Source organism: Bubalus kerabau, chromosome 17 (genome assembly GCF_029407905.1).
Source record: "Bubalus kerabau isolate K-KA32 ecotype Philippines breed swamp buffalo chromosome 17, PCC_UOA_SB_1v2, whole genome shotgun sequence".
Classification (NCBI taxonomy): domain Eukaryota; kingdom Metazoa; phylum Chordata; class Mammalia; order Artiodactyla; family Bovidae; genus Bubalus; species Bubalus kerabau.
In genome coordinates, this window is record NC_073640.1 from 62,944,799 (window position 1) to 63,087,331 (window position 142,533).

General features: G+C 42.9%; 3 protein-coding genes, 1 non-coding gene and 1 pseudogene across 6 annotated transcripts; 1 reads left to right on the forward strand and 4 right to left on the reverse strand.

Moving 5' to 3' along the window:
* Nucleotides 1–3,023: 3,023 nt before the first annotated feature.
* Nucleotides 3,024–36,383, reverse strand: LOC129631081 (zinc finger protein 665-like). The gene is made up of 4 exons (XM_055551856.1): nt 36,248–36,383; nt 22,363–22,433; nt 19,005–19,131; nt 3,024–8,337 (listed from the first exon to the last, which is right to left on the reverse strand). Exons 2-4 carry the CDS (start codon nt 22,417–22,419, stop codon nt 5,981–5,983), a joined length of 2,541 nt encoding a protein of 846 aa, XP_055407831.1. The 5' UTR covers nt 22,420–22,433; nt 36,248–36,383; the 3' UTR covers nt 3,024–5,980.
* A 9,943-nt stretch (nt 36,384–46,326) lies between these two features.
* LOC129631366 (zinc finger protein 677-like) lies at nt 46,327–55,466 on the reverse strand. Its single transcript, XM_055552335.1, has 2 exons — nt 54,757–55,466; nt 46,327–48,686 (listed from the first exon to the last, which is right to left on the reverse strand). The coding sequence occupies exons 1-2, from the start codon at nt 54,791–54,793 to the stop codon at nt 47,710–47,712; spliced, it is 1,014 nt and encodes a 337-aa protein (XP_055408310.1). The 5' UTR covers nt 54,794–55,466; the 3' UTR covers nt 46,327–47,709.
* Nucleotides 55,467–83,416: 27,950 nt separating this feature from the next.
* Nucleotides 83,417–109,480, reverse strand: LOC129631910 (zinc finger protein 665-like). Of its 3 annotated transcripts, XM_055553208.1 has the most exons (5): nt 109,346–109,480; nt 100,862–100,944; nt 93,545–93,671; nt 91,687–91,806; nt 83,417–86,463 (listed from the first exon to the last, which is right to left on the reverse strand). In XM_055553208.1, exons 2-5 carry the CDS (start codon nt 100,874–100,876, stop codon nt 84,044–84,046), a joined length of 2,682 nt encoding a protein of 893 aa, XP_055409183.1. In that variant the 5' UTR covers nt 100,877–100,944; nt 109,346–109,480; the 3' UTR covers nt 83,417–84,043. The 3 variants fall into 3 exon arrangements, with proteins under 3 accessions (XP_055409183.1, XP_055409184.1, XP_055409185.1); XM_055553209.1 differs by lacking the exon at nt 91,687–91,806; XM_055553210.1 differs by lacking the exons at nt 100,862–100,944; nt 109,346–109,480 and having other exon boundaries at nt 91,701–91,806.
* TRNAC-ACA (transfer RNA cysteine (anticodon ACA)) lies at nt 89,931–90,003 on the reverse strand. Its single transcript has one exon. It is a non-coding gene; the product is annotated as a tRNA-Cys (tRNA).
* On the forward strand, nt 94,505–94,980 carry LOC129631915 (ATP synthase F(0) complex subunit C2, mitochondrial-like; annotated as a pseudogene).
* Nucleotides 109,481–142,533: the final 33,053 nt, after the last annotated feature.

The following is a 142,533-nucleotide window of genomic DNA, read 5'->3' on the forward strand; positions in this document are numbered from 1 at the left end:
ACTTTAATAAAACTTTATTACACAAAAGCTCTAAGTGATCAAACCTTATCATTGGCCCCGGATTGAATTCCTCTCCTCCAGATGCCAAGAATCCCAGACTCTTTCACGGTTCAGCAACAACCTTTCAATGCTAAGTGAATAAGTCAGAGAAAGACAAAGATTAGACATCACTTATATTTGGAATCTGAAAAAAGATAGCAGTGAACTCATTTACAATACACGAACATCTGATTGTATAGCACAGGGAGCTCTGTTCAATGTTATGTGGCAGCCTGGATGGGACAGGAGTTTGGGGGAGAATGGATACATGCATATGTGTGGCTGAGTCCCTCGACTGTCATTTATCCCGACCCCTTGAAAGATCTGATCCTCTTGGGACCCAGCAGTACCCTACACCCATACCCACCTCACCCCCCAGTATAAATCCACCTCACCCCGCTTCGTCTTTGCTCTTTTATTAAAATTTGAAAGGAGTTCACTTTCCTGCATTGGAGAAGGAAACGGCAACCCACTCCAGTGTTCTTGCCTGGAGAATCCCAGGGACGGGGGAGCCTGGTGGGCTGTCGTCTATGGGATCGCACAGAGTCAGACACGACTGAAGCGACTTAGCAGCAGCAGCAGCAGCAGAGTAGGTTCACAATGTTGTGTTAGTATCAGGCATAGAGCGAATTGAATCAGTTATATTTAAAAAACTATTAGAAGAAAATCTCCTTTAATGAGAACTGCATTCTTTATAAAAAGTGTTTCTGTTTCATGCTTGTGATGACATAGCTTCAAATACTTGAGAAAAACTTGTATAATAATATATATTATATATAATTATATATTATGTATAATAATTACATATAGTAATTATAGTTATATAACAACGATATAATAATATATAGTTGTCAATATTTCCTCAATGTACCAGTGCCAGTAAAGTTGCTCAGTCATGTCTGACTCTTTGTGATCCATGGACTGTAGCCTACCAGGCTCCTCCATCTATGGAATTTTTCGGGCAAGAGTACTGGAGTCGGTTGCCATTTTCTTCTCCAGGGGATCTTCCTGACCCAGGAATCGAACCCAGGTCTCCCACATTGCAGGCAGACAATTTACTGTCTGAGATACCAGGGAAGCCCAATGTAATGGAACATCAAATTACTGTATGACCGTTTGAGGGTAATTAGGCAATTTACGGAGAAGGCAATGACACCCCACTCCAGTACTCTTGCCTGGAAAATCCCATGGATGGAGGAGCCTGGTAAGCTGCAGTCCATGGAGTCACTAAGAGTCGGACACGACTGAGCGACTTCACTTTCACTTTTCACGTTCATGCATCGGAGAAGGAAATGGCAACCCACTCCGGTGTTCTTGCCTGGAGAATCTCAGGGATGGGAGAGCCTGGTGGGCTGACGTCAATGGGGTCACACAGAGTCCGACACGACTGAAGTGATTTAGCAGCAGCAGCAGGCAATTTACTTAAAAAAAAAATTGTAATCTATTTTTCTCTTTTCTTTGTTGTCTGTTTGGAAGCACTGCCACATGTGAACAACAAAGCAGAGTATAAAATATAACGTTTTCAGAAGACATTAGAATTTTCAGCAAAATTATCAACTATGCACTATTTGTAAATATTTCTGTGGATTAACTAAACATTAAATCTTGGCCACAACATGTGGACAGAAAAAATTACGCTAGGGAAAAACTATTGAAAAAACAAATAGTGTGGTGTGATTTGAAACAATAGCACTGAAACATATGTTGCCATATGTAAAACAGATAGCCAGTGGCACTTTGATATATGAAGAAGGGCACCCAGACAGAGCCAGTGCTTTGTGAAGACCTGGACAGATAAGATGTGGAGGGAGGTGGGTTAAGAAAGGAGGGGACATATGTATGTCTATGGCCAAATCGTGTTGATGCAGAGCAAAAACCATAACAATATTGTAAAAAAAAAAAAAGTTTTCAAATACATCTAAGAATAAACAATGGAGTATATTACTTAATTCTATAATGTGACGTCAAGACTTTAATATCCTCTGGACTTCTATTTCTTACCTAATAAATATTTCCAAACATTAATGTTCCTAATGTTCTTAGGCTAGTGTAAACATATCACAGGCAATGGACAGTAAATAGCAATTTATCTGCCTAGTAAAATAGACTAATAGTAATTTATACCATCTTCAACACCATATAGAACAATAGAAAATATGTGTACAGCAGGAAAAGGAATGTAATAAACTCAAAGCACGAGTAAACATTCAGTGTTTTGTTAAACAGTCTCACGATGCTTTTTTGATGTTTGACTACTGACATCTTTAGACTTTATTTGGCGCCATCCTGTTCCAGTGGGTGACTGCAAAGTAACAAGAACGAAAACGTTGGGGTCTGCATAAATGAAATTTCTAATTTAGCAAACAAAAAAGTTCCCATCATATAGTGTGCCTTCTAAATTATTTCCAGGGCTTCCCTGGTCGCTTAGGGGTAAGGAATTCGCCTGCCAATGCGGTAGACAAGGGACTGATAATTCCTGGTCTGGAAAATTCCCATATGCTGTAGAGCTCCTGACCCCATGAGCCACAATTATTCAGCCAACAATAAGCAAAAAATACAAAAAAAAATTTTTTTCCAGAATGCTCCAAGCTCCAAGACACATCACTTTTACCCTTATTTCCAAAGTTTATTTCCTAATTTTTGCATGCTTATTATTCCTATTTTCACTTCATGTAAATCAGGCACATACTTTTTAGTTTTATTTGGGCACAAAAGATAACCATGTAGTGCATATATAAACAGGGGGTAGGTTTTACAGGGCCAGAATCCATAATTGCTCCGCTATGGACAAAATGTGGAGAGAATAACTCAAGTGTGTATTGTTAGTATATAATCCCAAAATTGTCTATTTGATTTCACTATGCAAAGAAACTCTAAAGAGATTCTTTCAACCTTGACAGTCTTTGGTGCATTGCTAGTTTCTGTTATGAAGTACTGAGGTGTATTAAAATTGTGTTATTGAAAGAAACATGATCCATTCAGAGTTATGGAAAAAAATGATACAAATTTTATTAGAGCACAAGACTTATGATACATTCTGAATAAAACAGAGGCACATTGTAAATGGCAGCAGGTAATGATGAAGCAGATACATGGCCATCCTCTTTCTGGTTCTTTTGATTAACATTTTTCAAGACAACTGCTCTCTTCAATTTCCAAGAATAAGTTTCCATTAATCATTTACACACAATAGCAATTGCTAGTTAAGGGAGAAAAGGACCACCATTTCCCTGGTACTATTTCTCCCATACAATCAGTCCCCAGTAACCTGTCAACTCCTCTCCCATGAAAAGCCCAATTCCCTCAATGTCCAGCCTGCTCTTTGCATGGTCAGATGGTAGAGCATTCAGTTCTTTAACCACAGTGGCCTGTGTACAGAAGGGCACCCTGAACATGAGCATGCTGAGTCATGTCATGGTTTTACATGGTTCTCTGTCCCTCGCTGATCCTAATTCACACACCATTGAATTTGATATCTCAGTGTCCCTGTTTTACCAGGATAGATATAAATGAACCACACCTAATGAAGTCAGTCCCTTCATCTTACTCATTTCTTTGCAGAGATCATCATGAAAGTCTCTAAGAAAGCTATAAGAATTTAAAACTTTAAGGAAATAAAGAAAAATAATGTGACATTCTCAAGAAAATTCAAGTAATTAAACACACACTGAAGATAACGGGCCATTTCCACAAAAGTGGTTAAGTTTCAACAGACTTAATTATTCTGCAGTAACATCGTACGTTAGTGCTGGAGAACCGAAGATTTATTTATTCCTCAAATGAATTCTCTCTTCTGTGATCTGCTGTAAGAACTGTCCCAAAAGATGGCCAAATTCATTACAATTTTAAGGATTCTCTTCAATATGAAATTTTTTGGGGGGAATCTTGAGGAAATATTGTTTGCTTAAACATGTTTCCAAATTCGGTATAGTGTAGTTTCTGACATACATGAATCACTTCATTATGCCCATGGTGTGAATAGTTCATGGAACAGACTACACAATATACATTACCTGTCCAAGTTTGCTCTCCATATATGTCCTCTCACGTTCCACAGTTTTGATCTTTGAGTTAAAGCTTCAGTGTGCACATTACTTTTATGTGGTTTTTCGGAAAGACATATATTCTGAAGTCTAGTGTACTCTGAACCCCCCAGAAAGCCCTTGCCCATCCATTTCCAAGACTCCTCTTCACTGTGGAGTCTTGTCTAACACTTCAACTCAAGGTGAAAAATTTCCCACTCACATTGCATTTGAGCATTGCTCCAGAATGTTCCCGAACTTGGACGTTTGGTAAAATCCTTCCCACAAATATTACATTTGTGTGGTTTAACTCCAGGATATATATTCTTACACACCTAAAGAGTGAGCAGTAACTGTGAAAGCTTCCATAAAGCATAAAGTAAAGTATAAAACTGCCAAAATATAAAGTATTTGGTGAATCCTGAGTTTAAGGCAGTACCTAAAGGTCATGCCATATTCTGTACACTGGTAAGGTTCTCTCTAGTATGGATCATCTGATGGCTAGTGCGGTGTGAGCCCCAAGTAAAGGTTTTACACACTCATGTCACTTGTAAGCTTTCTCTCCAGAATGACTTCTTTACTGAATCCTGACTTAGGACTGTTGTCTAAAAGCCCTGACACACTCATTACATTGATATAGTTTCTATCCAGTGTGAATATTCTCAAGAAGCCTAAGGTATAAACACCTGACAAAAGCCTGGACACATTGATTGCATTCAGATGGTCTCTCCAGTCCATCACCTGATGTCTTTTGAGGGCTGAATACCACCTGAAGGATTTGCCACACTCACTCTTAAATTTGTGTCTCTGCGTTATGAATTCTCTGCTGATGGGAAAGATGAGACCTGTTATTGAAGCCCTGGTCACACACATTATATTTACATGATTTCCTCCTTAAGATTGGAGGAATGGACTGTGCTCTAAATGTATGGATTCTCACCAGTATGAATTTTCTCATGTTTTGTAAATAACTGAATGCCTTCCAAAAGACACCACATGCACTATGTGGGTAAGATTTCTATTCAGAATTAATTACATGATGGTTAGTTACGTCTGAACACAGAACCAAAGCTTTGCGCCACCTACCACATTCATGAGGTTTCCTCTAGTTTGACTTTTCTGAGGGTCAAAAAGTTGATATACTTTATGACTGAAGGGTTTGTCATATAAATTCCATTTATGTGGTTTCCCTCCTGCATGAACTGCCCAATGGTCAGCTGAGGCTAAATATGCACTAGAAGCTTTACCATATTTCTTTCATTTGTATGCTTTTTATACAGTATTAATTCTTTGATTAATTATAAGGCCTGAACTCTGACTAAAGGCTTTGCTACACTCATTACATCTGCACTAAAAAGTCTCATAATTGTTGTAACATTTTTCTCCACTATGAATTATCTGATTTCTTACATGGTCATTTCAAGCACTGCCCACATACATCACATTTCTATGCTGTCTCTCCTGAATGAACTGCATGATGTGAGGCTAGCTGTGCAGTAAAATGTTTGTCCGAATGGCTACGTTTGTAAGGTTTCTCTCCAGTATGAATTCTCCAACGAACTACAAGGTTTGCATTTAAAGGCCTTGCCACTGAGATCACATTTATATGGTTTCTCTTCAGTATGAATTCTCTGAAGAATTTCAAGCTGTGAATTTCCAGTAAAGCATCAGCCACACACAACACATTTACACGGCTTCTCTCCAGTATGAATTCTCTGATGAAATGCAAGGTTTGCCGTTTGACTAAAGGTCTTGCCACATACATCATTATTTATATGGTTTCTCTCCAATATGTTTCCAATGAACTGCAAAGACCTGCAACTGAAGACTTTGCCACATAAATTACCTTTCTACACTTTTCCTCCCGTATAAACTGTCTGATGGCAATTTAAGGATGACTGTGCACTAAAATGTTTGTCCTAATTGTTACATTTGTAGGGTTTCTCTCCAGTATGAATTCTCTTATGAATTGAAAGGATTGAATTTTGACCAAAGGCCTGTCCACATACATCACATTTACATGGTTTCTCTCCACTATGAACTCTCTGATGAACTACAAGGCCTGAATTTCGACTGAAGGCCTTTCCACACATATCGCATTTATATGGTTTCTCTCCAGTATGAACTCTCTGATGAACTACAAGCCTTGCATTTACACTGAAGGCCTTGCCACACACATCACATTTATATGGTTTCTCTCCAGTATGAACTCTCCGATGAATTACAAGCCTTGCATTTACACTAAAGGCCTTGCCACATACATCACATTTAAATGGCTTCTCTCCGGTATGAATTCTCTCATGAACTACAAGTTTTGACTTTTGAGTATAGCCACGGCCACATACTTCACATGTATATGGTTTCTCTCCAGTATGAAGGGTCTGATGAACTGTACACCTTACTTTTTGACTAAAGGCCTTTCCACAAACATCACATTTATATGGTTTCTCTCCAGTATGTACTCTCCGATGAACTACAAGCCTCGAATTTAGACTAAAGGCCTTGCCACATACATCACATTTATATGGTTTCTCTCCAGTATGTACTCTCCGATGAACTACAAGCCTTGAATTTAGACTAAAGGCCTTGCCACATAGATCACATTTATATGGTTTCTCTCCAGTATGAACTCTCCGATGAACTACAAGTCTTGCATTTAGACTAAAGGCCTTGCCACATAGATCACATTTATATGGTTTCTCTCCGGTATGTACTCTCCGATGAACTACAAGCCTTGAATTTAGACTAAAGGCCTTGCCACATACATCACATTTATATGGTTTCTCTCCGGTATGCATTCTCCAATGAATTACAAGTATTGACTTTCGAGTATAGCCACGGCCGCATACTTCACATGTATATGGTTTTGCTCCAGTATGAAGGGTCTGATGAACTGTACACCTTGCTTTTCGACTAAAGGCCTTTCCACACACATCACATTTATATGGTTTCTCTCCAGTATGTACTCTCTGATGAACTACAAGCCTTGAATTTACACTAAAGGCCTTGCCACATACATCACATTTATATGGTTTCTCTTCAGTATGAATTCTCTGATGAATTAAAAATATTGACTTTTGAGTATAGCCACAACCACATACTTCACATTTATACGGTTTCTCTCCAGTATGAACTCTCCGATGAACTACAAGCCTTACATTTACACTAAAGGCCTTGCCACACACATCACATTTATATGGCTTCTCTCCAGTATGTACTCTCCGATGAACTACAAGCCTTACATTTACACTAAAGGCCTTGCCACACACATCACATTTATATGGTTTCTCTCCAGTATGAACTCTCCGATGAACTACAAGCCTTTCATTTACACTAAAGGCCTTGCCACATACATCACATTTATATGGTTTCTCTCCAGTATGAACTCTCCAATGAATTCCAAGGTGTGACTTTCGAGTATAGCCACGGCCACATACTTCACATGTATATGGCTTCTCTCCACTATGAAGGGTCTGATGAACTGTACGCCTTGCTTTTCGACTAAAGGCCTTTCCACACACATCACATTTATATGGTTTCTCTCCAGTATGAACTCGCCGATGATGTTGAAGGTGTGTATGCTGTTTAAAGCAGTGGCCACATACATCACATTTATATGGTTTTTCTCCAGTATGATTTCTCTGATGAACTATAAGGGTCGATTTATCATTAAAAGCCTTACAACATATGTTACATTTATATGCTTTTCTTCCTGTATGGATTCTTTGATGTCTAGAGAGCTCTGAGTCCTGAAGAAAAGTTATGTTACACTCATTACAACTGTAAGTTTTTTTCTTGTGTGCTTCCTGGTCTGGTACCAGTTCTGAGGGATGTATAACAGCTCTCTCTTGTTTATGAGAATTGCCTTTACGGACACTACGAGTTCTCTGAAGTGGTAAACCTGAGGCACTACTGTTGATATTCGCCACAACCTGACTACATTCAGAAACTGTCCCTTCAGATTCAAGTATATGCAACTGATCCTGAAAGCTTGATCCATGCCTTTCAACAGGCTTATTTCCTGCATCACTTCTACTATCATGATCTCTTCTATCGGTGAGATTTTTGTTATGGGATGTAGACGCTCCTCTGTCATTTCTTTCATCATCTGTCCACAGACACTCAAAATCATACATATTTTCCTGTATCTTTCTGAGGAAAAAATCTTCAATTTCATGGCTTTCGGCTCTTCCAAACACCACTCTTTGAAAAATTTCTTCTTTACCACTGTTTCCTTTTGCTTGTAATTTCTTGATCATACGTATTTGAGACACATCTACAAAATATAAAAACCATATGCATTCTATCAATTATAATTCATAAATAAATTGTTTCATGATGAATACATGGTATTATACCAAAAGGCATATCCATGCTGAACAGAATTATGCATCTTCCCAATGATGATCTTAAAAATATTTGAAACACTAAACAAATAGAACTCTTTAAAAATCAAAGAGCAATCGCATGTAATCCAAATTAATTTTAGGGTAGCCTAGCTTCAAAGATACAGTCAGAACATATTAATTTTTTCCAAACTCATGTCAGTTCTCAAATAAAAGGGTATTTTCGCACCATGACTTCTAAACTCATTCTACTTGGTAGTAAACACACTGCTGTCTCATAATTGAGGAGAAAATATAGCATATTGTACACACTTTATGCATACTTATACATAAGTAAATGGTAAAGAACAGACAGTGCTACATAGGTGACTTGGTAGTAAAGAATTAGCCTGCCCATGCAGGAGACATAGGATAGGGAGCTTCAATCCCTAGGTGGGGGAGATCCGCTGGAGGAGGAAATGGCAGCCACTGAACTATCTTTGCCTGAAAAAAAATTCCATGGATAAGGAACTTAGCAGGCTACTGTCCATGAGATCACAAAGAGTCAGACAGAAAGATCGACTGAACAAGCAATCATTAACAGGCAATACACTGCAATGGTAAATAATCCCAAAGAAGCACTATAACAAGTAATGGAAAACATAAATAGCAGTTGACAACTCTTCAGGAAATTCCCTAAAATAATGGGGGGAAAAAAAAATACTTTTCTAAATACCTCTTATAAATCTATCAGTAGATAGACGTATAGGCATTTTATGACACTGACAAGTTGTTCATGTCAGTAACATTGTGTAATACATACAGACCATCTCATCTTTAAATAACAAAATATTAATAAATGAAACATTCTGTACTTGAAGAACAGTCATTCAGTACAGCGATTCCCTATCTATACAGTAACTTTAACTTACTCAGTTCATTGGTTCGAAGATACATGTCAAGGAACAAGCTTTGGGGCCTCCCTTCTGGCTCAGAGGTAAAGAATCCACCTGGTAATTAACGCACAAGAGTTCCATCCCTCATCTGGGAAGTTCCCTCATACCTTGGAAGCAACTAAGCCTGCAGGCCAAAACTCCGTGTTCTAGAGTTCAGAAGTCACAACTACTGTGCACAGGCATAGAGCCCATACACTGTGACAAGAGAAGGCATTAGAATGAGAAGTCCGTGCACTGCAAGTAGAGAGTAGCCCTTGCCTGCCACAAGTAACCAAAAGCCCCTAAAGCAACAAAAACCCAGTGTAACCAAAAATAAAAAACATTAAAAAAATGCAATGTATTGGTATGAAGAAAACCAATGTTATTTGAAAACTTATTAACCAGAGTCAGAGACAACTCATAAAAATGAAAAGTAAAATAAAAACATACAAGATGTAAAGTAGACAAAGAGATGTCACAATAAGCAAGTAAATATATAAAGGAAGTAAATATATTATTTAAGCAAAAGTAATCTTTGAGGCAAATTCCCTGGTGGTCCAGTCATTAGGACTACACAAACACACTGGAGGGGGCACAGATTCCATCCAGGAATAGGGAACTAAGATACCACCTGCCACATGGCACAACAACAACAACAAAAAAAACCCCAGTAACTTCTGACCTTTTCTGTAAAACAGGCAACATTCTATGCCACATAACAGCACTAATTACCTCAATTTTACAAATAAAAGTAGTGGATTCACAGGGTTCCTGTACACAACTCCATGGAACATGAAAGTAAATGAGCAAAAGCAGGGCTGAAACCGAGACTTACAGATTCATACATGCTCTGAACCACCAGGGCCCACTTGGGCAGAACAGAGGACAAAAAGTTACAATGAACTCCAGGAGTGTAAAACGGAAACTTCAGATCAGACACAAGAACTGACCTGTGTAATTGTGTTACTTAGCCATCCCTCTTGGAAATTGTTTCCAAGGCACCAACAAGATATCAATTCAGGTCCTGTCTAAGAGAGGACCTTAATCAATATCCACTGTCGTTACAGGTTTCCTGAGTTACAATCACAGAAGATCCAAACCACATTCCGGTTACACACACCCCTGAAGGATGTGGCAAAAGTAGTAACAGGAACAGCTGAGGGCTCTGAACAGGAAGACAGGCTGAAGGCAGCTCTGTGTAGGATCTGAGACACCAAATGCAATCAAAGAGCTGCCCGTCTTTCCCTTCTTCCAATGAGGTCTCCCAAGTGTAGCAAATAGGAAGAGAAACAGGCTGGGTCCGAAATAATCTCTGGAGGTGACAGCGCTGTTCTATACGGACCAAAAAGTAGGCATCCGATGGAATCCAGCATAGAAGGGGGACAAAGAGGAAATAGATCCCTTTGAAACACCTCATCACATGCCTCCCATAGTCAAGCAACAACATTGACAGGAGTCAAATGACAGATTGTTACAGATCATATAAAGACTTTGCCTTTTGGGACCTCTTTTCTTGGAGGTCCATTTTGCATAAAAACTTTTTTTTTTTCTAATTAAATCATTTTCTTCATTTAGCAACAGCCACCTGTAAGTCAGACCTACTTTTTTTCTCCCTAATAAAATGTAATTTTCTGGTAGGAGACTGATGGGCTCCATGTTAAATGCCTTAAATGTGTCATCTTCCCCTTTGCATGCCCTGAGGTGAGAAATACGTGGGCCCCAGTTGAGGAATTTACACCCAACAAAAACAGGGTAAATAGACAGTCATTCTCTAATCTCAGGGAATAATTATGGCAAGGACAAAGAAAGGAAAAAACCCTGTTTGTTAAGGGAGACACTACACATGCCCAGAAAGGCTGCTTGGAGTCAAAACTCACAGGCTAATTCCAGGCCATAATGAATCTTGCTCCTCCCAGAAGCCTTCACTTTGAGATCCAACTTGGCTAAGGTGTGCATGCACACTCCAGGGAGGGTCCTGAGACAAATTAACCAGGGCGAATAAACAAGGTGATTGGCCTGAGGGAAGATGAAAACCTGGAAAACTGCCCCTTTGTAAAGAATTTACACTACCCAAAGGTGTCTCTCTCTCTCTGAGGTTGCCCATGTGCCTTGCCACATGTACTTTTCCTTTCAATAAACTTTGTCCTTTACTCTTTATCATCTGCCTCATCATCTGAATTTGTTCTTGACTAGGCAGGCCACACTAGGGACCTTAGCCCTAAATGTTGGCTCCTGTGGTCCAGGGGTTAGGAGTCTCAATCTGGGAAATTAAGAACTTGCTTCCAGCTTTCACGCACTCCCACTCACCGCTATGAGCATCCCAAATCAATTTCATTGCTCATATCTTTTGTTACTAAAAACACAGATCTTACCTTCCTTAAGCAACCATGAACTGTCCTTTATATTAGCATTTTATAGAATGGTGACCATAAATACCAGTGATAATTTCTAAAAACATTTGCTTCTTATGGAGAACATCTCAGGGTAGCAACACACATATTAATAATCCAAAATCTCTTTAGTTTCTCTATAAGAGGAAATTACCATTAATCAGTGCCTATGTGTGTGCTAAGTCGCTTCAGGCATGTACAACTCTTTGCAAACCCATGGACTGTAGCCTGCCAGCTCCTCCATGGTATTCTCCAGGCAAGAATACTGAAGTGGGTTGCCATTTACTACTCCAGGGATCTTTCCGACGCAGGGATTGAACTCTCAGTAATCAGTGTAATACAATAAAAGCATTACACAGTTTGATGACTCAACTCATGTCTTTCTTAGATGAGCAAACAAACGTTTTTACTAGATATTTAATGGTGAATATTTCCCAGTTCATGTGCATCTGAAATTCATTTAGGTTAATTTCTCATAACTGTTTGATTTGTAAGTGCTTAGTTTTTCTTTTTTAAAGCCAACTGAATTAGATCTCACTTACAAAGTAACCTCAGCAATATTATCCAAAAACAAAGACACACAGTATGACATGCATAAATCCAGACACACAGATGGACAGACAGAGACCATAGTTTTCTTCTTGAGATTTAAAATGTCTCTTTGACCTTTTTCTTTCCCCTTGGTTTGAAATTCTAATTTGCCCAAGGCTGAGGCCTCAGGCAAAGTGGGTTATGTATTTCAAGGACTTGGTAAAGGTTGCCTGCTGTGCTAAGCTGCTTCAATCAGGTCCGATTATCTGTGATCCCATGGACTGTATCCTGCCAGGCTGCTCTTTACATGGGACTGTCCAGGCAAGAACACTCGGTGGGTTGCTATTCCCACCTCCAGGGCATCTTCCTAACCCAGGGATCAAATCTACCTTTCCCACACTTGCAGGCAGGTTCTATACAATTAGCGTCATCTGGGATGCCCTGGTAAAGGTTAACTTCAAGCTTTTTTCTAGGCTAGCTGTCTCAACGGGTTAGTTGCTTTTAACTCCATATGCAAAAAGAACCGGTTGTGCACTTTCAAAGAGAAAAAAAAAATTCATTTCAACCAGTTTTCCCCAGAGTCTAGAGAATAGCAGTTATCCTATGTCAAAAAACTTATCTTCCCTTTCCATAGTCATAGTTTTGTAGCTAAAACACAGATCAAATAGTGCTAAAATTGACAGTGGTAACAACAGCAGATGGGGTGATAAAAATCTTGGATTGTCCCTCTGGGAAGATGGGGGTCTTGGATTGTTCAGAAGAAACTGAAGGGGTAAAGAAACTTCCTAGAGTGGGGGGCAGGAGTGGAGGAAGCTGGGCTCATCCTCCCCCGAGAGACAGGGGAAGTTAGAAGGCGACCAGCTGATGGAGAGGAAGACAGAGGGGTTGGGATGGGTTTAAGGACACAACAGGACAAAGAATGGAGAGAGAAAGGGCAGTGGAGGACACTACTGGAGCTGTGGGCCAGCTCAATAGAGAGCTGACTTAAAAGGTGAGGATGTGATCAGCCAAAATATAATTTTGACACTGTAATATGGACAAACATCCTCACTAATCATATAATTATTTTTCCAGTAACTTCTCTAAGACAGTTTTAAGTGTTAAGAAGTACAGTTTATGTACTTCATGGTAGGAGAGAGGAGGATCCAGCCTCTCATCCAGCAGGGCAGATTATTATCCTTTCTCAAGGGGCAAGAATCACGAACATTCAGTAACTTCTAAGGGTTCAGCCCTGTTTAATTTATGGTTCCACTTCTCACACAATCCAGAGAAGATGTCCCATGTATTAGCTAATGAGTAATAAGGTGAATTTTCCCATCTGGAAAAAAAATGTCATAAACCTTAATCTCTTGCTTCTTAAAGAATGGCGTTTTGTCTCACAAATCCTGCTCACAGCGCCAATTAATGCCTTGCCAAAAGTTTTCACTTTTGTCTCAGGTTCCAAGGATTTGTTAATAGGCCACTCATTCTATACAAATAAATATTCCAATGTTTATTAGAGAATTATCTAGCTGACTTTCAAGATACTAAGTAATCCAACCAGTCCATCCTAAAGGAGATCAGCCCTGGGTGTTCACTGGAAGGACTGACGTTAGCTTTGTCTAACTCAATGAAACTAAGCCATGTCGTGTGGGGCCACCCAAGATGGGCAGGTCATGGTGGAGAGGTCTGACAGAATGTGGTCCACTGGAGAAGGGAATGGCAAACCACTTCAGTATTCTTGCCTTGAGCACCCCATGAACAGTATGAAAAGGCAAAATGATAGGATACTGAAAGAGGAACTCCTCAGGTTGGTAGGTGCCCAATAGGCTACTGGAGATCAGTGGAGAAATAACTACAGAAAGAATGAAGGGATGGAGCCAAAGAAAAAACAACACCCAGTTGTGGATGGGACTGGTGATAGAAGCAGGGTCCGATCCTGTAAAGATCAATATTGCACAGGAACCTGGAATGTTAGGTCCATGAATCAAGGCAAATTGGAAGTGGTCAAATAGGAGATGGCAAGGGTGAATGTTGACATTCTAGGAATCAGTGAACTAAAATGGACCGGAATGGGTGAATTTAACTCAGATAACCATTATATCTACTACTGTGGGCAGGAATCCCTTAGAAGAAATGGAGTAGCCATCATAGTCAACAAGAGTCCAAAATGCAGTACTTAGATGTAATCTCAAAAACGACAGAATGATCTCTGTTTGTTTCCAAGGCAAACCATTCAGTATCCCAGTAATCCACGTCTATGCCCCAACCAGTAACGCTGAAGAAGCTGAAGTTGAATGCTTCAATGAAGACCTACAAGACCTTTTAGAACACCCAAAAAAGATCTTTTAATTATAGGGGACTGGAATGCAAAAGTACGAAGTCAAGAAACACCTGAGGTAACAGGCAAATTTGGAATATGGAATGAAGCAGGACAAAGGCTAACAGAGTTTATTTATTTATTTATTTATTATTATTTTTTATTCTTTATTTTTTGCTAATAGAGTTTTGCCAAGAGAATGCATTGGTCATAGCAAACACCCTCTTCCAACAACACAAGAGAAGACTCTACACATGGACATCACCAGATGGTCAACACTGAAATCAGACTGATTATATTCTTTGCAGCCAAAGATGGAGAAGCTCTATACAGTCAGCAAAAACAAGATGGGGAGCTGACTGTGGCTCAGATCATGAACTCCTTATTGCCTAATTCAGACTATTTCTTAAATTGAATAAAGTAGGGAAAACCACTAGACCATTCAGATATGACCTAAATCAAATTCCTTATGATTATACAGTGGAAGTGAGAAATAGATTTAAGGGACTAGATCTGATAGATAGAGTGCCTGATGAACTACAGATGGAGGTTCATGACAGTGTACAGGAGACAGGGATCAAGACCATCCCCATGGTAAAGAAATGAAAAAAAGCAAAATTGCTGTCTGAGGAAGTCTTAGAAATAGCTGTGAAAAGAAGAGAAGCAAAAAGCAAAGGAGAAAAGGAAAGATATAAGCATCTGAATGGAGAGTTCCAAAGAATAGCAAGGAAAGATAGAAAGTCTTCCTCAGCGATCAATGCAAAGAAATAGAGGAAAACAACAGAATGGGAAAGACTAGAGATCTCTTCAAGAAAATTAGAGATACCAAGGGATCATTTTATGCAAAGATGGGCACAATAAAGGACAGAAATGGTATGGACCTAACAGAAGCAGAAGATATTAAGAAAAGGTGGCAAGAATACACAGAAGAACTTTACAAAAAAGATCTTCATGACCAAGATAATCACGATGGTGTGATCACTCACCTAGAGCCAGACATCCTGGAATGTGAAGTCAAGTGGGCCTTAGAAAGCATCACTACAAACAAAGCTAGTGGAGGTGATGGAATTCCAGTTGAGCTATTTCAAATCCTGGAAGATGATGATGTGAAGTTGCTGCACTCAATATGCCAGCAACTTTGGAAAACTCAGCAGTGGCCACAGGACTGGAAGAGGTCAGTTTTCATTCCAATCCCAAAGAAAAGCAATGCCAAAGAATGCCCAAACTACCGCACAACTGCACTCACCTCACATGCTAGTAAAGTAATGCTCAAAATTCTCCAAGCCAGGCTTCAGCAATATGTGAACCATGAACTTCCAGATGTTCACGATGGTTTTAGAAAAGGCAGAGGAACCAGAGATCAAATTGCCAACATCCGCTGGATCACTGAAAAAGAGAGTTCCAGAAAAACATCTATTTCTGCTTTATTGACTATACCAAAGCCTTTGACTGTGTGGATCACAATAAACTGTGGAAAATTCTGAAAGAGATGGGAATACCAGACTACCTGACTTGCCTTTTGAGAAACCTGTATGCAGGTCAGGAAGCAACAGTTAGAACTGGACATGGAACAACAGACTGGTTCCAAATAGCAAACGGAGTATGTCAAGGCTGTATATTGTCACCCTGCTTATTTAACTTACATGCAGAGTACATCATGAGAAACGCTGGGCTGGAAGAAACACATGCTGGAATCAAGATTGCCAGGAGAAATATCAATAACCTCAGATATGCAGATGACACCACCCTTATGGCAGAAAGTGAAGAGGAACAAAAAAGCCTCTTGGTATAAGTGAAAGAGAGTGAAAAAGTTGGCTTAAAGCTCAACATTCAGAAAATGAAGATCATGGCATCTGGTCCCATCACTTCGTGGGAAATAGATAGGGAAACAGTGTCAGAGTTTATTTTCTGGGGCTCCAAAATCACTGCAGATGGTGATTGCAGCCATGAAATTAAAAGATGCTTACTCTTTGGAAGGAAAGTTATGGCCAACCTAAATAGCATATTCAAAAGCAGAGACATTACTTTGCCAACAAAGGTCCGTCTAGTTAAGGCTATGGTTTCTCCAGTGGTCATGTATGGATGTGAGAGTTGGACTGTGAGTAAAGCTGAGCACTAAAAAATTGATGCTTTTGAACTGTGGTATTGGAGAAGACTCTTGCAAGTCCCTTGGACTGCAAGGAGATCCAACCAGTCCATTCTAAAGGATATAGGTCCTGGGTGTTCTTTGGAAGGACTGATGCTAAAGCTGAAACTCCAATACTTTGGCCACCTCATGCGAAGAGTTGACTCATTGGAAAAGACTCTGATGCTGGGAGGGATTGGGGACAGAAGGAGAAGGTGAGGATAGAGGATGAGATGGCTTGATGGAATCACCGACTCAATGGACATGAGTTTGGGTAAACTCTGGAAGTTGGTGATGGACAGGGAGGCCTGGCATGCTGCGGTTCATGGGGTCGCAAAGAGTTGGACATGACTGAGCGACTAAACTGAACTGAAAAGAAAAGGAAATAAAAACAGCAGAGGATACATCACCAAATTGGCTTCTGACCCAAGTGCAGACTGGAGCAGCCCTGGGAAGTACCAGGACACAGCACATCCGGAGTCTCAATTGGGTAAAGGTCCCCAGCAGCCTGTCCACTCCATGAGTGAGGCTTTAACAGTGCAGTTCGGGGTTCCTACTTATTATCCCAGGATGCAAACTGATACCATCAATCTGTGAGCAAACAGCAGCTCTGGTTTCATCTTAACGCTGTTTGTCTTATGAAACTTGGATGTTCCTAAGCCTGGGGCTGGGTTTGTCAGAGCCTCTTTGAACAATCTCAAGGGTGAACAATCTCAAGATTTGTGTCCTAACTTATCTATGATGCTGCAATCCTTGCACTCACAGCAGGCAGTCAGGGTACTCACAGTCAGGGTGTGTCCAGGCAGGTTGGAGGCAAGCATAGAGGAATGCACTGCTTTGTCCTGAAGCCTAAACAGGATTATTTATTTAATTTCCCTAACACCCTGGTGGCCACATGGTAAAAAGTTAGCTTGCCGATGCGGGAAACATGGGTTCGATCTTTGTTCTGGGAAGATCTCACATGCCAGGGAGCAACTAAGCTGAAGGACAGATACTGAGCCTGGGTAGCAAAACTACTGAAGCACGTGTGCCTAGAGCCGATGCTCCACAACAAAAGAAGCCACCGTGATGAGAAGCCATGCACCCTGCAAGCAGAGAGTAGCCCCCACTTGTCTCAAATAGAGAAATGGCCATACGGGAAATAGACCCAGTACAGCCAAAAAAAAAAAAACCAAAAAGCCTTGCCTTTGTCTATGTGGGCACTAAAGCACCACTGGAGGGTGATGTACATTTCACAGGTCAAAGAACAGAGCAGAAAGTTGAAGAAAAATCTCCTGTGAGAGTTCACAAACACTAAATATCTGTTTTCTCACAGAACTCTCTCACTTCAAGAGTTTCCCAAACACGATGAATGGTGTGGCTTCCTCTCTGCCTTGTGACAGCTGACCTGAAGTCACACTGTTGATCCTTTCCCATTCATCTGATTTTCTGCTAATTAGAACCTCTTTCTCCACAATCCAGGGATCTTTCTTGTGCTATGAAAATAGAGTTATGATTCAGGTCAGAATCAGAAATTCCTGCTCAGAAGAAATGTCATACTTGGCTTCTTCCAGAATCCAAACTTTCTTTTTTTAAAATAAATGCATTTGCTATCTTTAATAATTTTGTTTATTCATTTACTTTGGCTGGAGTGAGTGATCCTTGCTGCTTGGACTTTTCCCCAAGTTGGGCAAGTAGGGGTTACTCTCCAGTTGCAGTGTTTTGGCTTCTCATTTGCTTTGCCTTCTCCTGGGTCCACGGGCTTCAGTAGTTGTCCCATGTGGGCTCAGTAATTGCAGCTTCCAGGTCTAGAATGCTGCTTTAGTAGTTCAGGCCCACGGGCTCAGCTGCTCTGTGTTGTGGGATCTTCCAGACCAGGGACTGAACCTGTGTCTCCTGCATTGGCAGGTGGAAAATCCCAGATCTTTTGTCAGTCAAGAAGTGAGAACAATATGACAGACAGAAAAATATTTCACATATTACTTTACTATTTGCCTCCTTCTGAATGCACAGGGAACAGTATAATATACAGTATAGTATGTATCAGGTATCTAGTTCCTTTCCAAGAGTTACTGAACCAAGAACACAGGGGTATAAAACAGGCAACTGGATATTTCAAAGTTTGAAATCACCTTTATAAACACTCAAGCTCTGGAAAAACTCCTTGTGTATCACACAGTGGGCAGGTCATCAGAAGGAAAGACAAGTTGGAACTCCCGATGCCAAACACGAAGCCTTACATGTCCGAGTGACAAGGTTTTCAGCTCAGTCAAGAAAAACAGGGCTCCCAAGAGACAGCAAGGGAAAATGCAGAGATACCCCAAAGTAGATCCCTACTTCAGAGGGAAGTGATCCTTACCCACAGACAGCAGGTTCCTGAGGGTCTCCACCATCACGTCCTTGTACAAGGTCCTCTGGGCAGGGTCCAGACAGTCCCACTCCTTGGGAGTGAAATCTATGAACACATCCTTGAAGGTCAACTGTGCCTGAAATGAAAACACATTTAACCAATGGGCCCTGAGGAGGGTTTTTATTTTCACAGAAAAGGATAAGAAGTGAGACAGGTAAGGTCTATTCAACTGAAGTAATATTCTGATATGTTCATGCAAATCTATATGGAGCAAATTGTTGCTCTCTAATTTAATCTCCTGTTTTTTCATAAGATGATGATATCCTCCAATCAACATGAATTCATCATGGGTGTGGACAAGACATGAAAAATATACAGATTACAATCAACAGTGGGTCGTTGATGCAGAAGTGTTACGTTCAACACACTGAGTGACATTCACTATCTAGATGAGTTACAGCAAGACTGCTGTCTTCAGAGAGGACAAAGTCCACAGTGGCTTTAAAAGAACACAGACTGTGATGAGGATGTCATCATCACACTCACGAGAGGTGTCTCAACACTTCATACACACTAAGCATTAGTCTAAAGACTTTACCCATATGAACTGGTCATCAACATAACAGCAACAGTAGAGAAAGATCTGTGTCCATCTTAGTGGGGAGAAAACTCTGTCACTCTAATAAATAGCTCTGATCAAACAGTTAAGAAATGAGGCAACAGCACCTGAGCTCAGGTGGTTGGGAGAGACAACTGAACCTAAGGAATCAAAGAGTTAAGTAACAGTATCAAAGACCATCCCCAGAGAGTTCCCTGAGAATACCTGAAACAAGTTCAAGGGAGCTGAAGGGCAATGAAACAGCATGAATAGTCACTGTACAGGGTCACCTCCTCTTCCCCTCAACCCACACAATGTCAATAATCTGACTACTATTTACATTATTCATGTGATGAAGTAGAAAGTATTAAAGGCCATGGAATACACACTTAAGATACAACTGCAACTGCTCTAAGCATAAACCGTATTTATGAGATGATTTTGTAATAAAATCATGGAGTTACATATCCATGCACTCATGCATGCACATGGAAACACACAATTGACTGAAACAAGAAGCTTTGTCTTTATTTTTTTCTTTCGTTCAATCAAAACTTAGTATCAACTCTGTGTCCCTAACTGGGAGTACAGCAGTGAACATGACGGAGCTTACCATCCTGCAGCCAGCCAGCCAATTACACCCATAGTTTTAACATCACTATTTTTGTATGTGCTCTGAAACAGGCCTGGTGCTAAGAGAAGATTCAACAGAAAGTCTTGACCTATACCGAGAAGTCAGACAAGGTCTCTGTGAGGAAGAAACACTTAGGATTGGCAAGGTGGGAAATGGAAGAGTTTTGTAAGCAGAGAGAAGAGCCTGAGTGCTCTGACACGGGAAGATATTTACTGAACAGAAAACCAGCCAGTGTGACTGCAACGTGGGAATGAAGACGGGGTAATGCCAGGAAGAGGCTGATTTCTGCAAGGCGTATAAATTGAGGACATTATTTCAAAAGCAACTGGACATGACTTAAGAATCTGCAGGAGGAAAGTTAGAGATTTAGGTTTGTTTTTCAGCACTCACTCTGCTATGTGAGGAGGTTGTTGTTCAGTTGGCTCAGTCATGTCAGATTCTATGGGACTCCATGGATTGTAGCCTGCCAGGCTCCTCTGTCCATGGGATTCTCCAGGCAAGAAAACTGGTGTGGGCGGCCATTCCCTTCTCCTACATTTTGGCATCTTTAGCACATTAAAAGTGAGTCAAATTTAAGTTTGATTCAGTAAGTTTGTTAACATTCTATTTCATTTTTACAGCTTATCTGGTTTGTTTATGCTGGGCCTTCGTTGCTGTGACCCAGCTGTCTCTACCTGTGACTGCACTGCATGGAGTTGTGGCTGCAGGGCCCAGGCTCTCATTGCAGTGGCCTCCCTTGTTTCGGAAGACAAGCTCAAGCATGCGGGCTTCAGTAGTTAAGGATTCCGGGCTCCAGAGCACAGCCATGGCAGTTGTTGGGCATGGGCTTAGTTGCTCTGTGGCATCTTCCAGGAATTGGGATGGAACCTGTGTCCCCTACATTGGCAGACACATTGCTATCCACTGTATCACCAGGGAAGTCCTCAACATTATCTTATACTATTAAAAACATAAAAAGTAGTACAAGCAGAAAATAATACAGAAAATACTTTAACGCCAATCTGTATAAAATACCTGTATTTAAAAATAATATGACGGCATACCTGGTGGATCAGTGGTAGAGTCCACTGACCAATGTAAGAAACACAGGTTGTTGCCTGGCCCGTTAAGATCCCACATGCTGAGGGGCAACTAAGCCTGTGAGTCTCAATTCCTGAGCCAGAGCTGTAGAGCCCAGGAGGTGAAACTACTGAAGCCAGCGCACTCTAGAGCCTGGGCTGCAAGACAAGAGAAGCCACCACAATGGGAAGTGTGCCCACCGCAGCCAGAGTGGTCACCGCTCTCCAGAACTAGGGAAAAGACACTGAGGCAATGAAGTCAGAGTACAGGAAATAAATATATTTTAAAAGTAATAATGTGATTTTTATCATTAATTTTAGGTATGTACTTATTAACAAACTCCAAAATTTATGATTTTATTCCACTAAGAAAATACTGAATCAAGATTAGTAAAGTTGGAGAATTCCCTCATGGTCCAGTGGTTAAGATCCCTCACATCCACTGCAGGGTTTCAGGTTCGAGCCCTACTCAGCGAACTAAGACCCTAGAAGCTAAATCATGTGGTCAAAAAAGAAAGAAAAAAAAATTAGTAAGCCCAATTTCACAGTTTAAATTAGATGGTGTAATGAAACACTCCCTAGCCCTGACATCTCTTTCTGAACGTTCCATTCCATTCCCAAACACTTAAGTTTTCAGGGAGGTGCTCATTTAGTTTTAAATGTACTATAAAAAGTGAGAACTGATTTCCCCTCATTGGCCTCTTTGGCAGATTTTAACATGTACCGTACATGTTAATACCTAAGGTCCACCTACAGCTTCTTTACCCTGATTGACAGAGAGCAGACAGAGCATCCACATGGGCCATAAGCAACCCCTGCTGCCCAACAGCACTGAGGCCCTGTCTTCAAACCGTGGGTGATAAGCCCTGCCCAGGGGAGCCCCCTCCCAAGGTCCAGGTCACCGGGTCATGGGGAGACGGGATCTAAGTGGAGATGCCAGGCCTTGAGGGAAGGCCCCGGCTGAGTATGCATGTACAAGAGTCAGACAGGATACTTCAGAGTCAGACACGATTAGCGAGTCCAGAGAAGGGCATTTCAGGAAGGCAGTGTGAGAATCCATTGAGAATATGACCTTACAGGAGAAAGAGCCATGCCTGACTCCTGTTCTTTCCTCTTCTGGGCTTCTTCGTCCATGAGTCTTCTCAGTTCTATCATGAAAGTGGAAAACATGCTGTTTAGTGCTTAGGGTCAACACATTCCCTTCCTGAGCCACAACCACACACACAGGGAAGCCCTCACCATGTGGAACGGACAGTTTTCTGGGCCCACTGTTTCAAGAGGGACTCAAGATAGTCAACTCCCACAGAGAGACCAACACGGGACTTTCCCACACTTTACCTCGGATCACACTGCCCTCCTGGTGAGGCCTTATGTACACAGAAGCAGGGGGCACCTCTGCTGACCCCACGATCCCCTTCAGGTCACACAGCAGGCCCTGGTCCAGCCCCACTCAGAGCAGAGCACCCTCCCCTCCCCCAGGGCCTGATCTCAGTCTCAGAAGTGGAGGCTAAGAGCCCTGGTGCTCAATGCAGGATCCAGATCGGAATCATCCGCGGCCTGTGCCCATTCCTGGGGCGAGGCCCGACTTGAGATCTTGAGAGGCGTGTCTTTTGGGGGAGGGGTACAAAACATGCCCGGGCAAAATGCCTCATGATCTCATGTGAAGCCTGGGTTGATCACTAGTGAAGGATTCAGGCCAGGCCACCTCCCACTTTCTTCTTTTCCAGCTTTACTGAGACTAACGTGAAGAGTTATGTGTACATATACCATACACCATGTGATCATGTGACACGTGTCCACAGTGAAATATTTATCACAATCTACGAACCAACACATCCATCACCTCCAAATTCCCATGTTCTGTGTGTGGTGAAAACACTGACGACATACTCTGCTGACAAATTCCCAGCATGCAGTAACAGAATAGAATTAACTATGGTCAGCGTGCTGCACACACCTCCCCAGGACGCATTCATTTTACAACTCAAAGTCTGTACCACCCTTCGACCAACATCTCCCCAACCTCCCCACCTCCCAGCCCCAGATAGCCACCATCCCACTGTCTAGTACTAGTGAGTTTCACTTTTTTACATTCTACATATAAGGAAGCCCATACAATATCAGTGTTACCCTGTCTGTCCTAATTCACTTAGCATAATATTCTCTACATTCATCCAAGCTGTCCCAAGTGACAAAAATCTCCATCTACACAGGAAGGGATAAGAAAACCTTCCTTAGTGATCAACGCAAAGAAATAGAGGAAAACAATAGAATGGGAAAGACTAGAGATCTCCTGAAGAAAATAAAAGATACCAAGGGAACATTTCAAGCAAAGATGGGCACAAAAACGGACAGAAATGGTATGCACCTAGCAGAAGCAGAAGATATTAAGAAGACATGGCAAAAATACACAGGAGAACTGTACAAAAAAGATCTTCATGACCCAGATAACCACGATGGTGTGATCACTCACCCAGAATGAGACATCCTGGAATGCAAATTCAAGTGGGCCTTAGGAAGCACCACTACAAACAAAGCTAGTGGAGGTGATGGAATTCCAGCTGAGCTATTTCAAATCCTAAAAGATGATGCTGTGGAAGTGTTGCACTCAATAAAACAGCCAATCTGGAAAACTCAGCAGTGGCCACAGGACTGGAAAAGGTCAGTTTTCATTCCAATCCCAAAGAAAGGCAATGCCAAAGAATGTTCAAACTACCGCACAATTGCACTCAGCTCACATGCTAGCAAAGTAATGATAAAAGTTCTCCAAGCCAGGCTTCAACAGTATGTGAACTGTCAACTTCCAGATGTTCAAGTTGGATTCAGAAAAGGCAGAGGAACCAGAGATCAAATTGCCAACATCCACTGGATCATCAAAAAAGCAAGAGAATGCCACAAAAACATCTACTTCTGCTTTATTGAATATGCCAAACCCTTTGACTGTGTGGATCACAACAAACTGTGGAAAAATCTTAAAGAGATGAGAATACCAGACCACCTGACCTGCCTCTTGAGAAATCTGCATGCAGGTCAAGAGGCAACAGTTAGAACTGGACATGGAGTAACAGACTGGTTCCAATTTCGGAAAGGGGTTCATCAAGGCTGCATACTATTACCCTGCTTACTTAACTTACACGCAGAGCACATCATGCAAAATGCTGGGCTGGATGAAGCGCAAGCTGGAATCAAGATTGCCGGGAAAAATATCAGTAATCTCAGATATGCATATGACACCACTCTTACGGCAGAAAGTGAGGAAGAACTAAAGAGCCTCTTGATGAAAGTGAGAGAGTGAAAAAGTTGGCTTAAAACCCAACATTCAGAAAACTAAGATCATGGCATCTGGTCCCATCACTTCATGGCAAATAGCTGGGGAAACAGTGGAAACAGTGACAGACTTTATTCTGGGGGGCTCCAAGATCACTGCTTATGATGACTGCACAAATGAAATTAAAAGACGCTTGCTCCTTGGAAGAAAAGCTATGTCTATGACCAACCTAGATAGGATATTGAAAAGCAGAGACATTACTTTACCAACAAAGGTCTGTCTAGTCAAAGCTATGGTTTTTCCAGTAGTCATGTATGGATGTGAGAATTGGAGTATAAAGAAAGCTGAGTGGCTAAGAATTGATGCTTTTGAACCATGGTGTTGGAGAAGACTCTTGAGAGTCCCTTGGACAGCAAAGAAATCCAACTGGTCAATCCTAAACAAAATCATTCCTGACTATTCATTGGAAGTATTGATGCTGAAGCTGAAACTTCAATACTTTGGCCACCTAATGCAAAGAACTGAGTCACTGGCAAAAACCCTGAAGCTCGGAAAGATTGAAGGTGGGAGAAGGGGATGACAGAGGGTGAGATGGTTGGATGGAATCACCGATGCAATGGACATGAGTTTGAATAAGTTCCGGGAGTTGGTGATGGACAGGGAAGCATGGTGTGCTGCTGTCCATGAGCTGGCAGAGTCAGACATGGCTGAGCAACTGAACTGAACTGAATATGCCATTACAAGTATGTGTGTATATTTGCCTGGGTTACCAATGAGGACTTCCCTGGGAGCTCAGAAGGTAAAGAATCTGCCAGCAATGCAGAAGACCCAGATTTGACCCCTTGGATGGAAAGATCCCCTGAAGAAGAGAGTGGTAACCCACTCCAGTATTCTTGCCTAGAGAATTCCATGGACAGAGGAGCCTGGCAGGGTACAGTCCCTGGGGTCACAAAGAGTATGACATGACTGAGTGACTAACACTTACATTTACATGTTTTCAACCTGGATCCTGGGGCTCTTTAATCAATAGAAATAGTTATGAGACCAGAGGGGAATTTCAAGAAAGGCTTTATTGGGACTCTTGCTGCAGTAAGGAGGGACAGAAAAAGAAGTGTGTGCCCCTGCTCCTCCCAAAGAGCGGGGTGAGCTGATCCCTTTGGTTAAGGCTGGAAGGAAGCTGAGGTGATCTGCTCTGCCTCGGGCCCCCCAGTGGTGCTGTGAGCAGGGATCAGGGGAAGTGACCTGATTTTGCTTCTGGAGCCTCAGAAATCAAGCTTGGTTTGTGGTACTTTTACTTATTGTTCAGAATTGCTGTCTGCTCATGAATGTGGTTATAGTTTCTTTGTTCAATTACACTTTCTTTGTGGTCTGTTGCCCGAGAAGACATTCGTCCAGGTGCAAGAACTGCAGTAAAAGGTCCCAGGACCCAGCCTGTCTCATACACACATCACGGTTTCATCATCCACTTGGCTGAGCACAGACATGCAGATTGTTTCTACAACATATGGCTGTTGTGAATCATACAGTATGGGTTACGGGAGTGCTGGTTACTCCTGCAAAATACTGATTTTTGCACAGAACTTCCCTGGTGGTCCAGTGGTGAAGAATCTGCCTAGCTCTGTGGGGGATGTGGGTTCAATCGCTGGTGGGGGAACTAAGATCCCAAAGGCAGCGGAGGGACTAAGCCCGAGCACCACACTAGAATTTCAGTGCACTGAAACCAAAGATCCTGCAGGACGCAGGCAAAGCCAAATACATAAACAATGTTTAAAATTTTGCTTTTCTTAGCTATATAATTAGAAGTGTGATTGCGCGATCCTATGCATGTTCTATTTTTAATCTTTGGGTAACTCCGTACTGTTTTCCATGTACCATTTACATTGCCTTCAACCATTTACAACCATTAACTGTACTGTGCATGTACATGGCAGACGCCCGAGACCTGTAAAGACGTATGAGAGAACAGTAGAGGAATCCACTGCGCTGGCAGCAACAAGTAGCAGCTGCGTCATCTCCAGAATAAGCCTCTGTACTACAGGTTCCTGTGGAGCTGATAACCCTCGGATTCTAAGAACAAGCCTTCAGTGCATCATGGAAAAGTCTTCTGCCATCAAAGCTGAGGTCCAACCATTACCCTTTGAGGCTGAAAGAAACTTCCAAACCTGCATCTGGGCCAACACACTCCCCAGAGACCTAGTAATAATCCACCCATCCTGCTAGGCAATCCCCAGAAAGTTCCAAGCCTTAACAACTCCTGTGTTAATGATGGAATAATACACACGAAGACGCCCAAACACCAATCAGACTCAAGACATCTTATCAGTCACAGTGACCCCCAGCGGCCCCAAACTGTCATCACCAAAATCTAATAATACAAGACAGATGTGTAGGCTGATGCACACGCCCCAATGCAACTTCAACATCTTCCAAGGAACACGCCAACTTTTCTTTTTTTACCTTCCATCTGAAATCTTCATTAGCAACTCAAACTAACAGAAAAACTATAGGTAATCCGCAAAGTGATCTCTAGAATTTTAATGACAGTTATTCTAAGGGCCTGATTCTCACCTTCCCTAAAGACCCCACAGAATGCACTGTGTGGAGGGGGTGCTGTGGGGCACCTCCTGGATCCCATCCCCCTTCTCTGTGACCACTGTGCCCATCCTCCTGCACCCAGACCTCCCTGTGGGCTCAGCTCAGGCCTTGATTCTAACACACTGCAGGGTAACAGTCCTCAACCCAATTCCACTTCCTTCCTTCCTTCAGAGGTGTGATCATGTGTTTCCCAATGAAACCCAGTCATGTAAACCTCAGTCACAGCATCTGTGTCCCAGGGAAACTGAGCTAAGACACTATGGCATGCTCACCATTCCACGCAGCCCACAATTGGCCATGAGCCCACATTCAGGTCCTCCAGGTAGAACTGAGACCACCTTTGTCAACAGTTCCACACACCCCATGATCCCACAAGTACGAATGTCTCTATCTCTCTTTCTCTCTCACACACACATACACACACACACACACACCCATTCATTGGGTTCATCCAGAGGCCTACTCTTGCTGCCATAACCCTCCTGGAGACTCTGACAAGCTCCCCTTCACTTTCCCCCATTTTTCTACCTCTTCATGCATGGTTGAACAAGAGGGATAAACAGCAGAGACCAAGGGCATGAGCATCACAACAGAGCTGCGCACAAGCTGCAAATCCAAGGACACTCAGCACTCAGTACAGAGACCAAGGAAGTGGCCCTCCTGGGAAAACCTGCCAGCAACTTGGGACATCAGAGTTTTACAGGCCCTTGAGATTTGGTTGGATTGAGGGCAGTGAAGAATTAACAAACATAGAGAGACCCAGTCTCACTGACCCCTGTTCTCCCCAGTGAGAGCTAACTGGAAGATATCCCAGATCTTTAAGGGGGGGGGGGGGACTCCCTCATATCCCCTTGGATTCCAAACCTTCTGGCCACTCTAACCACAGTAAACTCAGCATCCCCTGATCTGAGCAGATAAACTGCTGGAAGGCAGAGCTGCTGTCTAAGATGGCAACTGGTCCCTGGGTGGACAGAGCTTAGAAGACCTGGGGGCTGCAGTGAGGAGTGACACAGCAGACTAAAACATGGGGACATCTCAAGACACTAGACCTATCAGGCTCATCAGGACTCCCCATATCTTTTGCTTTTCAGTGATTAAGTGTCCACATGGGGTAAGGATCAATTAGAGTTGAAATGTCCAGAACAGATACAGAAACCATCACCACCTACCCTGTCCCCTCTGTCTCCCCTGAGAATTCTTCAGCCCAACCCACATTCCCAGTCCTCACCCCCAGAGTGAGATGCTGTGAGCATCCAGGGAGGAAGAGGAACACGGTGCATCCTTCAATGCAGGGAAAAGAGGAAAGACTCCAAACAGTCAAAGGCCAAGGGCATTTCTGATGAAGGTGATTAATATAGAGGCAGTAAACCTGGTTAATGTGACAGAGAATATGAGAAAGAGACAGGGAGACCTCGCTGGCCTAGACCTGAAAGAACAGAAAGAGCAAGGGCCACAGTGATTAATGACCAAAGACAGGTGTAGAAACTAAGATCCAAGACAGTGAAGGTTTTGGTGTCTATGAGCAAGGACTAAGTGGATGTGACCAGGACAGCCTGACCATGAGAACGGGGTCAGCTCCCAGGATGAGGCTGGAGACACTGGCAGTGACCTGAGGCTGACAAAGGACTGTGGAGCCATCTGAGGAGTCAGGATGCTGCCCTGAGGACATGGGGAAGCCAGTGAAGGTGGGAGGCCTCCCTGCAGATTGACCCTTATTCATAGAAGACATCTGCTGATAATCTATCTCACTCTAAGCATATGTTCCCGCCTCCATCCTACTGTTGTCCTTTTTCACTTTGCAAAACTGGGACCCATTTCAAATTCTAGTAACAACTGGGCTCTCCCTCCAAGAAGAACTGCCACACACAGTCACACACCTGATTTGGCCAATCATTTCATCGGTCACTGTTGCTCAGATTCTGGACCCGAGGGAAACATCATCAGATCACCTCCTTGCTCACTAGTTACCAGATCACATAAAAGAGAGGAAAATGGAGTATCAGACAAACGGCTTAAATTAGGTCGTGACTCTTTAATATAAAAGATCACTGACATTCTTCCTAAGTACTCGTCAAAACAGTCTATATCTCTTTACTAGTTACCAGAAAAATGCTTCAAAAATATAACATCAAGAATAAACAGCAAATGGGCCTCAAATAAACATAAAACAGAGCTAAACTGAATCAGCTTGTTAAAAATTTTTCCACTGAATTATGGTGTCAAGTGAAAAAAAAAAAAAAAAAAACTTTTGAGAACACAGCATACTTAGAAAACAATGACATGAACTATTTACAGGAGGGTAACAAATCTTATTTCCGAAGCGAATAATTCTTTACAAGAAAGTTGGTACTGAATGATCTAATCTATCCCAAGCTACAAAAAGAATTAAATGTACAGAAAGGAGAAAGCAAAAAGGAAAATGATCACAAAGAACATATTTAATGTTCCTGGAAAAAGCACTATGTAGTAAGAGAGTCAGTCAGTTCTGCATATGGATGTTATCTTTTAATACAAATAATTACAAAAGGCACAAGCCTTACAGACAGAAGTTTTGCAATTCTCATCCGTATAATGTAAAGAAACAAGTTTTAAATTTATTAGATCCTAAAGCCAAAAATCAATGTGGTGGTTTTGTCACTAAGTCGTGTCAGACTCTTGCGATCCCATGGACTGTAGCCCGCGACGCTCTTCTGTCCATGGGATTCTCCAGGCAAGAATACTGGAGTGGGTTGCCATTTCCTTCTCCAGAGGATCTTCCCCACACAGAAATTGAACTTGGGTCTCCTGCATTGCAGGCAGATTCTTTACTGACTGACCTATGAGGTAAGGCAAAAATCAATGTATCACAACTTCATAATACTTATCCAACCAATTCAACACTTTCCTGGATCTAGTCCTCTCCCCCACCTGCACACTACTTGTTTCCACTTCATTTAGTTGATCTGTGTCCCTACTTCTTTCTCCGTCTCCCTTTCTCTTCCCCTCTGCTCTCCAGCTGTCCTCCTCTCTACTTCTTCCCTGACTCCCATCTGGCCTCTCGCTGCCATCTGTTCCCTGTAAAATGCTTCTAATCCAACCTCCCTGATGATCCTAAATCTCCATGAATTTCTGCCTTTCTTCCTCCATCTCTGCCCTCCCTTCCTCCCAACTCTCTGGCACTCCCAAGTGGATATGCTTCCTTTCACCTTGCTTGCTTTCTCAGCTCCTCCAATTACTGGATGTGAGTCAAAGTCGCTCAGTCCTGTGACTCTTGCGACCCCATGGCTGTAGTCCATGGAATTCTCCAGGTCAGAATACTGGAGTGGGTAGCTGTTCCCTTATCCAGGGGATCTTCCCAACCCAGGGATTGAACCCAGGTCTCCCGCATTGCCAGCGGGTTCTTTAGTAGCTGAGCCACGAGGGAAGCCCGATCACTACGGGTCCCCTTTCTCTCCCAGCAGGATATTGCTCTGTAAGCCAAGGTTCCAACTCTTGTATCCCCTTTGCGGGCTCTCTGTGTGAACTGCCTCTCCACTGTCGCCTTCTTTGGGACCCCTGATTCCCAGCCCCTCTACCTGAAGGCTATAGAAAGGGTGGGCAGAGGATCAGATGGTTAGATAGCATCCCTGGGCTCAATGATTATACAGTGGAAGTGAGAAATAGGTTTAAGGGACTAGATCTGACAGATAGAGTGCCTGATGAACTATGGACGCAGGTTTGTGATATTGTACAGGAGACAGGGATCAAGACCATCCCCATGGAAAAGAAATGCAAAAAAGCACAATGGCTGTCTGGGGAGGCCTTACAAATAGCTGTGAAAAGAAGAGAAGTGAAAAGCAAAGGAGAAAAGGAAAGATGTAAGCATCTGAATGCAGAGTTCCAAAGAATAGCAAGAAGAGATAAGAAAGCCTTCCTCAGCAATCAATGCAAAAAAATAGAGGAAAACAATAGAATGGGAAAGACTAGAGATCTCTTCAAGAAAATTAGAGATACCAAGGGAACATTTCATGCAAAGATGGGCTCGATAAAGGACAGAAATGGTATGGACCTAAAAGAAGCAGAAGATATTAAGAAGAGGTGGCAAGAATACACAGAAGAACTATACAAAAAAGATCTTCACGACCAAGATAATCACTCATCTAGAGCCAGACATCTTGGAATGTGAAGTCAAGTCGGCCTTAGAAAGCATCACTACGAACAAAGCTAGTGGAGGTGATGGAATTCCAGTTGAGCTATTTTAAATCCTGGAAGATGATGCTGTGAAAGTGCTGCACTCAATATGCCAGCACATTTGGAAAACTCAGCAGTGGACACAGGACTGGAAAAGGTCAGTTTTCATTCCAATCCCAAAGAAAGGCAATGCCAAAGAATGCTCAAACTACCACACAATTGCACTCATTTCACATGCTAGTAAAGTAATGCTCAAAATTCTCCAAGCCAGGCTTCAGCAATGCGTGAACCGTGAACTTCCTGATGTTCAAGCTGGTTTTAGAAAAGGCAGAGGAACCAGAGGTCAAATTGCCAACATCTGCTGGATCATTGAAAACGCAAGAGAGTTCCAGAAAAACATCTATTTCTGCTTTATTGACTATGCCAAAGCCTTTGACTCTGTGGATCACAATTAACTGTGGAAAATTCTGAGAGAGATGGGAATACCAGACCACCTGATCTGCCTCTTGAGAAATCTGTATGTAGGTCAGGAAGCAACAGTTAGAACTGGACATGGAACAACAGACTGGTTCCAAATAGGAAAAGGAGTACGTTAAGGCTGTATATCGTCACCCTGCTTATTTAACTTCTATGCAGAGTACATCATGAGAAACGCTGGGCTGGAAGAAGCACAAGCTGGAATCAAGATTGCTGGGAGAAATATCAATAACCTCAGATATGCAGATGACACCACCCTTATGGCAGAAAGTGAAGAGGAACTCAAAAGCCTCTTGATGAAAGTGAAAGTGGAGAGTGAAAAAGTTGGCTTAAAGCTCAACATTCAGAAAACGAAGATCATGGCATCCGGTCCCATCACTTCATGGGAAATAGATGGGGAAACAGTGGAAACAGTGTCAGAATTTATTTTGGGGGGGCTCCAAAATCACTGCAGATGGTGACTGCAGCCATGAAATTAAAAGATGCTTACTCCTTGGAAGAAAAGTTATGACCAACCTATGATCAACCTAGATAGCATATTCAAAAGCAGAGATATTACTTTGCCAACAAAGTTTTGTCCAGTCAAGGCTATGGTTTTTCCTGTGGTCATGTATGGATGTGAGAGTTGGACTGTGAAGAAGGCTGAGCGCCGAAGAATTGATGCTTTTGAACTGTGGTGTTGGAGAAGACTCTTGAGAGTTCCTTGGACTGCAAGGAGATCCAACCAGTCCATTCTGAAGGAGATCAGCCCTGGGATTTCTTTGGAAGGAATGATGCTGAAGCTGAAACTCCAGTACTTTGGCCACCTCTTGTGAAGAGTTGACTCATTGGAAAAGACTCTGATGCTGGGAGGGATTGGGGGCAGGAAGAGAAGGGGACGACAGAGGATGAGATGGCTGGATGGCATCACTGACTCGATGGACCTGGGTCCGAGTGAACACCGGGAGTTGGTGATGGACAGGGAGGCCTGGCGTGCTGCGATTCATGGGTTCGCAAAGAGTCGGACACGACTGAGCGACTGAACTGAACTGAACTGGACTCAATGAACATGAATTTGAGCAAACTCTGAGAGATATAGGGGTCGCAAAGACTCGGACTGAACAACACCTTCCTATTTTGCTCACCTTTAACTCTCTGGAGATCCTGCTTTTTTCTAAACTTCTGTCCTTGCCTACCCGCAACCTTCAAGAATTCCTCTTTCTTGTTTCCGTCTCTTTGCAAGTTCCTCACCAATTCTCTTGTCATCGATTCTTCCTCAGGCTTTTTTCAGTTTTCTATTTCTCTCGCAGTCGATGTCTTTGCTTCTCATGACACCCCACCCCACCCCACCCTACCCCACTATTTACTGGAATGGCGGCTGAATAAGAAGCCCTCCTCCTGCAAGAGCCAAATTTCAGCTGGTGGAATTTGGGATGGAAGAACCACGGGGGTCAAGTGGTTGGCCCAGGTCACCCACCCCAACACAGGATCAGGGGAAAGGTCATTATGAAGACAACGCCCGAGAAGATATGGACGCTGAGACGGAGTGGGTCTCAGGAGCGGGGCGCGCTCCCCAGAATCCCAGGACCTGGGAGGGGACGTGGCTTCCAGGGGCAGAGAAGGCGAGGCTGAGGACTGAGGAGCATAAATACCCACCTCATGGAAGAGAATTTTATGCGGTGCAGGAAGTGCAGAGGGGACAGTAAATGGTTTTAAGACTGGAAGGAGGTGCGAAACGCAGCGTTTCCAAGTTCTAAAAGCAGGAACGGGCTTTAGTGCAGACTACACCAAAAGGGAGGCACCCCTTCACCGCTCACGGAGACGTCTGAATTTGCTGGGGTTGGTGGGGCGGGCGCGGGGATTTAGAATCAGCAGAGAGCCTCAGACCCGGGGTACCAAGGGAAGCCGAATGAGAGCGGCACGTGCGACTAAGAGAGAAACTCACGCCGCGCTGCTGAGACAGCTGCACCGCCGATTCTCCGCTTCCGGATGTGGGAAGCTGCGCGGACCGGCAGTGAAATGGTGGGGGCGGCCTGAGGAAGAGGAGACAAGCTGTCGTGGAGGGAAGGAAGTCGGGTCTGCCCTGCACCTTGGGAAGGTGAGGCGGGCGGGGCCGAACAATTCAATAGTGTAATCTCTGAGGAAGCTCGACTGCAGGAAATTAAAAGACATCTGCTTCCTGGAAGTTAAAAAGCAAAGGCATCACACTGACAACAAAGGTCCCTATACTCAAAATAACATAATGTTAGTAGCTCAGTCGTGTCCGACTCTTTGCGACCCCATGGAGTCAGACTCCTCTGTCCGCCAGGCTCCTCTGTACCGGGAATTCTCCAGGCAAGAATACTGGAGTGGGTGGCTATTTCCTTCTCTAGGGGATCTTCCTGACCTACGTATCAAACCATGTCTCCTGCAATGCAGGCACATTCTTTACTATCTGAGCCACCAGGGAAGCTCAGATATAATATAAGTGCTATGGAAATAGTTGAGATAAGTGGCAAATTCAAGTTGTGTTTTTTGGAATATCATGGAATTTTTTCGCCAAATATTTTCCATGCTTTGATTGAATCCATGGATATGCATATACAAAGGGTCGACTGTATTTTCTTCTCTCCAAATATCAAATTCCTAGCAAATATGTAATATCATATACAGTTTCAAATTAAATTCATGGGTTTTTTAATTTTGCTTTAACCTGCCATGTAACATACTGCCGTTGAGTCTTGGATGTGGCATCTAACCAAAAACAGCTGCATATGGTAACCCTCTGTATGAGAGGTGTAAATAGGTAAGAAGATATTTTTGTGGACAATTTTTAAAACAAGATAAATGGCATTATCAACATTATTCACGACTTAAATACTATGTATACATTACAGATCATCTCCATTTCAACAATTATGTAAGGGGAACACTAGAAAATAAAAATTTTATAATGTTCTTATGCAGTGCTTAAGCAAATGAATGTTTTATCTGAAGAGCCTATGATATAAAAATTAGAATCAAAGTTTTGCTTTTTGAATGCTGGTCCATAAAGAAGGCTGAACATAGAAAAATTCATGTTTTTGGACTGTGGTGCTGAAGAAGACTCTCGAGAGTCCCTTGGACAGCAAGGCGAGTCATCTAGGACCATCAATCTCTTGGGGCTGCTTTTAGGAGAGCAGGAAGAACTCCATCTTGAGGCCTGTCAGCCATCTTAAGACATTAGGTAAACTGGGCCTGAACTTTGCCCAAGAATGAGGAAACCATCCTTAAAGTAAAACCAGGTCTCCTTCGAGACCTCTCTCCCCACAGATGGCAAAGATTGGAGTTAAGGTCAGGCTGCCCTGGTTAGATTAACAATGAAGATATCCCCTTTGAAACATAATTACTGTTCCCCTTTAACCTTAATTGTTAGTCTCCCTACACCTACAGGTTGTAAAACTAAATTATATACATCAAAAAAAAGTTGCGAACATGCAAATGCTCACTTAGTGAGGGGTATAAAACCGAATCTCTAGCAAATGTTGGGGTCCTTGTTTGGAACGGATTCCCCTGGGACGTGCTGGGGTAATAAAAGGTACTCCACTGTCTTGAGTGTCTTCCGAGGTGTGCTTTGCGACTCTGGATTCTCATTTTCCCATAACAAATCCTAAAGGAAATCAACCCTGAATATTCACTGGAAGGACTGATGCTGAATCTGAAGCTGCAATACTTTGGCTACCTGATGTGTAGAGCCGACTCATTGAAAAAGACCCTGATGCTGGGAAAGATGGAAGGCAGGCGGAAAAGAGGATGGGATTGTTGGATGTCATCACGGACTCGATGGACAGGAGTTTGAGCAAGTTCCGGAGATGGTGAAGGGCAGGGAACCCTGCCTGCTGCAGTCCATAGGCTTGCCAAGAGTCCGACAGGACTGAGCGACTTAACAACGACCCACTCCAGTATTCTTGCCTGGGAAATCCCATGGACACAGGAGCCTGGTGGGCTACAGTCCCTGGGGATCTCAAAGAGATCTGACTGAGCACTGCGACCATTTTATATTTCTCTTTGATTCTAATGTTCATACAAGTAACCAGCATCACTGAAAATAATCTCCTAAAATGAAGTCTTTGTAGTCAGTTTACTACCATGTTCATGTAAAACAGAAAAGGACAGTAATATGCCTCCCTAACACTCGAGAAAGAACTTCAGGTCAAGCACCAGTCCCAAAGCTGATATTCTCAACTAGTTCCTGAAGACGTGATTTGATACTTATAAAATTATCAAGTACCACGTCATAATTAAAATGACTTTTTCCTTATAAATTACTACGTATTTCGTGCACTGTATGTGTTACCTCAGGATCTTACATCGAGAGGAAATTAGACTCTGGGCCTCTCACAGCCAACAGCTGAATTTATTTGGGCTAGAGGAAGGGGTCGGGGAATAGGGAGGTGTGAAGTGACTGGAGACTACAGATAGGGAGAAGAGGGGACCCCACAGGCGCAGCTTAACAACAAAACCAAAAACAAGTACCTGACGTTTCCAATGGTCGACTGCGTCTACTAAGTCTCAGCTTCCGGAATTGGCTGTAGAATCGCTTGCGTCGAAGCGAGGATGCGCGACTCCTCAGCCATTGGTATCAGAAGAATGCCACAGCGAAGGTGGGGGGGGGGGGCGTAGGACACGCCCTGCGCCTCGCCTGGGCGTGTGAGGGGCAGAGCCAGCGGGGCCGAGCAAGGCCAAGAGGACCCCTGCTGTGTTCTTCCTTTTGGTTCCCAGGTATCTTGTCAGGGTTTAGAAGTACATGAGGGTCTTTCCCCTCTTGTGTTGCATCATTGATTCCTCATAACTGTAACAGTTTTAAAGTAAAAACTTAAAATTCCGTGGGACAATTGCATTGGAGAGTAAGGTTTCCTCTTAACAGGATTCCTGCTGATGAGGCTGAAGCAGTTCAGTATGGGAACTGAAACCTGGTGTGGTGCCCGGGCTGGTGGTGGGTAGGGGTTGATGTGGGGTGGCGGCTGGACCCAGAAATATTCCTGCAATTAGAATTAATTTAAGCAGTTTAAATAAACAAGAACTGGCTTTGTGTAGGGATGACAAGCTGGAATGTGAAACACACAGCTCTTAGTAAACACCTATAAGGAGAAAAATATCTTGACATTTCACTTCTTCAAAGATCAAGCTTATTAGTCACTGCAGCAGCCCAACGACAATGCACCCTGAGGGGAATGCAGGCTGGAGCAAAACGGGTACCATTCTGAGCTTCCGACATAGTAGCCTTGGTAAATCAGTAACAGCCCCTTGGGCCCATCGTCCTCCTCAGGAAGTCCAGTTAAGTTTAGGGGGGTCTCTCCTGGTTTTCAGATCTCCCAGTTATGGGGTGATGACCCCAAATTTTATTTCGCAGGGTATTAACGGTTAAAAGACACAGGAGTATCCTGGTTGAAAGATACTGGGATTTGCTCAGTTGAAAGCCACTCAGTGACAATTCCCTGGTGGTCCAGTGATAAAGAATCTGCCTGCCAATGCATGGGACACAGATTTGATCCCTGGTCTGGGAGGATACCATGTGCCTTGGAGCGACTAAGCCCAAGCAACACAAGTACTGAGCCTGTGTTCTAAAGCTTGTGCTCTGCAACAAGAGTAGCTATAGCAGTGAGAAACCAGCACAGCAATTAAGAGTAGTTCCTGCTTGCTGCAACTATAGAAAGCCCATGTGCAGTTCTCTCCGCTGCACAGAGAAAGGCTCAGCACAGCGGAAAGAAAAAAAGACACTGAGTGATCTGGACTGACCAAAACAAGGAGATTCAGAATGCCAGTCTCCAACCAAACACCAGCCACTTTTATATATTTTATGTACAGAATGTATAGCCCCTGCTCTCCGAAAGGAGAGAAAAGCCAGGAGCACAGTGAAGACCCAGCACGGCCAAAAATAAATTTTAAAAGTTATTAAAGAAGAGAGAAAAAATTTCCTGTAATGAGAAGTGCATTCTTCTTTATAGAAACTGTTTCTGTTCCATACTTATGATGCTTATGATGACATAGCTTCAAATACTTTTGAGAAAAACTTGTTTACATCATAATATGTCATATACATATAACATTATAAGTGAATACTTCCTCAACATAATGGAATGTCAAAAATTACTAGATCACTTGACAGTAATTAGGCAGTTTTAGTTTTTATTTAAAAATTATATATTCTCTCTTTTCTTTGTTGTTTCTAAAACCTCCGTCAGATGTGGACAACAGAGCAGAGTACAAAATAACATCTTGAGAAGACATTACAATTTAGTTTCACCAAAATTATCACCAACTTTGCACTATTTATAAATATTTCTATGTGTATTAACTGACTGAACTCAAGTCCTAAAGGAACTTTCTTCATGTTTATAGGGCAGCTACTATATTCCCTGTCATTGTCTTCTGTGCATTTTCACATTACAAAAGTCTCAAAATAACCCACCTACTTATGTATTTGTTAGTGTAAGGCAGAGAAGAAATGTAAATTAAACTTTAAATCTCAGTCACAACATGTGGACAGAAAAAATAACGCTAAGGAAAAACTTGAAAAAACAAAAGAAATAGGGTAGCATGATTTTAGAGAATCGCATTGAAACATGCATATTACCATATGTAAAATAGATAGCCAGTGGGAGTTTGATATATGACTGGGCATCCAGAGCCACTGCTCTGTGACAACTTGAAGGGATAGGGTGGGGAAGGAGGGAGGGGACACATGAATGCCTATGGCCGATTCATGTTGAGGTATGGCAAAACCCATCACAATATTAAAAAAAAAAAAAAAAAAAAAACTCAAGAAAAAGGAAATTCTACTACAGCTGACAATGAACTATGGAGCATATTTATTATTTCTATAATGTTACATCAACATTTTAATACGCTTTGGAAAACTGGACTTCTATTTAGTATTAATATTAAATATTTCTAAACATTACTGTTCATTAGGCTAGTGTAAAAATGTCTTAAGCAACAGATAGTAAATAGAAATTTTTCTGTTTAGTAAAACAGATAAATAGTAATTTACTACCATCTTCAACAACCATATAGAACAATGGAACATATCTGTACAGCAGGAAAAGGAATGTAACAAATTCATAGCATGAGTAAACATTCAGTGTTTTGTTAAACAGTCTCACTGTGGTTTCTCCATGTTTGACAACTGATACCTTTAGACTTTAAACCAACTGCTTCGTATGCTGCCTATATGGGCAGGCTGAGAAATTCCCATCAGGTTGGAAGTCTATAGTGCTCCAACTAGAAAGCTTCATCAGTTAACAAACCTTCTCATAACATATCATCTGTGCCAGTATCCAAACTAAACTTTGGGTTTGGTTCATTCTTGTGCTTTCGGTGACTTCAAAGTAACAAGAACAAAAATGTTGAGGATTGAATGTATGAAATTTCTGGTTTATCAAACAAACAAAAAAATGCCACCATGTAGTCTGCATTCTCAATGATATCTGGGACTTCCCTTGTGACTCAGGGATAAGGAATCGGCCTGCCAATGGAGGAGACGAGGGGTCAATGCCTGGTCCAGGAAATTCCCACATGCTGTGGAGCCACTGAGCCCCTGAGCCACAACTGTTCAGCCAATAATAAATAAATAATCACAAATAAATTATTTCAGAATTCTCCAAGGTCAAAAAGAGATACCACTTTTAACCTTAGTTCTGAAGTTTATTTCCTAATAGTTTACATGTTTATTTTTCTATTTTCACTTCATGTAAATCAGGCGCATACTAATGGTTTTATTTGGCAACAAAAGAGGACATAGGGAAATATCATACAGGAACATTCATAAACAGGGGAGTAGGTTTTAGGGGGCCAGAGTCTATAAAAGCTCCATGCAAATTATTAGTATATAATCCCCAAATTAACTATTCTTTGATTTCACCATGAAAAGAAACTCTAATAGATTCTTTCAACCTTGAGAGCCTTTTGGGGCATTCCTAGGTTCTGTTATGAAGAACTGAAATCAGATAAAACTGTGTTATTTGAAGCAAAATGATTGTTGTGAATAAAGAAATATTGATTATACGAATGCAGTGCTGCTGCTGCTGCTAAGTCGTTTCAGTCGTGTCCGACTCTGTGCGACCCCATAGACAGAAGCCCACCAGACTCCCCCGTCCCTGGGATTCTCCAGGGAAGAACACTGGAGTGGGTTGCCATTTCCTTCTCCAATGCAGGAAAGTAAAAAGTGAAAGTGAAGTCACTCAGTCATGTCTGACTTTTAGCAACCCCATGGACTGCAGCCTACCAGACTCCTCTGTCCATGGGATTTTCCGGGCAAGAGTAATGGAGTGGGGTGCCATTGCCTTCTCCGATACAAATGCAGTAACTCCTTCAAAATACTGATTTTTCACAGGACATTCCTGGTGGTCACAGGAATTCCAGGTTAAGAATCTGCCTTGCAACAAAGGGGACTCAATCCTTGTTCAATCCTTGGTTGGGGATGTAAGATCCCACATTCAGCAGAGCAACTAAGCCCAGGTACCGCAAAGACAGAGCCGGCATACTCCAGAGCCCCCCCCCGCCAGGATAGATCTCGTGACCCACAACTAAGGCCCATTGGAGTCAAATAAATAAATATTTTAAAAAATATAATGATTCTGCTTCCTTTGGGTATAAAATCAGAAGTGAGACTCTGAGATCCTATGCATGTTCTCTTTTTAATATTTGAGGAACCTCCGTACTATTTTCCATGTACTATTTACATTGCCACCAACCACTCACAAGAGTTCCTGTTTATCTGTATTGTGTAAGTATGTGGCACATGCACGTGATTTGGAAAGACATGGAGAGAACCCTACTGCACTGGCAGCAAGAAATAGCAGCTGCATCATCTCCAGAATAAGCCTTTGTACTACAGGTTGCTATGGAGCTGATGGTCCTCGGAGTCTACGAATAATCCTTCCCTGTGCCCGTGAGCTAAGTCACTTCAGTCACGTCTGGCTCTTTGCGACGCTATGGACTGTAGTCCACCAGACTCCTCTGCCCGTGGAGTAGGTTGCCATGCCCTCCTCCCGACTCAGGGATCAAACCCATGTCTCTTACGTCTCCTGCATTGGCAGGTGATTCTTTATCACTAGCACCACCTGGGGAGCCCGAGCTTTCCTTACATCCTGAGATTTAATGGCCCCTCCCTAATGAAATCCCTCTGCCATCAAAGTTTAGCACCATTTTCCTTCTAGGTTGAAAGACCTTTATGAAATTTCATTTGGTTCAACACACTCTCCACACATTCAGTAATAATCCATCCATCGTGCTGTGCAATCCCCAGAAAGATGCCAAGGCTTAATAACTCATGCATTTATGATGGAATAATACACATGAAGGCGCCCGAGCAGCAAACCGGATTCAAGACAGCTTCTTATCAGTCACAGTGACCTCTGCTGCAGCTGCTGCTGCTAAATCGCTTCAATCGTGTCCGACTCTGTGCGACCCCATAGACGGCAGCCCACCAGGCTCCCCCGTCCCTGGGATTCTCCAGGCAAGAACACTGGAGTGGGTTGCCATTTCCTTCTCCAATGCATGAAAGTGAAAAGTGAAAGTGAAGTCACTCAGTCGTGTCCGACTCTTCGAGACCCCATGGACTGCAGCCTACCAGGCTCCTCTGTCCATGGGATTTTCCAGGCAAGAGTACTGGAGTAGGGTGCCATTGCTTTCTCCCACAGTGACCTCAGCCAGCCCAAAAACTGTCATCTCCAAACTCTAATAATAAAAAGAAGATGTGTAGGCTGATGCACATGTCCTAGTGAGACTTCAACAACTTCCAAAGATACACTCCAAGGTCTTTTTTCCCTTCCAAATCCATCAGAAACCTTCTTCATTACAATTCAAAATAACAGAAAATACTAAAAGTAACCAACAATATCATCTCTGGGATTTTACCAACAGTTATTTTAAGCTATAGTGATTCTTGCCCTTCCAAAAGACATCACAAAATCCACTCCATGTCAATGCTGTGGGGAAACTTCTGGATCCCACCTCCAGGACCAATGCACCCATCCCTCCCTGTGGGCTCAGCTCAGGTCTTGATTCTAACACACTGCAGGGTAACAGTCCTCTTCCCAATTCCACTTCCTTCCTTCCTCCACAGGTGTGATCATGACCTTCCCAATCAACCAACGCAGACAAACCTCAGTCACACTATCTGTGTCCCAAGGAAACTGAGCTAAGACACTATGGCATGCCCACCCTTCCAGGCAACCCACAATTAGCCATCAGCCCACATCCAGGTCCTCCAGTCAAAACTGAGACCACCCTTGTCAACAGTTCCACACAACGTGATCCCACAACTGTTGCAGGGAAGAGCCAATTCTGATTCCAAGTTGGAACGGTTTCTTTGCCTTGCTTCTCACTGCTGTGGTTATTGTAATCATCCATAATGGCTGGCCTCAGAGGACCCTACCTCTTGCCCTGACTGTTAAACTAAAGTGCCTTTGTTGAACTCACAGGGAGATACTCTGACCTCCCAACATGTGAATGGCAGCAGGAAAGAAGAGATGAACACAGAAGGCTGGCTGTCCCCGAGATGTACTGCAAGACTGATGGCCCTTTTTACCTTACTTCCCCACTGCCTCTCCCTCTCGACCCTCCCTTCTGACTTTATTTCCTCACTGCTTCTTTCTCTAGTTTCAGAAAAGAATCTGGCATCCAGACACCAACAAGATGGCTATTTTGAGATATTAGTTAGCCATCTTTTTGGTTGGCTGGTTTTCAAAATGAAGTCCCATTGTTTGCCTCAAGAAGTCGTCTCCCCGAAGCACTGGCCTCTCTCACAGAACGAGCTTGAACTGGGTCACACCACTATGCTTGCAAAACACGCATACACCATTCATAGGGCTCATCCAGAGGCCGAAACCTGCCTCCTCTCACAACTCTCCTAGACCCCTGATAGCTTCCTCTCCACTTTCCCACATGTTTTCACCACTTTTCTGTGCTCTGTTGAGCAACAGGGCTAAACAGTAGAGACCACTGGGCCTGCGCAACACACAGAAAACACACAAGCCACAAATGCAAGGGCACTGGGCACTCAGTATGGAGACCAAGAAACTGGCCCTCCTGGGAAAACATGCCAGGAACTGGGATATCATAAAGTTTTAAAGGTCCTTGAGATTTGGCTCGATTGAGCTCAGTGAAGAAGTCACAGAGAAAGGCCCCAATCTCACTGCCGCCTGTTGTCCTTGACTGACCTAACTGGAAGATACCCCAGCTCTTTAAGGAAGCGGGGCCTCCTTCATAGCCCCTTAGATTCCAAAGCTTCTGGCCACTCTAACCTGAGTAAAATCAGTATCCCCCACTCTGAGTAGATAAACCTCTGAAAGCAGTGAGTTTCCCCACTACAGCCCTCATTATGAAGTCTCCCATTAACAGGATTACCAATCCTCACAGGCTTCCATTCTTAAGATCTAATTATCCAATCAGCCCACATGTTGCACACCAAGACCTGAGCCTATTAATAACCCTGACTACATCCCACGCAGCTGTGTACAGCACTCGTGTCACTGGCTTCACAATTCTAGGACAACCTCCCTTCTCTGATTAATTTTAATTAATGAAGACAACCCACTCCTACTCAACTCTATCAAAGGTCTGTTAGCTAGAAGCATTTTCAACCAGTTTTTTTTTTATCTCTGACAATATTCCACCAACAACATTCCCACAAATAACCAGGCCTCATTACTTGAAGCTAACTGCTGCTCCTTGTCCACCTGCCCCACATAATCATAGGTTTAGTGTAGCACTGACAGTCAACCTTGATGCACAAAATCTAAAACTATCCCTCAAATGTCTTCAGATTCTCCGATCTCTTAAGATATTTTCCCACTATTATACACCCCTTTCCACTGCACTTGTCAGCAGTCCATAATTCAGCATTATCCACACTGGGTCTCACTGACTGGAAAACTACCAACCAAAACTCACTCCTTTAATTCAAATAAAACACTAGTATCAGACCAAAGAGGCTTCCCAGGTGGCTCAGTGGTAAAGAATCCTCCTGCCAATGAAGGAGATGCAAGAGATGGGGGTTTTACCCCTAAGTCAGAAGATCCCCAGGATTAGGAAATGGCAACCCACTCCAGTATTCTTGCCTGGGAAATCCCGTGGACACAGGAGCCTGGCGGGCTACACTCTATGGGGTCTCAAAGAGTCGGAAATGTCTGAGGATAGAGACCGTTTTATATTTTTCTTTGATTCTGGAGCTCATACCAGTAACCAGCATCACTGAAAATAATCTCCTAAAGTGAAGAGTCTCTGTAGTCAATTTATTACCCTGGTCATATAAACCAGGAAAGGACGCCTCCTTAACACTCGAGAAAGAACTCCAGCGCCACCACCAGTTGCAAAGATGAAATTCTAAGCTAGCTCCTGAACAAGTGTTTTGGTATATTTACAAAATTATCAAGTGCCATGTCTCAATTATAATGACTTTCCCCCTATAAATTACTATATATTTCGTGCACGATATATGTTACCTCATGATTTTACACTGAAAGGAAATTAGACCACGGGCCTCTCAAGGTAACAACTGAATTTACTTGGGGAGGAAAGGCTGGGGGATTAGGAAGGTCCGAAGTGACCCGAGACCACAGATACAGAGTAGAGGGAACCCTACGGGCGGAGCTTAACAAGACTAAAAAGCAAAAACCAGTATTCCCGGGGAGCCCCACCTACCAACTCTCGGCTTCAGGAATTGCTGTAAACTCACATCCTTCTAGTGGAGACACCAGAGACTCTCAAGCGTTAGGTTCCAGAGGAAAGAGACAACGAGCGGGCGGACGTGCGGGGCGGGGCCGAGCGGGGCCGAGCGGGGCCGAGCGGGGCCGAGCGGGGCCGAGCGGGGCCGAGCGGGGCCGAGCGGGGCCGAGCGGGGCCGAGCGGGGCCGAGCGGGGCCGAGCGGGGCCGAGCGCGGCCGAGCGCGGCCGAGCGCGGCCGAGCGCGGCCGAGCGGGGCCGAGCGCGGCCGAGCGGGGCCGAGCGCGGCCGAGCGGGGCCGAGCGGGGCCGAGCGGGGCCGAGCGCGGCCGAGCGGGGCCGAGCGCGGCCGAGCGCGGCCGAGCGCGGCCGAGCGGGGCCGAGCGGGGCCGAGCGCGGCCGAGCGCGGCCGAGCGCGGCCGAGCGCGGCCGAGCGGGGCCGAGCGGGGCCGTTCCTCACGTCTCCTATTGCACCATTGATTGCTCATTGGTTCAACTGTAACACTTTTAATAAAACCTTAAAATTCGGTGGGATAATCACAATGGAAAGAAAGGTTTTGGCATAACATTTGGAGTCCTGCATGTCCGACGACAGAGGATGAGATGGTTGGATGGGATCACCGACACAATGAGTTTGAGTAAACTCTGGGAGTTGGTGATGGACAGGGAGGGCTGGCCTGCTGCAGTCCATGGGGTCACAAAGAGTCGGACATGACTGAGCGACTGAACCAAACTGTACTTAGAGTCCTGCTGTTGAGGCGGAAGTGATTCAGAGGCCTGGGAACTGAAACCTGGTCTGGTGGCCAGGTTGGGGTTGGGTGGGGGTTGATGTGGGGTGCTGGTGGGGTGGGGCTGGATGTGGGGTGCTGGCTGGACCCAGGAATATTCCTGCAATTAGAATTTAAGCAGTTTAAGTAAACAAGAACTGGCTTTATGTAGGGATGACAAGCTAGAATGTGAAACACACAACTCTTAGAAAGGGCTACTTCATACTAACACTTCTAAGGAGAAAAATGTCTTGACATTCCACTTCTTCAAGGATCAAGCTTATTAGTCACTGCAGTGACCCAGCGAAAGTGCACCCTGAGGGCAAAGCAGGATTGAGAAAAGCAGGCACCATACTGTGCTTTGGACATTCTGGCCTTGGTATTTCAGGAAGGGTCTCTTGGGTCCACCCACCTCTTCAGCAAGTACAGAGAAGTTTGGGGGAGTCTGTCCTGGTTTTCAGATCTCCTGGCTTTCAGGTTATTGATTGATGACCCCAATATTGTTTGGCAGTGTTTTAACATACATAGCGCCCAGTTAAAAGACACTGAGTTGAACTTCCCTGGTGGTCCAGTGGTAAATAATCTACCTGCCAGTGCATAGGACCCGGGTTTGATCCCTGGTCTGGGAGGATACCACGTGCCTTGGAGCAACTAAGCCCGTGCAACACAAGTACTGAGCCTGTGCTCTAAAGCCTGTGCTCTCCAACAAGAGTAGCCACAGTAATGAGAAGCCTGCACACAAGAAACTAGAAAGTCGCTTCTCCTTGCTACAACTAGAGAAAGCCCACAGGCAGCAAAAAGAGGCTCAGCACAGCCAAAAAAAAAAAAAAAAAAAAAAGACTGAGTCCTCTGGACTGACCAAAAGAAGCATCAAAACGCCAGTCTCCAACCATACCCCAGCCAAGTTTCTGTGGAGAATTCATAGCCCGATTGCTGCAAAAAGAGAAAGAATCCAGCACAATGAAGACTTAGCATAGCCAAAAATAAATTTTAAAGATTATTAAAGAGAGAAAAAACTTTTAATGAGGAATGAACTCTTCTTTATAAAAGTCTCTGTTCCATGCTTATGATGACAAAGCTTCAAATACTTATATAAGAAAAACTTGTTTACATCATAATATATAATACTTAAGTCAGTACTTCAATGTAATGGAATTTCAGATTACTATATGATCACTTCACGGTAATTAGGCAATTTACTTCTTGCTGAAAAATTGTAATATATTTTCTCTCATTTCTTTGTTGTCTGTTTCTTAAAGATCTGTCTGTTGTGGACAACAAAGCACATTGTAAAATATAAAGTCTTAAGAAGACATTAGAATTTATTTTCACCAAAATTATCAACTTGGCACTATTTATGAATATTTCTATGTGTATTTCTATGTGTAGCAACTCAGGTGCTAAAGGAACTGTCTTTCTTTACATTTACAGGGCACCTACTATGTTCCCTGTCATTGTCTACATGCATTTTAATGTTACAAAAGTCTCAGAATAACTCATTGACTTATGTATTTGTTAGTGTAAGGCAGGAAAAAAATGTAAATTAAACATTAAATCTGGGTCGTAACATATGGATAGAAAGAGTAATGCTAAGGAAAAACTATTGAAAAAAAAAACAAAAGAAATAGGATGGCAGGATTTAAGAGATTAGCCCTGAAACATATATAGTACCATATGTAAAAGAGCCAGTGGGAGTTTGATGTAAGAGCGAGTGCTCTCGGATAATCTGCAGGAATACGGTGGTGAGAGAGGTGGGTTCAGGAGGGAGGGGACATATGTACACCTATGGCCTATTCATGATGATGTACAGCAAAAACCATCACAATATTGAAAAAAAAAAAAATTAAGTGATGGTGAGTTAGGCCTGAACACAGAATCAAAGCTTTCCCACACCTAACACATTTGTGTAGTTTTCCTCCAGTTTGAATTTTCTGAGGGTCAAAAAGTTGATATATTTTACCACATTCTCTACATGTCTAAGTTTTCACTGCCGTATGGATTCTCAGATGATCTGCAACGTCATTCCTTGTGACTGAAGGGTTTGCCACATAATAACATTTATGTGGTTTCTCTCCTGTATGAACTGCCTAATGTGCAGTTAATGCTGAACATGCACTAGAAACTGCCACATTCATTTCACTTGTATGTTTTCTATGCAGTATGAATTCTCTGAATTATAAGGCCTGAGCACTGCCTAAAGGCTTTGCCACACTCACGACATTTGCACTAAAATGTTTCTCACAATTGTCACATTTCTAATGTTTCTCTCTAGTGTGAATTCTCCAATGGTTTCTAAGTTCATCATTTCAAATAAAGCACTGGCCATATATATATATCATATTTATATGGTTTCTCTCCTGTCTGAACTGCCTGATGATGAGTTATGGATGACTGTGCCTAAATGGTTTGTCAAAATTTTTATATTTGTAAGGTTCTCTCCAGTATGAATTCTCTGATAAACTGCAAGGTTTGCATTCACACTGAAAGCCCTGCCACATATACCTCATGCATATGGTTTCTCTCCAGTATGAACTCTCTGATGAATACCAAGTTTTCCAGTATGACTAAACACCTTGCCACACACATCACATTTATGTGGTTTCTCTCCAGTATGAATTCTCTGATGAACAGTAAGGTTTGCAGTATGACTAAATGCCTTGTCACATACATTGCATTTGTATGGCTTCTTTCCAGTATGAATTCTCTGATGAACTGCAAGGTTTGAAGTTTGACTAAAGGCCTTGCCACATACATCACATTTATATGGTTTCTCTCTCATATGATATCGCCAATGAATTACAATTTTTGCAGCTTGATTAAAGGCCTTGCCACATACATCACATTTATGTGGTTTCTCTCCAGTATGAATTCTCCAATGCATTGCAAGTTTTGTAGTTTGATTAAAAGCCTTGTCACACACGTCGCATTTATATGGTTTTCCTACTATATGGATTCTTTGATGTCTAGTGAGTTCTGAGTCCTGAAGAAAGGTTATGTCATACTCATTACATTTGCCAGGTCTTTTCTTTTGTGGTTCATGGTCTGGTAACAGTTCTGAAGGGTGCATAACAGCATTCTCATGTTTATGAGAAAAGCCTTTGCAAACACTACAAGTTCTCTGAGACAATAAACCTGAGGCACTGACGTTTGTCACAACTTGACTACATTCAAAAATTATCCCTTCACACTGTACCATCTGCAGTTCATCCTGAGGTTGATCCATGCCTTTCAAAAGGTCCATTTCCTGCATCACTTCTACTATGATGATCTCTTCCATAAGTGAGGTTTTGTTATGGGATGTAGACATTCCTTTGTCATTTCTTTCATCATCTGTCCACAGACAATCCTGGATCTTCCTGAGGTGAAAATCTTTGATTTCAAGGCTTTCAGCTCTTTGAAACATCACTCTTTGAAAAATTTCCCCTTTACCACTGCTTGCTTTTGTCTGTAATTTCTTGGTCATATGTATATGAGACATATCTACAAGACATAAAGAACCACAGGTATTCTATTAGTTACAATTCATAAATAAATCATTTCTTGTCAAACACATGATATTATGCCAAAAGTCATATCCATTCTGAACAGAATTATTAATCTTTGCAATGGTGATCTTAAAACTATAGAACACTAAAAGAATAGAACTCTTTATTAAAGAGTGACCATAGGTAATTCAAATTAACTTTAGGGTAGTGTAGTTTCAGACACAATCAGAAAACATTCATTTTATGCAAACTCATGTCAGTTCACAAAGAAAACGTATTTTCCCACCATGACCTCAAAGCTCATCCTACTTTGTACTAAACACACTGCTGTCTCATTATTGAGGAGAAACTAATGGTATATTGTACACACTTTATGCACACTTATACTTATTTAAATGGTAAAGAACATACAGGACTAGAGAGGTGACTCAGTGGTAAAGAAACTGCCTGCCAATGCAGAAGACACGGCACAGGGGGATACAATCCCTGGGGAGAAAAGATCCCCTGGAGCAGGAAATCACAACGCAGTGCACTATTCTTGCCTTAAAAAAATTCCATGAATAGGAAAGCTTGCTGGGCCACAGTTCATGAGATCACAAAGAGTCAGACAGGACTGAGCAACTGAGCAAACAAGCATCAAACAGGCAATACATTGGAATGGTAAACAATGCAAAAGAAACATTCTAATGAATAATGTAAAAAATAAATGGCAGTTAGTAACTGTTCAACAAATATGGCATTGAGAAAATAAAGAATTCTGTAAACTATATATATATATATACACATATATATATATTTTTTTTTTTTTTTGCTGGACCATGTGGCTTATGAGATCTTGGTTCCCTGACCATGGATTAAATCCATGCTCGCTGCAGTGAAACTCCTGAATCCTATCCACTGGACTGTCAGGGAATTCCCTAAAATAATTTTAAAAATAAAAAAATAAACACTTTTCTACATACCTGTTAGAAATCTATCAGTAGATAGACATATAGGCATTTTATGACATTAATAAGTGGTTCATGTCAGTTCTATTGTGTAATACAAAAAGACCGTCATTTTTAAAAAACAAAAAATGAGTGAAACATTTTCTGCTTACACAATAATCATTCAATACATCAACTCCCTATCTACACAGTAACCTAAACTCACCCAGTTCATTGGCTCCAAGATATGTGTAAAGGAACAAGCTTTGGGGCTTCCCTTGTGGCTCAGAGGTAAAGAATCCACCTGCTAGTGTAGGGCACACAGGTTTGATCCCTGATCCGGGAAATTCCCACATGCCTGAGAACAACTAAGCCTGTAGGCCACACGTGATGATTCTGTGCTCTAGAGCTGGGGAGCCACAACTACGGCACAAACACACAGAGACCACCCACTGCAACAAGAGAATCCACTAGAATGAGAAGTCCATGCACTGTAACTAGAGGGTAGCCCTTGCTCGCTGCAAGTAGAGAAAAGCCCCTGAAGCAACAAAGTCCCGGTGCAGCCAAAAACAAACAAATTTTAAATAAATTTTTAATGTACTGTTATGAAGATAAAGGAATGTGATTGGAAAACCTAGTTAACTAGAGTCAGAGACAACTCTCTTGGGAACGAAATGTAAAATAACAACATACAAGATGTAATGTAGACAAAGAGACATGTCACAATAAGCATGACAGGAAGTAAATATATCTTTTAAGCAAAAATAACCTTTGAGGCAAATGCCCTGTGGTCCAGTAGTTAGGACCATGTGCTTCCACTGTAGGGGGCACAGATTCCATCCATGAATGGGGAACTAAGAACCAGACTGCCATGTGGCACAGCAAAAAATAATAATAATAATAACTTCTAATTTTTTCTATAAAACACACAAGAGTCTATGCCCCCTAACAGCACTAATTACCACAAGATGGGGACAAGGGCAAGTAAGTCCCTTTGAAATACCTCATCACATGCTACCCAAAGTCAAGCAACAAAGTTGACAGGAGTCAAATTACAGATTGTTGCAGAACATATAAAGACCTTGCCTTCTGGGACCTCTTTTCTTGGAGCCCACTTTCCATGAAACCTCTCTCTTTCAAAAAAAAAATCACTTTGTTCATTTAGAAACAGCCATCTGTAGGTCAGAAGTACTTTCCATTTTCCTTAATAAAATGTAATTTTGAGGTAGGAGTTGGAAGGGCTGCAGGTTGGACATCTACAATCAGCTACCCTCCTCTTGCATGCCCTGAGATAAGAGATAGGTGGGCTCCGGTTGAGGAATTTACAGCCAACAAAAAACAGGGTAAACAGGCAGTTTGTCTCTTAATTCAAGGGAACAGTCATGGCAAGGACAAAGAAAGGAAAAAACCCTGTCTGGTAAAGGAGACAGTACACAAGTACAGAAAGGTGCCTTGGAGTTAAAAGTGAGAGGATCAGTCCAGGCCATAATGAGTTTTGCTCCTCTGAGAAGCCTTTACTTCAAGATCCAGGGTGTGCCTGTGTACCCAAGGGGAGGGTCCTGAGACAAATTAACCAGGGGGGACAAAGCAAGGTGATTGGCCCACATTCCTCATATCTTTCTTTCTAAAAATACACATCTTACTTTCCTTAAGCAACCATGAGCTGTCCGTTATATTAGCATTTTGTAGAATGGTGAACGTAAATAGCAGTGATAATGTCTAAGAATATTTGCTTTCTTATAGAGAACATCTCAGGGTGGCACCAAATGTATTCATTAATAGGCCAAAATCTCTTTAGTTTGTCTGTAAGAGGAAATGAGTTTTCAATAATCTGTATTTCAGAATCTTATTTTATTTGGAAATGACCTAGACATTCAACGAACTTTCATCACTTAGTTTAGCACAACCTTAGAAATTCAGGTTATTCAAATCTGGAGAGATTATTTTAGACAGACATTTCTAAAGAATAATCATTCCTAACAGAGTTTATCTAAAAGCTCCAATCGCATTTGCATTCTTTCTTTAAAAGTTTCTTCACTTGAGTTACTTTAAGTGTTGACAAACTTACTTAACATTAAACCTAGGTACAATAAAAGTATTAGACAATGTTCAAGACACAAGATATGTCTTAATTAGATAAGCAAACAAACATTAATACTAGATATTTAATACTGAATATTTCCCAGTTCACATGAACCTGAAATTCATTTAGGTTAATTTCTCTTGTAATTTTTTGATTTGTAAGTGCTTACTTTTTTTTTATTTTTTTAACAAACAATTGAATTAGAGCTCATTTACAAATTAACCTCAGCAATATTATCTAAAAACAAAGACACATGCTGAGACAAACATAAATGCAGATGGACAGACATGAGAGCTCTCATAATTTCCTGCTTGAGATTTAAAATGTCTCTTTCACCTTTTTCTTCCCACCCCTCGCCCCATGGTTTAAAATTCTAATTTGCCCAAGACTGAAATCCCTGGGGAAATGGGTTACGTATTTCCAGGACATGGCAAAGGTTGCATGCTATGCAGGGTCGCTTCAGTCCTGTCCAACCCCCTGCAACCCTGTGGACTCTAGCCCACCAGGCTCCTCTGTCCATGATGGGACTCTCCAGGCAAGAATATTGGAGTGGGTTGCCACTCACTCCTCCAGGGGATCTTCCCTACCCAGGGATCAAATCCACGTCTCCTGTGTCTCCCCCAGGGGCTCTCAGGTTCTTTACCACTAGAGTCATCTGGGAAGCCCTGGCAAAGGTTAACCTTAAGCTTTTTTTTTGGCAGGTCTTTTTAACAAGCTTGCTGTTTTTAATTCCACATTTAAAAAGAACCAGTTTTGCACTTTCAAAGAAAAAAAATCATCTTAACCAGTTTTCTCCAGAGTCTAAACAGTATCATGGCCATGCTGTATCAAACAAGTTATCTTTCCTTTCTATAGTCATAGCTTTATGGCTACAATACAGATCAAATAGTGCTCAAATTGACTGTGATAACAGGGCCAGAAGGATTGATAAAAATCTTGGAACGTCCCTCCAGGGAGATGGGGATCTTTAATCAGAAGAATCTAAAGGGGTAAACAAACTTGCTAGGGTGGGGGAACCTGAGCTCCCCCTCCCCACTCAGAGACTGGGGCAGTTAGAAGGGGACCAGCTGATGGAGAAGGAGACAGAGGGGTTGGGAGGGGTGTAAGGCCACAACAGGACAAAGAATGGAGACAGAAAGGCAGTGGGGGACACTATTGGAGCTGTGGGCCGACTAAAGAGAGTCGACTTAAAAAGTGAAGATTTGATCAACCAAAATATAATGTGACATTGTAATATGGGTGATCATCCTCACAAATCACATAGTTCTTTTTGCAGTTGTAACTTCTCTTTAGACAGTTTTAAGTTACCTTTATTTACCTCACGGTAGGCAGAGAGGAGGATCCAGGAGCCAACTTGGATGGTGTTAAGCCTGGGGTTGGTTGGCAAGGGCCCCTGCAAAGGCTGAACAATCTCACAATTTGTCCCCTAACTTATCTATGGTGCTGCAAGCTTGGCATTCACAGGAGACAGTCAGACATTCACACTCAGGGCAGTTTCCATGCAGGTTAGAAGCAAGGTCAGAAGAATGCACTGCTTTGTCTTGAAGCCTAAACAAGACTATTTATTTAATTTCCCTAACAACCTGGTGGCTCCATGGTAAGAATCTGCTTAGTAATGCAGGAGACATGGGTTCGATTCTTATTGTGGGAAGATCTCACATGTCACAGAGAATAAGTTGATGAACCACAGATACTGAGCTTGTATGGTAGAACTACTCAAGCCCATGTGCCTAGGACCTGTGCTTCACAACAAAAGAAGCCGCCACAATGAGTGACCGTGCTTCCCCCAACTAGAGAGTAGCCCTCTCTCGTCTCAAATAGACAAAAGTCCACGCAGCACAAAAGACCCAGTACAGGCCAAAAAAAAAAAAAAAAGACCTTGCCTTCATCTCTGTGGGTGCTACAGCACCACTGGAGGGGGCTGTACATTTCACACGTCGAAGAACAGAGCCATAAGTTAGGGAGACGAAAAATATCCTGTGAGAGTTCACAAACATTAAACATCTGTTTTCTCACACAACTCTCCCAGTTGGAGAGTTTCCCAAACACCATGAATGGTGTGGCTTCCTTTCTGTCCTTGTGACAGTTGACCTGTGATCACACTGTGGATACTTTCCCACTCATCTGGATGTTTGCTATTAGCACCTCATTCTCCACAATCCAGGGGTCTTCTTCCTTGTGCCACAAGAATGGAGATAACGTTCAAATCAGAAACAGAAATTCCTACTCAGAAGTAATGCCACATACTGTGGCTTCTTCCAGAATCCAACCTGTCTCTCTTTTTAAAAAATAAATGTATCTGTCATTTTTAATACATTGGTGTACTCATTTCTTCTGGATCAGGTGAGTGTTCGTTGCTGCTTGGTCTTTTCCCCAGGTTCAACAAGTAGGGGCTACTCTCCAGTTGCAGTGCTCGTCCTCCTCACTTGCTGCGGCTTCTCCTGGGTGCATGGGCTTCAGTACTTGTCCCATGTGGGCTCAGTAGTTGCAGCTTCCAGGCTCTAGAGTGCTGGCTCGTAGTTGAGGCACAGAGGCGTAGCTGCTCTGTGACGTGTGGGATCTTCCCAGACCAAGGATCCAACCCGTGTCTCCTGCATTGGCAGGTGTAGAATCCAGCTCTTTTGTCAGCCAAGGAGTGAGGACATTATAAACTGACAGAAAAATACTTCTCAAATGAATTTATGATCTGCCTCCTTCTCAATGCACAGGGAACAGTATAATATACAGTACAACATGCAGCAGGTATCTAGTTCCTATCTAAGAACTACTGAGCCAAGAACACAGGGCTAGAAAACAGGCAACTGGATATTTCAAAGTTTGAAATCAGCTTTATAAACACTCGAGCTGTGGAGAAACTCCTTGTATATCACACATTGGGCAGGTTACCTGAAGGAAAGACAAGTTTAACCTTCTGATGCCAATCAGGAAGCTTTACATGTATGAGTCAGCAAGGTTTTGAGCTTAGTTAACAAAAACAGGGGATCTCCAAAGGTAAAGAGGGAACATGCAGAGGTACCCCAGGGCAGATCCCCATGCCCGAGGGAAATGATCCTCACCCACAGACAGCAGGTTCCTGAGGGTCTCCACCATCATATCCTTGTACAAAGACCTCTGGGCAGGGTCGAGGCATTCCCACTCCTCAGGAGTGAAATCTATGAACACATCCTTGAAGCTCAACTGTGTCTGAAATGAAAACACATTTCACCAACGGGCCCTGAGGACGATTCTTAGTTTCACACAAAATGAGAAGAGGTGAGAGGGGTAAAGCTCAATTCAGTTGAAGTAATATTATGATAGATCCATTAAAAGCTGCTTGAAGCCATCTGTTGGTCTCTAATTTAAAATTTCCTCTTTTTTCCTAAGATTATGATATCCTGCAATCAACATGAATTTGTCGTGTATGTGGACAATACATGAAAAATACACAAATTAAAACCAGCACTGGGTTGTCTACGCAGAAGTGTTACATTCAACACAGTGAGTGACATAGTGTCACTATCTAGATGAGTTACAGCAAGACTGGTGTCTTCAGAGACGACAGAGTCCACAGTGACTTTAAAAGAACACACATTGTGATGGTGACGACATCATCACACTGACGACAGGTGTTTCAGCACGTCCTACACACTAAGCATTACTCTAAAGACTTCACACGGATGAACTTGTCATCCACATAACAGCACGTTAGAGAAAGATCTGTGTCCACCTTACTGGGGAGAAAACTCTGTCCCTCTAAGAAATCACTCAAACAGTTAAGAAATGAGGCTACAGCACCTGAGCTCAGGTGGTTGGGAGAGACAACTGAACCTAAAGAATCAACCAGTTAACTACCTGAGAAGGAAAGTGCATCCATAGAGAGTTCCCTGAGAATACCTGAAACAAGTTCAAGGAAGCTGAAATACAATAGAACAGCATAAATGGTCACAATACAGGGTCACACCCTCTCCATGGCAACCCACACAATGTCAATAATCTTACTAAAATTTACATCATTCATGTGATGATGTAGAAAAAACTTAACGCCATGAAATACACTTAAGATACAACTGAAACTGCTACAAAACATACACCATTATTTATGAGATGGTGTTTTTGTAATAAAACCATGGAGTTACATATCCATGCATTCATGCATGCATGTGTAAACACACAATTGATTGAAGCAAAAAGAGTTGTCTTTTTTTTTTTTCATTCTATCAAAATTTATTCTGCATCAGCTTTGAGCCTCAAACTTGAAATACAGCAGTAAACATGATGGAGCTTACAATCTAGCAGCCAGCCAGCCAATTTCATCCACAATTTTAATGTTACTTCTGAAATAAGTGCTCTGACACAGATCTGGTGCTAGGACAAGATAAAACAGAAAGTCTTAACCTACACTGAGAAATCAGACAAGGTCTCTGTGAGAAAGAAACACTTAGGATTGGTATGGCGGGAAATGGAAGAGTGTTGCAAGCAGAGAGAACAGCCTGAGTGCCAGCTCTGAGGCAGGAAGATATTTACTGAACAGAAAATCAGCCAGTGTGACTGGCACACAGCAAATGTATATGGGGTGATGCCAGGCAGAGGCTAATTTATGCAAGATCTATGGATTTAGGACTTGATTCCAAAAGCTACAGGAAGTCACTGAAGAATCAGCAAGAGGAAAGTTAGATGCTTAGATTTGTTTTTCAGAGTTCAATCTGCTGTGGGCAGAAGTTGTTGTTTACCTGCTTACTCATGCCAGACCCTTTGCAACCCCCCTGATGGCAGCCCCGCCATCTGCTCTATCCATGGAATTCTCCAGGCAAGAATATTGGAGTGGGTTTCCATTCTCTTCTTTCATTTTACTTCTTCATTCAGTAACTATGTCAACATTCTATTTCTTTTTCAAAGCTTATTTATTTTGCTTATGTTGGGTCTTCGTTGCTGTGAGTGGGCTTTCTCTAGTTACAGCTGCTGTGCAGGGGCTTCTCATTGCAGTGGCTTCTCTTGTTTCGGAGCACACACTCTAGAGTGTGGGGGCTCCCGGGCTCTAGAGCACAGGCTCAGTAGTTGTGGCCCATGGGCTTAGTTGCTCTGAGGCATCTTCCCAGACCTGGGATGGAACCCGTGCACCCTACATTGGCAGGCACATTCTTAGTCACTGTACTACCAGGAAGTCCTCAACATTATCTTACTCTAGTTCAAATAAAATAAAAAGTAATACAAGCAGAAAATAACATACAGAAGATTTCTTCCAATCTTTATAAAATACCTGTATTTAAAAATATGTGGCCCTCCCTACGGGTAAGTGGTAAAGAATCCACTAGGCAATGCAAAAGATGTGAGTTGTTGCCTGGTCTGAGATCTCACATGCTGAGGGGCAACTAAGCCCGTAAGTCTCAATTCCTGAGCCAGAGATCTAGAGCCCAGAAAGTGAAACTACTGAAGCCAGCAGGCTCTAGAGCCTGGGCTGCAAGACAAGAGAAGCCACCATGATGAGAACTGTGTGCACCGCTACCAGAGAGTGGCCACCACTCGCCAGAACTAGGGAAAAGACACTGAAGCAATAAAGATACAGTATAGGAAATAAATATATTTTAAAAATCATAATGTGATTTTTATCATTAATTTTAGGTATATTTAATTTTAATATTAACAAACTCCAAAATTTATCATTTTATTCCATTAGGAAAATACTGAATCAAGATTAGAAAAGTTGGAGAATTCCCTAATGGTCCAGTAGTTAAGATCCCTCACTTCCACTGCAGGGTTTCAGGTTCGAGCCCTACTCAGCAAACTAAGACCCTGGAGAATGCATCATGTGGTCAAAAAAGAAAGAAAAAAATCTTAGTAGGCCTGATTTCACAGTTTAAATTAGATGGCGTAATGAAACACTCCCTAGCCCTGACAACTCTTTCTGAACGTTCCATTCCATTCCCAAACACTTAAGTTTTCAAGGAGGTGCTCATTTAGTTTTAAATGTACTATAAAAAGTCAGAACTGATTTCCACTCATTGGCCTCTTTTGCAGATTTTACCGTGTACTGAATGTGTTAATACCTGAGGTCCACGTACAGCTTCTTTACCCTGGTTGACAGAGCACAGACAGCACATCCAGATGGGCCCTAAACAGTCCCTGCTGCCCAACAGCACCAAGACCCCGTCTCCAACCCGTGTGTGAGAAGCCCTGCCCAGGATGGTGCTCAGGGGAACCTCCTCACAAGCTCTACGTCACCGGGTCATGGGGAGACGGGATCTAAGTGGAGATGACAGGCCCTGAAGGAAGGCCCGGGGTGAGTGTGCGTGTACAGGAGTCAGACAGGACACTCGAGAGTCAGACACGATTAGCGATCCTGAGATGGGCATTTCAGGAAGGCAGTGTGAGAATCCACTCAGAATATGACCCTACCTGAGAAAGACCATGCCTGACTCCTGTTCTTTCCTCTTCTGGGCCTCTTCGTCCATGAGTCTTCACAGTTCTACCATGAAAGTTGAAAACATGCTGCTTAATGCTTAGAGTCAACACCTCCCTTTCCTGAGCCCCAACCACACACAAAGGGAAGCCCTCACCCTGTGGAAGAGACAGTCCTCTGTGGCCACTGTCTCAGGAGGGACTCAGGACAGACAAGTACCGCAGAGAGACCAACAGGGGCCTTTCCCACACTTTCCTTGGCCACACTCCCCTCCTGGTGAGGCCTCATGCACACAGCAGCAGGGGGCACCTCTGCTGACCCCACGATGCCCTTCAGGTCACACGGCAGTCCCTGGTCCAGCCCCACTAGCAGCAGAGCGCCCTCCCCTCCCCCAGGGCCTGATCTCGGTCTCAGAAGTGGAGGCTAAGAGCCCTGGTGCACAATGCAGGATCCAGATCGGAATCATCTGTGGCCTATGCACATTCCTGGGGTGAGGCCCCACACGAGAACCTGAGGCGTGTGTCTGATGGGGGAGAACCAACTACTGAAAGGATTATGTGTATACATACCATAAAACGTGACCATATAACACATGTACACTGTGAAATATTTATCACAATCCACGAACCAACACGTCCATCACCTCCAAATCCCCATGTTCCGTGTGTGGTGACAACACTCATGACTACCCTCCTGACACATTCCCAGCAGGCAGTAACAGAACGGGATTAACCACGGTCAGCGTGCTGCACGAACCTCCCCAGGACGCACTCATTTCACAACTCAAAGTCTCTACCTTTTGTCCACCATCTCCCCATCTTCCCCACCTCCCAGCTCCAGATGACCACCATCCTACCCTCTGGTACTAGTGAGTTTCATTTTTTTTTTACACTCCATATAATGGAAGGACATATAATACCAGTCTTCCGCTGTCTGTCTTAATTCACTTACCATAATATTCTCTATATTTATCCAAGTTGCCCCAAGTGAGACAAATCTCCATAATTGTTTACAAGAAACTCGCAAGTGAATGAACAAATCTTTATCCCAAGCTATAAACATAATTAAATGTAAAGAAATCAGAAAGCCAAAAGCAAAACCATCACAAAGAACATGTTTAAAGTTCCTAGAAAAGGCATCATATAGTAAGAGTCAGTCAGTTCTTGCCCCATTTCTTCTCTCACATAACCTCTACTCCTCACCAGGAATAGGGAAGGGGGTGACTCACACCTGAGAGAATCAAGTAACTGTCGCAGCCCCCACCTCAACAGGCTCTACACATGTATGCTCTTTTAATACAAATACTTACAAAATACACATGCGTCACAGACAGAAATTTTGCAATTCTTGTTCTTATCTATATAATTTAAAGAAACAAGATTTGCATTAGATTTTAAAGCCAAAAATTAATGTATAACGACTTAATAATTCTTACCCAACTGATTCAGCACTCTTCTGGATCTAGTCCCCACTATCACCTGCACACCAGCTGTTTCCACTCCATTTGGCTGATCTGTTTCCCTACTTCTTTCTACGTCTCCCTTTCTCTGCTCTCCTGCTGTGCCCGTTCTCCTCTCTACTTCTTCCCTGCCTCCCACCCCGCCTCTCTATGCCATCTGTTCGCCTTCAAATTGCTTTCTCTCCAACCTCCCAGGTGATCCTCAATCTCCCTGTATTTCTGCTTTTCTTCTTCCATCTCTGCCTTCCCTCCCTCCCAACTCTCTGGCACTCCCAAGTGGCTATGCTTCCTTTCAGCTCGTTCTTTCTCTCAGCTCCTTCAGTCACTGCTGCTGCTGCTGCTAAGTTGCTTCAGTCATGTCCAATTCTGTGCGACCACATAGACGGCAGCCCACTAGGCTCCTCTGTCCCTGGGATTCTCCAGGCAAGAATACTGGAGTGGGTTGCCATTGTTGTCTCCAAACCAAGTGTGTGAGCCTCCAACAAAAATAATAATGACTGGACTTGAAGCAGTTGATCAAGTGTATAAGCTCAATATGTGATCAGTGATTATAATAATGTTACTCTAGATATGGGAGTAATTTCCGCTTCCAGATGTTCAAGCTGGATTTAGAAAAGGCAGAGGAACCAGAGATCAAATTGCCAACATCTGCAGGATCATCAAAAAAGCAAGCATTCCAGAAAATATCTACTGCTGCTTTATTGACTACGCCAAAGCCTTTGACTGTGCGGATCACAACAGACTGTGGAAAATTCTTAAAGAGAGGGGAATACCAGACCACCTGACCTGCCACCTGAGAAATCTGTATGCAGGTCAAGAAGCAAGTTAGAACCAGACATGGAACAAGACTGGTTCCAAATATGGAAAGGAGTACATCAAGGCTGTGTATTGTCACCCTGCTTATTTAAATTATATGCAGAGTACATCATGCCAAATGCCGGGTTGGATGAAGCACCAGCTGGAATTAAGACTGCTGGGAGAAATATCAATAACCTCAGATATGCAGATGACACCAGCCTTATGGCAGAAAATGAAGAAGAACTAAGGAGCCTCTTGATGAAAGTGAAAGAGGAGAGTGAAAAGGCTGGCTTAAAACTCAAAGTTCAGAAAACGAAGATCATGTCTTCCGGTCCCATCACTTCATGGCAAATAGTTGGGGAAACAATGGAAATAGTGAGAGACTTTTTTTTGAGGGTGGGGGCCTCCAAAATCACTGCAGATGGTGACTGCAGCCATGAAATTAAAAGACACTTGCTTCTTGGAAGAAATGCTGTGACCAACCTATACAGCATATTAGAAAGCAGAGACTTTATCAAAAAAGGTCCATGTAGTGAAAGCTATGGTTTTTCCAGTAGTCATGTATGGATATGAGAGTTGGACTATAAAGAAAGCTGAGTGCCGAAGAATTGATGCTTTTGAACTGTCATGTTGGACAAGACTCTTGAAAGTCCCTTGGGCTGCAAGGAGATCAAATTAGTCAATCCTAAAAGAAATCAGTCCTGAATATTCTTTGGAAGGACTGATGCTAAAGCTGAAACTCCAATACTTTGGCCACTTGATGTGAAGAACTAACTCATTGGGAAAGACCCTGATGCTGGGAATGACTGAAGGCAGGAGGAGAAGGGGACAACAGAGGATGAAACGGTTGGATCGCGTCACTGACACGATAGACATGAGTTTGAGTAAGCTCTGGGAGTTGGTGATGGACAGGGAGCCCTAGTGTCCTGCAGTCCTTGGGGTCGCAAAGAGTTGGACAGGACTAAGTGACTGAATTGAACTGAGATATGGGAAAATGCAAAAAGAAGGAATACTTTCCCGGACCATAACCAGAAGACAAGTCTGCAGAGATCTTTGACTATGGAGACCTAATCCACTAATAGCACACTGAGTGACCTATCAGAAAAAGCCTTCTTCAGAACTGGGAACGAGCCTTCCCAGCAACTCGAGACAAAATGTTCATGAAATGCCCCCCAAAACATGATTGGATGTATGACTACAAGAGGGCCGTGTCAACTACAAATTGTCACTTATCAAGGGCACTGCCAACGATCGAACGGCAAAGGCATTTACCCTCTGCCTCCACGGAGATTGAACCCCATTCTGCTAAAGCTATTGACTTTCAACAGCCCCGGAGGGACTTCAGAGTGGAGCGAGGCACTCTGCTCCAGGGACTCTGGTAGGACTGGTCTGTAGAGAGTTGGATGTTTTTAGGAACAGACTTTATGATCTCAATCCTTGCATCTCCTCCTATCCAGAGAAGCACTAAATCCCTTCATGGTAACATCACATCCTCATGACTAAAAAAAACCTTTTGTGAAATGGGTGCTTCATGGTATTGAACTTCCCCTTCACCAAAACCTTATATATTGATCTTCCCCCACTGCTGCTTTGGAGCAGTCTCTCAGACTGCTCAGACTATTCTACTGATATGACCATTTAGCAAATATGACCATACTTTGCAGGGCATTTCATGACCATCTGTTCCCACGTTGCTGGGAAGGCTCATTCCCCATTCTGAAGAAGGTTTTTGCTGATACGCTGCTCAATGTGCTATTACTGGACTAGGTCTTAGTAGTCAAAGATCTCTGGACATCTGTCAGAGCTATCTGAGATGCTGTCTTCCTGGCTGCTGTCCTCATTTTCCCCAAATAAAACTTAACTTGCAACTCTCAAGTTGTACATCTCTTTTAGTTGACACACCCTATTCCAACAACAGGAGATGATGAATCTACACAAAGACATCACCAGATGGTCAATACTGAAATCAGATTGATTATGTTCTTGGCAGCTGAAGATGGGGAACCTCTATACAGTCAGCAAAAACAAGACCAGGAGCTGACTGTGGCTCAGATCATGAACTCCTTACTGCCAAATTCAGACTTAAATTGAAGAAAGGAGGGAAAACCACAAGACACCATTCAGGTATGACCTAAATCAAATCTCTTATGATTTCACAGTCGAAGTGACAAATAGATTCAAGGGAGTAGATATGATAGACAGAATGCCTAAAGAACTATGGATGGAGGTTCATGACATTGTACAGGAGGCAGTGATCAAGACCATCACAAGGAAAAAGTAATGCAAAAAGGCAAAATGCTTGTCTGAGGAAGCCTTACAAAGAGCTGAGAAAAGAAGAGAAGTGAAAGGCAAAAGAGAAAAGGAAAGATAAACCCATTTGAATGAAATGTTCCACAGAATAGCCAGCAGAAATAAGAAAGCCTTCTTAAGTGGACAATGCAAAGAAATAGAGGAAAACAATAGAATGGGAAAGACTAGAGACCTCTTCAAGAAAATCAGAGATACCAAGGGAGCATTTCATGCAAAGATGGGCACAATAAAGGACAGAAATGGTATGGACCTAACAGAAGCAGAAGAGATTAAGAAAAGGTGGCAAGAATACACAGAAGAACTATACAAAAAGGATCTTAATGACCCAGGTAACCATGATGGTGTGATCATGAACCTAGAGCCAGACATCCTGGAATGTGAAGTCAAGTGGGCTTTAGGAAACATTACTATGGACAAAGCTACTGGAGGTGATAGAATTCCAGCTGAGCTATTTCAAATCCTAAATGATGATGCTGTGAAAGTGCTGCACTGAATATGCCAGCAAATCTGGAAAACTCAGCAGTGGCCACAAGACTGGAAAACGTTGACTTTTCATTCTAATCCCAAAGAAAGGCAATGCCAAAGAATGTTCAAACTATCGCACAATTGCACTCATCTCACCCACTTGCAAAGTTATGCTCAAACTTCTTGATTAGAAGTCAGCTTTCATCGTCAGCTCCTCCTCCTCATTGGGGGGGGGGGGGAATTTTCTTGTCCTTACAGGGTCAAGCTTGGACTTGAATGGCTCAATGGAAATGCACAAAAATTTGGTAAATCATCTCAGGTTTCAGCATAATGTCACCTTTTCCTTATATTTTTGTTTTTAGAGCACACAAAGAAGTATGTCCTAGGGGGTCATTAACTTACTGAGCCCACCGGGCAGGATGTGAGGCTCATGCCACCGTTGTTTTATTCTTTGGGGGCAGGTCCTGTGCCTTTGCCACATGGTTTTGTGGCTGAGAAAACCTGCTTTCTTGACTGATCCTTTAACATACAGAGTCTCCTATACCCTTTTCTTTACTTACAATCCCCTAGTGAGGTTAACTATTTAGTCACCTACTCTGTCTCTTTTCTCTATCCTTATCAACTTGATTTACTTTAGTCTGCTTGCCAGTCCTGGGTGACCCAGGTTCCTGTGTTGGGTCCCCATCTGGGGAGGTCTGACAGCAGTCTTTATATTTAGCACAAATCATGCAAGTCTGAGGGGCTTGCTGGATGGTCTTCCGCAGGTTAGCCTCCATTATGAACTTGTGAATCCGTTGTGGCTTCTCTCCTGGTGTGGGTGCTGTTACAGTGTGGTGTGGCACGGAGTGCAAGACGGCCTCAGGAGACAGGACATTTCCACATGCACACATCTCCCCCGGGTGTGGTGTGGTCCAGAGTGAATCCCCACTCCTTTTCCGGATACACCACCTGGTATTTTGACAAGTTGATCTGTAGTGATCCTCTAATGGCTTGAGAATCACCTGCCTTTGCTGCCTGCCTTTGCAGCTTGGTCAGCTAACTGGTTGCTTTGGATTATATGAATTTCACCCTTCTACTGGCTTGGACAGTGCACTCCGGCCACCAGTGAGGGCTTGTGGATGGCTCTTCATAGTGACAGGATCTCAAAGCATGTTTTCTGTCTTTATTGTCTGAAGCGAGGAGCCCCTTCTCTCCAGATAGTGCTGTGAGGAGGCACCACAGAGAACGCAGAGAAGGAGCCTCTGTATGTATCACTCACGTGCCTTCAGTGAGCCGTAGGGCTCTTGTCAGAGCAGTGACTTCTGCCTCCTGAGCTGAGCTCCCTAGAGGCAGGGCTTTTGCTTCTACCACTTTTTCAAGGGTTAGCACCACAGGACTTCCCTGGCGGTCCAGTGGTTAAGACTGCACTTCCACTGCAGGGAGTGCGTGTTTGATCCCTGGTTGGGGAACTCAGATCTTGTAGGCTGTGTGGCAAAAAACACAAAGGGTTTTCACTACATACTGAATACGTCCCCTGCCTTGGTCCGTGAAGCTGCTTCCATCCATGAACAGGTCCACATCCGGCTCAGCCAAGGGTTGTGTGTTGAGCCCGGTCTCTTTGAGGCAGTCGTCCTCAGGGGGTTGTGCAGCAGCTGTCGGGAGCAGTGACACTGGATTTAGGGCCAAAGTAACCTGAGGTTTTAGAGTGGAATTGCCTGAGAGAATGGCTTGGTACTTTCCCATTCTCCCAGAAGTCAGCCAATACCTCCTTTTTGTTCCAGTGAAGGACATGAAATGAAGTGAAAGTTGCTCAGTCATGTCTGACACTTTGCAATCGCATGGACTATACAGTCCATGGAATTCTCCAGACCAGAATACTGCAGTGGGTAAACTATCCCTTCTCCAGGGGATCTTCCCGACCCAGGAATCGAACCGAAGTCTCTTGCATTGCAGGCAAATTCTTTATCAACTTAGCTACCAGGGAAGCCCAAACAAAGGACATGGTGAGAGATGTACACAGTGGTGGGTCACCCCAGGGTGAACTGCTCGGTTTCCTGAAGTCTGGCAGGAGCTGCTACAGCTCGAAGGCTAGGGGGCCACCCTGAACAGTCTGTTTTAGTTGAGAAGTAAGTAGTGGGCCGAGGGATGTTTCCCAGAGCTTGAATTAATATCTGAGACTCATGCCTTGTCTCTCATGGACCTACAGTGTGAAAGGTTTAAGTCTGCTCATTCCAAAGCTGGAGCCAAGACTAACCTTGTATTTCTCATTTCACAGGCTGTTTGGTGCTCTTTTGTCAAAGTAAAGAGCTCAAGATATGTTCTTTTAAAGCCTGAGTTCGAGATCCTAATTCGACAGAATCCTGCCTTTCCCAGAAGCCCCTCAGCTCTGTGTGTCTTGGGTGTTCCCAAGATGGCAGTTGCCTATTTTCTGTCAGGCAGAGGATGAAACCCAGGTACGTGACTTGTTGCTTTTTGCCTTCTTCTGGGAGCCGTTCCATCCACAATCAGCCGAGTTCAGGGTTCCTATGGTATTTTGTAGACATTTCACTTGTTGTGAGAAGTCATCGACAAACATTGGAGTAAGAGCCCGAGCCAACATTTCCCCAAACAAGGTAGGGGAAATCCTCAGTCCTTGAGGCAACACTGTCCAGCAGTACTATTGGACTCCCTGCGTTTCTGGGTCCTGCCACCAGAGAGCAGACAGCTGCAGTGGTTCTTCTGCAGTAGGAATGCAGGGGAAAGTGTCCTTCAAGCCCAGAACTGAGAACCAGCAGTATTGTCCCACAGTAGTTGTGGCAGAACATATATGGATTACTGTTAAGGCTGCAAATCTTGGGCTGTCTCACTAATGGCCCTCCTGTCTTGGACAATGATTCGTACACTGCGGAGTTCAGCTCTTTGGGAGGATGGGGGTTTTATATAGGAATCTACAAGGTTTAATTCGTCCCAGTTAAGCCAACTTTTCAAGAATTGTTTGAATTATTTTTGGGGTCTCTTGCCTCAGAAGGTACTGTTTTAAATTAGGTGTCCCAGTGTCCTTTATTTTTTTCTGGCTGTCCTGCACAGTTTGCAGGATCCTAAGTTCCCTCACCAGGAATTGAACCCGGACCACTGTAGCAAAAGTGCCAACTTGTAACCACTGAACCACCAGGGAATCCCTCCATGTCCCTAATAACAGGATTTGTATTGGCCACGTGTTTGTCGGCCTTCCCTGGAGTGTTGTCAGCCCACACTTCCTGCCTTACCTTTTTGTATACTTGGGGAGGGGGAATCAGTCGCCTTCTCCAGAGTGTCCACGAGTGTCATCTGCCTGCTTCCCGGGTGCCCCGACAGGATGCTGATGTCAAGCTGTTCTGGTGAAAAAGTTATTTGTGCATTTAATTTACAAAAGAGGGATTTGACACGTTGGCATATATAAGAAACTGTGTTTCAGATTGAGGTCCCCTAATCGGCACTGCAGAGGTTGTAAGACAAAACAGCTTTGCACTTCTCCAGAAAGTCCTGTGACTGGGATGGATTGAATCATTCTCTGCACCATCTTGGTATCTACTAAGTATGCTGCACTGTAGCTATCAGAAGGTCAGTCAGCTTGTCCCCATTGTCACAGATACCCGGGGCTCCTGGGGCATCATCAGAGTGTTCATCTCTTTCTACTGCAACGACAGGCTCCTGTCTGTTACTGTTTTCCTTCTTACTCCTTAGCCAAGGACAGTCTGTTTTCCAGTGCCCTCCTTACACTAAGCGTGTTGTTCCCTCCCCCGCGGTGGCTCACCTCTCCTCAGGTTACTCGTGCTCTGGGAATCCACTGCTGCCACCAGGTAATGTGGCTTTCAGTCCTGCATCTTCTTGCTTCGTTTGCTGTTCCCTGTTGTTGAACACTTTTAAAGCAACATCTGCAAGTTGAGAAGGGGTCATTCCAAATGGACCATCTAACTTTTGTGAGTTTCTTATATCTGGGGAGCTTTGTCCAATAAAAGTTATGTTTACCATTCTCATTATTTTCCGAGGCCTCAGGGTTTGCATCAGAGTAGTGCCTATAAGTATGATAAACTCTTTCTAGAAACTCTGATGGATCCTCATTGGGTTTTTGGTGTATCTCTTGAATTTATCTAAGCTCTTTTGCCTGGGTACTCCTTTTCAAACACCTGCTAAGATACACTTACTGTAATGCTCTCAGTTCAGTTCAGTACTCAGTCATGTCTGACTGTGACTCCATGGACTGCAGCATACCAGGCTTCCCAGTCCATTACCAACTCCCAGAGCTTACTCAAACTCATGTCCATTGAGTCAGTGATGTCATCCTACCATCTCATCCTCTGTCGTCCCCTTTTCCTGCTGCCTTCAATCTTTCCCAGCATCAGGGTCTTTTCCAATGAGTCAGTTCTTTGCATCAGGTGGCCAAAGTACTGGAGTTTCAGCTTCAGCATCAGTCCTTCCAATGAAAATTCAGCACTGATTTCCTTTAGGATTGACTGGTTGGATCTCCTTGCAGCCCAAGGTACTCTCAAGAGTCATCTCCGACATCACAGTTCAAAAGCATCAATTCTTAGGCACTCAGCTTTCTAATAGTCCAACTCTCACATCCATACGTGACTACTGCAACAACTATATCTTTGACTAGATGGACCTTTGTCGGCAAAGTAATGTCTCTGCTTTTTAATATGTTGTGTAGGTTGGTCATAGCTTTTCCTCCAAGATGCAAGTGTCTTTTAATTTCATGGCTGCAGTCACCATCTGCAGTGATTTTGGAGCCCCCAAAATAGTGTCTGTTTCCATTGTTTCCCCAACTATTTGCCATGAAGTGATGGGACAGAATGCTGTGATCTTAGTTTTCTGAATGTTGACCTTTAAGCCAGCTTTTTCACTCTCCTGTTTCACTTTCATCCAGAGGCTCTTTAGTTCTTCACTTTATGCCATAAGGGTGGTGTCATCTGCATATCTGAAGTTATTGATATTTCTCCTAGCAATCTTGATTCCAGTTTGTGTTTCATCCAGCCCAGCATTTTGAATGATGTACTCTGCATATAAGTTAGATAAGCAGGGCAACAATATACAGCCTTGACGTACTCCTTTCCCTACTTGGAACCAGTCTGTTGTTCCATGTCCACTTCTAACTGTTGCTTCCTGACCTACAGATTTCTCAGGAGGCATGGCAGGTGGCCTGGTAGTCCCATCTCTTGAAGAATTCTCCATAGTTTGCTGTGATCCACACAGCCAAAGACTATTCAATGAAGCAAAAGTAGATGGGAAGAAGATTCTACTTAAGGAAGGGGCAGGGTTTCTGGGAATTGGGCCTCTGCCTGCTTTTTGATCTTTTATGGTTATCCTGTGAACTATCATTGTGCCTGTGGGTGTGTTGTTTAGGTGATGTGTTAGAGTGAGAGTGTAATGAGGCTTAAGGTCAACTGGAAGTAGACTCTTCCGCCATCTTGGGCCTCGTTGGGGTTCTAACTACTTTTTGTCATATCCTTTTTTTCTCAATGACTGTGTCATCCCCTACCCCCACTTCTTTGAATGGTTGTGCCCTGCCCCCTTCATTCTGTCTCATTGTGATCCTTTAGAATATTGAGAATGTTGTCTTCTAAGGAGTGATGTGGCTTGGTGCCAGAGGAAGAAAAATTGATCTTTATGTTTGAGCAGGTTCTTCCATCGAGGTCTGGTTAACAGAGGGCTCACGGGAGAGGAGGGAGGGGGCCAAAATGGGCAGAGGGAAAGTTTGCGTTTAATTTTCCTGTCTTGCCTTAAACTGTTGAGTTTTGATTTCATCAGTGCTCTCTCATGAGGAAGACATCTTACTGCATCCCACCTACTCTGAATGTGTGGGCAAGAGGGGTCAGTACACAGAGTGACTGAGAGGAATAGAAACATGAAGAGAACAGAAGAGTGGGTGAGATCAGAGGACAGTGTGGAGGATGGGTGTTTTGCAAAGACATGGTAAGAATGAAAGAATAAACAGTGAAAGTAGCAGATGGTAAAAAACAAAGAAAAAGAAAGTTGGGATCTCTTGGGACATGAAGGAGTAAAGACAGAATAGGAGAGGAGCCCCTGATCAGTATGAAAAGGGAAGGTTAGTCACTTAGTCGTGTCTAACTTTTTGTGATTCCCATGGACTGTAGTCCACTAGGCTCCTCTGTCCATGGAATTCTCCAGGCAACAATACTGGTGTGGGTTGCCATTTCCTGCTCCAGGCCTGATCAGTATAGTGCGGGTATAAAAGGGTGGAAGACATGGCCTCGGGGGAGACTTGATGCTGGGAGAGAAGAAGGGCTGGAGCAGGGACAAAGTGAGCAGAGGAAGAGAGGGTGGAAAGGTAGTTTGGCCACCAGAGGTGGGGCAGAGTGGGGATGAAGGGCATGTCATGGATTCAAAGGTGCTAACCTGGAGGACTGAAAGAGAGGGACACAAGGAAACAGGTCAGAAAGGTTGAGGGGGAACAATGTGCAGAGAGGCAGGACAGCAGAGAGGGACAAATAGACAAACAAAATGAAAGGGAAACACAAAGTGAGCGGGTGGAGATCTGGACCCAGATGAGTGCTGAGCTGTTTGCTAATGCATGATTAAGTTGTCACGTATTTGATTTGTGGCTTTGGACTCCAAAAACTACCTTTTAAACTTATTCTGATGAGGATGCGAAGTGAAAATTTCCTGTCTGTATGTGTGCATTTTGTAATTATTTGTATCATAATAGAGCTTCCATTTGCCATCCTGTTCAGCCCAGGGGACAGTGACTTGACTCAGACAGCTATGGGACACCCCTTCCGTTTCCTGGTGTGGAGTACAGGACGGGGAGACTGTTGGAGCCAGAAATGACATCTGTCACCATGCCTCTCTCTCACTTTTAAGTAGGATGCAATGAATAGAGAACATTTCAAGATGAGTTCTTTCATTAACCACCTTGATAGTAGAATCAGAATATCTGTATTAAATTAGAGAAATATTTTAGTGTGTTTAGATTCACAAAGAGCAGAAAGGAAACAAATTGGTCAATTAGAAAACACTAAGTGCTCTAATAATTTTCACGTGTCACTGGACACACGTAGCAGAGTGGCCCTGTGTTTCATGGAACATTACACTCTCAGGATAAAGAACAAAGTTCAATCCAGCCTTAACCCTGGACCTCAGAGAACTCCATGTACAGAGCCTAGTTGGTTAGTTAGTTCAGTCGCTCAGTCGTGTCCGACTCTTTGGAACCCATGAATCGCAGCACGCCAGGCCTCCCTGTCCATCACCAATTCCCAGAGTTCACTGAGACTCACGTCCATCGAGTCAGTGATGCATTCCAGCCATCTCATCCTATGTCATCCTCTTCTCCTCCTGCCTCCAATCCCTCCCAGCATCAGAGTCTTTTCCAATGAGTCAACTCTTCGCATGAGGTGGCCAAAGTACTGGAGTTTCAGCTTTAGCATCAATCCTTCCAAAGAAATCCCAGGGCTGATCTCCTTCAGAATGGACTGGTTGGATATGCTTGCAGTCCAAGGGACTCTCAAGAGTCTTCTCCAACAGCACAGTTCAAAAGCATCACTTCTTTGGCACTCAGCTTTCTTCACAGTTCTACAGAGCCTAATGAAGGTACAAGCCCCAGGCCGTCCCTGCCCGGCTCTCTGCATCTTCCCCTGACTTCCCACTTGAGCCCTTGACGTCTGCCTTGCAGCTCCTCCAGGATGTGTGAGTAAAACACACTTCCATTTCGCTTTCCCTTGCAGTCTTCTATTGAGTTGTGACATAACGTTCAGCACTGAGGACCTTGACTTAACAAACGTTAGAGTAACAAAGTCACAAAAGTGGTATAAGACATATCTAATAAACATACGAAGAAGAACTAAAGAGCTTCTTGCTGAAAGTGAAAGAGTGACAAAACTGGCTTAAAACTCAACATTCAGAAAACTAAGAACATGGCATCTGGTCCCACCACTTCATGGCAAATAGATGGGGAAACAATGGAAATGGTGACAAACTTTACTTTTTTGGGCTCCAAAATCACTGCAGGTGGTGACTGCAGCTGTGAAATTAAAAGACGCTTGCTCCTTGGAAGCAAAGTTATGACCAACCTAGACAGCATATTAAAAAGCAGAGACATTACTTTGCCAACAAAGGCCCATCTAGTCAAGGCTTTGGCTTTTAAGTAGTCATGTATAGATGTCAGAGTTGAACTAAAAAAAAGCTGAGAGACAAAGAATTGAACTGCGGCGTTGGAGGAGACTCTTGAGTCCTTTGGACTGCCAGAAGATCCAACCAGTTCATCCTAAAGGAAATCAGTCCTGAATATTCATTGGGAGGACTGATGCTAAAGCTGAAACTCCAATACCTCGGCCACCTGATGCAAAGCATTGCCTCATTGGAAAAGACCCTGATGCTGGGAATGACTGAAGGCGGGAGGAGAAGGGGACAACAGAAGATGAGATGGTTGGATGGTACCACCAACTCAATGGACATGAGTTTGAATAAGCTCCAGGAGTTTGTGATAGACAGGGAAGCCTGGAGTACTGCAGTCCATGGGGTGGCAAAGAGTCGGACATGACTGAGCGACTGAACTGACTAACTGAACAAACATACAAAGAAGATTTAGCAGCAACTTGACATGATTTCTTTTAGACCAAAGAAAAGGAGGGAACACCTCCCAGCTCAATGTATGAGGCCAGTATTACCGTGAGACAATAGGAGACAAAGGTATCAGAAGAAAAGAAAAGATAAAGATAACTACCAACTAAATCCCACATGAAGAAGCAAACATTGTTAACAAAATATTAGCAATAGAAATCAGCAAGACACAAAAATAATTGTATGCCGTGATCCAATGGGGCTATAGAATGAGGGATAGAAGGCTATCTCGAATTTCAATCAATGTCATCCACACTGTTGACAGACAAAAGAAGGAAAATCAAACTGTCTTATCAATTGATTCAGAAACTGCATTTAACAAAAGTAAACAACCATTTATAATATAAACTTCAGAAAACAAAGAAGAGTGGGAACCTCCCTCAACTCAAGAAAGAACACCTGCAAAAACTTACAGCAAACACCATACTCAATGGTCAAAGACTGGATGCTTTTCCCCAGAGATTAGGAAGCAGACCAATATGTCCATTCTCAGCACTGCTATTGACATCGTTTTAGACATTCTAGCCAGTAAATTCAGGGAGTAAAGTAAATAAAAGCTATAAGGACTTCCCTAGTGGTCCATCCAGTGGATAAGACTCTGTGCTCCCAATGCAGAGGGTCTGGTTTTGATCACTGGTCGGGAAACTAGATTCCACATGCCACAACTAAGACTTCACATGCTGCAAGGAAAAGATGCTACAAGGAAGACTGAAGATCTCAGGTGCCACAACCAAAGCCCGACATAGCCAAATTAATAAATACAAATCAATGTTTTAACAAAGAGTGATAAAAGCTATATGGAGAGAAAAGGATGTTAAAATTGTACACCCATCAGGAGAAGACAGTCTGGCTGTGGTAGGCTGAATAATGCACTCCCCTCTGCCCCAATACTGCCCACATCCTCTTATCTAGAACATGTTGAGTACTACTTTAAATGTCCAAGGGGAGTCTGCAAATGTGATCTAGTTATAATCTGGACACAGAAGATTAGATTGGATGAACTGGTAAATGAAATATAATTCCAAAGGTCCTTCTAAGAAAAATACAGATGGAGATAGAATCATCTTGAAACCGGTGATGTCATGGAAGGTAAAGAGATTTTAAGATGCCTTGGGACTCCCCTGGTGGTCCAGCGGCTAAGACTCCACACTCCCAACATAGGGGACCCTGGATCAATCCCTGGTCAGGGAACTAGATATATGACACAATTAAGGGCTTGAATGCTACAACTAAAGATCCCATGTGCTTAAATCAAGAACTGGTAAAAAATAAATAAATATTAAAAAAAATTTTTAATGCCACCTTGCTGCCTTCAAAGGTAGAGTAAGAAAACAATGAGTCGAAGGAAGAAAATAACATATAGAAACAGGAAAGGCAAGGAAAAGTATTCTGACCTGGAGAATCCAGATGCAGCACAGGGCTGTGGGTTCATTTTACAATCCTGGCGTCCAGAACTGCAAGAGAAAAAATTTGTTGTTTTAATCCACTCGGTGGTGCTTTGTTATATCAATAAGAAATTTAATGAAATGGAATATGTGAAAGGCAAAAGGATTCACAGGAATTTCTAGTACACATATTACGTGTCAGGATACAAGAAAAACGTACAAAACACTACTGCAATTTTACACATTAGCGATATATCTGTAATTTTTGATTTTGTAATTTTTTTAAAAAAAATATTTCTGTTGGGTATTAGCTGCAGCACAGACTCTCTAGTTGCAGCACTCGAGCTTAGTTACTCTGCATGTGAGATCATAGTTTCCTGATCAGAGATAGAACTTGTGTCCCCTGCATTGCAAGGTGGATTCTTAACCACTGGACCAAAGGAAGTCCTCTCTTTCCATTGTTAATTGACATAACCTCTCATATAGTTGTGATTATGGTAACTTTCTAATAGTTTCTCTTTTCAGTTCAGTTCAGTCGCTCAGTCACATCTGACACTTTGAGACCCCATGAACCGCAGCACAGGCCTTCGTGTCTATCACCAACTCCCGGAGTCCACCTAAACCTATGTCCATTGAGTCGGTGATGCCATCCAACCATCTCATCCTCTGTTGTCCCCTTGTCCTCCTGCCCTCAATCTTTCCCAGCATCAGGGTCTTTTGCAATGAGTCAGTTCTTCGCATCAGGTGGCCAAAGTATCGGAGTTTCAGATTCAGGATCAGGCCGTCCAATGAACACCCAGGACTAATCTCCTTTAAGATGGACTGGATGGATCTCCTTGCAATCCAAGGGACTCTCAAGAGTCTTCTTCAACACCACAGTTCAAAAGCATCAATTCTTCAGTGCTCAGCTTTTTTTTTTTTTTCAGCTTTCTTTATAGTCCAACTCTCACATGCATACATGACCACTGGAAAAACCATAGCCTTCACTAGACAGACCTTTATTGCCAAAGTAATGTCTGCTTTTTAATATGCTGTCTAGGTTGGTCATAACTTTCCTGCCAAGGAGTAAGCATTTTTTAATTTCATGGCTGCAAATCACAAGCTGCAGTGATTTTGGAGCCCAGAAAAATAAAGCCAGCCACTATTTCCAGTTTCCTCATGAAGTGATGGGACCGGATGCCATGATCTTCATTTTCTGAATGTTGAGCTTTAAGCCAACTTTTTCACTCTCCTCTTTCACTTGTATCAAGAGGTTCTTTAGTTTTTCTTCACATTCTGCCATAAAGGTGGTGTTATCTGCATGTCTGACGTTATTGATATTTCTCCCGGCAATCTTGATTCCACCTTGTGTTTCCTCCAGCCCAGCATTTCTCATGATGTGCTATGCATATAAGTTAAATAAGCAGGGTGACAATATACAGCCTTGATGTACTCCTTTTCCTATTTGGAACCAGCCTGTTGTTCCATGTCCAGATCTCACTGTTGCTTCTTGACCTGCATACAGGTTTCTCAAGAGGCAGGCCAGGTGGTCTGGTATTCCCATCTATTTTAGAATTTTCCACAGTTAATTGTGATCCACAGAGTCAAAGGCTTTGGCATAGTCAATAAAGCAGAAATAGATGTGTTTCTATTTCTGCCTTCACAAACTAAACAGCTTTATCACTTACTGGATCTGAAAATGCCACACACCAGTGTACCACTAACTGAGAATTCAGCTTGTTTTTTGTGGCCTTTAACAAGCCCGACCGAGGGAAGCTACTCTATGTTGAAGGTCGGGGCGCCAGCTGAGAGGAGCTACCCCATGTCCAAGGTCAGGGGTGGTGGCCGAGAGGAGCTACCCCACGTCCAAGGTCCGGGGTGGCAGGCGAGAGGAACTACCCCACGTCCAAGATCAGGGGCAGCAGCTGAGAAGAGCTATCCCACGTCCAAGGTCAGGAGCAGTGGCTGCGTCTTGCTGGAGCAGCCATGAAGTGATACCCCACATCCAAGGTAAGAGAAACCCAAGTAAGACGGTAGGCACTGAGAGAGGGTTCAGAGGGCAGACAGACTGAAACCACAATCAAAGACAACTAGCCAATGTTATCACACGGAACACAGCCTTGTTTAACTCAATGAAACTAAGCCATGCTCTGTGGGGCCATCCAAGATGGATGGGTCATGGTGGAGAGGTCTGACAGAATGTGGTCCACTGCAGAGGGGAATGGCAAACCACTTCAGTATTCTTGCCTTGTGAACCCCATGAACCGTATGAAAAGGCAAAAAGATAGGACACTGGAAGATAAACTCCCCAGGTTGGTAGGTGCCCAATATGCTACCGGAGATCAGTGGAGAAATAACTTCAGAAAGAACGAAGGGATGGAGCCAAAGAAAAAACAACTCCCAGTTGTGGATGGGACTGGTGATAGAAGCAAGGTTCAATGCTGTAAAGAGCAATATTGCATAGGAACCTGGAATGTTAGGTTCATGAATAAAGGCGAATTGGAAGTGGTCAAACAGGAGACGGCAAGAGTGAACGTCGACATTCAAGGAATCAGCTAACTTAGATGGACTGTAATGGGTTAATTTAACTCAGATGACCATTATATCTACTACTGTGGGCAGGAATCCCTTAGAAGAAATGGAGTAGCTATTATATCAACAAGAGTCCCAAATGCAGTACTTGGATGCTACCTCAAAAACGACAGAATGATCTCTGTTCGTTTTCAAGGCAAACTATTCAATATCATGGTAATCCAAGTCTATGCCCCAAGAATAACACTGAAGAAGCTGGAGTTGAACAGGTCTATGAAGACCTACAAGACCTAGAACTAACACCCAAAAAAGATGTCCTTTTCATTATAGGGGACTGGAATGCAAAAGTAGGAAGTCAAGAAACACCTGGAGTAAGAGGCAAATTTGGCCTTGGAGTACAGAATGAAGCAGGGCAAAGGCTAATAGAGTTCTGCCAAGAGTTTCTCTTTTAGTCCAACATTAAAATGATATGATTTCTAATAGAAAATAAACTATTGTTACTCTAAAGTGTTTCATCTCTTACTCATGTTTATCTTCTAAACATCAGCAACCACAATCTTGTCCAACTATGTTAGTTCAGTTCAGTAGGTCTGTCGAGTCCGACTCTTTGCGACCCCATGAATTGCAGCAAGCCAGGCCTCCCTGTCCATCACCAACTCCCGGAGTTCACTCAAACTCACGTCCATCGAGTCGGTGATGCCATCCAGCCATCTCATCCTCTGTCGTCCCCTTTTCCTCCTGCCCCTAGTCCCTCCCAACATCAGAGTCTTTTCCAATGTGTCAATTCTTCGCATGAGGCGGCCAAAGTATTGCAGTTTCAGCTTCAGCATCAGTCCTTCCATTGAACACCCAGGACTGATCTCCTTTAGGATGGACTGGTTGGATCTCCTTGCAGTCCAAGGGACTCTCAAGAGTCTTCTCCAACACAATTCAAAAGCATCAATTCTTCGGAGCTCAGCTTTCTTTATAACCCAACTCTCATATGCATACAAGACTACTGGGAAAACCATAGCGCCTTAGCATATGCACATGGTGCGTATAAAAGTTACATTTTCACTATTCTACAGATTAAACTATGCAACAGAATTATATCTTTAAAAAACAGTCTAAATACATGATTGAGATGTTTATTCCTGTCTTTTTCTTCTGGGAGGGGGCCCAATGGACACAGATATTTATTGGATTGGCCAGTTTTGTTCAGGTTTTTCTGTTAAGTTCTTCCAACAGATCTTTGTAAACACACTGAGGTCATCCTAACTGACCAGCAGCATTTGATTTTTGTGGGCACAGAGCTGGTGGATGGCCCTACTCTCTCAGAATTACTATATGCAGAGAGTCCACCTGCACTTGGTCTGCTGCCTGAGGTGCCACCGCAGGGAGCCTCCCCTCAGCTGTTCACCCAGAAATACAATAGGGAGAAGGTGACTTGTCCCAAGCTTTGTGCCTACCTGCACCTCGGCCCTGTCAACTGCAACAAGAATTATTGTAGCCATGCCAACAACCTGGGCCTCAGTGTAGCAACATGGTGACGAGTTCTTTGAGGCGAGACAATGTGGATTCAAGCTCGCATTAAGTCACTTCCTGGGATGGGGTGATTTTTGTTCCATTCAAGTTCCTTCATCTGGGAAACGAGAAAGAACATCAGTACATATTTTGGAGTTCAAATTCATAAAGATAGCATGCGTAAAGCATTAAAACAAGGACTCGCACACTGATATAAAAGTGAATTTGAGTTCAATTTAACAATCAGTTATTAAGGAAAGTATTTTCGGTTGGGAACAAAGAACACATCTCACTTTCTCTGCAAGATCTTCAGGCTCTGAATATGAACACAACATTGAGAAACGGCACAATGACTTGCTGGCATTTGGCACTGGAGACTAGTTTCAGTCACAAAATACAGTTGGAATCCATAGTCATTCCCTTCACTGTGTGCTTGTGCAACTCTACTCACTTGACCTTCAAGCACCTGATCACAGTCAACTCCCAAATTAAACATTTCATTTCACCATTTTGCCATTTCAGTTTTTTCATGGATGTGAACCCCACCCCTACAGAAACTCAGCTTCTTCATGTTTATGCTGCACCTACTTTGTACACGTCATGGCATTTATGAGTATATTCAGGTCACAAAAGTTTGAAAACAACCCACTGATTCACATATACCTTGGTGTAAAGACCACAGACAGCTTCTGGGAGCACCTGTTATTTACCGGGTGGGATGCTGACCAAACCATGAATCAATGAATAAAGCCATAGAGATCTTTAACATTTACTTCTGAAGACCAGCAGGCCCTGACTGCAGGAGCTCCACAGGAATGGGGAAAACAGAGACTTCACTCTTAACAGGTGCAGACGAAGTCTCATGCACACTGAGACGAAGCTGAGATGAAGGGCAAAACACAATCGTTTGCTAGGATCCTGGATGTTGAGACCTGCCTGCTGGTCTTGAAGGATCTCTGGAGGGTGGGGGGTGGGCTGTGGCTAACTGTGGGGACACAGATCCTGAGGGCAGAACTATGAGAGAGCACTCATCTGCGTGAGGTCTCCATCTTGGCCCAACACTGGATCCACTCAGAGCCTGTAGGCTACAGCAATGGGGCCCCTAAGGCCAAAGGATGAAAGGGCCAGGATGAAGCCCTAACCATCAGCAGACAGGCTGTCCAAAGGCTTCCTGTACACATGCCTTTCGATGTAATTCTACCCACAAAGGGTCAAGACCCAGTTCTAACCATCACGGTGCAGGCACAAGCTTTCAGACCAGCCTCATCCAGCAGGGTTGTTGGTCAGCCACTCAGCCGTGTGCGACTCTTTGCGACCCCTTGGACTGCAGCAAGGCAGGCTTCCCTGTCTTTCACCATCTCCTGGAGTTTGCTCAAACTCATATCCATTGAATTGGTGATGTCATCCAACCCTCTAATCCTCTGTCTCCCCCTTTTCCTCCTGTCCTCAATCTTTCCCAGCATCAGGGTCTTTTCCAACGAGTTGGCTCTTCACATCAGGGGGCAGACACCAAAAGCAAGAAAAGTAGAGTCTCACAGCTTGCAAACCGAGTCCACAAATACCCGTGGGACACCACCATGCGATCAGATGTCCTCTGGCCCTTGGATCAGGAGAAGGGTGCCTGGGATATCTCCTGCAAAGGGCCACTTCTCCAAGGCCAAGAAATGTACCTACACTATCAGATAGATAAAAATAGAAATAGTAATTTACACAAAACGAGGTGACAGAGGAATACAATTCAGAGGGAGGAACAAGACAAAATCCCAGAAGAACTAAGTAAAGTGGAGATAGACAATCTACCTGAAAGGGTTCAGAGTAATGGTAGTAAACATGATCAAAGGACTTGGGAGAAGAATGCACGACCTGAGAACTGAGAAGTATTAAAGAAGACTTAGAAAATTTAACAACCAACCAAACAGAACAGAGGAATACAGTAAATGAAATTTAAAAAAAAAAAAAAACACAGAAGAAACTAAAAAGAATCAGAACAGGCTAAATGAGGCAGAAAGCACATCAGTGAGCCAGAAGAAAGAGTACTGAAAATCACCACTACGGGACAGAATAAAAAAGACCAAAAGGAGGAGATTTTAAGAGACCACTGGGACAATAAGCCACTAATATTTGCCCTGTAGGAGTCCCAGAAGAAGACAGGAAAGATCTTCGGAGGAGAAAACAGCTGAAACCACACTAATCTGGGAAAGGAAACAGTCACCCAAGTCTAAGAAACACCAAGAGCCCATATCTAAATAAAAACTTCATAGTAAGGAGAAGCCAAAAATCTGTAACAGATACATAATCACAATACACATGAAAATACCCTCAACATCATGAGACTGTCCACTGTGTCAGGCTCCTTGGAGCACCCACTTACCAGGTTGAATTCTGCCCAATGCATGAATCATTCAATAGAGCTAATGAGGGACTTCTCCAATGGTTCAGTGGTTAAGAATCCGCCTGTCAATGCAGAGCATCAGGTTCCAGCCTTGGTCTGAGAAGACCCCACATGCCACAGGACAATTAACAGTGTGTGCTGCAGCTACTGAGTCCATGCTTTAGAGCCTGTGAGCTGCAACTACTGAGCCCTCGCATCTAGAGGCTGTGCTCCCCAACAAGAAAAGCCAACACACACAGCAACTAAACAAACCTTGCATGCAGCAACAAAGACCAAGCACAGCCAAAAATAAAAATAAAGCAGATGAGACCTTTAGGTTTATTTGATGCAATTTTTGTACAGTAATGGAAGTCGGTCTAAAATGCACTGCTGTGCTATTTGGATTACAGTCACATGAATGTCCTGGCATAGAGTGTACAGAGAGTAACTTTAGTTACAAATTATGACTATGTAACCCCCAAATTTTATGTTGTTTGATTCCATGGGGACAAGAAATTGTTCTAGACTATTTAAACCTGAGAGCCAAATGGTGCCTTCTTAGCTGCTGTTGTAAGTACTGAAGTGAGAGAAAACGGTGTTGATGGAATAAACACAATTCATCCAGGGTTGTGACACAAGGGTTTCTATTTTACTCATGGAAACAGGAAACCTTGATACATTCAGAATGTAGTTCTTTGAATACAATAGTAGCAAATGGTAATGATAGCTGTTAAATGTGATTCATACACATACACATAATATCCTGGTTCAGATCAAACTGATGCTCAAAATAATTGCTCTGTGTCACGGGACGTTCAACTTTAAGGGATCCAATATGTTGCATTTTCTTCTTTAGTGTGCTGTTTCTCAAGGAGTCTGTATTCCTTACCAGTTCCTGGAAAATAGGAACGAGCAGAGCTGCACGCAGGTCTCAGGACTGAGATCATGAGAAAGGGCACCTGCTTGGATTCCTTTCAGTGACTCCCTTCAGTGACCTTTTACTTAAAGGTAATTATTCAGTTATGCCCCTCTTCCTCAGTATATGGAATGCTTTCTGGCCCTTTGAAGATTGTTATTTGCTTGGCTTTGTTTTTGCTCAATTTTTTACTGCCTAAAGCTGCCTTGTATGAAGATACATAAACATGCGTTTCTGCAAATAAAGCACCCTTGTTTTGAGATGTGGGTCCCCTGCTTCCTTCTTCTCGTCCACTCCAGTCCCTGGGTCTCAGTCTACAAAGACTGTGACAAGTGGCGCCCGAACAGGGACCTGGTGAATGCCCTTGGCAAGCGGCTGGAGTCGACTGTTAGGATCTACGGTGGTCGGTAAGTGCGGGGTTATACGACAAACGGCTGGAAAGCCCCACCACTTTTCTACTTTACTTCATCATTTATTTAAGGTTCAAGGACTGTTGGTTTTGCGTCAGTGGATAGAGGCTTGTCTCCAAACAGTGATTAAATATAATCCCTGGTTCCCTGATGAAGGCAGTTTCGATTTTGAAATTTGGAGCTGGGTTAAAGAACATGTTGAAAAAGTCGCAATACGGGGAGAAAATATTCAAATAAATTTCTGGCCCTTGTGGGCCTTCATTTAAGCTGTGATCTTGCTATTTCAAGGCCATTCTAGCCCCCCTGATATTTGTCAACAAGCAGAATGCTCATTATACGAATATAAATTAGATGATAAGAATTTACAGAAGGCCCAATTACAGCAACATAAAATGTTTCAAAACTTTCCCACCATCCCTGCTCCGTCTGTCCCAAGTGCTCCTCCCCTTCCTCTTGTAATGGGCACAAAAACAAAGGTCCCCTCAATTAGAGGACAGAATCAATCTGATGATGATTCTTCTGATGCTCTCTTTGACACTAAAGCCAACAATTCTTTTTTTGCTGACAATAAGCCCCTAACACACACTCATATTTATGAAAACAGACGATCCACTCATTGTCCTTCATGACGAAGCCGTTCTGATTTACTGGCTTTGCAATCGCGACTCTCTGAGGCCGATGAGCTTCTTGTCTTTCTTGTGTTAGGAGATGTTAACACTGAAGGGCAACTAATACCAGAATATGAATGCATTGATTTTTCTCACATGCAACAGATGAAAAAGGCTGTAACTGTGTACGGTCCTCATTCACCTTTTACTAAAGAACTTCTAAACGCATGCTTGAAAGTGAAAGTGAAGTCACTCAGGCATGTCCGACTCTTTGCCACCCCCTGGACTGTAGCCTACCAGGCTCCTCTGTCCATGGCACATTCCAGGCAATAGTACTGGAGTGGATTGCTATTTCCTTCTCCAGGGGATCTTTCAGACCCAGGGATTAAACCCGGGTCTCCTGCATTGTAGACAGACACTTTTATATCTTCAATAAAATCATTATTCAGCCATTAAAAATGAAATTCCATCAGTTGCAACAAAATGGATAGTCCTGTAAGTAAAAGGTCACTGAAGGGAATCCAAGCAGGTGACCTTTCCCATGATCTAAGTCCTGAGAACTGTGTGCAGCTCTGCTTGTTCCTGTTTTCCAGGAACTGATAAGGAAAAGAGTGTCTGGGAAATGGTGCACACAAAGGAAGAAAATGCAATATATTGGATCCCTTAAAGTTGAACGTCCCCTGACAATTCCCCCTTTTTTATTTTTTCATAATTGGGGGTGACTGTGGATACTTTTTGTGAAAAAGGCCCGGCCCAATTGAGTTTGTTTAGTTTGAACAATTTTAGTTGAAAGGCACTGGTATACTACAAATATAATCACCAGGATAATTATCAGTGTTACAGCTCTAGATCAATTACTATGTGTAATGCTTTGAAACCATCCTCGAGGGTCTAGCCTAGATAATTGATCAGCTAGCTGTTCAGCTAAGGTTTCCAAATTATTGGAAGAGAGTAGACTCTTAGAGAAGGTTTCAAAGATTTCCTTTTCTAATAATTGCACATTTAAGGAAGCATTATCACGTATGTTTTACAAGTGAAATTTTATTTGTTCCCGATAGTAGGCACCATAGTTGAACCGAACAGGGGTAAAACAAAATTGAGTAGAATTCCAGTCACATTTTAGTATAACTTGTTTTTGTAAATCTATTAATTGATCTCTGACCCATTGGATGGCTGTTTTTATTTCCTGTATTTCATCTTGAACTTCCTCATTTACCTGAGCCTGAGTGGTCCACATAGTATGAGCATCTTTGGTCCAATTTTGAATACAGTTGTGTGTTTGAATTGAGGTTTGTAAAGCAATGCCTGCAACAGCAGCAGTAGTGCAAATGGCTATTAATCCCAAAATGCCAAGAATTAACTATCCAATGAATCATTTAGATCATCAAAGTAATTGAGTATGTAGCCGGGAGGCAAGTCCTGCCATGGGACCCTCTTCCCAGTGTCGTTAAAGATCTACTAGCAACCATAGATTACAGCAAGACTGAAGAATCAAAAGGGATTCGTTTTTCAAAGAAACAAAGGAATTGAGACAAGTATACAATTTAAAGTCTTATTAAACTTGCAAGTTCCCTATAGCTATAAAAAAAGGAAGGGGACCACAAGCTTGTATGAAATATGAATGATTATAACAAAAGGAATAGTTGTTTTATTACTATTATGTTTTCTATTATAATATGCTTTATATTATTATTATATGTTTTATGTTTTATAATAGGCTGGACTATGTACGGAAGGGCTTCCCCATCCTACTGACCATGATGAGTCATGTCCTAGTTTTACATTATTTCCCGCCCTCCCTGTTGCTAATTCACACACACTGTTGAATCTCGTAATTCAGGCTGTGTGTGTTTCCAGGAAACACGGATGTGAATGAATCATATCTAATAAAGTTGGCCCCTTCATCTCACTGATTCCTTCCCAGAGACCATCATGAAACACATGTAGCAAATGCGTTTGATCAATGTATTACCAAAGCCAAGCTCTTAGAGCTCACCACGCAACAGGCCAATAAACTGAGAGACTACTTGTTGGGCAAGGAATAGTGACTTTATTCAGAAAGCCAGGAGACCAACAGATGGTGGACTACTGTACCAAAGAATCATCTCTGATGAATTAGAATTCAGGTTTATTTTACACGAAAAGATCTCTATAGCTTCTTTTCAAATATGGACTTACTGCAGTTGCTGAGTACCTGAACTAAAGTCATCAGAGAATACATATAGTGAAAAAGGTAAAGGATTTGCCACAACCACTGAGTCTGGGAAGTATGGCTCCACTACATTCCTATCTTGTGACTTTTGGGTAAGATCCTTGCCACACACATTACATTGCTGTGTGTTTTCTCCAGGATAAATACTCTGATACTACTGGAGAGACGTTGAGCTGTGAGGATAGGGTTTGTTTTTGGTTTTTATTTTTTACACTTGTGAAATTGGTGAGGAATCTTTCTAGAATGAATTCATGTTCTAAAGACCTAATAAATACATATATATCTGGCTTCTATCCAGTATGAATTTTCTCATGAAGCCTAAGAGGTTGCCACATTCATATTTGTATGGTTTCTCAGTAGTATGAATTCTCTGACCAAGAGTAGGGTGTGAATTTTGAACTTTGAAGATTTCTACCATATACCACATTCACATACGTTTCTTTCATGTATGGATTTTCTGATGTTTAGTGAGTGCTGAGACCTGAGTAAAGGATTTTCCACACTCAAAACATTTGAAAGGTTTCTCTATATGTATTCTCCGATGACTTGTAAGGTGTGAATTCCGACTGAAGAACTTGCCACACTCATCACATCTGAAAGGTCTCTCTCCAGTATGAATTCTCAAGTGAAGTCGAAGATGTGGTTTCTGACTGAAGACTTTTCCACACTCAACACATTTGTAAGGTTTCTCACCAGTATGAACTCTCTGATGCCTTAAAAGGATTGCCTTTACACAAAAGGCCTTACCACACTCATCACATTTGTAAGGTTTCTCTCCAGTATGAATTGTCTGATGCCTTAAAAGGATTAACTTTGCACGAAAGGCCTTGCCACACTCATCACATTTGTAAGGTTTCTCTCCAGTATGAACTGTCTGATGCCTTAAAAGGACTGCCTTTACACAAAAGGCCTTGCCGCACTCATCACATTTGTAAGGTTTCTCTCCAGTATGAACTGTCTGATGACTTAAAAGCATTGACTTTACACGAAAGGCCTTGCCACACTCATCACATTTGTAAGGTTTCTCTCCAGTATGAACTGTCTGATGCCTGAAAAGTATTGCCTTTACACGAAAGGCCTTGCCACACTCATCACATTTGTAAGGTTTCTCTCCAGTATGAACTGTCTGATGACTTAAAAGCATTGACTTTACACGAAAGGCCTTGCCACACTCAACACATTTGTAAGGTTTCTCTCCAGTATGAACTGTCTGATGCCTTAAAAGGGTTGACTTTACACGAAAGGCCTTGCCACACTCATCACATTTGTAAGGTTTCTCTCCAGTATGAACTGTCTGATGCCTTAAAAGGACTGACTTTACACGAAAGGCCTTGTCACACTCATAACATTTGTAAGGTTTCTCTCCAGTATGTAATCTCTTATGACTTATGAACTGTGAAGGTTGACCAAAGTGCTTGCCACACTCATTACATTTGTAAGGTTTCGCTCCAGAATGAACGCTCTGATGACCAGCAAGCTGTTCACTTCGGTTGAAGACTTTGACACATATATCACATTTAAATAATTTCTGTCCTGTATGAATTTTCTGATGTCTCCTGAGATTTGAGCTGTGAGTAAAGGCCTTGCCACACTCTTCACATTTGTAAGGTTTTTCTCCAGTATGAACTGTCTGATGAATTAAAAGGATTGACTTTACACGAAAGGCCTTGTCACACTCATCACATTTGTAAGGTTTCGCTCCAGAATGAACACTCTGATGACTAGCAAGGTGTTCACTTCGGCTGAAGACTTTGTCACATATATCACATTTAAATAATTTCTGTCCTGTATGAATTTTCTGATGTCTCCTGAGATTTGAGCTGTGAGTAAAGGCCTTGCCACACTCATCACATTTGTAAGGTTTCTCTCCAGTATGAACTGTCTGATGCCTTAAAAGGATTGACTTTACACGAAAGGCCTTGCCACACTCATCACATTTGTAAGGTTTCTCTCCAGAATGAACACTCTGATGACCAGCAAGCTGTTCACTTCGGCTGAAGACTTTGTCACATATATCACATTTAAATAATTTCTGTCCTGTATGAATTTTCTGATGTCTCCTGAGGTTTGAGCTGTGAGTAAAAGTCTTGCCACACTCATCACATTTGTAAGGTTTTTCTCCAGTATGAACTGTCTGATGACTTAAAAGGATTGACTTTACACGAAAGGCCTTGCCACACTCATCACATTTGTAAGGTTTCTGTCCAGTATGAATTGTCTGATGACTTAAAAGGACTGACTTTACACGAAAGGCCTTGCCACACTCATCACATTTGTAAGGGAGAATCTCTCCAGTATGAACTGTCTGATGACTTAAAAGGATTGCCTTTACACGAAAGGCCTTGCCACACTCATCACATTTGTAAGGTTTTTCCCTGTGTGCTTTGAGGTCTTGCGTTACTACTGAAGGATTCATAAAGTCATTCCCATATATATTAGAAACACTGGTTTGGGCACAAGGAGGACTTGTTTGAAGTGGTGAAAATGAGAAACTGTTGTTGACAGACCTCTCAGCTTCATTATATTCAGAAATTATCCCGCCAGTTTGAAATATCTGCAGTTTATCCTGAAAGTTAAATCCAAGCCTACTTCCAAACGGCTTGATTCCTGCATCCTTTCCACCATGTGACTCTATTCCATCAGGCACATTTCCATTAAGGCTTACAGGTGTTCCTTTGTAATTTCGTTTGTCATCTCTCCCCTGACACTCAAAGTCACACGTATTTTCCTGACTTTCCCAAAGATGAAAATGTTTGATTTCACAGCTTTCAGGTCTTCCCAGCATCAATGTTTGGAATGTTTCTCGTTTATCACTGTTCGCTTTGGGTTGTAAATGCTTGATCACATGTGTAGGAGAGATATCTACAAGATAAAAAGAACCACAGGTATCATGTTCACAGTAATTCAAAAATAAATCTTTCATGTTGAATATATATTACACCAAAAGTAATACTTACAACAAGTTGTGAAACACCACAATGATGACCTTAAGTTTTTAGAAACACTAAAGGAATAGAATTCTTAACTTAAGAAAGCATGATAACATAAATTCACCGTTAAGGTAGCCTACTTTTAAAAACCATATGTGAAACACACTCACGTTGGACAATCTTAGGCCAACTCTCAAAAACACAGTATTTTTCTACCAGGACCCCTAGGAACGTATCAAACAACAGCTGTCTCAAAATGAAAAGAAAAATATTACACTATCATTGTATTCTGCATACTTACTGTACATAAATAAATTCTAAACACTATATTATATATTGTAACAGTAAAGAGTCCAAAACAAAGCTTAACCAATTAATAATTAACTATTCATAATTGGTGGTTTACAATTGAAAACAAATGAGAAAATGAAGAATATGACTAAAACAATTCTTTGGAAACAGCAGTTTTCTAAATCTGCTATAGAAGTACGTACCCAAAAAGAAAAGGCATTTTACAATGTCAACAAGTAGTATGTGTCAGCTGTATTGCAGAATACATGCTAAAAGACCATCATCTGTACATGACATATACATTAAGACATAAAATATTCACCAGTTTTCTAACAGTCAATAACCAAAGCAATCCCCACCTATGTTGTTGTTCAGTCGCTCAGTCGTATTTGACTCTTTGCGACCCCGTGGACTGTAGAGCACCAGACTTCTCCATCCATGGGATTTCCCAGGCAAGAATAATGGAGTGGGTTGCCATTTCCTTCTCCATGGGATCTTCCTGACTCAGGGATCAAACCTGAATCTTCTGCATTAGCTGGTGAATTCTTCACCACTGAGCCACCAAGGAAGACTTTTCTCTAGCCATGCACTATTCTTAATTACCTGGTTTAATGGCACCAAAATATAATAAATAAAAGTGAGTGCCTTGTGTATTTATTGACTACGGTCAGACACAATATTGCTGAAAAATGTTGCAAGTGAAAAGCATACAAGATATAATGTAGTTGAGGTTTGACAGAAAACAAAATTCTGTAAAGCAATAATCCTTCAATTAAAAAATTAATACAATTTTAAAAAGATGTAATGTAGATAAAGTTATACCATAAAGAACATGACAGAATATAGATATTACCTTTTTTAAACAAAAGTAAATTTTGAGTATTTACTATAAAACATGCACTACTGTAAGCCAACTGACAGCACTAATTTGCTTTAAAAGGCTTGAGGTAAATTAACATGTTTTTCTCTAATCAGAGCAGGAGACACACCAAATGGCACACAAAGTGGTAAGAGAAGCAGGATATGAATCTGAACCTACAGACTGAGAAAACTTATTTGTAAACATGACCACCCACTGAATGAATAGATTAGAAAATATTAAAAAAGAATACAAGGAACTTAGAAAATATCAAGGAAGATACAAGACAGAAGTAGTCTGTTTAACTATTATTCAACCATCCCATCTCGAAATGCGTTGTGAGTCATCATAGATGCACAGAGTGATTTAGGTCATGTCCTGAGAAACTTGTTCAATAAATGACCAGGGATCTTTACAGTGAGAATATGTAAAAGGTGGAGGGATGTGGTAGGTGAGAACAGTGTTTCTATCCATATCAAGGTACTATGTGAGGAATGGTCAGGTCTAAGAAAGGGCCTGCGTGGAGCATAGGGTACATAGGTTTATGTCAGATATCAGTTTGTGACCGCATGTCTTTGTGAAGGTAACTGAGAGCGCAAACTAATATACTGACCTTAAAAGAAAAGAACTGGTTCAGCAAGTTTATGGGCATTATACTATGGGTATGGGACAGAAACAAGAGAGATTTTAAAAAGTGACTGTGATACATGGAGAAAGCAGGATAATACCTGTTATACTATTTACAATGTAATGTATCCAACTGTGAATTTGTAAGTTACAATGGAATGCTTATATTCAAGAAAAACATACACAATATTCCAGGATATTGTGTAAGAATCTTATCAGCAGAAATCAGAAAGAAAATCCAGGAAAAGGCTATCTAAATCTGGGTTTCTCTGCCAAATATGATTAACCTCTCTTTTGGACATTTATTTCATTTCTTCTTCCACACATGTTCCTCTCAAGATCGAGGAGTATCAAAGAAAAGAAGGGATTGAAACTGACTCCGGAGGACCTTCCCAGTTACAAAAGCCTTCCGGAGGCATCCAACTCCTTTTTGTAGAAACAGGCTTCATTCTCCTAGACCTTCCCTGAGTTCAAAAGAGCAGATTCAAACAGTTACTAATACATAAAAGGATCATACCATGTTCAAGTGGGATTTATTGCAGGGATGCAAGATTTCTCAATAGCCATAAGTTAATCAGTGTGATACACCACATTAATAGTTGAAGACTAAAAACCATACGATCATCAATAGATGCACAAAAAGTTCTGACAAAATTCAAGTGCCATTTATGATAAAAACCTTTCAGAAAGTCAGCACAGATGGACCCTACCTCAACATAATTAAGACTCTTTATGTCAAACACACAGCTAACATCATACTCAACAAGGAAAAACTGAAAGCATTCCCTTAACAACATGAATAAGACAAGAATGTTCAATATTGCCACTTTTACTGGGCATATTTCTGGAAGTCCTAACCACAATAATCAGAAAAGACAAAGAAATAAAAAGGAATTCAATTTAAAAAAATAAGAAAGATGTAAAACTGTCACTATGATGCTACACACAGAAAATCCCCAAGATGCCACAGATGACTACTAGATCTCATCAATGAACAGAGTAAACTTGCTGGATACAAAATATATAGAAAACTGCTGCATTTCTATACACTAACAATGATATATCAGAAAGTGAAATTAATGAAACAATCCCATTCACCATCTCAGAGAAAAGAATAAAACTCTAAGGGATAAACCTACCTAAAAAGTCATAAGAAAGGTACACATAAAACTATAAGATGCAGATGACTGATACCAAATATGACACAAACAGATGGAAACATATACCATGTTCTTAGATCGAAAAAAGTAACACTGTCAAAATGACCATACTATCCAAGGCAATCGACATATTCAATGCAACCCTTATCAAATTAACAATGACATATTTCATAAAACAAAGAAAACCTAAAAAAAAAAAGAAAGAAAACCTTAATTTGTACCAAAATACAAAAGACTCTGATATCTAAAACGATCATGAAAAGGAAGAACAGAGCTGGAGGAATCATGTTCCCTGAGTTCAGAGTATACTACAAACTGAGAGTCATCAAAGTGAAAGTGAAGTCGCTCAGTTGTGTCCAACTCTTTGCGACCCCATGGACTGTAGCCTACCAGGTTCTTCTGTCCATGGGATTTTCCAGGCAAGAATACTGAAGTGGGTTGCCATTTCCTTCCCCAGGAGATCTTCCTGACCCAGGGATTGAACCTGGGTCTCCTGCATTGTAGGCAGACGCTTTACCGTCTGAGCCACCAGGGAAGTGGTATGATAATGGCACAAAACAGAAACACAGATCAGTAGAACAGGATAGAAAAGCCAGAAATAAACCAATTTACTTAGAGTCAATTATTCTATAACAAAGGAGGAAAGAAAACAGAATGAAGAGGTCTCTTTAATAAGTGATGCTGGGATAAATGGATAGTTACACGAAAAAGAATGAAATTACAACATTCTCTAACACCACATACAAAAATAAACTCAAAACGCATTAAACATCTAAATGCAAGACCAGATACTATAAAATTCATAGTGGAAAACAAATGCAAAACACTGACATAAATGTCAGAAAAATTTTTTTGGATCTTAGAGTCATGGTAATAGAAGCAAAATCAAACAAATGAGATGTAATTAAATTTAAAACCTTTTTCCAAATCAAAGGAAACCAAGCAAAGAACAAAAACACACTTTTGGACTAGGAGACTATACATGCAAATGTTGCTACCTATAAGGGATTTATTTCCAAAATATACAAACACTTCATACAGCTTAATATCAAAACAAACAAACAACCCAATCAAAAACTGGGCAGAAGATCAAAACCGGTATTTCTCCAGAGGAGACAAACAGATGGCCAACAGTCACCTGAAAAGATGTTTGACGTCTCTACTTACGAGAGAAATGCAAATCAAAACCACAAAAATGTATCACCTCACACTGGTCAGAATGACCGCCATCAAACAGTCTACAAACAATAAAGGCTTGAGAGGGTATGGAGAAAAGAGAACCCTCCTACACTGTTGGAAGGAACATAAATTGGTACTGCCACTTTGGAGAATAGCATGGAGGTTCCATCAAGAACTAAAAATAGAGCTATCACATGAACCAGCAATTCCAATCCTGGGCATATATCCAGAAAGGATGAAAACTAATTCAAAATGACACATGCACCCCAATGTTGTTAGCAGCACTATTTATACCAGGCAAAACATGGCAGCAACCTAAATGTTCACTGACAGACAAAGGGATAAAGAATGTGTGGTACATATACACAAGGGAATATTGTGAAGTGAAAGTACCTCAGCCGTGTCCAACTCTTTAAGACCCCATGGCCTGCAGCCTGCCAGACTTCCCTGTCTAAGAAATTCTCCAGGAAAGAACACTGGAGTGGGTTGCCACCTCCACCGTATAACACAATGAGGTAATGCCTTGTGCAGCAATATAGACAGACTTAGGGATTATTCTAAGTGAAATCAGACAGAGAAAGACAAATACCATAGGATATTATATGTTGAACTGAAACAAATGATACAAATGAACTTATTCACAAAATAATAAACTCGCCAGCATAAAAAACAAACTTATGGTTACCAAAGGGGATAGTGCAAGATGGTGGCTGGGGCAGGAAAGGAAGAGATAATTGGAGTCTGAGTATATACAAACTAATATATATATAAAATAGATAAACAACAAGAACCTACGATATAGCTCAGGGAACTATATTAAGTATCTTGTAAACTGCTGTATACCTGAAACACAACATTGTAAATTAACTATACCTAAAAAGTGTAGAAGGAAATGGCAACCCACTCCAGTATTCTCGCCTGGAGAAATCCAGGGACAGATGAGCCTGGTGGGCTGCCATCTATGGGGTCGCTCAGAGTCGGACACATCTGAAGCGACTTGGCATGCATGCATGCATTGGAGAAGGAAATGGAAACCCACTCCAGTGTTCTTGCCTCGAGAATCCCAGGGACAGAGGAGCCTGGTGGGCTGCCGTCTGAGGGGTCGCACAGAGTCGGACATGACTGACACGACTTAGCAGCAGCAGAAGCAGCAGCATACCTAAAAAGAATGGTTAAAACAAAAACAAAAACACCTCTTGTGGAGATGTTCAAACGATGTTCACAAGGGTTAAACTACTAAATGGGGGAAGCAGTCTATGAAACAAGACATGTTGACAAAACTGAATACCCACCAGCAAAAGAATTTACTTGGAACATTATCTTACACTATAGACAAAAATGAACTCAAAATGGTTCAAAGACCTAAACCTAAGTCCCAAATGTATAAAACTCCTAGAGGTAAACGTGCAGGAAATGTTTCTGGAAATTGGACCCACAAATGATTTCTCAGATATAACACCAAAAGCACAGGCCACAAAATAAAACTATTATTAATAAATTGAACTATATCCAAATTATAAACTACTGTGCATTAATGTGCAGTGAGTTTGAAAAGACAATCAACAGTAAGAGAGAAAATATGTGGAAATCATACATCTGATAGTAAATGAGTTTGTACTCTGTAAGAATATATCAAGAATTGTAAGAGGGACTGATCACCAGTTCCACCATAGGGACCATTCCCCAATCAACCATCTAACCCATTGCAAATACAAAACAGAAACACTAAGAGTAACACAGAAATTTGAACTCAATGCTAACATAAAAAAATACTTACAATGCACAGAACAACAGTGCAGCCAATAGCCTCATAGATAGAGAATGTGAACTTGGACAAACTTGTCCTGGGATAAATTCCCATACCATTTACAGACACTAAAATATATGGTCCTTGATATACATGAACGACACTGTCATGGTACACTTGACAGAGTCTCCAAAGGCAGAAAATGACCTGGAAAGATGTATCAGGTTTTCGTGATACTTTCTCTCTCATAATCCTAGAGCATGCTGACCACTCTACTGGATAGCTTCAAGTGGTGACTTTGCACAAAGCAAGAAAATAACATTAGGAATACTGTCTCCATCACAGTTTTCTGTTACCTAGTAAATCCACCCCACAGAGACTCAGCAGAGGCTACCAATTAAACACAGGTGGATTACCACAGCAAAGAAACCAGATAAAATTTCAAACCTCAGGAATATATTTCAAAGAAATTTAAGAGGTAAAACGATACAAAGTAAGGAGAATGTAACATCAGGAAAGGTTGACATTCCCAGACTGGGTAGAGCAGCACAAGAGTAAAAATAATACAGCATGAAGGTCGGACATCACAGCATCTTGAGATGGGACCATGAGCTCGACCTACAGATGGCCAGCTAAGAGCCCATGGGATTCACATGTGCTCCCCTCGTAGGATCTGGGATCAAAAAGACTATCTCTCTACCCACTCTCCTTACATTTCCCTAAGTAACAACCACAGAGGATCCAATCCACCAGCTTGTCCCAATCCTAAACAGAAAGAAAATGCCCTTTAGAAATACTCATTTTTCTTTATACGTTGTATTTTTGACTATTTTTACGTCACTCCCCACTGTCCAGAGCTTTTTCCCATGCTCCAATGTGGGATAATATTCAGATCTGAAAGAGAAATTCTGGGACTCCCTGGTGATCCAGTGGTTAAGACTCTGCACTTCCAATGCAGGGGGTGCAGGTTTGATCCTTAGCCAGTGACATAAAACAGACACAGCATCTGAAGAGGGTCAGTTTAACCTTGTGAAGCTGTGTCATGCCCGAGTCACCAGAACTCTCAGATGAAAGACATCAGGGCCTCCCAAGGGGCACACAGGGAAAATGCAGATACCCAAAGGCAGCTCTGGAAGGAAGTCATCCTCACCCACAGACAGAAGGTTCCTGTAGGTCTCCAGCATCACGTCCCTGTACAAGGCCCTCTGAGCAGGGTCCAGGAATTCCCACTCCTCCTGAGTGAATTCGATGGCCACATCCTCAGAGGTCAGTCGTTTCTGAAATGAAACCACATGTCACCAAAACGGCCATGAAAACTTCTCATTTTCATGCAAAAGAGAAAGCGTAGTAAGGGGTAAGGACTGACTTGGTTGAAGTATGTGTTCTAACAGATCCATGCAGGGGTATCTGGAGAAATTATTCATCTCTAATTTTAATTTCTTATGCTTTTTCATAAGACCTTATGAGATCCTCCAATTAATATGGAGTTTTCATCACTGCTCAAAATCCATGAAATATATATAAATAAAACTCAACACTGTATTGGCTATGCAGAAGTGTCAGATATTATGTTCTACCCAGTGAGCGCAATTCATTATCTAGATGAGGTACAGCATGAGTGGTGTCTTCAGAGACGATGAAGTTCACGGCACTTTTAATGGAAAGGTCAAAAGTTTCAGTTATGATATTGGTAACAGCAGCAAGGACCAAAAGTGTCTGAAGGCTTCCGGCTGCTCTAAATTACTGTATATTACTCTAAACATTAAACAAGTACTTTACAGGCAAGAACCTGTCATCAATATAATAGCTCATTAAAGAACGACCTGTTTCCACCTTACAGAAGAAAAACTGTGTCACAGACAGACACTCTGAGAAACTCAACTCAGATCAAGAAGGTAAGAAACGTTACACGAAGCACCTGAACTCAGAGGCTTGGGCTCAGCAACTGAAGCTTAAGCATCTAATAGTTAAGTAATACAGAGAACATTAAAAGTCCTTTGACAGAGGGCTCCTAAAGAAAACTTGAAAGAAGTTCAAGGTGAGCCTCCTCCCTACCCCTCTTGTCTGCACGGGGAGCAGCTCTCGGGCCTTGGGCCTTCATCCCCTGAAAATGGACCTCTGCGCCAAATTCGTCTCCACCCACTTCTTGATCAGGAGAACGTCCCTGCTGTTCATTGATCACTGTCCAGACTGGTGGTGAAGGACGGGAGACACTGACCGATGAGAGCCACAGCAGCTTGGGAGCCCCAGGTCCCCGGACCATCTCACTTATTCCTAGCCACAGCTTCCAAACCAGTGCCATTTCAAGGGACTCTGACACAGCAGCCAAGTTCCCTGGAGCTGGAGCTGCCACAGCAGGGGTTGCTGGCTCCGGGGCTGGAAGTGGGACTGTGTTCGGGACCTTCATCACTGTTAGGCCAGGAACCCTTCTCTGAAACAGTAGCTCTTCTACGCCATGGGCTTGGCCCTATCAAAGGCCATGGGGCGCTTTTGCCTGATGGTGGTCTAGCTCATCTTCTTCACGATGTGAAGGAGCTGTTTCCACCTCCCATAGTTCTTTCTCCTGTGTCTGCCCTGTATATTCCCTTTCCCATAACTCCCCAGGCAGCCTGGGGAAAGTGGTGGGCTCACGGTTTGACAGAAGGAAAACAAATAAATATTGTATTACTATGAAAAAAACGCAAAGTTCAAAGCGAACAATGTGGAATGGCATGAAAGGTCATTATAGATGTGGATACAGAAACACAACTGATAGTAATTTATTACTTAAAACACTAATAGGATTGTTTAGAAAATTTCAAGGCCACAGATTATACTGATAACATAATTTCAACTCAAAAAAAAAAGGTGATATGCAGTTTTTAATTAATGATGTCTTGTATCTAAACCACAGACTTGCACATGAATGCATACATATCTATAAAAAAGTAACTGAAATGAGAGGATGTGTCTCTTGACAGATTTTTTTGGACAATTTTATATCATCCATGTATTCACATGTATTTCAGCATCTTTCATATGATAAAAATGTATTCTTTGTACTCAGCTGAGTTTGTCAACAGCATTCTATACTAGGCTACCAAAAGAAAATTGGTAAAAATATTAAAAAAAAAATACTTGAACTAAATTCATAATAAAATTATCATATACAAAAATACAAATACAATTTTATCCACTTAAATTTACATAGCAAGGCTTTAACAGACGCTAAAGACCTTTTTTGCTTTTTTTTTTCCATTAATAAAACAGTGATTTGAAATTAGAAGAGTCATTAGATTATGACAAAAAAAAATTATAGCAATAGTAAAGTAAAAAAACTTCTTGTAAAATGAAAAATCATGGCAAAAAAAGAATGTGAAAAAAATATAGTTATTAAGCAAGACTATCTCAAGAACCATCATGATGGGAAGGAAACATTCAAAATATTTCTTCTGAAATTACAGTGGCATGAAAGGAGCTGTCCAGGGTGTCTGTCCTTCACCACCATACGATGCGCATGAGCAGGGGCCACTAGAAGAAGTAACAGGAGGAAAAACACAGGGCAAGAGACACAGAGTTTGTCAGAGAGTTGAAACAGGTAGTACTCACAAACCTAAGGACATGGAAAGATGAACAGTCACAGGATGGAAAAAGTCCATCCTAAAGAGAGCAGGGGAGACTGTTATATCAGACAAAATAAACTGATGAAAAAAAAAGTGCGATGAGATAAATATTGTATAATGATAAAATGGTCAATTTACCAAAAAGCTGTAACAAGTAAAATAAATATATACATCTTATATTAGATATGTCAGAAAAATGAAGCAAATGTTAAGGGAAAGGAAGACAGAAATAGTGGCACAGGAATAGTATGAGATTTCAACGTTCAAGTTGAACAGGCATGTACAGATCACACGGCCCAACAAAAGCATAAAACACGTGCATCTCAAGGACACATAAAACATTCTCTATGAGACACCACAGGTTAGGCCCAAATCAACAATTTTAAGAGACTGCTACCATGAAAGTATTGAGAGGGTAACAGGCAGGAAGGCCAGGGGTCTCCAAACGGAGGAAGTAGCCTCCAAGTGTCAGACATTTTTATCTCTCTTAAGCGGCAGGAGGAAACAAACTAGCGATATTTTTTCCTTCTCCATACAAATTTAAAAAGAGGTTTCTCTTAAAATACTGTGTTGCCATAATGACACTTGGCTTCACCTGAAGTTAACTATTCTCAAACCTTGAGTGAACCAATGCCTTTCTCTTATGGAAGCGTTTATCTTAAGCTATGCTAATGTACTATATGCATTTACCCCAAACTGTCTTCAAGTCGGTTCTGCCTCTTGGCTCAGAACCTACTTGACAAACCACTATGTTATATTCCGATACTGCTCCCCTAATCTATGTAAACGAAACTATTTGTATGGTGATCTGCCCTTCTTCAAGATTCAAGTTAATCATTTTATGGCCCAGGATGAACCATTTGGTGCCAAGATTCTCCCCAAATGCATCTTATGGGTGAGGGGCCTGGTGCCATTCTGAGTTTTAAGACATTCCTTTCTTTCATTAACAGACTGCTAGTGACTATAGAACATCCAGCTGAAGACTAGCAGGGGGGTACTCTTTCTGCCCCCTTCTGATGCCTATGTCAGAAGCTTTCTCTATCTCCTTTATACTTTAATAAACCTTTATTACACAAAAGCTCTGAGCGATCAAGCCTCATCTCTGGCCCCCGATTGAATCATTCTCCTTCAGGGGCCAAGAATCCTGGCGTCTTTGCGTGATTCAATAACCACCTTTCAGGATCTTCCCTAACAATGAAATAAACACAAGAAAAAAAGAAAATTCCCCAAATGTGGACATTAAACAACTCACTCTTACACCACAAATGGGTCTAAGAAAAAAATCACATGGAAATTTTTAAATACAGGGATGAAAACGAAAAGACAACATTAGAAAATTTATAATACACAGAGAAGACTGTACTAAAAGGAAAATCTGAACCGTTAAATGCTTACAGTAAAAAAGAGAAAAGATCTTAAATTTGAAATCTATTTTTAGACCTTTAGGAAGCAGAAAACAGAAAACAAACTAAACTCAAGTTTAGCAGAAGGAAACACGTAAATAAGAAAGATTAAACCAGAGATACGAGAGGGAGAGGGTGGGATGATTTGGGAGAATGGCATTGAAAAACGTATAATATCATATATGGAACGAGTCGCCAGTCCAGGTTCGATGCACGATACTGGATGCTTGGGGCTGGTGCACTGGGACGACCCAGAGGGATGGTATGGGGAGGGAGGAGGGAGGAGGGTTCAGGATGGGGAACACATGTACACCTGTGGCAGATTCATTTCGATATTTGGCAAAACCAATACAGTATTGTAAAGTTTAAAAATAAAATAAAATTAAAAATAAATACATAAATAAAAATAAAGAAAAAAAGAGAGAGAATTGGCAGGGGTGAGGACAATGTGAGGGAATGGTTAGATTTGAACATCATCTCAAAAGTAGTGTCTGTAGCATTGGATGGCTAGTTGACGCAGGTGAAGAGTTGTTGTTTCTCAAAAAATCCATATTGTTTTTCTTAAAAAATTAATAAATCCTGGATGTAAAAATTCAAATATCATCAAATAAAATGAGAGATGTTAAAGTCCCTCAGAGATTAAAAAAAAAAAAAAAAAAAGAAAGAAAAATTTAAAAATCAACAAACCAAGAGTTGATGTTTTGAAAAAACTGTATAGGAAAACCCCCACCTAGACTAAGGAAAAGAGAAAAAAAGATTCAAATAACTAAAAACAGATATGAAACAGGACTGATTACACCTGAGGTCCAAGAAAGTTTCTAAAGATAAGGAAGTACTATGACCAATAATGCCGATAAATGACAGAATATAGGAGATACTGGCAAATTCTCAGAAACACACAAACTCTTTTACTTATTAAGAAATAAAAAAATTGAGAAGTGTTGAAAGTGAAAGTGTTAGCCACTCAGTCGTGTCTGACTCTTTGTGACCTCATGGACTGTAGCCCACAAGGCTCCTCTGTCCGTGGAATTTCTCCAGACAAGATACTGGACTAGACAGCCATTCTTTCTCCAGGGGGTCTTCCCACCCAGGGATAGAACCTGGGTCCCCCACACTGCAGGCAGATTCTTTATGATTTGAGTCACCAGGGAAGCCCATTATACCTAGAGAGATTTAAGAAATAGTCAGAAACCTCTAAGAAGAATACAGGACCAAATTCTACCAAACATTTACAAAAGAATTACCACTAATCCTGCTAATTCTAAGGAGCAAGCATGATTCTAATAGTTTGCTGATTTCCCAAGGACATAAGCAAGGAAAACTAGAAACCAATACCCCTGACGAATACTGATGCAAAATTAAAATACTTGCAAACCCACTTCAACACATATTAAAAAGACCAGGAGAAAGAGACATAGAGAACAGACAGAGGCAGGAGGGGAGGGTGAGACGTATGGAGAGAGTAACACGGAAACTCACATTACCATATGTAAAGTAGAGAGCCAGTGGGAATTTGCTGAATGACTCAGGGAACTCAAACAGGGGCTCTGTAACAATCTACAGGGGAGGGATAGGGAGGAAGATGGGAGGGGGGGACATAGGTATACCTATGGCTGATTCATGTTGGTATTTGGCAGAAAACAACAACTTCTGTAAAGCAATTATTCTTCAATTAAAATAAATAAATAAAAAATTCTGACACCATGACCAAGTGGAGTTTATTCATATAAGGCAAGGAGAAGTCAACATACAAAAATCAATTAATATGACACACTACATTACAGATTTAAGAGAAAACAAAATACAGGATCATCTCGATGCAGAAAAAAACCATTCGACAAAAATTTGATAATATTTCAAGATGGAACACTCAACAAACTACAAACAATAAATTATACCAACATCAAGGCAATGGCACCCCACTCCAGTACTCTTGCCTGGAAAATCCCATGGATGGACGAGCCTGGTAGGCTGTAGTCCATGGGGTCGCTAAGAGTCGGACACGACTAAGCTACTTCCCTTTCACTTTTCACTTTCATGCATTGGAGAAGGAAATGGCAACCCACTCCAGTATTCTTGCCTGGAATCCCAGGGATGGGGGAGCCTGGTGGGCTTCCGTCTATCGGGTTGCACAGAGTCGGACACGACTGAAGTGACTTAGCACTTAGCAGCAACATAATAAATGCCATTATGAAAAGAGCACAGCAATGGGGAAAGAATGAAAGACCTTTTCCTCTGAGGTCAAGAAGAAGGCAAGGATGCACACCCTGCACTACAGTTCCACTGAAACCCTTACAGAAATTATATGAGAAAAAGAAATCAAAGGTCAGCAAATTGAAAAAGAAGTAAATTCATTTTCTTTCCCACGTGACCAAGTTTCATACGTAAAAGTCATAAAGATTACAAAAGAAACATGCTATATCAAAAAAGATTCTTTAATAACCAAAGGATCAATCAACCAATTAATTCATTATCAAAACTGCCATGGCAATCTTTGTAGAAGCAGAATAAAACATGGTGAAAGTTATAGAACTATTCAAAGAGCAAACAGCAAAACTCCTGAAGAAGGAAGATGGAGGTCTTTCTATTCCAAAACCTATTACAAGGTAATCAAGGTGATGTGGTACTGGTATAAAAACAGACAAATAAACCAACTGAACAGAACACAGTACTCAGAAATAATTCTTTCTGTATATGTAAGGTATATCCACAAGGATGTATCCACAAGATACACAAAATGGCAAGGACAATCTCAATAACCATGATGCTGAGAAAATAGATATCCACCAGCAAAAGAATGAAGCTGGAATCTTGCTTGCGTTAAAAGTTAAAACATTTCTGTGTCAAAGGATTCAATCCACAGAGTGAAAGGACAACCTCTGAAGAATGGAGGTGATGAAAATTTCCACTTGCCAGAGACTTAGATTCATTTCATAGATTAAATCTGATGATAAACTAAAAAACCCTGTATCACTGATGTCTATTTCTGAACTTTCCATTCTATTATCAATAAGGATTTAAGGAGACTGACCCACATCTTTAGTGTCAACTGCCTTAACAAAGAACAAACTGCCCCTAATTGATCTGATTCCCAGATTTCACCAGCTATTGTGCATATTAGTACCTGACTTCCAAGTGCAGTTTCCTTACCCTGGTTGACAGAGAGCAGATAGAGCGTCCAGGTGGGCTCTAAGCAATCCCTGCTGCCCAACAGCACTAAGACCCCATCTCCAACCCGTGGGTGAGAAGCCCTGCCTGGGATGGTGCCCAGGGGAGCCTCCTCACAAGGGCCAGGTCACCGGGTCATGGGGAGATGGGACCTAAGTGGAGACGACAGGCCCTGAGGGAAGGCCCCGGATGAGTGTGTGTATACAGGAGTCAGACAGGATACTCCAGAGTCAGACACGATTAGCAAGTCCGGAGCAGGGCATTTCAGGAAGGACAGACTGAATATGACCTTACCTGAGAAAGAGCCATGCCTGACTCCTTTTCTTTCCTCTTCCTCAACTTCAGGGATTCCTCAGGCAACACAAGTCTTCAGAGTTCTATCATGAAAGTTGAAAACAGGCCGCTTAATGCTTAGAGTCAGCACATCCCCTTTCTGAGCCCCAGTGACACACACAGGGCAGCCCTCACTGTGTGGAACAGACAGTCCTCTGTGGCCACCGTCTCAGGAGGGACTCAGGACGGTCAATTCCCGCAGAGAGACCAACATGGGACTTTCCCACACTTTCCCTCGGATCGCAATCCCCTCCTGGTGAGGCCTCATGTACACAGCAAGCAGGGGCCACCTCTGCTGACCCCACGACCCCCTTCAGGTCACACAGCAAGCCCTGGTCCAGACCCACTCGGAGCAGAGTGCCCCCTCCTCAGCTCAGATCTCAGCCCTCAGGACTGGGAGGACTCAGAGTCCTGATGCTCAGTGAGGGAACCAGACTGAATCAACTGGGGCACCTTAAACATTCTCGAGCTGTGGACCAACACAAGCTACCTGAAGGGGAATCTCTGGTCAGAGGGTACAAAACATGGGTATGCAAAATGCCTCATCAATGAAACGTGAAGTCTGGACTGAGCACCATTCAGAGGAGAAAAGCACCTCCCAACTCTCTTTTTCATCCCGGGCTTACTAAGGTGTAACTAACAAAAATGGTATAAATGTACTGTGTACAAAGTGATCATGTGATAGATTCATACATTGAATAATTATTACAGTGGAGTAAGTTACACTTCCATCTATGAGTACACTGTATTTCTCCTCTCTGGGCGAATTTCAAGTATACAGAAACACTACAGGCAGCATGCAGTACCTCAGATTCCCAGAACTGAAAATCTCTACTCTTTGCCTAACAGTGCCCCATTTCCCCCTCCATCCAGCTCCTGGTAACAGCCTTATTACTCGATGGCTCTATCAGTTTGACAAGTCTAGTTTCCACATACAGTGTCTGTCCTCCTTTGTCAGGCTTCTTTAACTTGGCATAATGTTCTCTAGGTTCATTCAGTTCAGTTCAGATCCTTGATTGTTATATAGAGGAAAAAATAGTTCATGAATATACAGTATATAATAAATATTTCTATACCACATTTTTGTCACCTATTCTTTTGTCAAGAGACATCTGGGTTGTGTCTATGCCTTGGCTACTGCAAATCCAGTCACACTCATGGGACTGCGGACATATCCCTAAAAAACTGATTGCTTTTCCTTTGGATATCTGTCAGAAATGGGTATGACAGACTGTAGGCCTGTTCTATATTAATTTGTTAAGGAACTTCCATTTTATTTTCAAAAATAGCAGTACCATTTACATTACCACCAACAGTGCAGTTAAGATTCTGTGTTTTCTGTACTGTGCCTGTACTGTACTTTATGTACTGTGCTTATTTTGGCAGGGACAGGAATGGATAACAGAGAACCCAGCACTGGCCTGGCAGCAAGAGAGTTGCGGCTGCCCAGCGATCACTGTGGTATTGCTGCCTTCTGATTCTCGGAGCCATCTTCCCCTATGTCACAGGACTTTATGACTCTTCGCAGGTTAGGCCCAGAGATCCCTACTGAGCAGGACCACCTTATAACAAGCATTCTGTGATCTTAACCTTAGTACTCCTATTTTCCCAGAGGGACTCAAACAAACTTACAAACTTTCATGGTGTCCAACAGAGTGTCCACAGAGCCCATGATGAGCCTCTAACCCTCTTATACAAACACAAAGCATTCCAAGCCCTGATAACTCACGCATGAGGCAAAATACAAAAGAGGACAGCCAAGGATTCACAGACACAAGACACCATATTTTCATTTACAGTGAGTGATCCAGGTCAAACACCGAAATCTCCAAAGACTATGAAAAAGAGGGATCATTCCAATGATGCACACGGCCCACTGAGACCTCAGCATCTTCCAAGGAAACACACCAGATTCTCTTGGTATCTTCCCAAATGCACATGAACCTTTCTTCACCGGCAACCCCAAGTACACAATGATACCAAAGTTGATGCAAAAAATGACCTGAGATTTTCCCTGTTACTCTATGGTGCCTGCCTGCTAAAAGAGCCAACAAAAGCCAGGGCGTGGAGTGGATGCTGGGGGCACCTGCTAGAACCAGCCCCTCAAGCCCAAGGCTCCCATCCTCCTGCACCCACAGGTGCCTGCGGGCTCAGCCCAGGCCACAGTTCTAACACTGGAAAAGACTTCTCCTGGCTGAATTCCACGTCCATCATTGCTGCTCACGTGTGGTCACGAGTTGTCAAATCAAACCTCTGCAGGCAAGTGTCAGCCTCAGCACTGCTGTCCCGGGAACACGAGCTAAGGCATTGGAACCTCAAACCATTCCATGCAGGCTCTCCAACAAACCCTCTCCCAGGTTCTCCAGCCTGAACTGAGACATTCTTTTCCAACAGATCCACACCCGCCTTGTCCCTGCAACACTTGGGATGGGCGCACGCTCCATTCACTGGGCTCACCTTGATGCCCCCAAGTACTGCCACAAGCCTCCTGCAGACCCCACCAGGCTCCCTCCGCTTTCCCCATTTGTCTACCTCTCCTCCCTGCATGACTGGACTAAGCAAGACTAAAGCGCACCGGGGTTTCTTGGCAAAGGGGATCACAAGAGGAGTGTCCATGAACTAATACCCAAAGGACACTGCACGTGCAGTATGAAAATCAAGACACTGGCCCTCCTGGGAAAGTCTGCCACCACCTGGGGACACTATGGAGTCCACGTACAAAGGCATTTGAGATGAGGACGTCTCAAAGCAAGGGTCTCCAGGTCTCACTCTCTCCTGTTTTCCCCACCCACACCTACTTGGAAAATATTCTAGCCCTTGGGAGGGGGGAGAGCGGGCAGCATCTCCTTCCTGCCCCATTAGGTTTTGCATTTCTGCTCATCCTCAGCGCACTGAAATCACAATTGCTGACACTGAGCACATGAACTCCTAGAAGGCAAAGCTGCTGTCCATGATGGTGACTGGTCCCTGGATGGACAGAGCTTAGATCTGCGGGCTGCAGAGGACAAAACACAGCAGACTAAACATGGGGACATCTTAGCCCACTGCTTGAGGACACCATTTCTGTAGGGCTTTTCGGGATTTCCTATATTTCTTGGCTCTTCTTTTGAGTAATTACGTGGTCTACATGGGGTAAAGATCAATTACAGCTGAAATGTCCAGAACATGGGAAACATCTTCATCATCTGCCCTATTCTCTTGGTCTTCCCTGAGGATTATTCAGCTCAACTCACAGTCCTGTCATCTAAAGACATTTCCATTATCAGGTACTGCAGCCACATTGGGAAGAAGAGGAACACTGCTGCTGATGCTGCTGCTGCTGCTAAGTCTCTTCAGTCTTGTCCGACTCTGTGTGATCCCTTAGACGGAAGCCCACAGACAGAAGCCCACCAGGCTACCGTCCTCGGGATTCTCCAGGCAAGAACACCGGAGTGGGTTGCCATTTCCCTCTCCAGTGCATGAAAGAGAAAAGTGAAAGTGAAGTCGCTCAGTCGTTTCCAACTCTTAACGATCCCATGGACTGCAGCCTACCAGGCTCCTCCATCCATGGGATTTTCCAGGCAAGAGTACTGGAGTGGGGTGCCATTGCCTTCTCCGAGAGGAACACTATGAGCCCTAAAAAGAGGAGAACAAGGAAGGCCTCAAAATAACCCATGAAGAAGGGCATTAATTTCTGCTGATGGCAACTGATACAGAGGCAATAAACCTGGGTAACAATGGCAACCCACTCCAGTACTCTTGCCTGGAAAATCCCATGGATGGAGGAGCCTGGTAGGCTGCAGTGCATGGGGTTGCTAGGAGTCAGACACGACTGAGCGACTTCACTTTCACTTTTCACTTTCATGCATTGGAGAAGGAAATGGCAACCCACTCCAGTCTTTTTGCCTGGAGAATCCCAGGGATGGGGGAGCCTGGTGGGCTGCCATCTCTGGGGTCGCACAGAGTTGGACATGACTGAAGCGATTTAGCAGCAGCAGCAACATGAGAGAGACTGTTAGGAGGGGATGGGGAGACCTCTCTGAGCCTAGACTTGAAGGGTGACAAAGGGCCTGAGCCAGGGTGACCTGAAGGTGAGAAAGGTACACAACGTCAGACAGAAATGGTTTTGGTATTTGGAAACAGAGAAAAGGTAAATGAGACCAGGACAGGCTGAACCACGGGCAAATGGTCAGCTCCCAGGATGAGGCTGGAGACTCTTACAGGGCCGAGCTTGACAGAGGGCTGTGGAGCCACAGCGAGGAGTCAAGCTTTTGTCCCAAGAACAAATGAAAGCCAGTGGACGTAAAAAAAAATCTCCCTTCAGATTTAGCCTTATTCATAGAAGTCATCTAATTCTGAGCCTGTGATCCTGCCTCCATCCTACAGTTTTCCTTATCATTTTTCATTGAGGGAGGACTGGGATCTATTTAAAATACTAATTACCGCCAGACACTCCCTCCAAACCAGAACTGCCACACACAGACACACAGCCAATTTAGCTAATCATTTCAGGGGTCAGTGTTGCTCACGCTCAGAGTTTCCGGTCTAGTCTCTCATCTCCATGATACAAGTGGGCTCCTTCAGGCCCAGATTGAAGCCGTTTATGAGAAGGTCTGAGCTGAGTGAAGAGAACCAGGTATAACTGATTAATGAAATGGGAGGCTGAAGGGCAAGGGGGCCAAGTTTGTCCTTAATGCCCATCCCATTTTACACTAGGAACATCTGTCATGTATCTGAGCAAAAGAAACTTTTCTTTCAAGATTGGGTCAAACTGATACCAAGCAGGTAATTCTTTATTAGAAGTCTTATGAACTCTGTTGGAGAGGGAGAGGGTGGGAAGATTTGGGAGAATGGCATTGAAACATGTATAGTATCATGTATGAAACGAGTTGCCAGTCCAGTTTTGATGCACGATGCTGGATGCTTGGGGCTGGTGTACTGGGACGACCCAGAGGGATGGTGTGGGGAGGGAGGAGGGAGGAGGGTTCAGGATGAGGAACGCCATGTATACCTGTGGTGGATTCATTTTGATATTTGGCAAAACTAATACAATTTTGTAAAGTTTAAAAATAAAATAAAATTAAAAAAAAGAAGAAGATTGCAGTAAAATATTTTAAAAACACAGAATTGCAAATATATATGCACTGGTACAAAAAAACATTAGAAATAGGATCTGAGCAATCTTTTTCATCATGAATAGAGAGGCTCTGTTGGAAGGTTACACGTCAATCCAGCCCATGCTTCCTCATTCGCACAGAAAAGTCAAAAAGGGACCTGAGGGAAACATCTTCATATCACCTCACAGCTCACTTGTTTCACTGATCATAGAAAATGGAAAAAAAAAACCATTACACCAACCAGTTAAACTAGGTGTTTTTTTCTTTTTCTGAAAAGAAAGAATGAAGCATTTTATTTTGTTAGTTTTATCATGTTAAATGTTCTTTTATTTTCCACTTTCTCAAAGAAATGCCTTTAATTTCACAAGCTCTAATGTCATACCTCCGTTATTCTCTGGTAAAGAGCTGAGACCAGAAATATCCGTTTGTGTGTGCACACATAAACACATACACACAATTCATGTGTTTGGTAAAACCACAGTTGAAAATATGTCTGTTTTATTACACGATGGCCCATACATAAAACCCTCCAAGATGTATTTCTCTGTGAATTCAGAGAAAGGGAGGCGAGGTCATCTTTGCTTATTAACTTTAAGTTTTTCAGTTTCCTCATTTTTAAGTATTATAATGGGAGGATAATTACTTTATAATATTGTGATGGTTTTTGCCATACATCAACATGAATTGGACAGATGTCCCCCCCATCCTGAACCACCATGCACCTCCCTCCTCACCCGATCTCTCTGGGTTGTTCCAGAGCACTGGCTTTGGGTGCCCTGCTTCGTGCATTGAACTTGCACTGATCATTCTATTTTACATATGGTAATATACATGTTTCTATGCTATTCTCTCAAATCATGCCACCCTCGCCTTTTCTCACTGAGTCCAAAAGTCTGTTCTTTACATCTGTGTCTCCCTTTGTTGCCCTGCATGTAGGATCATTGGTACCATCTTTCTAAATTCCATATATATGCAGTAATATACAGTATTTGTCTTTCTCTTCCTGACTTATTTCACTCTGTATAATAGGCTCTAGGTTCATCTACCTCATAAGAACTGATAAACGAGGTGACATTTTTGCTAAGTATGGCACAAAATAGTCTAAGATGATTTACTACTTACCAAAGAAAATTTCAAATGTACAAGACGAAGGGAAGAAAGCACCCAGCCAAGGAATGAATCAGAAAAAATTTAAAAGAAAAAACTGTGAATTAGTTTTAATCTAAAAATCTGGTGTCAAAGTTTAAAAAAACACTGAGAATAATCATAATCAGAAAAGGATGATAAGAGTAGAATACTGGAAACTAAAAAAGCTTATTTCTGAAGTTAAAAATGATTACAGAAACTGAATGAATGAAGACCTATTCCAAGCCACAAAAAGCACCATATATACAGAAAGGAGAAAATGTGAATCCATTAAAAAAAAAAAAAAGTGTTCCTTTAAAAATGCTACCCAGTAGTGATACAGTGGATGAGAATCTGCCTGACAATGCAGGGGACATGGGTTCTACCCCTGGTTCAGGAAGATCCCACAAGTACAAGAAACTAAGCCTGTGCACAACTACTGAGCCTGTGCTTTAGAACCTGGGAGCCACAACTCTTGAGCCCACGGCACAGAACCGAAGACACCACAGCCAAAAAATTAAAAAAAAAAAAAGCTACCACAGAGTGACAGAGTCAGTCATTTCTTGCTCCAGGTGTCTTCTTCCCTGATCTCTATCTTATGATAGGACAAGGGAAGGGGTTCACTCACAACTCAGTGAATCAAGCCACTGCCCCAGGCTCAACAGGGTTTGCAAATGAAAGTCATCTTCTGCCCCAAGTAATAAAAAAAAGACACAAGCCTTATATATAGACAGGAGTTTTGAAATTCTCAGCCTCCTCTGTATAACTAAAAAAATCATCTGTATCCAAACAACTGGCCACACCTGGATCGAGCTTACCCCTCTGTTCACCTATCTCCCTATTTCATCTGAGTCTCCGTGTCTCTTTCTCTCCCCCTCTGCTCTCCTGCTGTTCCTGTCCTATTTCCTGCCTCACGCGTGTCGTGTCTCAGGCTGCTGCAATTCGTTCCCCCTCGAAATGCTCTCTCTCCAACCTTCCTGAGTCTTTCAAAAATCCATACCTGTGTCTGCCTCTTTCTTCCCCCATTTCGGCTCCCTCTCTGCGCTCCAGATTACTCCCCTTCTCTCGCTGTGACTCTCCCTTCCTCCCCACTCTCTAGCAGGCCATGTGGCTACGCTTCCTTCCAGCCCTTTCTTCCTCTGCTCCTTACCTCTTGCTCTGCCAGCACCATGATAAAACCGGCCACCTCAGATTGAGACTTGAACCCTTGTGGCGGGACCCCAACCGGATGAAAACACAACTCCGGACTCTAACCCTAGAAGCCTGGACTCAAACCCGGCCAAAACCCAGTTAGGGACTCTCCACCTCTGACGTCCCTCACCGCCCTTCGCCTCCCCGCTCCCATCACTGATACAAGGCAGTTCTCCCTATGCTGTTTTCCAATCCCTGGAGATCTGGCTTTTTAATTTATTAATGCTTCTGTATTTTACTCACTTGGCTATTTTCAAGGCTTAACCTCTTTGACTTGACTATCCCTTTGCAAGTCCCTCAGCCATTCTCAGGGTTCCCATTGGTTCTCCCTGATGCTTTTCTCCTCAGTTTCAGTTATTTCTCTCAGTCCTCTGACTCTGCTTCTCCTGATCCTCCTGCCTCCTGAATTTACTGAGTGGGCGACAGAACGAGACGTCCCCGGACCGGAAGATCACCTTTTCCGACCGAGTTGAATTGGGCATGGAACAGCACTGGCTGTCACAAGGCTGGACCAGGTCACCTACCCTACGCGGGGTGAGGGGACGGGCTGACAGGAAAGGGGCCTGCGGGTAGAAGGACCGGCCTCAGGAGACGCGAGGACAGACGGGCTGGGAGAGAGGGGGTTCAGAGCGGGGCGGGCTCTCCGGAATCCCGGGACCAGGGAGAGGGCGCGGCCTCTCCGGGAGCGGGGGCGACGGGCTCTGCCTCCAGCGGTCGAGAAGGCGACGCGGCGGGGCGCGACTCCAACTCGCGAGAGAGGGCTTTACTTGGCGAGGCCAGAGGTAAAAAAGGGTTTTAAGCAGGAAAATGTCGCCAGAGGCGGTGTCTACGCGGACCCAGGGCTGAAACCGCCTCAGCAACACTTCAAACCCAAACGAAAACATAACTGGGCCGCAACGGCAGCGGCAGCGTCTATTCGGGGCCGAGCACCGGGTGCCAGGGTTTTCAGGTCGCTGGCAATTCCCACACCATGAGGACGAGTGAGCGGGGGCGGAGGTGGGGATTGGAGGGGTGGCGAGCTCTGCAAACTTACTCTAGAAAGAAGCTAGGCCCCGCTCCGGGACCTCTGTTCCGCGCTCTCCAACTTCCGGCTCTGGGTGAAAGGGCTTTTGGTATTAGAGCCGCGGCTTCCGACCAGGGGCGGGGCGAGCACCCGCTGTGCGCAGAGTTCGTGGGAGGGGCGGGCCGCGGAGGGGGGCGGGGCCTGTTACCTTGACAGCATTAAGTTACCCTCTGTAACACTGCTCAGGTAAAAGCTTCAAGTTATGTCGGAAGCCAAGATACTTCCTCTTAAGACTAAAAGGGTTTATTCTCAATAAAAAGCTGTTTTTCACAGCATGGTGTGCTCAGATCCTACTAGTGAGGCTGAAGCAATTCAGGGATCTCAGAACTTGGGCAGTTTTAATAAACAAGAATGGGACTAGTCTCTATATTACAAACACAAAACTCTCCCTGGGTAGAAATGGGCTATTCCCTACTGACGCCCCACAAAACAGCAAACTCAGCATAGTGCTGAGTTCAACCAACTGAGGGTCAGCACTTGGATGTCTGAGATGGAGGACTTAGGGGATGTGATCATTTGGGTCACTAACCACAGCCTTAAAATGAGCAAGACACTTTAAATGATTATAAACTGCGTTATTGTTTATTTTATCCAACGTGTTTTAATTATTTCCCTTTCTAAACCCAACTCTTTAAACAGTGACATAAAGAGGGTTGTATAAGCAGCTCTTACAATGATAAATATCATTGTGTAAGTTTAAGCTACAGAGAAAACTTAACTGATACATATACTGTGAAACGATTATCACAATAAGTTTACCTAGCATCCATAAGTTCGTATAGATAACCTAAAAAGAGACAGCAAAATAGGAGAAAAAACCGTTTTTTTCTTTTGATGAGAACTGCATTAAAAAACTGTATTCTGTACTTTGGAGGAAGTGCTTAGTCGCGCAGCTGTGTCAGATTCTTCACGACCCCATGGACCATAGCCTACCAGGCTCCTCTGTCCGTGGGACTCTCCAGGCAAGAATACTTGAGTGGGGTGCCATGCCCTCCTCCAGGGGATCTTCCCAACCCAGGGATCAAACCCATGTCTTGTGCATTGCAGGCGAATTCTTTACTGTCTGAGCCACCAGGGAAGCCTAAACTGTTAAGTATCTTTCCCAAAAACTTGTTTAGGAAATTACACTAAATAATACCCATAATGTAGTTTCAAATTGATTATATATTCAGTGTGAACATAATTAGAATCTTTCACTTGCTATTTGCAAGTTCTAATATATTTTAGGTCTTTATTTTCTAAAGCTATGACAAATCTCATAAAAAAGGAGAGACATTACTTTGCCCACAAAGGTCTGTATAGTAAAGCTATGGGCCAGTAGTCATGTATGGTTATGAGAGCTGGACCATAAAGAAGGCTAAGTGGTAAAGAATTGATGCTTTTGAACCGTGGTGTTGGAGAAGACTCTTGAGAGTCCCTTGGACTGCGAGGAGATCAAACCAATCAATGCTAAAGGAGATCAATCCTGAATATTCACTGGAAGGGTTGATGTTGAAGCTGAAGCTCCAATACACTGAGAAATCAGACAAGGTCTCTGTGAGGAAGAAACACTTAGGATTGGTAAGGCGGGAAATGGAAGAGTGTTGCAAGCAGAGAGAACAGCCTGAGTGCCAGCTCTGAGGCAGGAAGATATTTACTGAACAGAAAGTCAGCCAGTGTGACTGGCACACAGCAAATGTACATGGGGGGATGCCAGGCAGAGGCTAATTTATGCAAAATCTATGGATTTAGGACTTGATTCCAAAAGCTACAGGAAGTCACTGAAAAATTAGCAAGAGGAAAGTTAGACGCTTAGATTTGTTTTTCAGAGCTCAATCTGCTGTGGGCAGAAGTTGTTGTTTACCTGCTTACTCATGCCAGACTCTTTGCAACCTCCCTGATGGCAGCCCCGCCAGCTGCTCTATCCATGGAATTCTCCAGGCAAGAATATTGGAGTGGGTTTCCATTCTCTTCTTTCATTTTACTTCTTCATTCAGTAACTATGTCAACATACTATTTCCTTTTCAAAGCTTATTTATTTTGCTTATGTTGGGTCTTCGTTGCTGTGAGTGGGCTTTCTCTAGTTAGAGCTGCAGTGCAGGGGCTTTTCATTGCAGTGGCTTCTCTTGTTTCGGAGCACACACTCTAGAGTGTGGGGGCTCCCGGGCTCTAGAGCACAGGCTCAGTAGTTGTGGCCCATGGGCTTAGTTGCTCTGAGGCATCTTCCCAGACCTGGGATGGAACCCGTGCACCCTACACTGGCAGGCACATTCTTAGTCACTGTACTACCAGGAAGTCCTCAACATTATCTTACTCTAGTTCAAAAAAAATAAAAAGTAATACAAGCAGAAAATAACATACAGAAGATTTCTTCCAATCTTTATAAAATACCTGTATTTAAAAATATGTGGCCCTCCCTATGGGTAAGTGGTAAAGAATCCACTAGGCAATGCAAGAGATGTGAGTTGTTGCCTGGTCTGAGATCCCACATGCTGAGGGGCAACTAAGCCCGTAAGTCTCAATTCCTGAGCCAGAGATCTAGAGCGCAGGAAGTGAAACTACTGAAGCCAGCATGCTCTAGAGCCTGGGCTACAAGACAAGAGAAGCCAACACAATGAGAAGTGTGCGCACTGCACCAGAGAGTGGCCACCACTTGCCAGAACGAGGGAAAAGACACTGAAGCAATAAAGATACAGTATGCTGCTGCTGCTCAGTCGCTTCAGTCATGTCCGACTCTGTGCGACCCCATAGACGGCAGCCCACAAGGCTCCCCCGTCCCTGGGATTCTCCAGGCAGGAATACTGGAGTGGGTTGCCATTTCCTTCTGCAATGCATGAAAGTGAATAGTGAAAGTGAAGTCGCTCAGTCATGTCTGACTCTGTGCAACCCCATAGACAGCAGCCCACCAGGCTCCTCTGTCCATGGGATTTTCCAGGCAAGAGTCTGGAGTGGGATGCCATTGCCTTCTCCGAAGATACAGTATAGGAAATAAATATATTTTAAAAATCATAATGAGATTTTTATCATTAACTTTAGGTATGTACTTATTAACAAAATCCAAAATTTATTATTTTATTGCATTAGGAAAATACTGAATCAAGATTAGTAAAGTTGGAGAATTCCCTCATGGTCCAGTGGTTAAGATCCCTCACTTCCACTGCAGGGTTTCAGGTTCGATCCCTACTCAGCAAACTAAGACCCTGGAGAATGCATCATGTGGTCAAAAGAGAAAGAAAAAAAACTTGGTAAGCCTGATTTCACAGTTTAAATTAGATGGTGTAACGAAACATTCCCTAGCCCTGACATCTCTTTCTGAACGTTCCATTCCATTCCCAAACACTTAAGTTTTCAAGGAGGTGCTCATTTAGTTTTAAATGTACTATAAAAAGTCAGAACTGATTTCCACTCATTGGCCTCTTTTGCATATTTTACCGTGTACTGTATGTGTTAATACCTGAAGTCCACATACAGCTTCTTTACCCTGGTTGACAGAGAGCAGACAGCACATCCAGATGGCCCTAAACAGTCCCTGCTGCCCAACAGCACCGAGACCCCATCTCCAACTCGTGCCTGAGAAGCCCTGCCCAGGATGGTGCTCAGGGGAGCCTCCTCACAAGCTCTGCGTCAACGGGTCATGGGGAGACGGGATCTAAGTGGAGACGACAGGCCCTGAAGGAAGGCCCGGGGTGAGTGTGCGTGTACAGGAGTCAGACAGGACACTCAAGAGTCAGACACGATTAGCGATCCTGAGAAGGGTATTTCAGGAAGGCAGTGTGAGAATCCACTGAGAATATGACCCTACCTGAGAAACAGCCATGCCTGACTCCTGTTCTTTCCTCTTCTGGCCCTCTTCGTCCATGAGTCTTCACAGTTCTACCATGAAAGTTGAAAACATGCTGCTTAATGCTTAGAGTCAACACCTCCCTTTCCTGAGCCCCAACCACACACACAGGGAAGCCCTCACCCTGTGGAACAGACAGTCCTCTGTGGCCACTGTCTCAGGAGGGACTCAGAACAGTCAAGTGCCACAGAGAGACCAACAGGGGCCTTTCCCACACTTTCCTTGGCCACACTCCCCTCCTGGTGAGGCCTCATGCACACAGCAGCAGGGGGCACCTCTGCTGACCCCACGATGCCCTTCAGGTCACACAGCAGGCCCTGGTCCAGCCCCACTCGCAGCAGAGTGCCCTCCCCTCCCCCAGGGCCCGATCTCAGTCTCAGAAGTGGAGGCTAAGAGACCTGGTGTGCAATGCAGGATCCAGAACGGAATCATCTGTGGCTCTGTGCACATTCCTGGGGCAAGGCCCCACACGAGATCCTCAGGAGCGTGTCTGATGGGGGAGAACCAACTACCTAAAGGAGTATGTGTATACACACCATACACTCTGTGAGCGTGTGACACATGTGTACACTGTGAAACATCACAATCCACGAACCAACACGTCCATCACCTCCAAATCCCCATGTTCCGTGTGTGGTGACAACACTCATGACTACCCTCCTGACACATTCCCAGCAGGCAGTAACACAACAGGATTAACTATGGTCAGCGTGCTGCACACACCTCCCCAGGACACACTCATTTCACAACTCAAAGTCTGTACCTTTTGTCCAACATCTCCCCATCTTCCCCACCTCCCAGCCCCAGATGACCACTGTCCTACCCTCTGGTACTAGTGAGTTTCATTTTTTTTTTACATTCCATATAATGGAAGGACATATAATACCAGTCTTTCGCTGTCTGTCTTAATTCACTTACCATAATATTCTCTACATTTATCCAAGTTGTCCCAAGTGAGACAAATCTCCATAATTGTTTACAAGAAACTCGCTATTGAATGAACAAATCTTTATCCCAAGCTATAAAAATAATTAAATGTAAAAAAATCAGAAAGCCAAAAGTAAAACCATCACAAAGAACATGTTTAAAGTTCCTTGAAAAGGCATCATGTAGTAAGAGTCAGTCAGTTCTTGCCCTATTTCTTCTCTCACATAACCTCTACTCCTCACCAGGAATAGGGAAGGGGGTGACCCATACCTGAGAGAATCAAGTTACTGCCGCAGCCCGCACCTCAGCAAGCTTTACACATGCATGCTCTTTTAATACAAATAATTATAAAATACACGTGCGTCACAGACAGAAATTTTGCAATTCTCGTTCTTATCTATATAATTTAAAGAAGCAAGATTTGCGTTAGATTTTAAAGCCAAAAATCAATGTATAATGACTTAATAATTCTTACCCAACTGATTCAGCACTCTTCTGGATCTAGCCCCCACCATCACCTGCACACTAGCTGTTTCCACTCCATTTGGCTGATCTGTTTCCCTACTTCTTTCTATGTCTCCCTTTCTCTGCTCTCCTCCTGTACCTGTCCTCCTCTCTACTTCTTCCCTGCCTCCGACCCCGCCTCTCTCTGCCATCTGTTCGCCTTCAAGTTGCTTTCTCTCCAACCTCCCTGGTGATCCTCAATCTCCTATATTTCTGCCTTTCTTCTTCCATCTCTGCCCTCCCTCCCTCCCACCCAACTCTCTGGCACTCGCAAGTGGCTATGCTTCCTTTCAGCTCGCTCTTTCTCTCAGCTCCTTCAATCACTGCTGCTGCCGCCGCTTAGCCGCTTAGTCGCTTCAGTCGTGTCCGACTCTGTGCGACCCCGTAGACGGCAGGCCACTAGGCTCCTCTGTCCCTGGGATTCTCCAGGTAAGAATACTGGAGTGGGTTGCCATTGTTGTCTCCAAACCAAGTGTGTGAGCCTCCAACAAAAATAATGATGACTGAACTTGAAGCAGTTGATCAAGTGTATAGCTCAATATGTGATCAGTGATTGTAATAATGTTACTCTAGATATGGGAGTAACTTCCACTTCCAGATGTTCAAGCTGGCTTTAGAAAAGGCAGAGGAACCAGAGATCAAATTGCCAACATCTGCTGGATCCTCAAAAAAGCAAGCGTTCCACAAAACATCTACTGCTGCTTTATTGACTACGCCAAAGCCTTTGACTGTGGATCACAACGCACTGTGGAAAATTCTTAAAGAGATGGGAATACCAGACCACCTGACCTGCCAACTGAGAAATCTGTATGCAGGTCAAGAAGCAAGATAGAACCAGACATGAAACAACAGACTGATTCCAAATAGGCAAAGGAGTATGTCAAGGTGGTGTATTGTCATCCTGCTTATTTAACTTATATGCAGAGTACATCATGCCAAATGCCAGGTTGGATGAAGCACCAGCTGGAATTAAGACTGCTGGGAGAAATATCAATAACATCAGATATGCAGATGACACCAGCCTTATGGTAGAAAGTGAAGAAGAACAAAAATGCCTCTTGATGAAAGTGAAAATGGAGAGTGAAAACGTTGGCTTAAAGCTCAACATTCAAAAAACAAAGATCATGTCATCTGGCCCCATCACTTCATGGCAAATAGTTGGGGAAACAATGGAAATAGTGAGAGACTTTTTTTTGAGGGTGGGGGCCTCCAAAATCACTGCAGATGGTGACTGCAGCCATGAAATTAAAAGACACTTGCTTCTTGGAAGAAATGCTGTGACCAACCTATACAGCATATTAGAAAGCAGAGACTTTATCAAAAAAGGTCCATGTAGTGAAAGCTATGGTTTTTCCAGTAGTCATGTATGGATGTGAGAGTTGGACTATAAAGAAAGCTGAGTGCTGAAGAATGGATGCTTTTGAACTGTCATGTTGGACAAGACTCTTGAGAGTCCCTTGGGCTGCAAGGAGATCAAATTAGTCAATCCTAAAAGAAATCAGTCCTGAATATTCTTTGGAAGGACTGATGCTAAAGCTGAAACTCCAATACTTTGGCCACTTGATGTGAAGAACTAACTCATTGGGAAAGACCCTGATGCTTGCAAGGACTAAAGGCAGGAGAAGAAGGGGATAATAGAGGATGAGATAGTTGGATTGCGTCACTGACACGATAGACATGAGTTTGAGTAAGCTCTGGGAGTTGGTGATGGACAGGGAGGCCTAGCGTCCTGCAGTTTTTGGGGTTGCAAAGAGTCAGACACGACTGAGTGACTGAATTGAACTGAGATATGGGAAGATGCAACAAGAAGGAATACTTTCCTGGACCATAACTAGAAGACAGGTCCGCAGAGATCTTTGACTATGGAGACGTAATCCACTAATAGCATATTGAGTGACCTGTCAGAAAAAGCCTTCTTCAGAACTGGGAACAAGCCTCCCAGCAATGTGAGACAAAATGTTCATGAAATGCCCCCCAAAACATGATTGGATGTATGACCACAAGAGGGCCATATCAACTACAAATTGTCACTTATCAAGGGCACTGCCAATGAGCGAACGGCAAAGCCATTTACCCTCTGCCTCCGCGGAGATTGAACCCCATTCTGCTAAAGCTATTGACTTTCAACAGCCCCAGAGGGACTTCAGAGTGGAGCGAGGCACTCTGCTCCAGGGACTCTGTTAGGACTGGTCTGTAGATAGTTGGATGTTTTTAGGAACAGACTTTATGATCTCAATCCTTGCATCTGCTCCTATCTAGAGAAGCACTAAATCCGTTCATGGTGACATCAGATCCTCATGACTAACAAAAAACCTTTTGTGAAATGAGTGCTTCATGGTATTGAAATTCCCCTTCACCAAAACCTTATATATTGAACTTCCCCCACTGCTGCTTTGGAGCAGTCTCTCAGACTGCTCAGACTATTCTACTGATATGACCATTTAGCAAATATGACCATACTTAGCAGGGCATTTAATGACCATATGGTCCCACGTTGCTGGGAAGGCTCATTCCCTGTTCTAAAGGTTTTTGCTGATATACCGCTCAATATGCTATTACTGGACTAGGTCTTAATAGTCAAAATCTTTGGACACCTGTCAGAGCTATCTGAGATGCTGTCTTCCTGGCTGCTGTCCTCATTTTCCCCACATAAAACTTAACTTGCAACTCTCAAGTTGTACATCTCTTTTAGTTGACACACCCTCTTACAACAACACGAGATGATGACTCTACACAAGGACATCATCAGATGGTCGATACGGAAATCAGATTGATTATGTTCTTTGCAGCTGAAGATGGGGAACCTCTATACAGTCAGCAAAAACAAGACCAGGAGCTGACTGTGGCTCAGATCATGAACTCCTTACTGCCAAATTCAGACTTAAATTGAAGAAAGGAGGGAAAACCACAAGACACCATTCAGGTATGGCCTAAATCAAATATCTTATGATTACACAGTCGAAGTGACAAATAGATTCAAGGGAGTAGATATGATATAATGTCTGAAGAACTACGGATGGAGGTTCATGACATTGTACAGGAGGCAGTGATCAAGACCATCACAAGGAAAAAGAAATGTAAAAAGGCAAAATGCTTGTCTGAGGAAGCCTTACAAAGAGCTGAGAAAAGAAGAGAAGTGAAAGGCAAAAGAGAAAAGGAAAGATAAACCCATGTGAATGAAATGTTCCACAGAATAGCCAGCAGAAATAAGAAAGCCTTCTTAAGTGGACAATGCAAAGAAATAGAGGAAAACAATAGAATGGGAAAGACTAGAGACCTCTTCAAGAAAATTAGAGATACCAAGGGAGCATTTCATGCAAAGATGGGCATAATAAAGGACAGAAATGGTATGGACCTAACAGAAGCAGAAGAGATTAAGAAAAGGTGGCAAGAATACACAGAAGAACTATACAAAAAGGATCTTAATGACCCAGGTAACTGTGATGGTGTGATCATGCACCTAGAGCCAGACATCCTGGAATGTGAAGTCTAGTGGGCTTTAGGAAGCATTACTATGAACAAAGCTAGTGGAGGTGATAGAATTCCAGCTGAGCTATTTCAAATCCTAAAAGATGATGCTGTGAAAGTGCTGCACTCAATATGCCAGCAAATCTGGAAAACTTAGCAGTGGCCACAAGACTGGAAAAGGTGAGTTTTCATTCCAATCCCAAAGAAAGGCAATGCCAAAGAATGTTCAAACTACCGCACAATTGCACTCATCTCACCCGCTAGCAAAGTTATGCTCAAACTTCTTGATTAGAAGTCAGCTTTCATTGTCAGCTCCTCCTCCTCATTGGGCAGGGGAATTTTCTTGTCCTTACAGGGTCAAGCTTGGACTCGAATGGCTCAATGGAAATGCACAAAAATTTGGTAAATCATCTCAGGTTTCAGCATAATGTCACCTTTTCCTTAGAATTTTGTTTTTAGTGCACACAAAGAAGCATGTTCTAGGGGGTCATTAACTTACTGAGCCCACCGGGCAGGATGTGGGGCTCATACCACCATTATTTTCTTCTTTGGGGGCAGGTCCTGTGCCTTTGCCACATGGTTTTGTGGCTGAGAAAACCTGCTTTCTTGACTGATCCTTTAACTTACAGAGTCTCCCATAGTTTTTTCTTTACTTACAATCCTGTATTGGGATTAACTATTTAGTCACCTACTCTGTCTCTTTTCTCTATCCTTATCAACTTGATTTACTTTAGTCTGCTTGCCAGTCCTGGGTGACCCAGGTTCCAGTGTTGGGTCCCCATCAGGGGAGGTCTGACAGCAGTCTTTATATTTAGCACGAATCATGCAAGTCTGAGGGGCTTGCTGGATGGTCTTCCGCAGGTTAGGCTCCATTATGAATTTGTGAATCCGTTGTGGCTTCTCTCCTTGTGTGGGTGCTGTTACAGTGTGCTGTGGCACGGTGTGCAACAGGGCTTCAGGAGACAGGACAATTCCACATGCAGACATCTCCCTCAGGTGTGGTGTGGTCCAGAGTGAATCCCCATTCCTTTTCTGGATACACCACCTGGTATTTTGACAAGTTGATCTGTAGTGAACCTCTCATGGCTTGAGAATCGCCTTGTCTCTCATGGACCTACAGTGTGAAAGGTTTAAGTCTGCTCGTTCCAAAGCTGGAGCCAAGACTAACCTTGTTTTTCTCATTTCACAGGCTGTTTGGTGCTCTTTTGTCAAAGTAAAGAGCTCAAGATATGTCCTTTTAAAGCCCGAGTTCTAGATCCTAATTCGACAGAATCCTGCCTTTCCCAGAAGCCCCTCAGCTCTGTGTGTCTTGGGTGTTCCCAAGCTGGCAGTTGCCTATTTTCTGTCAGGCAGAGGATGAAACCCAGGTACATGACTTGTTGCATTTTGCCTTCTTTCAGGATCCTTTCCATCCACAATCAGCCGAGTTCAGGGTTCCTATGGTATTTTGTGGACATTTCACTTGTTGTGAGAAGTCATCGACAAACATTGGAATAAGAGCCCGAGCCAACATTTCCCCAAACAAGGTAGGGGAAATCTTCAGTCCTTGAGGCAACACTGTCCAGCAGTACTGTTGGACTCCCTGCGTTTCTGGGTCCTGCCACCAGAGAGCAGACAGCTGCAGTGGTTCTTCTGCAGTAGGAATGCAGGGGAAAGTGTCCTTCAAGCCCAGAACTGAGAACCAGCAGTATTGTCCCACAGTAGTTGTGTGCAGAACATATATGGATTACTGTTAAGGCTGCAAATCTTGGGCTGTCTCACTAATGGCCATCATGTCTCGGACAATGATTCCAAGCTGAACTCTACACTGTGGAGTTCAGCTCTTTGGGAGGATAGCAGTTTTATATAGGAATCTACAAGGTTTAATTCGTCCCAGTTAAGCCAACTTTTCAAGAATTGTTTGAATTATTTTTGGGGTCTCTTGCCTCAAAAGGTACTGTTTTAAATTAGGTGTCCCAGTGTCCTTTATTTTTTTCTGGCTGTCCTGCACAGTTTGCAGGATCCTAAGTTCCCTCACCAGGAATTGAACCCGGACCACTGTAGCGAAAGTGCCAACTTGTAACCACTGAACCACCAGGGAATCCCTCCAGTGTCCCTAATAACAGGATTTGTATTGGCCACGTGTTTGTCGGCCTTCCCTGGAGTGCTGTCAGCCCACACTTCCTGCCTTACCTTTTTGTATACTTGGGGAGGGGGAATCAGTCGCCTTCTCCAGAGTGTCCACAAGTGTCATCTGCCTGCTTACCGGGTGCCCTGACAGGATGCTGATGTCAAGCTGTTCTGGTGAAAAAATGATTTGTGCATTTAATTTACAAAAGAGGGATTGGACACGTTGGCATATATAAGAAACTGTGTTTCAGATTGAGGTCCCCTAATCGGCATTGCAGAGGTTGTAAGAAAGAACAGCTTTGCACTTCTCCAGAAACTCTTGTGACCAGGATGGATTGAGTTGTTCTCTGTGCCATCTTGGTATCTACCAAGTATGCTGCACTGTAGCTATCAGAAGGTCAGTCAGCTTGTCCCCACTGCCACAGGTACCCGGGGCTCCTGGGGCATCATCAGAATGTTCATCTCTTTCTACTGCAATGACAGGCTCCTGCTTGTTACTGTTTTCCTTCTTACTCCTTAGCCAAGGACAGTTGTTTTCCAGTGCCCTCCTTACACTAAGCGTGTTGTTCCCTCCCCCGCAGTGGCTCACCTCTCCTCAGGTTACTCGTGCTCTGGGAATCCACTGCTGCCACCAGGTAATGTGGCTTTCAGTCCTGCATCTTCTTGCTTCTTTTGCTGTTCCCTATTGTTGAATACTTTTAAAGCAACATCTGCAAGTTGAGAAGGGGTCATTCCAAATGGACCATCTAACTTTTGTGAGTTTCTTATGTCTGGGGAGCTTTGTCCAATAAAGATTATGTTTACCATTCTCATTATTTTCAGAGGCCTCTGGGTTTGCATCAGAGTAGTGCCTATAAGTATGATAAACTCTTTCTAGAAACTGATGGATCCTCATTGGGTTTTGGGTATATCTCTTGAATTTATCTAAGCTCTTTTGCTTGGGTACTCCTTTTCAAAGACCTGTTAAGATATACTTACTGTAATGCTCTGAGTTCAGTTTAGTCACACAGTCATGTCCGACTGTCTGCGACTCCATGGACTGCAGCAAACCAGGCTTCCCAGTCCATTACCAACTCCCAGAGCTTACTCAAACTCATGTCCATTGAGTCAGTGATGCCATCCAACCATCTCATCCTCTGTCGTCCCCTTTTCCTATCGCCTTCAATCTTTCCCAGCATCAGACTCTTTTCCAATGAGTCAGTTCTTTGCATCAGGTGGCCAAAGTACTGGAGTTTCAGCTTCAGCATCAGTTCTTCCAATGAAAATTCAGCACTGATTTCCTTTAGGATTGACTGGTTGGATCTCCTTGCAGCCCAAGGTACTCTCAAGTGTCATTTCCGACATCACAGTTCAAAAGCATCAATTCTTTGGCGCTCAGCTTTCTAATAGTCCAACTCTCACATCCATACGTGACTACTGCAACAACTATATCTTTGACTAGATGGACCTTTGTCGGCAAAGTAATGTCTCTGCTTTTTAATATGTTGTGTAGGTTGGTCATAGCTTTTCCTCCAAGATGCAAGTGTCTTTTAATTTCATGGCTGCAGTCACCATCTGCAGTGATTTTGGAGCCCCCAAAATAGTGTCTGTTTCCATTGTTTCCCCAACTACTTGCCATGAAGTGATGGGACAGAATGCTGTGATCTTAGTTTTCTGAATGTTGACCTTTAAGCCAGCTTTTTCACTCTCCTGTTTCACTTTCATCCAGAGGCTCTTTAGTTCTTCACTTTATCCAATAAGGGTGGTGTCATCTGCATATCTGAAGTTATTGATATTTCTCTTAGCAATCTTGATTCCAGTTTGTGTTTCATCCAGCCCAGCATTTTGAATGATGTACTCTGCATATAAGTTAGATAAGCAGGGCAACAATATACAGCCTTGACGTACTCCTTTCCCTATTTGGAACCAGTCTGTTGTTCCATGTCCACTTCTAACTGTTGTTTCCTGACCTACAGATTTCTCAGGAGGCATGGCAGGTGGCCTGGTAGTCCCATCACTTGAAGAATTTTCCATAGTTTGCTGTGATCCACACAGCCAAAGACTATTCAGTGAAGCAAAAGTAGATGGGAAGAAGATTTTACTTAAGGAAGGGGCAGGGTTTCTGGGAATTGGGCCTCTGCCTGCTTTTTGATCTTTTATGGTTATCCTGTGAACTATCATTGTGCCTATGGGTGTGTTGTTTAGGTGATGTGTTAGAGTGAGGGTGTAATGAGGCTTAAGGTCAACTGGAAGTAGACTCTTCTGCCATCGTGGGCCTCGTTGGGGTTCTAACTACTTTTTGTCATATCCTTTTTTTTCTCAATGACTGTGTCATCCCATCCCCCCACCTCTTTGAATGGTTGTGCCCTGCCCCCTTCCTTTTGTCTCATTGTGATCCTTTAGAATATTGAGAATGTTGTCTTCTAAGGAGTGATGTGGCTTGGTGCCAGAGGAAGAAAAAATGATCTTTATGTTTGAGCAGGTTCTTCCATCGAGGTCTGGTTAACAGAGGGCTCACGGAAGAGGAGGGAGGGGGCCAAAATAGGCAGAGGGAAAGTTTGCGTTTAATTTTCCTGTCTTGCCTTAAAATGTTGAGTTTTGATTTCATCAGTGCTCTCTCACGAGGCAGACATCTTACTGCATCCACCTACTCTGAATGTGTGGGCAAGAGGGGTCAGGAGACTGAGTGACCGAGAGGAATAGAAACATGAGGAGAACAGAAGAGTGGGTGAGATCAGAGGACAGTGTGGAGGATGGGTGTTTTGCAAAGACATGGTAAGAATGAAAGAATAAACAGTGAAAGTAGCAGATGGTAAAAAACAAAGTAAAAGAAAGTTGGGCTCTCTTGGGACATGAAGGTGTAAAGACAGAATAGGAGAGGAGCCCCTGATCAGTATGAAAAGGGAAGGTTAGTCAGTCGTGTCTGACTTTTTGTGATTCCCATGGACTGTAGTCCACTAGGCTCTTCTGTCCATGGAATTCTCCAGGCGAGAATACTGGAGTGAGTTGCCATTTCCTACTCCAGGGCTGATCAGTATAGTGCGGGTATAAAAGGGTGGAAAACATGGCCTTGGGAGAGACTTGATGCTGGGAGAGGAGAAGGGCTGTAGCAGGGACAAAGCGAGCAGAGGAAGAGAGGGTGGAAAGGTAGTTTGGCCACCAGAGGCGGGGCAGAGTGGGGATGAAGGGCATGTCACGGATTGAATGGTAGTAACCTGGAGGACTGAAAGAGAGGGACACAAGGAAACAGGTCAGAAAGGTTGAGGGGGAACAATGTGCAGAGAGGCAGGACAGCAGAGAGGGACAAATAGACAAACAAAATGAAAGGGAAACACCAAGTGAGGGGGTGGAGATCTGGACCCAGATGAGTGCTGAGCTGTTTGCTTATGCATGATTAAGTTGTGATGTATTTGATTCATGGCTTTGGACTCCAAAAACTACCTTTTAAAATTATTCTGATATGGATGAGAATTGAAAATTTCCTGTCTGTATGTGTGCATTTTGTAATTATTTATATTACAATAGAGCTTCCATTTGCCATTCTGTTCAGCCCAGGGGACAGTGACTTGACTAAAACAGCTGTGGGTCACCCCTTCCGTTTCCTGGTGTGGAGTAGAGGACGGGGAGACTGTTGAAACCAGAAATGACATCTGTCACCATGCCTCTCTCTCACTTTTAAGTAGGATGCAATCAATAGAGAACACTTCAACATCAGTTTTTATTACCCCCACCTTGATAGTAGAATCAGAATATCTGTATTAAATTAGAGAAATATTTTAGTGTGTTTAGATTCACAAAGAGCAGAAAGGAAACAAATTGGTCAATTAGAAAACACTAAGTGCTCTAATAATTTTCGCCTGTCGCTGAACACACGTAGCAGAGTGGCCCTGTGTTTCATGGAACATTACACTCTCAGGATAAAGAAAAAGTTGGATCCAGCCTTAACCCTGGACCCCAGAGAACTCTATCTACAGAGCCTAGTTAGTAAGTTAGTACAGTCGCTCAGTCGTCTCCGACTCTTTGCGACCCCATGAATCACAGGACGCCAGGCCTCCCTGTCCATCACCAACTCCCGGAGTTCACTCAGACTCATGTCCATCAAGTCAGTGATGCCATCCAGCCATCTCATCCTCTGTTGTCCTCTTCTCCTCCTGGCTGCAATCCCTCCCAGCATCAGAGTCTTTTACAATGAGTCAACTCTTTGCATGAGGTGGCCAAAGTACTGGAGTTTCAGCTTTAGCATCATTCCTTCAAAAGAAATCCCAGGACTGATCTCCTTCAGAATGGACTGGTTTGATCTCCTTGCACTCCAAGGAATGCTCAAAAGTCTTCTCCAACAGCACAGTTCAAAAGCATCAAGTTTTCAGCACTCAGCTTTCTTCACAGTCCTACAGAGCCTAATGAAGGTACAAGCCCCAGGCCGTCCCTGCCCGGCTCTCTGCATCTTGCCCTGACTTTCCACTTGAGCCCTTGATGTTTGCCTTGCAGCTCCTCCAGGATGCGTGAGTAAAACACACTTCCATTTCACTTTCCCTTGCAGTCTTCTATTGAGTTGTGACATAACGTCCAGCACTGAGGACCTTGACTTAACAAATGTTAGTGTAACAAAGTCACAACAGTGGTATTAGACACGTCTAATAAACATACGAAGAGGAACTAAAGAGCTTCTTGCTGAAAGTGAAAGAGTGACAAAGCTGGCTTAAAACTCAACATTCAGAAAACTAAGATCATGGCATCTGGTCCCACCACTTCATGGCAAATAGATGGGGAAACAATGGAAATGGTGACAAACTTTACTTTTTTGGGCTCCAAAATCACTGCAGATGGTGACTGCAGCTGTGAAATTAAAAGACGCTTGCTCCTTGGAAGCAAAGTTATGACCAACCTAGACAGCATATTAAAAAGAAGAGACATTACTTTGCCAACAAAGACCCGTCTAGTCAAAGCTTTGGTTTTTCAATAGTCATGTATGGATGTGAGAGTTGAACTATAAAGAAAGCTGAGAGACAAAGAATTGAACTGTGGCGTTGGAGGAGACTCTTGAGAGTCCTTTGGACTGCAAGAAGATCCAACCAGTCTACCTAAAAGGAAATCAGTCCTGAATATTCATTGGGAGGACTGATGCTAAAGCTGAAACTCCAATACCTTGGTCACCTGATGCAAAGCATTGCCTCATTGGAAAAGACCCGGATGCTGGGAGTGACTGAAGGCGGGAGGAGAAGGGGACAACAGAGGAGGAGGTGGTTGGATGGCACCACCAACTCGATGGACATGAGTTTTAATAAGCTCCAGGAGTTTGTGATGGACAGGGAAGCCTGGAGTACTGCAGTCCATGGGGTGGCAAAGAGTCGGACATGACTGAGCGACTGAACTGACTAACTGAACAAACATACAAAGAAGATTTAGCAGCAACTTGACATGATTTCTTTTAGACCAAAGAAAAGGAGGGAACACATCCCAGCTCAATGTATGAGGCCAGTATTACCGTGAGACAATACGAGACAAAGGTATCAGAAGAAAAGAAAAGATAAAGATAACTACCAACTAAATCCCACATGAAGAAGCAAACATTGTTAACAAAATATTAGCAATAGAAATCAGCAAGACACAAAAATAATTGTATGCCGTGATCCAATGGGGCTATAGAATGAGGGATAGAAGGCTATCTCGAATTTCAATCAATGTCATCCAGACTGTTGACAGACAAAAGAAGGAAAATCAAACTGTCTTATCAATTGATTCAGAAACTGCATTTAACAAAAGTAAACAACCATTTATAATATAAACTTCAGAAAACAAAGAAGAGTGGGAACCTCCCTCAACTCAAGAAAGAACACCTGCAAAAACTTACAGCAAACACCATACTCAATGGTCAAAGACTGGATGCTTTTCTGCAGATTAGGGAGCAGACCAATATGTCCATTCTCAGCACTGCTATTGACATCGTTTTAGACATTCTAGCCAGTAAATTCAGGGAGTAAAGTAAATAAAAGCTATAAGGACTTCCCTAGTGGTCCATCCAGTGGATAAGACTCTGTGCTCCCAATGCAGAGGGTCTGGTTTTGATCACTGGTCGGGAAACTAGATTCCACATGCCACAACTAAGACTTCACATGCTGCAAGGAAAAGATGCTACAAGGAAGACTGAAGATCTCAGGTGCCACAATCAAAGCCCGACATAGCCAAATTAATAAATACAAATCAATGTTTTAACAAAAAGTGATAAAAGCTCTATGGAGAGAAAAGGATGTTAAAAATGTACACCCATCAGGAGAAGACAGTCTGGCTGTGGTAGGCTGAATAATGCACCACCCTCCCCGGCCCAATACTGCCCACATCCTCTTATCTAGAACATGTTGAGTACTACTTTAAATGTCCAAGGGGAGTCTACAAATGTGATCTAGTTAAAATCTGGACACAGGAGATTAGATTGGATGAACTGGTAAATGAAATATAATTCCAAAGGTCCTTCTAAGAAAAATACAAATGGAGATAGAATCATCTTGAAGCCGGTGATGTCATGGAAAGTAAAGAGATTTTAAGATACCTTGGGACTCCCCTGGTGGTCCAGTGGCTAAGACTCCACACTCCCAACATAGGGGACCCTGGTTCAATCCCTGGTCAGGGAACTAGATATCATATGACACAATTAAGAGCTTGAATGCTACAACAAAAGATCCCACGTGCTTAAAACAAGAACTGGTCAAAAAAAATAAATAATAAAGAAAAATTTTAATGCCACCTTGCTGCCTTCAAAGGTGGAATAAGGAAACAATGAGTCAAAGGAAGAAAATAACATGTAGAAACAGGGAAGGCAAGGAAAAGTATTCTGACCTGGAGAATCCAGATGCAGCACAGGGCTGTGGGTTCATTTTACAATTCTGGCGTCCAGAACTGCAAGAGAAAAAATTTGTTGTTTTAATCCACTCAGATGGTGGTGATTTGTTATATCAATAGGAAATTTAATGAAATGGAATCTGTGAAAGGGAAAAGGATTCACAGGAATTTCTAGTAAACATATTAGGTGTCAGGATACAAGAAAAACATACAAAACACTACTGCAATTTTACACATTAGCGATATATCTGTAATTTTTGATTTTGTAATTTTTAAAAAAAAAATATTTCTGTTGGGTATTAGCTGCAGCACAGACTCTCTAGTTGCAGCACTCGAGCTTAGTTACTCTGCATGTGAGATCATAGTTTCCTGACCAGAGATAGAACTTGTGTCCCCTGCATTGCAAGGTGGATTCTTAACCACTGGACCAAAGGAAATCCTCTCTTTCCATTGTTAATTGACATAACCTCTCATATAGTTGTGATTATGGTAACTTTCTAATAGTTTCTCTTTTCAGTTCAGTTCAGTCGCTCAGTCACATCCGACACTTTGAGACCCCATGAACTGCAGCACAGGCCTCCGTGTCTATCACCAACTCCCGGAGTTCACCTAAACCCATGTCCACTGAATCGGTGATGCCATCCAACCATCTCATCCTCTGTTGTCCCCTTGTCCTTCTGTCCTCAATCTTTCCCAGCATCAGGGTCTTTTGCAATGAGTCAGTTCTTCACATCAGGTGGCCAAAGTATAGGAGTTTCAGCTTCAGCATCAGTCCTTCCAATGAACACCCAGGATTAATCTCCTTTAGGATGAACTGGTTGGATCTCCTTGCAATCCAAGGGACTCTCAAGAGTCTTCTTCAACACCACAGTTCAAAAGCATCAATTCTTCAGTGCTCAGCTTTCTTTTTTTTCAGCTTTCTTTATAGTCCAACTCTCACATGCATACATGGCCACTGGAAAAACCATAGCCTTGACTAGACAGACATTTGTTGCCAAAGTAATGTCTGCTTTTTAATATGCTGTCTAGGTTGGTCATAACTTTCCTGCCAAGGAGTAAGCATTTTTTAATTTCATGGCTGCAATCACAAGCTGCAGTGATTTTGGAGGCCAGAAAAATAAAGCCAGCCACTATTTCCAGTTTCCTCATGAAGTGATGGGACCGGATGCCATGATCTTCATTTTCTGAATGTTGAGCTTTAAGCCAACTTTTTCACTCTCCTCTTTCACTTTCATCAAGAGGCTCTTTAGTTCTTCTTCACTTTCTGCCATAAGGGTGGTGTCATCTGCATATCTGAGGTTATTGATATTTCTCACAGCAATCTTGATTACAGCTTGTGCTTCCTCGAGCCCAGCATTTCTCATGATGTACTTTGCATATAAGTTAAATAAGCAGGGTGACAAAATACAGCCTTGATGTACTCCTTTTCCTATTTGGAACCAGTCTGTTGTTCCATGTCCAGATCTCACTGTTGCTTCTTGACCTGCATACAGGTTTCTCAAGAGGCAGGCCAGGTGGTCTGGTATTCCCATCTATTTTAGAATTTTCCACAGTTTATTGTGATTCACACGGTCAAAGGCTTTGGCATAGTCAATAAAGCAGAAATAGATGTGTTTCTATTTCTGCATTCACAAGCTAAACAGTTTTATCACTTACTGGATCTGAAAATGCCCACACACCAGTGTACCACTAACTGAGAATTCAGCTTGTTTTTTGTGGCCTTTAACAAGCGCAACCGAGGGGAGATACTCTATGTTGAAGGTCGGGGCGCCAGCTGAAAGGAGCTACCCCATGTCCAAGGTCATGGGTGGTGGCCGAGAGGAGCTACCCCACGTCCAAGGTCCGGGGTGGCGGGCGAGAGGAACTACCCCACGTCCAAGGTCAAGGGCAGCAGCTGAGAGGAGCTACCCCATGTCCAAGGTCAGGGGCAGTGGCCGAGATGAGCTAACCCACGTCCAAGGTAAGGAGCAGTGGCTGCGTCTTGCTGGAGCAGCCGTGAAGTGATACCCCACATCCAAGGTAAGAGAAACCCAAGTAAGATGGTAGGCACTGAGAGAGGGTTCAGAGGGCAGATAGACTGAAACCACAATCAAAGACAACTAGCCAATGTTATCACACGGAACACAGCCTTGTTTAACTCAATGAAACTAAGCCATGCTCTGTGAGGCCATCCAAGATGGATGGGTCATGGTGGAGAGGTCTGACAGAATGTGGTCCACTGCAGAGGGGAATGGCAAACCACTTCAGTATTCTTGCCTTGTGAACCCCATGAACCGTATGAAAAGGCAAAAAGATAGGACACTGGAAGATAAACTCCCCAGGTTGGTAGGTGCCCAATATGCTACTGGAGATCAGTGGAGAAATAACTTCAGAAAGAATGAAGGGATGGAGCCAAAGAAAAAACAACTCCCAGTTGTGGATGGGACTGGTGATAGAAGCAAGGTTCAATGCTGTAAAGAGCAATATTGCATAGGAACCTGGAATGTTAGGTTCATGAATAAAGGCGAATTGGAAGTGGTCAAACAGGAGACGGCAAGAGTGAACGTCGACATTCAAGGAATCAGCAAACTAAGATGGACTGTAATGGGTTAATTTAACTCAGATGACCATTATATCTACTACTGTGGGCAGGAATCCCTTAGAAGAAATGGAGTAGCTATTATATCAACAAGAGTCCCAAATGCAGTACTTGGATGCTATCTCAAAAACGACAGAATGATCTCTGTTCGTTTCCAAGGCAAACCATTCAATATCATGGTAATCCAAGTCTATGCCCCAAGAGTAACGCTGAAGAAGCTGGAGTTGAACAGGTCTATGAAGACCTACAAGACCTTCTAGAACTAACACCCGAAAAAGATGTCCTTTTCATTATAGGGGACTGGAATGCAAAAGTAGGAAGTCAAGAAACACCTGGAGTAAGAGGCAGATTTGGCCTTGGAGAATGAAGCAGGACGAAGGCTAATAGTTCTGCAAAGAGTTTCTCTCTTAGTCCTCCATTAAAATGATATGATTTATAATAGAAAATAAATTACTGTTACTCTAAAGTGTTTCATCTCTTACTCATGTTTATCTTCTAAACATCAGCAACCATAATCTTGTCCAATTATGTCAGTTCAGTTCAGTAGGTCAGTCGAGTCCGACTCTTTGTGACCCCATGAATTGCAGCACGCCAGGCCTCCCTGTTCATCACCAACTCCCGGAGTTCTCTCAAACTCACGTCCATCAAGTCGGTGATGCTATCCAGCCATCTCATCCTCTGTCATCCCCTTCTGCTCCTGCCCCCAGTCCCTCCCAGATTCAGAGTCTTTTCCAAGGAGTGAATTCTTCGCATGAGGCAGCCAAAGTATTGGAGTTTCAGCTTCAGCATCAGTCCTTCTAATGAACACCCAGAACTGATCTCCTTTAGGGCGGAATGGTTGGATCTCCTTGCAGTCCAAGGGACTCTCAAGAGTCTTCTCCAATACAATTCAAAAGCATCAATTCTTCAGTGCTCAGCTTTCTTTATAACCCAACTCTCATATCCATACACGACTGCTGGAAAAACCATAGCGCCTTAGCACACACACATGGTGCGTATAAAAGTTACATTTTCACTATTCTACAGACTAAACTATGCAACAGAATTATGTCTTAAAAAAACAGTCTAAATACAAGAATGAAATGTTTATTCCTGTCTTTCTCTTCTGGGAGGCGGCCCAGTGGACACAGATATTTATTGGATTGGCCAAACAGTTTTGTTCTGGTTTTTCTGTTAAGTTCTTCCAACAGATCTTTGTAAACACACTGAGGTCATCCTAACTGACCACCAGCATTTGATTTTTGTGGGCACAGAGCTGGTGGATGGCCCTACTCTCTCAGAATTACTATATGCAGAGAGTCCACCTGCACTTGGTCTGCTGCCTGAGGTGCCACCGCAGGGAGCCTCCCCTCAGCTGTTCACCCAGAAATACAACTGGGACAAGGTGACTTGTCCCACGCTTTGTGCCTACCTGCACCTCGGCAGGAATTATTGTAGCTATGCCAACAAGAATTATCATAGACATGCCAACAAGAATTACGGTAGCCATGCCAACAACCTGGGCCTAGTGTAGCAACATGGTGACGAGATCTTTGAGGTGAGACAACATGGATTCAAGCTCCCATTCAGCCACTTCCTGGGATGGGGTGATTTTTGTTCCATTCAAGTTCCTTCATCTGGGAAATGAGAAAGAATATCAGTACTTATTTTGGAGTTCAAATTAAAAAAGATAGCATGCATAAAGCATTAAGACAAGGACTCACCAACTGTGATATAAAAGTGAATTTGAGTCCAATTTAACATCAGTTATCCAAGAAAGTATTTTCGCTTGTGAACAAAGAACACATCTCAGTTTCTCTGCAAGATCTTTGGGCTCTGAATGTGAACACAACATTGAGAAACGGCACGATGACTTGCAGGCATTTGGCACTGGAGACTAGTTTCCTGTCACAAAATACAGTTGGAATCCATAGTCATTCCCTTCACTGTGTGCTTGTGCAACTCTACTCACTTGACCTTCAAGCACCTGATCACAGTCAACTCCCAAATTAAACATTTCATTTCACCATTTTGCCATTTCAGTTTTTTCATGGAAGTGAACCCCACCCCTACAGAAACTCAGCTTCTTCATGTTTATGCTGCACCTACTTTGTACACGTCATGGCATTTATGAGTATACTCAGGTCACAAAAGTTTGAAAACAACCCACTGATTCACATATACCTTGGTGTAAAGACGACAGAGAGCTTCTGGGAGCACCTGTTATTTACCGGGTGGGATGCTGACCAAACCATGAATCAATGAATAAAGCCATAGAGATCTTTAACATTTACTTCTGAAGACCAGCGGGCCCTGACTGCAGGAGCTCCACAGGAATGGGGAAAACAGAGACTTCACTCTTAACAGATGCAGACGAAGCCTCACGCACCCTGAGACGAAGCTGAGATGAAGGGCAAAACACAATCGTTTGCTAGGATCCTGGATGTTGAGACCTGCCTGCTGGTCTTGAAGGATCTCTGGAGGGTGGGGGGTGGGCTGTGGCTAACTGTGGGGAAACAAATCCTGAGGGCAGAACTATGAGAGAACACTCATCTGCGTGAGGTCTCCATCTTGGCCCAACATTGGATCTACTCAGAACCTGTAGGCTACAGCAATGAGGCCCCTAAGGCCAAAGGATGTAAGGGCCAGGATGAAGCCCTAACCATCAGCAGACAGGCTGTCCAAAGGCTTCCTGTACACATGCTTTTCGATGTAACTCTACCCCCAAAAGGGTCAAGACCCAGTTCTAACCATCACTGTGCAGGCACAAGCCTCCAGACCAGCCTCACCCAGCAGGGTTGTTGGTCAGCCACTCAGCCATGTCCAACTCTTTGCGACCCCTTGGACTGCAGCAAGGCAGGCTTCCCTGTCTTTCACCATCTCCTGGAGTTTGCTCAAACTCATATCCATTGAATCGGTGATGTCATCCAACCCTCTAGTCCTCTGTCTCCCCCTTTTCCTCCTGTCCTCAATCTTTCCCATCATCAGGGTCTTTACCAACGAGTTGGCTCTTCACATCAGGGGGCAGACACCAAAAGAAAGAAGAGTAGAGTCCCACAGCTTGCAAACCGAGTCCACAAATACCCGTGGGACACCACCATGTGATCAGATGTCCTCTGGCCCCTGGACCAGGAGAAGGGTGCCTGGGATATCTCCTGCAGAGGGCCACTTCTCAAAGGTCAAGAAACGTAACTACACTACCAGATAGATAAAAATACAAATAGTAATTTACACAAAACGAGGTGACAGAGGAATATGTTTCAGAAGGAGGAACAAGACAAAACCCCAGAATTACTAAGTAACGTGGAGATAGACAATCTACCTGAAAGAGTTCAGAGTAATTGTAGTAAACATGATCAAAGAACTTTGGAGAAGAATGCATGACCTGAGAACTGAGAAGTATTTAACGAAGACTTAGGAAATATAACAACCAACCAAACAGAATGGAGGAATATAGTAAATTAAATTAAAAAAAAAAAAACGCACACACACAGAAACTCACAACAGGCTAAATGAGGCAGAAAACACATCAGTGAGCCAGAAGAAAAAGTACTTAAAATCACCACTACTGAACAGAACAAAAAATAACAAAAGGAGGAGATTTTAACAGACCTCTGGGACAATAAGCCACTAATTTTTGTCCTGTAGGAGTCCCCGAAGGACAGGAAAGATCTTCGGAGGAGAAAACAGCTGAAACCACACTAATCTGGGAAAGGAAACAGTCACCCAAGTCTAAGAAACACCAAGAGCCCATATCTAAATAAAAACTTCATAGTAAGGAGAAGCCAAAAATCTGTAACAGATACATAATCACAATACACATGAAAATACCCTCAACATCATGAGACTGTCCACTGTGTCAGGTTCCTTGGAGCACCCACTTACCAGGTTGAATTCTGCCCAATGCATGAATCATTCAATAAAGCTAATGAGGGACTTCTCCAATGGTTCAGTGGTTAAGAATCCGCCTGTCAATGCAGAGCATCAGGTTCCAGCCTTGGTCTGAGAAGACCCCACATGCCACAGGACAATTAACAGTGTGTGCTGCAGCTACTGAGTCCATGCTTTAGAGCCTGTGAGCTGCAACTACTGAGCCCTCGCATCTAGAGGCTGTGCTCCCCAACAAGAAAAGCCAACACACACAGCAAACCTTGCATGCAGCAACGAAGACCCAGCACAGCCAAAAATAAAAATAAAGCGGATGAGACCTTTAGGTTTATTAGATGCAATTTTTGTACAGTAATGGAAGTCGGTCTAAAATGCACTGCTGTGCTATTTGGATTAGTCATATGAATGTTCTGGCATAGAGTGTTGAGAGAGAAACCTTAGTTACAAATTATGACTATGTAACCCCCAAATTTTATGTTGTTTGATTCCATGGTGACAAGAAATTGTTCTAGACTATTTAAACCTGAGAGCCGAATGGTGCCTTCTTAGCTGCTGTTGTAAGTACTGAAGTGAGAGAAAACGGTGTTGATGGAATAAACACAATTCATCCAGGGTTGTGACACAAGGGTTTCTATTTTACTCATGGAAACAGGAAACCTTGATACATTCAGAATGTAGTTCTTTGAATACAATAGTAGCAAATGGTAATGATAGCTGTTAAATGTGATTCATACACATACACATAATATCCTGGTTCAGATCAAACTGATGCTCAAAATAATTGCTCTGTGTCACGGGACGTTCAACTTTAAGGGATCCAATATGTTGCATTTTCTTCTTTAGTGTGCTGTTTCTCAAGGAGTCTGTATTCCTTACCAGTTCCTGGAAAATAGGAACGAGCAGAGCTGCACGCAGGTCTCAGGACTGAGATCATGAGAAAGGGCACCTGCTTGGATTCCTTTCAGTGACTCCCTTCAGTGACCTTTTACTTAAAGGTAATTATTCAGTTATGCCCCTCTTCCTCAGTATATGGAATGCTTTCTGGCCCTTTGAAGATTGTTATTTGCTTGGCTTTGTTTTTGCTCATTTTTTTTTTTACTGCCTAAAGCTGCCTTGTATGAAGATACATAAACACGCGTTTCTGCAAATAAAGCACCCTTGTTTCGAGATGTGGGTCCCCTGCTTCCTTCTTCTCGTCCACTCCAGTCCCTGGGTCTCAGTCTACAAAGACTGTGACAAGTGGCGCCCGAACAGGGACCTGGTGAATGCCCTTAGCAAGCAGCTGGAGTCGACTGTTAGTACCTACGGAGGTCGGTAAGTGCGGGGTTATATGACAAACGGCTGGAAAGCCCCACCACTTTTCTACTTTACTTCATCATTTATTTAAGGTTCAAGGACTGTTGGTTTTGCATCAGTGGATAGAGGCTTGTCTCCAAACAGTGGTTAAATATAATCCCTGGTTCCCTGATGAAGGCAATTTCGATTTAGAACTTTGGAGCTGGGTTAAAGAAAATGTTGAATAAGCCGTAAGACGGGGAGAAAATGTTCGAATAAATTTCTGGCCCTTGTGGGCCTTCATTTAAGCTGTGATCTTGCTATTTCAAGGCCATTCTAGCCCCCCGATATTCATCAACAAGCAGAATGCTCATTATACGAATATAAATTAGATGATAAGACTCTACAGAAGGCTCAATTACAGCAACATAAAATGTTTCAAAACTTTCCCACCATCCCTGCTCCGTCTGTCCCAAGTGCTCCTCCCCTTCCTCTTGTAATTAGCACAAAACCAAAGGTCCCCTCAATTAGAGGACAAAATTAATCTGATGATGAGTCTTCTGATGCTCTCTTTGACACTAAAGCCAACAATACTTTTTTTGCTGACAATAAGCCCCTAACACACACTCATATTTATGAAAACAGACAATCCACTCATTGTCCTTCACGACGAAGCCTTTCTGATTTACTGGCTTTGCAATCGTGAGTCTCTGAGGCCGAGGTTTTTACCTTTCTTGTGTTAGGAAATGTTTATGGTGAAGGGCAACTAATACTGGGATTCAAACGCATTGATTTTTCTCACATGCAACAGATGGAAAAGGCTGTATCTTCTATTTAGACCTACAAGACCTTTTAGAACGAACAACCCCAAAAGATGTCCTTTTCATTATAGGGGACTGGAATGCAAAAGTAGAAAGTCAAGAAACACCTGAAGTAACAGGCAAATTTGCCTTGATTCATGGACCTGACATTCCAGGTTCCTATGCAATATTGCTCTTTACAGCATCGGACCTTGCTTCTATCACCAGTCACATCCACAGCTGGGTATACTTTTTGCTTTGGCTCCATCCCTTCATTCTTTCTGGAGTTATTTCTCCACTGATCTCCAGTAGCATATTGGGCACCTACTGATGTGGCGAGTTTCTCTTTCAGTATCCTATCATTTTGCCTTTTCATACTGTTCATGGGGTTCTCAAGGCAAGAATACTGAAGTGGTTTGCCATTCCCTTCTCCAGTGGACCACATTCTGTCAGATCTCTTCACCATGACCCACCCATTTTGCGTTGCCCCCACGGGCATGGCTTAGTTTCATTGAGTTAGACAAGGCTGTGATCCTATTGTGATTAGATTGACTAGTTTTCTGTGAGTATGGTTTCAGTGTGTCTGCCCTCTGATGCCTTCTTGCAACACCTACCGTCTTACTCGGGTTTCTCTTACCTTGGGGTATCTCTTCACGGCTGCTCCAGCAAAGCATAGCCAATGCTCATGCATCCTCTACTCTTAAAACAGAGTAAGTAGAATTATTTTCTGGCCAGGTTAAAGTAATAGGGGCAGTAGCGGCAAGAGCTCTCCAAATTTTTGGTTGCCAATAAGTTTTGCCCTTAGCCGTATAGGACAACATAGGAGGAACAAGTTGATTATGATGCCATCTACTGGTGGCTAATGGCCAAGGAACTGAATATTCTTTCCAATTGTCCAATCTGCCGGTAAACTCATCATTGGACATTGAGTCCTGACCTGGATTTGGATTGCTCCAGCCCTGAATTGTATAATTTCCGCCTCCTGGTATTCTGTAATCAATTCTCGAATTATAAGTACAAGATTTCCAAATCGGATACCCTAAGCGATCATCTATGGTGTTCCATATAACATCTGAGGGAACATTATCACAACTTGGATATTCTGGTGGAGCTTTGAGGAACAAGGTTTTATGGGGGTCAAGGACTCTGGGCATACGAATTTGTAATATCCAAACTGACCGATCCTTTTTAAATGCAAATTTTAAGTTTGGGGAATCTGTCAGAATTGCTTTTTTAGAGGCTCCAATACATCCTTCTTTGGTAGGAGTAATAAAGCTTCCTGTATGACCAAAGTGGAAGTTAAAGCTAATAGGAAGATCGTCTGTCAATCCCCTAAAGGTATAACTGAAATTAATAGGGTATTGATCCTTTGTATAGGAAGCATATGATCCTCCCAAAAGGTGAGGCTGGTTTGTGTGGACCCATATAGGGTTACTGTTTCAAGTAACTACTTGGAAGTTATGAGGATCTGGGAAATATGCCCAACAATTTTCTGGGGCAGGAGAGGAGGCGCTTATCTGGCAAGATAGCAAGGCAAGCATAGCAATAAACATTCTCTCAGGGGAGGTTGAAGAGTCCTGCGGAGAAGCTATCCCCTGTGCCTGGTGACAGAGCGTCTTAATCTGTCCCCAGGTAGGTATGGAGGTTTGTTGAGTTGCCTGCGTAGGACATTCTGGTGATTTCCCACAACATAAAGGGGTAGGGGAAACAATAACTTTTATACGGAGTTGTGACATCTGTCTGGTGGGTGGGTCCACTTCCTGTTCGAGGTCAGCTGGGCTTCCTGTATTGGCAGAAGGAGTGGAGGTAGAGGAGGTCCCTTCCTTTTTTGTGGTCGAGGCAATGGGGGGAACGGGTGCCTGGGGGGCTGCGACATGACGAATCAGTCTGTCCGGGATCCAAATCGGAGAATCTGCGTCCTGTGGAAAAATACAAGCATATCCTCGGCCGCTAGTTAATAATGGGTCAGGACCCCTCCATAGTCCGGAGAGGAGGTCCTTCCATTTTACCAACGGCTTTGTGTTTTGTTGCTCCGGACACCAATGACGAAGCATTGCAGCGGCTCGGGACGAGTGAGCATTCAGGTTATTTATTACAAAGAGAGCATGTTGCAGGATCTGATGGGGGGAACTATATTTGAATTCCCCTTCCTGTAATTTTTGAATTTGTATTTTAATGTTTGATGTGCTCTTTCTCCTATAGCTTGTCCCTGTGGATTATAGGGGATGCCTGTGTTATGTTTTATTTGAAACCTTATACAAAACTCTTGGAAAGACTTAGAAGTGTAAGTAGGGGCATTATCAGTTTTTAAAGCTTTTGGTAGGCCTAAATATGAAAAGCAAGTAAAGAGATGTTGTACTACATCCTTATATGCCTCTCCAGTGCGAGCAGTTGCAATGATGACACGAGAAAAAGTATCCACAGTTACATGAACAAAAGACAATTTTCCAAATGAGGAGACATGAGTTACATCCATCTGCCAGAGTATATTAGGTCTGAGACTGCGAGGGTTAACTGCCATAGGTAAATTATTTGCAGTAGTGGGACAATGTAAGCAGGAACGAACAATCTCTTGAGCAGATTCTCGAGGAATCTGAAACTGATATCTTAATGCAGTAGCATTTTGATGATGGAGTGAGTGAGAGGCTCGGGCTTCTTCAAAAGCAGAGGCCACTGTGACCTTGGTTAGCGAATCTACCAGATCATATAAGGCATTTAAAGGTCCAGGCAGTCCAGAATGAGCTCGAATGTGGCCAATAAAATATGCTCGGTTTCGTTTCCAAATTTGCTGCTGTAGTTTCGTTAACAAGTAAAATATTGTAGTTTTGTTTTTGGGCAGAACCGCAGTCTCAATGCGCGGAAACAGCCTGACCACATACTGAGAGTCAGAGTAAAGGTTAAATTCCCCCTCTGCAAGCATAACGAAAGCCTCTATAACAGCTATGACTTCAGCTCTTTGAGCTGAAGTTTTCCTGTGTTTGTAAAACCTTATGCTGATTTCTTGTAACTATAGAAGCTCTGCCATTAGCTGACCCGTCAGTAAAGGCCATTTGAGCGTCTGGGATGGGGAACTGTTTGCACCTAACAGGGAAGATGACTGGGCGTCATCTAGATATAAAATTTAACAAAGCATGGGAGGGTAAATGATGCAGAATCTGACCAAAATAGTTTCCTATAGCAATCTGCCAATTTTCATCAAACATTAGTGAGCATTAAGCTGTTCTTTGTTGTATGGAATTATAATTTCTGATGGCTCTTTACCAAATAATTCAATGCTTCGCCTTCTACCTTTTAATATCAACGTAGCTATCAACCCTGGATAAGAAGCCACTACCTTTTTAGCTTGAGCGGGAAGATGGACCCACTCTAGGGGGCCGTTTTGCCATAAAACCCCCATAGGTGCAGTTGGGGTAGCCAGGCAAAGGAATTGCCAGGCAGCTGCCAATTCAGTTCTTTTCTCATAACTATCAGATAAAGCCTCTTCTACTTTGTGTAGGGCCTCCTGAGCCTCAACAGTTAATTGCCTTTTTGAAGTTGGATCAAGATCCCCACTCAGAATGTTAAAAAGAGGCTTCGGCTCAGCAGTGGTTAATTTTAAACAGGGCCTTATCCAATTAATATCACCTAAAAGTTTTTGATAATCATTCAAAGTAACAAGATGGTCCTTTCTTAATTGTAGTGGGGCATGAGTCATTGTTTCCGAATTTATAACCCTTCCTAAATAAGTTATGGATGGACTGGTTTGAATTTTTTCCAGGTCAATTTTTAGGCCTCTAACTGACAGTGCCTGAGTCAAATCTTGGAGGATGGTTTGCAAATGAGCTCTATTGGGATGAGATATTAAAATATCATCCATTTAATGAATCATATATACTTGTTCATATTTAGCCCTAATATCTTCTAGAGCGGCATTGACAAATTTTTGACATAAGGTAGGGCTATTTTTCATCCCCTGGGGCAACACCTTCCATTGAAACCCTAAATAAGGTTGCTTAAAATTTTCTGATGGCAGACTAAAGGCAAATCGCTTTTTATCTTCAGCACTTAAGGGAATGGTGAAAAAGCAGTCTTGTAAATCAATTACAATTATATTATATTCCTCTGGAACGGCTACTGGGGAAGGGAGCCCAGGTTGTAAGGCCCCCATGTCTTCCATAGCGGCATTGATAGCTCTCAGATCTTGAAAAAGTCGCCCCTTGCCAGATTTTTTCTTAATGACAAAAATGGGTGTGTTCCAGGGCTATTGGAGGGTTCAATATGTCCCAATTGTAGTTGTTCAAAGATTAACATCTTAGCTGCCGGTAATTTTTCTTTAGGCAGAGGTCATTGTTCTACCCACACTGGATTTTGAGATTCCCATGTAATGGGGTCGGCAGCAAAAACAATGGCCTCCATTATATATTTGGATACCCCAATCCAGTACGCTGCTGTCGAGGAGTTGGGCAAATTGGCCCAATTATTCCTGTCTGTTGTTTGCCTAATCCTTTTGATGGATCATAGCCCATATGGAGCATTTGGGAGGTCACTTTATCATCGGGGCTGTAAAGTAGTACTCCCATTTGAGACAAAACATCTCTTCCCCACAGGGTAAAAGGAAGTGAGGGAACTATATAAGGTTGAAAAGTTCAATGGGTGTCTTCAATCTGCCAATCTAACATTTTTGCACTCTTAACTACTGCGGGGGCTCTCCCTAATCCCACCAACTCGTTTTCAGTAGTATGTGTTGGCCAGGAGCTGGACCAGTCCTTTCCTGCAATACAAGAAACATCTGCTCCTGTGTCTCACGGTCCCACAACAGACGTGCCACTAACCAAGATAGTTTTCATAGGGCGTTTCTGAGTAATTTCTGTCACCCAAAAAACCATATCACTGGACCCAAATCCTTTCTCTTGCCTCTCACTTTGAGTAGCAGTGTGCCCTATGGCAGTGTGATAAGGCAAAAGTAAAAGTTGAGCTACTCTTTGTCCTTGATGAATCTGTGTAGTTTTAGTTGGGGGTGAAATCGTTATCTGAATCTCTCCTGTATAATCTGAATCGATCACTCCAGGGATAATTGTAAGTCCTTGCAGGGCTGAGGAGCTTCTGCCTAATATATTTCCTACCAAGCCTGTCAGTAATGGGCCTTTATCCCCTGTAGGGATTTTTATAGTAGGACTATCTGGTGTTAATATTGTTGAGGTGGTGGAACTGAGGTCCAGTCCTGCACTGCCTGGGGTTGCACTGATGAGCACTTTGATGGGACAAAGGGTTTGAATGGGTTGTGTTGTTGCCCTAATCGTTGTCGGGGCCTGAGGCGGGCCCCTCAACCCGTTTCCCGACTGCTGGTCAGGAACTAGCAAGGTTCTGTTTTTATGGAACTTTGATCTGCAGTCCTTTGCCCAGTGATATCCCTTCTGACAACGAGGGCAAGGAACCTTAGGGAGTTAGGAGTCACAGCTGTGGAGGCAGGATTTGACAGAGAAGAAACAGCTGTTTTTTGGGGGCAAGTGTGCATAAAGTGCCCCTCCCGGCCACAAGAAAAGCAGGCTTTGGACAAGCCAGCATTCCAGCCCTGATTACTGGAATAATTCTTTGATGGGTTATTCTGGGCTGTAAAAAAGGATTGAACTGTCTGTTGATAAGAATCTCCTTTTATGGCTGCAGCTATGGCAACGCCCTGCATCATTGCTGGTCCTACATCTACACATTGCCTGATGTAATCTCCTATTTCCCCAGATTTTTTATAGGACGTAGGATGGCCTGGCAGGTAGAATTAGCATTTTCAAATGCCAGCTGTTTTATCAATATATTAGCTGCCTCATTACTAGAAATTACTGTGAACTCCCTCCATAAGTCGTGACATAAAGTCCTCATATGGCTCTTCTGGTTTTTGTTTAATGTTTGAAAAGAAGAGGTTGATTCTTTTCCTTGAGGCAATAATCGCCAGGCCCCAATGGCGCAGGCTGTTACCTGTTCTAAAGCCCTTTTGTCTAAACCCATCTGATCTCCAAGTGTTCCAAATTCACCAGTTCCTACCAACATTTCCTTTACAATATGTCTCGGGCCATATCTGTGGTTAGCATCAGCCTGCTTTGGGGCAAGATCTTCACATTCAGTTCTCCAGAGTATATATTGCCCTCCAGATAGACAAGCCTTAGCAACTGTTTTCCAGTCATGAGGTGTCATCCATCTGGCCGTCAAGGCTTCTAACAATGTTAAAGTATACGGGGCTGTAGCCCCATATAAGGCACAAGCCTGTTTAAGTTCTTTAATTAGTTTCATTGGAAGGGGTTCCCAGGAGGGGACCTCTCCCCCATCCCATTCCTCAAACATTGCGGGAAAACAAGCCTCAAGGTGGGGATCAAATTCATCATTGGGGCCAGAAAGAACCCTCCTCCAGGGAACTCCTAATGGAGGCCTCTTACCCCCATAACGGGGGGGAGGCATGGGGGGATGGGACCGTCCCAAGTTTCTCCTCTCCTATTCCGGAGATCCTTTAACTGTCTGATGATTAAACCTTACAGATGGTCTGATTGGGGATGTTTCTCTTAAGCTCTTAGGAGCATCCTTAGCTAAAAGGGGCCAATCCTCATCAGAATGGTATTGAGCTGCTGTTTCCTCTAAATCTTCCTCATCTTGAAGGGAAAGCTGATCTTTCTTTTCATCCCTATTTTCAGTATGACGATCAGTGTCCATGGCAGCTAACGTGGCCCTTAATTGTCGATAGCTAGGTATAGCCTCTTCATCTTCACTTTCCTCTTTAACATGTACCTTTTCAGATTCATGAGCTGGATCTAAAGCATCTCTAATCATATTCCATAGGGAAAAGGTGTCAGTAGGGACCTTTTCCGAGCCATGCAAAGTGTAATAAGTTTTTAACTGTTTCCCTACTTTTTCCCAGGTGTCTAGGTTAACAGAGCCCTCTTCTGGAAACCAAGGACATTGCTCTTGTGCAAATGTAAAAAAAGATTGAACATTAGCTTTCTTAACTTTAAGTCTTCTTTTATTTAACAGT

Coding starts and splice junctions, on each gene's coding strand:
- LOC129631910 (XM_055553208.1), bottom strand. Junction 91,807..93,544: donor CAGGAACCTTCTGTCTGTGG/GTGAGGATGACT, acceptor CATTCTTTTTAG/GTATGCTGCTGCTTCTGCTG. Junction 86,464..91,686: donor CTCGAGGCAAGAACACTGGA/GTGGGTTTCCAT, acceptor TTTATCTTGTAG/ATATCTCTCCTACACATGTG.
- LOC129631081 (XM_055551856.1), bottom strand. CDS start 22,419: ATGGACGAAGAAGCCCAGAAGAGGAAAGAACAGGAGTCAGGCATGGCT. Junction 19,132..22,362: donor CAGGCATGGCTCTTTCTCCT/GTAAGGTCATAT, acceptor TTTTCATTTCAG/GCACAGTTGACCTTCAAGGA. Junction 8,338..19,004: donor CAGGAACCTGCTGTCTGTGG/GTAAGGATCACT, acceptor TATATTTTGTAG/ATGTGTCTCAAATACGTATG.
- LOC129631366 (XM_055552335.1), bottom strand. CDS start 54,793: ATGATGGTGGAGACCCTCAGGAACCTGCTGTCTGTGG. Junction 48,687..54,756: donor CAGGAACCTGCTGTCTGTGG/GTGAGGATCATT, acceptor TATGTCTTGTAG/ATATGTCTCATATACATATG.